Here is a 144,179-nt window from a genome sequence, read left to right as displayed (position 1 = left end):
TGATTAGTCCTTGCAGCCATTGCTCTGTCTATGAATTTGAGAGTTACATTTCTCCAGCCCCATCCCTCAGCTTTTTACCGATACAGGGGTGGCGAAAACACTGTTGTTGTTGTTTCAAATGCTGATTGCCCCTTTAAGGGATAGGTCACCCAAATTACAAAATGACAATGTCATAGTTCATAGACTGCTTAAGGGTAGGAAAACGATCCTTTTAATTGGACCATAATTATGAAGGTAAAGCATGATTTGTACATGTAAAATTTGAGTTGCACCTGTATAATGAGTTTTGTAGTTGCAAAAATGAATGGCAAACATATAACTTATTTTGAGAATAAATGCAACAACACTTGCAAGCGCATAACGTGTCGTGTGAATACATACAACAGTTGCAAACATGTATGTGAATATATTCAATAAGATTTGCATGCATGCAACTACATTTGAGAATGAATGCAACTCATTTACTAAACTTGTGAATATACTTCTGTTTATCAAAGCTACATTTGGCGATTTCAAATCTGTGCGCTCAGACTTTTGGCACCTATTTAGCGACTAACCTCTGCCAAATGTTTTGTAGTTGTAAAAAAAAAACTGCAAGCAAGCAGCAGAGAAAAACACAAGCTGTGGTCGAAAGGGCTTTTTCTTCCAACCAATCAGGTGAGGTGTTGTCATCTTTAACGCGCTTTCACGTTTCACAGGGTTCTGGTCTGTCTAGCCTGTATCTAGTGTTTCTTACGTTGTGTAACAGCACAATAGGTCTAGCTATGTACTTGTAATTTGGTTGAGACTAACATTAGTTTAGAAAATAATTGTTTGGTCTGTGTATATTTGGTGTGTAGTTGGTAGGCTTTGCTAATTATCAAGCTGAGATATCTGCTCAAGTTGGCTAACCTTTGCTAGCTTGCTAGTCATGTTTTGAGGAGAACAGGCTAGCTCCCTGTAGAATCAAGGCAAGAGGGTATGGGGAAGAAGATTAGATGTGCAGTTGCTTCATCTGGCTGATGCAGCGCCCAGGCGAGTTGAGGGCTAACTGCTACAGAGATAAAAAGGTGAGATCTCTCAGATTATATCTTGATTAGCTAGCTAGATGTCAATGTCAAACCAGTGCAATGATATTAATTTCATTAGGTTGCTATATGAGCTGCTTTTTCTGTTGTCTGTTTGACATAGCTAGCTGGTTGTTGTTATAGTGTCCTGTAAATATGACAGCCACAACATTATGATAATGTAGTCATGCATCTGCAGACCAGTGAGGAGGAGAAAAGCCTGCTTTGGGTTTTATTTGATTTAACCCTTATTTTACCAGGTGAGCTAGCTAGAACATCAACTAGCTACCAATAATATCAGATAGACATTTTCAGGAAAAGCGTGGATAGAGATAGCTATCTGTTGTAATTATATTATTTGAAACCACCACATGCACATTATTTGTATATCTGTTATATTCCATATATGACTTCAGTCACATTGACCCCAAAACACATTGAGTTTTATACAGTGCTGGACAGCAGAGGATGTTAGCTTTCTAATGAGACCAACATGATCGCTCTACTCCAAATACCAAGCGAGTTACGTGCCATTACATGCGGAGTGTCACCAAACCATGTTTTTGAGAAAAACGCAGTCAAAAATTGCAGTTACTTTTAAGACATTTATTCAAATAATGAATAGCAACTATTTACTTAATAGAAAACATGCCCGTGTTCTTAGTTTTTTGACTAACGGTCACTCACACACACAAATTACATATTTCTCTGACTACACAGACAATGTCTGTCTGCATCGTTGTCACACACACACACGTCCACGTATATATGCATACATGTGCACGTGTATATGTGCACACATTTGTACACATACAAGCTACAGAATTGATTGGCTACATTCAGTAATTTTCACACGTGCACGCACATGTACATATGTATGACAGAGAAATACTCTCACGCTGCACAAGTTCATGCCATGATATGTGCGAAAACTACATGCGGTGTGGCCCATAGTTTTTCTATGTAAGATTCGGAGAAAAGTCTTGGGAGGATAAATAATAAATGAGCACGTTAAATAAAATCTATTATAAATACATCACAAATAATGTGTATAGATGTGCCCAAGCAACCCTCTCAAACAAACACACACACAAACCGATGCTGGCACTAAGAAAATGCTCAGAGGCGGCGCTCCTAGTGGCCAGGGACTTTAATGCAGGGAAACTTAAATCCGTTTTACCTCATTTCTACCAGCATGTTACATGTGCAACCAGAGGGGGGAAAAAAAACTCTAGACCACCTTTACTCCACATACAGAGACGCATACAAAGCTCTCCCTCGTTCTCCATTTGGCAAATTTGACCATAATTCTATCCTCCTGATTCCAGCTTACAAGCAAAAACAAAAGCAGGAAGTACCAGTGACTCGCTCAATATGGAAGAGGTCAGATGACACAGATGCAAAGCTACAGGACTGTTTTGCTAGCACAGACTGGAATATGTTACCGGGATTCATCTGATGACATTGACGAGTTCACCACATCAGCCACCGGCTTCATCAATAAGTGCATCGAGGACGCAGTCCCCACAGTGACCGTACGTACTGTATATACCCAAACCAGAAGCCATGGATTACAGGCAACATCCGCACTGAGCTAAAGGGTAGAGCTGACACTTTCAAGGAGTGGGACTAACCCGGAAGCTTATAAGAAATCCCGCTATGCCCTCCGACGAACTATCAAACAGTGTGTTTGTATATGTGTGTGTGTGAACTGATGGTCAGGAGAGCAGTTTTAAAGTGGAAAACTACAGCCCGCCTACAGAGGGGGCAGGATGTTTGTATGACGTATGAGTATAAAAGATGGACTCTGAAATTGTGATGGCAGAATTCTCAATGAATAAATCTCTGACTATGCAGACCGGGACTCTGTCCGTTACTTAAATCCCAAAAGACTTACAACCTTTTGGGAGACGCACAGAGACACTGAAATAGTTTGTTAAATAATTCACATAACAGGTACACTTTTTGTTTTTCCGCGGATGATACACCACAGTAACTTTGATAAGAAAAAGGGTCAAGTCCACCACTCAACCATGAGCCTTGTATAATTATTCATAAAGAAACAAGTAATTAATTAATTAATTATTAATGTGTAGTTAACATTTACAATCTAACAAATCAGTCAAGTATTTTCTCAACATTTTATCTCACCAGATATACTACATGTTTGGGATCCTATTCCTGGGTGTTCACCATTTTCCTCATCACCTACTTAAGAGATCAACTAGATATTTTCTTGAGCGGATGGTCAGGGGGCCGGAACATAATTACAGATAATTTGGAGACTGAAAATTGACCGCAACAATCCCAAACATATATAATACTTGACTAAAACATAATCATTTCAAACCTTGCTTACATTTGTATACGATCACGTGTCTCTATTATGCATTGGAATTCTTGGGAACAGATTTCTTATATCAAAATCACTTGAAGCTGATTTGCTGGTGTTTTTACATACAAAGAAAAAAGGTATTATTATTATTATTATTATTATTATTATTATTATTATTATTATTATTATTATTATTATTGCGGGCCGCCAGTTGGGGAACCCTGACCTAGTCCAAGGCCACCATGCTGCAGTGCCATTTCCCCTTGTGTACAGAGGTGGGTGGAGCCATACATACTGTGCTCTCTCTCTTGCATGCATAGAGTAATATTTTAAAAACGGATTTCCAACATTTCCAGTTTCTGTGCCGTTATGTTTAGCTACCAAGTGTGAAGTCTTCGTGTCAACAGTAAATATATTTTAGTTTTATGAAAACATTCTAAATGATGCAAAATGTTTCTCATATCACTCAATTTTTTAAAAACATATATTTTTTTTTTATCTCTGCTCATCGATCCAAGCACTTAGACCTCACTAGTGTCCGAAAAATGCATTGAGACGAACCTAAATAGTGTGTTGTGTTTTGTATAGGACTGTCGTGGTAATTATTCTAATCAAAAAGGGAGAGACTTTTAGATTTCCTCAAAACCATCAAACTTTATTAATCATTACTGCAGTAATGGAACGTTAACGGTCACCCAATGGTGTAGAGTTAAGGCCCAAATAAGCAGGGTTAGGTTACAACTTTGTGTAGTCTTTCTGAGTCGTTGTGCCGAAAAACAGATATGTGAAATCATACAAAAAGGTACATTGTGCTCTCATGCAACAGACAGCAAGATTTCCATGGCGCCAAAAACATTTAATTTTTTTAAACATTTTAGTCATTTAGCAGACGCTCTTATCCAGAGCGACTTACAGTTAGTGAGTGCATACATTTTTCATACTGGCCCCCCATGGGAAACGAACCCACAACCCTGGCGTTGCAAGCGCCATGCTCTACCAACTGAGCTACAGGGGACTGTAGCTCATATCTGTCTCTAGTTCATTTACTACTTGTTTATACAGAAATACTAATGCAACATAGGATACTAAGTCCTTCCTTTAATTTATGAAGTCCAGTGTTCAGTAATAATTTGGAGGGAGGGTTCACCTCACCCTGGCAGACAGACAACATTTCACACAGACACTAATAATGGAATGGGGTGTTTTCTAATCACCAAGCCATCATAAATCGACTGTCAGCGTTAAGCCTCAGAAGCTCCTCTCGGAAGAACAGACATTGTGAAAGTACTAATATAGGATACTTTCTAATATAAAAGTAATGTGATTAACATAGTAATTTTAAGACAGGACTCACTGGTGGTGGCACTCCTTCCTGACCAGTCTCTTCATGGCAGTCTACATGTTTGTCTACGACGTGGACTACTTCTCCAAGCTGCAGATCATCAGTGCAGCCACTTCCATCCTCTACTTCACCATGATCATGTTGCTCATATACTTCCTCTTCACAAGGGAGTCAACGACAGTGCCACACTACGCAAGGCTAAACTAACAGGTTTTTGCAAAGGAGCTCAAATAAAGGGGGTATCTCCTGATTTTCACTTTAACAAACACATTGCTGGAGCATTTAGCAGATTCATTGGCTGTTTCCAGCCCCCCCTCTCAATAGGAATTGTATCCACCTTTAATAAATGGAAATTGGTGGTGTTGTAATAGCGAGCCGAGCCACTTGAAAATATTGATGCCAAAGATATGTTTGGTGTCTGTTCTCCTGAAGTGCCGTGGCCCTGTGTGCTCTCATTAACTTTGTGTTTTTATTAATTTATTGCAAAGCCACATGCTCTAAGTCCTCTCTGTTCTACCTAGGTGTTTTAATGGGCTGATGTTGGTAATACTAATACAGAGAACTTCTCTTTTCTCCTCTTTAATGCTTTTTGCCTTTTTATGCCATTATGTTTACCACTTGAATGCCCTTAAATCTGTAGTTTGAAGCATTATATATACACACACACACACACACACACACACACACACACACACACACACACAAACACACACACACACACACACACACAGGACACCTACTCATTCAAGGGTTTTTCTTTATTTTTTACTATTTTCTACATTGTAGAATAATAGTGAAGCCATCAAAACTATGAAATAACACTTCTTTTTTTTTCCAACTGCTTACACACAAAATCTTTTCATGTCAAACGATTTTTGAAACCTCTAACTCAAAGTGCAAAACTACACACCAAATCTCCAAAACCATAATTTATTTCTCAGCCTTTGACTCAGTTGTCAATTGCATAAAACACTTTTTTCAAAACACTGCACACAATTCTCTACCTAAAACACAAAAATCTAACAGGAAGTGACTTGCTTTCCTTTTCCAAACACAACCAATCAAAATGCTACACTTATTCACCAGGTCACACACACACACACACACACACACACACACTCCTCACATGTGCAAACACTAATTGCTTAACTGATCACTAACCAATCACTGCTTTACTGTTGTATAGGCCTATAAATAGGTCAAAAGTCTGATTACCTGTTTTGAACAATGGATGCCAACAATGGACAGAGAGCAAGAGGAGTAGGAGGGAGAGGCAGGGGACAACAACGAGGACAAATTCAAAGATGAAGAGTTGGAAGAGGAAGAGGAGTAGGAGGAAGAGGAAGAAGAGGACGAGGGCAAAGAAGAGAAGGAAGGAGAGCCATCTCTGATGAGATTAGGGCAACACTTGTTGATCATGTGATCAACCACGGTTTGACCATGAGAGAGGCTGGACTGAAAGTCCAGCCCAATTTGAGTCGATTTACAGTGGCATGCATAATTCGAACCTTCAGAAATGAGAACAGGTATGCAACTATCTAATGACTATTTTAGCATTACAGTAATGTACTGTAAAATACATATGACTGCATAGTATTGCATGAACATTTGTAACTCTAAGCCATCCATTTACTGCACTGCATTGAATGAATGAGGTTGGTTATCATGCTGTACTACATTTTTTTGTACATTGTTTACAGTTCCTATGCTGAACACATACTGTGTTTGAATTCTGTACAGAGTGGAAAGGCAAAGACACCATGGAGGACGAGGACGCTTGTTTACAGATGTACAAGAGACTGCAATTATAAATATGGTTTTGGCCAACAATGCAATTAGGATTCGAGAGATAATAGAGCCTATCTTGAATAATGACACAATTTTTAACAACATCAATGCTGTAAGCCTGTCGACCATACAACGCATCCTCCAACGGCACCAAGTAACGATGAAACAACTTTACAAGGTGCCATTTACAGTTTCTCAATTCTTTACACATAAATACTGGTACTTGAGACACAATGACCACAACATGTAACTCATGCACCAACCCCCTGAACCAATTCTGCTAAACTACAAGCACAATTCCTGCTTTACACTCAAATTGCAGTTCTACAACACACTTTTTTCAAAACACTACACACAAATCTTTGCATTTGGCACAATTTTCATGCAGAAAATCTCTTGTTTTCACAATGAACACACTGCCATTCAAATATGCACACTGACTCATCACATGGGCAAACACCCGTCACACAGTTTTACAATTAGCAATCAGAGCTTTAGCATAAAAGGGCAACAGGTGAGCTCTTCTGTTTTGGAGCAATGGATGCCAACATTGGAAACAGAGGCAGAGCCAGAGGATTGAGAGTAAGAGGAGGAGGAGGAGGATGGGGAGGACGAGGACGAGGAAGGCCAAGGATCGTAATCTCTGATGAGATCCGAGCCACTTTGGTTGATCATGTGGTCAACCATGGTCTAACAATGAGGGAGGCTGGGCAAAGAGTACAGCCAAATTTGAGCAGGTACACTGTAGCATCCATCATCCGGACATTCCGAAATGAGAATAGGTAAGAAATCTACTCTCACTAGAAAATTGCAGTACTGCATATCAATACAGTACTCAATGAGTACAGTAGTACAGTATTGCCTGTGGACTGTTCTGTAGGACTGTAAAAATAAAGTATGTTTCAAGTATTTGGGAAATGTATTTCTACTTTGTATTTACAGCATTTTACTATTTGTTTGGCAGAACTGAAAGATTACCAACACAAGGTGGTCGAGAACGTGTTCTGTCTCCTGAACAGGAAACTGAAATCATGAACATGGTCCTAGAAAATAACGCCATAACATTACGACAAATACAAAAGAAAAATAATAGAAAACAATGAGATATTTCAAAATATTGATAGGGTAAGCTTATCAACACTGGACCGTGTCTTGCGCAGAAATAATCTCAGGATGAAGCAGGTCTACAGGGTGCCATTTGAACGCAATTCAGAAAGAGTCAAAGAAATGCGATATAACTATGTGCAGGTGAGTCCTATACAATCCCACAATTGTTGCATACTCTCAACACTGTATAAATTATACATATTTCAGCATTGTAATCGAAATGATTGTGCTTCACAATAGTGACCACTCCATGTCTATTTCTGATATTGTCATGTGTGTTTCAGAGAGTCCTTGAGCTAGAGGTGGCTGCAGTGGAGCACCAGTTCATCTTCATTGATGAGGTTGGATTCAACCTCACAAAAAGACGAAAGAGGGGAAGGAATATCATCGGCCAGCGTGCCATTGTTCAAGTCCCTGGCCAGCGCGGAGGGAACATCACAATGTGTGCAGCGATTACCGACCACGGCGTCAGCCATCACCATGCTACCCTTGGCCACTACAACACCGCCAATCTGATCACATTCCTGGACACCCTACACAACACAGTCATTCCACCAGATCAGGTAGATGGCCCAGAGCAGCTCAGGTACGTTGTCATTTGGGACAACTTAAGTTTAAGCTTCAGTGGAGTAAATGTACAGACCAGATCTACAAAAAGAGCCAACAGAGACTGTACTTTCTAAAAAAGTTGGGTTCTTTTAATATAGACTGTACTATATTGACTCTGTTTTACAAATCCTTTATTGAGAGTATTTTAACTTTTTGTATTGTTTGTTGGTTTGGCAATGCCACTGTCAGTCAGAGAAACATGCTGAGAAGGATTATTACCACAGCAAGTAAGGTACTTGGAGTCAAACAGACAGGCCTGGATGAGATCTTTAAGGTCAGGGCCCTCCGTAAGGCTCACAAAATCATTTTAGACCCAAGTCACCCCCTGTACCTGGACTTTGAATTACTCCCCTCTGGGGCGTAGGTATAGGGCACCCCTCAGCAGGAAAAATAGAACGAGACAATCATTTGTGCCAGGTGTGATATCCCTCTTAAATAGCTCGGGCAAATGTTCCCATTGACCCCGTAAGGCCAGCAGGCTAGTCTTTGTTTTAAATGTTTTAAATGTTTTATTTCTTATTTCCTACTTTTATTGGTGCGTGACTGTTATTGAAAGTTGTATTGTCAATCTTGTTTTGTATTTAACGCCACTTTAAATGTGTACATGACACTGCAACAAAATTTCCCCATGGGGACAATAAAGTAAGTAAGTAAGTAAGTAAGTTTCCACAGGGCTGCTCTGGTTCGTAACTGGTTCACTGCCCACCCACGCTTTTTAGTTGTTTATCTCCCTCCATATTCTCCATTCCTCAATCCTATTGAGGAATTTTTTTCTGCCTGGAGATGGAAAGTGTATGACCGAAATCCACAAACGCGTATACCTCTTCTCCAAGCTATGGAAGACGCATGTGGAGATATAGCAGCTGATGCTTTTCATGGCTGGAATCGCCATGCTAGGCGATATTTCCCACCGCTGCTTGGCCAGGAAAAACATTGCTTGTGATGTGGAAGAGGTGCTGTGGCCAGACCGCAACCGAAGAGCATAGTTTTTTTATTTTTATTTACTGTAACTGTATACATTAAATTATTATGTTTTGTATTATGACCACTGTATGTGCAACTTTGTGTTGGTTGGGAATGGGATAAACACTGTGTACATTGTTTTTGTGGGAAAAATTAAATATATTTGTTACCGTGTATTTGGGTGTTCTGAGTATAAAAACAATATTCTCAAATATTTTACAACACACTTATGTATGTACTGTCTGTAGTAATGGCAACACTGAACCAAAAAAAGGCCTAAGTCATTACAGTTTTTTTGGATTGCTTACACACTAAAATTAAAAGTAGTACACTATTAGCAAAACCTTACACTCAAGAAGCAAAACATCAGCCCATATTTGCACAACTATAAGCACATTGTCAACCTTACACTTGTTGCAAAACTCTACACACAGTGATTTGCAAAACACTAAACACACTTAACATACATTACACACAAAAATCTATCATGAAGTCACGTCCTTGCAATACCAAAGCACTGACTGTCAAATTACCACACCGTCCAACCAATTGGTTCAACACAGTCATCAGGTGTGCAAACACTCGTTTGCTTAATTGTAGACACACCAATCAGGTGTATAAGCACTATAAAAAGCAGCAGGTGAGTTCATCGGTCTTCAAGCACAATGGAAAGAGTCAGAGAAAGAGTAAGACGAGGAGGAGGAGGAGGAAGGGGAGGAAGAGGAAGAGGAAGAGGAAGACAAGAAGGTGCTCAAAGAGGACCGAATCTGACAAATGAGATCCGCGCAACACTGGTTGACCACATTGTCAACCACGGCCTGACGCTGAGGGAGGCTGGACTGCGAGTACAGCCAAATCTAAGCCGATATACAGTGGCAAGTGTGATGAGAACATTTCGACTGGAAAATAGGTATTGTAAAAATATCATCATATCAAAAACATCTGCACGGTTTCAGTAACTGCTTACAGTACTATATTCTATGCACTATCAGCACTTCTGTTACCTTTTCCTGTGAAATTACTGTACTATTGTATACTGTTTTTTTTCTACATAGGATTGAGGGTCAGGGACGACAAGGGGGAAGGCCTCCTATGTTCACAGAACAGCGAGAGAGGGAGATAGTAAACATGGTTTTGGCCAACAATGCTATAACACTCAAGCAGCTCCAAGCTAACATTGTCAATAACCACGCCATTTTCAACGATATCCATCAGGTCTCAACATCAACACTGGCACGCATCCTAAAAAAAAACATATTCAAATGAAGCAAATTTATCGAGTGCCTTTCGAGCGCAATTCCGAAAGGGTGAAACGACTGCGGCATGATTATGCAGAGGTATGTATTCACTTTAGCAGTGTGATCTTGCATACTGTCTCATAATCTTTTACTGTACTGTAATATGTATACTAGATCTACACTGAACTACGCAATTTTGCCTGACACTTTTTCAGAGAGTTTTACGAATGGATGGAGAGGAGATCCAGCATGAGTTCATTTACGTAGATGAGGCTGGGTTCAACCTGACGAGAACACGAAGGAGGGGGAAAAAACATCATTGGCCACAGGGCTATAGTCAATGTCCCAGGGCAACGTGGGGGTAATATAACACTCTGTGCAGCCATTACACAGAATGGGGTCCTCCACCGCTATGCCCATATGGGCCCTTACAACACAGCACTCATACTTACATTCTTGGACCAATTGCACAACATAACAGCAGCAAATCAAATCGATCATATGCAATACATTGTTGTCTGGGACAATGTGTCTTTCCACCGCTCTGCTCTGGTTCAGAACTGGTTTCAGCAACATCCACATTTCACCGTCCTATATCTTCCACCATACTCTCCATTCCTCAACCCTATAGAATAGTTTTTCTCGGCATGGCGGTGGAAGGTATATGATCTCCGTCTCCAGGCTGAGGTACCCCTCATCCAAGCCATGGAGGAGGCCTGTGACCAGATGGAGGTAGCAGCAATGCAAGGATGGATTTGTCATTCAAGACGTTTCTTTCCAAGGTGTCTTGCTAATGACAACATTGCCTGCGATGTTGATGAAATTCTCTGGCCAGATCCAGCTAGGCGAAGAGACAATGTCTAGTTATTTTATTTTTATTTTTTTTGGAACTTACAATACGTAAAGTGACGTTTGGTTACAGTATTATGAATCTCCATGTCAACATTTTGGGCGTGTTGAGAAATAAATGAGTTTCTTCAGTCTGCAACATTGGTCTTGTGTAGTGTTTGGTGAATTTACATTATATTTGTACTTTGTTGAGAGTAGCCTACTCTAATCATAGGGAAGTAGAAGTGATAAAAGTGTTTTAGGTTTATCACAGCAGAGTGTAACTCGTGCAAACAGAGTATAGTAATGTGAAACGTGTGTGTTTCATATGGTAACAAAGTGTGGTTTTTAAAAAGAAGTGTATAGTTTTTACAAGAGTGTTTAATTTTGCAAAGGATCTGTAGTGTTTTGCTAATTGGGTGTGTGGTTGTGCTAATTGTGTGTAGTGTTTTGAAAACACGGGCCCTGTTTTGAAAATCGTGCTTAAGCAATCAAAAAAAACTGTATGATGAATGGAGAAGAAGTGTTTTCCATTCATCATAGTGTTTTACATTGAGCACATCAGTGTTCAACTGGTTCTTATAAATGTCTATTCATATGATGGTTTGTGTGTGTCATTTGAAAACAAAATACCATTTTGATAAGAAATAACATTGTTTTGAATGTAAAGTTTCATTTTGCTGGAGAATTGAGAGGTTTTGCCCATTGTGTGTGTGTTTTTTTATTTGTGTGTAGAGCAGGGGCGGTGTGTTCATTAGGGCGATATGGGCGACGCACTGCCAAACGGGAAAAGGAAGGGATTTTTTTTCTAATCAATTATATCACGGCAACAGTAGTTATCAGTGTTCTAATCTAGACGTCTGATCTGCCACTAAATGTCCAATCAGGCTAAAGTCGTGCTTCAAATGGCCCGCCCCTTTTGGGGCGATTTCCAGTCAGGTTGAAAATCGCCCCAGAAGTCTATCATAGACTGTCATGTAAAATCTTTTTTTTCAAATATCAGAGCTTTCAATACAATCTCTATGGGTTTCTGAGGGCTTGCACTTACGCGCTTTCGTCATACGTAACATAACCATGAACGTAACTAAGAAAAGAGCGGGTAGCAGCGTCAATCAATTCACGTACTACTATCAAGATGGCTATCGTTCAGTGCAACTCGATTGTCTCTTTGAAAGAAGTTCACATCAAAGACCATTCAAAACGAGCTACTGGAGTGTATGCTAGCGGTCATGAGGGAACATATTGTGGAGGAGGTGAAGTCGGCGAACTTCGTAGCTATCCAAGCTGACGAGACCACGGACGTTTCTACACAGACACAGCTGGTGCTTGTGCTGAGGTACATAGATAGCAACCACAAAGTGCAGGAGCGCTTTTTTGAGTTCCTTCCCATCTCGGAATCAACCTCAGTCTCAATCGCCAGTGTGCTTTTGGAGAGACTGAACGGTCTTTTTGCCGACGACGAGAAAGTCAAACTGTGGTGCACTGGCACTGTACCAGGTTCTCATGAGCTACAACCTTCAGGAGACGTTCTCTGAGACTTTGACTCTGTTGAACATCCTCATAACTACTCCCATGACAACAGCTGAAGCTGAGAGATGTTTCTCAACTTTGACACGAGTTAAGACATTCCTGCGAAATTCAATGGGCCAGGAACGTCTGAATGCACTGGCCATGCTTTCCATGGAGAGGGAACTAGTCCTCAGCATGCCTGATTTCAATGAGAAAGTCATTGACCGCTTTGCTGCATTGAAAGAGAGAAGAGAACAGTTTCCGTACAAGTAATGTAGCCTCTCTCTCTCTTTGTCCCTCCCTGTCTGTCTCTTTAACACACACACGCCCAAATCAGTTCACAGTTGATGTTGTTTAAAATAGTTATTTTTCATTTAAAAAAAAGTAAAAATAAAAAAAAATCTGTTCATGTTCATTTTTACAAATCTATACAATTGGCCAGAATATGGTTGTTCATATTTACAAATCTATACAATTGGCCAGAATATGGTTGTTCATTTTTACAAAGCCATACAGATAGCTGTGTTTACCTTTTCTATAAATTATTTTCAAATTCTGTTTTCAGGCAAAATGTCTATCCCTGTTCATTTTCACAAATCTATACAAGAGGGCAGAATATGGAAGTCTATAAAAATTTCTTATTACCAATAACTTGCATCAATGTTTTCAGTAGCCTCTATCAAAAGCTCCTGCTTGCTTGTTGTGAATTATGCTCAGGTGCACATATTTCCAATTCAACCATGAGGCAAAAAATGTGGTAAAAGCTCTTGTTGATCCTGCAATCTGAACAAATACCAAGATGCTGTATTTTCAGCTGATATTTCATTTGTTTATGGAAATGCATATTGTTTATGCAGTGTTGAGGAATGTGAAAGAACACCCTTGATTATTTTTACTGTGATAACTTATTTTGCTTTTGTAAGCCAACACTTTTGAGATCAGTCAATAAATGCTTCTGGCATTGACTTATATGCTGCCCCTGTCTTCATGTTGTTGCTGGACATATCTTTATTTAAATGTGTGTAGGTCACCTAAATCATCAGAAAAATTGCCCCCCCTGAGAATTTTTTCAGGAGCCGCCACTGGTGTAGAGTTCTGAGAATATGAGGCATGCTTTCAGAAAATGTGTGTAAACAATCGAGAAAAAATGTAAGAGAAACTCTGACAGAGTCAAGAATCTGTATGCAACACTACTTCCAGTACTTCAGACATACCATATTTACTCATCTGTATATCCTTTTGTCTGTTACAGAGAGTATTGGAGATGGATGCCCATGTAATTCGCTATGAATTATTTATGTGGATGAGGTTGGTTTCAACCTCACCAAAACCAGGGGCCGCGGAAGAAATGTAATAGGACAGAGGGCAATTACCAATGTCCCTGGACAGCGTGGGGGTAATATAACTATGTTTGCTGCCATCACTCAAAACGGGGTCCTCCATTACAATGCCACACTGGGTCCGTTCAAAACCGGCCATATGCTCACTTTTCTGGATGCAATTTACACAATGCTTGTCCCTGATCCAGATCAGGAGCCTGCTAGATTTGTGGTTATATGGGACAATGTTAGTTTTCACCGGTCTGTTCTGGTCCAAAACTGGTTTGCCACCCATCCACAATTTGTAGTTTTGTACCTAACCCCATATTCACCTTTTCTAAATCCCATAGAGGAATTCTTCTCAGCCTGGTGCTGGAAAGTATATGATTGCCAAACCTATGCCCGCATGCCGCTTCTCCAGACAATGGAGGACGCATGTGGGGACATAGAGGTTGCCTCTGTCCAAGGTTGGATATGCCATGCTAGGAGATACGTTTTCTCTTGCCAAACATCGAGGGAAGTATCTTGTGATGTGGACAAAGTATTGTGGCCAGACCCAGCCCGGAGAAGAGTTTAAGCGTAGCTTAGCACTGGTGACTGCCCCCCCCCTACCAATTCCTGGACTACTCCCCCGGGACCCCACACACACACACGATTGTGTTCTTTACTGTATTCTAAAGAATATACTTTTGGTTTTTATATGTTTATGGTTTTGTTGTATGCTACTGTATACAACAGTAATGTTTGGCCTAATAAATATGTTCTGTTTCTACATTGCATTGGTGTTTACAGTGTACTTGTTACCCCTCTAAGCAGATTACTTTCACTGTAGAATATTGTATTGAAATGTAGATATAAGCCTATGAAAGCTTTAGATTTAGAACAATGTTTACATAGTATATCCAAAAATGTACTATTATGAAATAAGTGTTTGCCATTTGATGCAAATGCTTCATTCTGACATGTGTTTATGGCATTTTGAATGCAGTGTTACATTTTGAAGGAGATGTGAGGCATTTTGCATTTTGTGTGTGCAGTTTTGGGAATTGTGTGTAGAGTTTTGAAAAATGAGACAGTTTTGAAAACGTGTGTAAGCAGTTGGAAAAAACTGTAACAGGTGTGGCTTGTTAAAAGGTAATTTGTGGAATTTATTTCCTTCTTAATGTGTTTGAGCCAATCAGTTGTGTTGTGACAAGGTAGGGGTGGTATACAGAAGATAGCCCTATTTGGTAAAAGACCAAGTCCATATTATGGCAAGAACAGCCCAAATAAGCAAAGAGAAACAACAGTCCATCATTACTTTAAGACATGAAGGTCAGTCAATCCGGAAATTTTCAATAACTTTTAAAGATTCTTCAAGTGCAGTCGCAAAAACCATCAAACGCTCTGGGAGTGTGGTGCCAGGAAAATAACCTCTCACTCAACGTCAACAAAAGAAATGAGATTATCGTGGACTTCAGGAAACAGCAGAGGGTGCACCCCCCTATCTACATCGACGGGTCCTCAGTGGAGAAGGTGGAAAGCTTCAAGTTCCTTGGCGTACACATCACTGACAAACTGAAATGGTCCACCCACGCAGACAGTGTGGTGAATGTGGCGCAACAGAGCCTCTTCAACCTCAGGAGGCTGAAGAAATTTGACTTGGCACCTAAAACCCACAAACTTTTACAGATGCACAATTGAGAGCATCCTGTCGGGCTGTATCACCGCCTGGTACAGCAACTGCACCGCCCGCAACCGCAGGGCTCTCCAGAGGGTGGTGCGTTCTGCCGAACGCATTACCGGGGGCAAACTACCCGCCCTCCAAGACGCCTACAGCACCCAATGTCACAGGAAGGCCAAAAAGATCATCAAGGTTATCAACCACCCGAGCCACTGCCTGTTCACCACGCTATCATCCAGAAGGTGAGGTCAGTACAGGTGCATCAAAGCTGGGACCGAGAGAATGAAAAACAGCTTCTATCTCAAGGCCATCAGACTGTCATATAGCCATCACTAGCACATTAGAGGCTGCTGCTGCCTATTGAAATCACTGGCCACTTAAAAAAATTGAACACTACTCACTTTAATAATGTATACATATCTTGCACTACTCATCTCATATACTGTATTCTATTCTATAATATTCTACTGTATCTTAGTCCATGCCGCTCTGTCATTGCTTGTCCATATATGTATATATTCTTAAATTCCATTCCTTACTAGATTTGTGTGTATTGGGTATATGTTGTGAAATTGTTAGATATTACTTGTTAGATATTACTGCACTGTCGGAGCTAGAAACACAAGCATTTCGCTACACCCACAATAACATCTGCTAAACACGTGTATGTGACATATAAAATTTGATTTGATTTGAAACTGGCTCTCATGAGAACCGTCACAGGAATGGAAGACCCAGAGTTACCTCTGCTGCAGAGGATAAGTTCATTAGTTACCAGCCTCAGAAATTGCAGCCAAATAAATGCTTCACAGAGTTAAAGTAACAGACATCTCAGTGTCCACTTTACATGCATACTTAATACACATCCGAGTGATCATTTCACTCAACAATAATTTAAAAAAAAGATAGTAGACATTTACAGATCATAGTCTAGCCCAAAACTAATGAGACTGTTTCAGCATGTACAAAGTAATAATACAGCTTAGCAAACATTTCAAAAGGGAACAAAATAATCCAAGTGACTTCTGACAATATATAAAGTGAGTGAGTATTTGATCCCCTTCTGATTTGGTACGTTTGCCCATTGACAAAGAAATGATCAGTCTAAAATTTTAATGGTACGTTTATTTGAACAGTGAGAGACAGAATAACAACAACAAAAAATCCAGAAAAACGCATGTAAAAAATGTTAGAAATTGATTTGCATTTTAAATTAGGGAAATAAGTATTTGACCCCCTCTCAATCAGAAAGATTTCTGGCTCCCAGGTGTCTTTTATACAGGTAACGAGCTGAGGTTAGAGCACACTCTTAAAGGGAGTGCTCCTAATCTCATCTTGTTACCTGTATAAAAGACACCTGTCCACAGAAGCAATCAATCAGATTCCAAACTCTCCACCATGGCCAAGACCAAAGAGCTCTCCAAGGATGTCAGGGACAAGATTGTAGACCTACACAAGGCTGGAATGGGCAACAAGACCATCGCCAAGCAGCTTGGTGAGAAGGTGACAACAGTTGGTGCGTTTATTCGCAAATGGAAGAAACACAAAATAACTGTAAATCTCCCTCGGCCTGGGGCTCCATGCAAGATCTCACCTCGTGGAGTTGCAATGATCATGAGAACGGTGAGGAATCAGCCCAGAACTACACGGAAGGATCTTGTCAATGATATCAAGGAAGCTGGGACCATAGTCAGCAAGAAAACAATTGGTAACACACTACGCCGTGAAGGACTGAAATCCTGCAGCGCCCGCAAGGTCCCCCTGCTCAAGAAAGCACATATACAGGCCCGTCTGAAGTTTGCCAATGAACATCTGAAAGATTCAGAGGAGAACTGGGTGAAAGTGTTGTGGTCAGAAGAGACCAAAACCAAGCTCTTTTGCATCAAATCAACTCGCTGTGTTTGGAGGAGGAGGAATGCTGCCTATGACCCCAAGAACACAATCCCCACCGTCAAACATGGAGGTGGAAACATTATCCTTTGGGGGTGTTTTTCTGCTAAGGGGACAGGACAACTTCACCGCATCAAAGAGACGATGGACCGGGCCATGTACCGTCAAATCTTGGGTGAGAACCTCCTTCCCTCAGCCAGGGCATTGAAAAGGGGTCATGGCTGGGTATTCCAGCATGACAATGACCCAAAACACACGGCCAAGGCAACAAAGGAGTGGCTCAAGAAGAAGCACAATAAGGTCCTGGAGTGGCCTAGCCAGTCTCCAGACCTTAATCCCATAGAAAATCTGTGGAGGGAGCTGAAGGTTCGATTTAATAATAATAATAATAATAATAATAAATAATAATAATAATAATAATAATAATAATAATAATAATAATGCCAAACATCAGCCTCGAAACCTTAATGACTTGGAGAAGATCTGCAAAGAGGAGTGGGACAAAATCCCTCCTGAGATGTGTGCAAACCTGGTCGCCAACTACAAGAAACGTCTGACCTCTGTGATTGCCAACAAGGGTTTTTCCACCAAGTACTAAGTCATGTTTTGCAGAGGGGTCAAATACTTATTTCCCTCATTAAAATGCAAATCAATTAAAAACATTCCACCTCCATGTTTGACGGTGGGGATTGTGTTCTTGGGGTCATAGGCAGCATTTCTCCTCCTCCAAACACAGCGAGTTGATTTGATGCCAAAGAGCTCGGTTTTGGTCTCATCTGACCACAACACTTTCACCCAGTTCTCCTCTAAATCATTGGCAAACTTCAGACGGGCCTGAATATGTGCTTTTTTGAGCAGGGGGACCTTGCGGGCGCTGCAGGATTTCAGTCCTTCACGACGTAGTGTGTTAACAATTGTTTTCTTGCTGACTATGGTCCCAGCTTCCTTGAGATCATTGACAAGATCCTCCCGCGTAGTTCTGGGCTGATTCCTCACCGTTCTCATGATCATTGCAACTCCACGAGGTGAGATCTTGCATGGAGTCCCAGGCCGAGGGAGATTTACAGTTATTTAGTGTTTCTTCCATTTGCGAATAAACGCACCAACTGTTGTCACCTTCTCACCAAGCTGCTTGGCGATGGTCTTGTAGCCCATTCCAGCCTTGTGTAGGTCTACAATCTTGTCCCTGACATCCTTGGAGAGCTCTTTGGTCTTGGCCATGGTGGAGAGTTTGGAATCTGATTGATTGCTTCTGTGGACAGGTGTCTTTTATACAGGTAACAAGATGAGATTAGGAGCACTCCCTTTAAGAGTGTGCTCTAATCTCAGCTCGTTTCCTGTATAAAAGACACCTGGGAGGCAGAAATCTTTCTGATTGAGAGGGGGTCAAATACTTATTTTGTAACGATCCCGGCAGTCTGAGTCGGTTCCTGTCTGTGGACTAGTTTTTTCTGCTCGGGATCTCCAGTTTCCCGAGGGTTCTGGAACGCTCCGGGGAGCTCTCTTGATTTCCGCACCTGCATCCCATCAGCAATCTGCACACCTGGTCCTGATCATCACCCTTCTTAGGCTCTGGCCTAACATCCATTCCCTGCCGGATCGTTAGCCATGAACAGTAGGTTTACCAGAGTATCAGTCTTAGAGCCTAGCGTTAGTTTTGTTGTTTTTGCACCTTGTTGTTTACTTACCTCCGTTTTGTTCCATCTGCAGTCACCCGTCCGGAACCTTCATCCAACCTCTGCCTGGTGGTCGGCGGCTGCCGACCCATGATGGGATCAACCACTGCACCCCCAACAACTAATCAACGCCGCCCGCTCTGTTCCCTGGATTATTCAGCATCACTCTTGAATTGTAAATAAACACTCACCTTCGTTTCTACTTACCTTGTCCTGGTCTGCTTCTGGGTTCTGGCTTTGCAACTCGTGACAGAACGATCCGGCCAGTAATGAACCCAGCGGACCTGGACTCTGTTCGCCATGCCATTACCCAGCAGGAGAAGATGTTGGGCCATCATAGCACGGTACTACAGGAGATTGCGTTGTCAGTTCGGAACCTTTCTACCGGTCTGACGGAGGTCCAGAACCAACGCCAGTTTCCGGTGGAGGATCCACTACCGGTTTCACCCATCTCGCCTGCCGCTTCTGGAGCTGTGTCCTTCCGTGAGCCCAAGGTTCCGACGCCGGATAAATATGAGGGGGAGCTGGGAAGATGCCGTTCCTTCCTTATGCAGTGTGGATTAGTGTTCGATCTACAGCCCTACTCTTATGCCACAGACAAGGCTAGGATAGCCTTTGTGATTGAGTTGCTGCGTGGTCGAGCGCTGGAGTGGGCTTCAGCCGTTTGGGAACGACAGGATCCCTGCATGGCTTCATACCAGGGGTTCACGGCCGAGATGAGGAAGCTCTTCGACCATTCCGTCCGAGGGAGGGACGCAGCTAGGCGCCTGTTTTCGCTTCACCAAGGAACTCGCAGCGTGGCCGACTTCGTGATCGAGTTCAAGACGTTGGCTGTGGAGAGTGGGTGGAATGAGGAGTCTCTGCAAGCGGCCTTTTACCAGGGTCTGTCGGAGCAGCTCAAGGATGAGTTGATCTCCTATCCGGAGCCTAGTGACCTGGACAGCTTGGTAGCCTTGTCTATCCGGGTGGATAATCGAGTCCGAGAGCGAAGGAGGGAGAAGCAATGGGGTCCGTCCAATCGATCAGCTTCTCAGTTCCCAGTCGGGTCGGGTGGTGGACCAGAACATGTCGATCATTCTCCACCACAAAGGATTAGTGGAGAGGTCCTCTCTCCCGATTCTGAACCCATGCAAGTGGGGCGGCACGGGTTAACCAAGGAGGAGCGTCAACATAGACGTAAGACCAACTGCTGCCTCTACTGTGGTAGCTCGGGACATTACATCTCCACTTGTTCCCGGCGGTCGTCAAACTGCCCGGCTCGCTAAAGTTGGGAGGACTTTTAGCGAGCCAGTTTCAACCTCTCAGTACCTCTGTCAGACCCCGTTTCCCGGCTACCCTTGTGAACAGGAATCAGAGCTTAGCGATTAACGCTTTTATCGATTCAGGTGCCGATGGAAGCTTTCTTGATGCCGAGTTGGTGGAACAGCTGGGGCTTTCCAAGGAGCAATTGCCGGAAGCCATTGAAGCGACCACTCTGAACGGCAGTAGTCTGGCACGTATCACGATGAGGACTGAACCGGTTAAGATGCTGTTGTCGGGGAATCATTCGGAGATGATTTCATTCTTCATTCTGCCGTCTTCCCATGTTCCTCTGGTCCTTGGATACCCCTGGCTGAAGGAACACAATCCCACGTTCGATTGGGTGACGGGCAAGGTAACGAGTTGGAGCCTTGATTGTCATGCTAACTGTCTCAAGACTGCCTGTCCCCATTCGGTTCCCAGTCAGGTGATTGAGGCTAAACCCCCAGATTTGTCCCTGGTTCCCGAGACATATCACGATTTGGGGGAAGTGTTCAGTAAGCAGAAGGCTCTGTCACTCCCCTCCCCACCGACCATATGATTGTGCCATCAACCTGTTCCCTGGAGCTGTCTACCCCAAGGGAAGGTTATACAGTATCTCCCGCCCTGAACGTGAGGCTTTGGAGACCTACATCAAGGAGTCCCTAGCTGCTGGTCTCGTTCGTCCCTCGTCATCACCCCTGGGGGCAGGATTCTTCTTTGTGGGTAAGAAGGATGGCTCTCTTCGACCGTGTATTGATTATCGGGGGTTGAATGACATCACGGTCAAGAACAAGTATCCCCTGCCCTTGATGAGTTCTGCCTTCGACTCCTTACAGGGTGCTACGGTGTTCACCAAGCTAGACCTACGCAATGCGTATCACATGGTCCGGATCAGAGAGGGAGACGAGTGGTTGACGGGTTTCAATACACCGATGGGTCACTTGAGTATCAGGTGATGCCGTTTGGACTGACCAATGCTCCAGCGGTATTCCAGAGTATGGTGAACGACGTCCTGAGAGATATGATCGGTCTCTTTGTGTTTGTTTACCTGGATGACATTCTGATCTTCTCGAAGGAACCTTCCGACCACGTCCAGCATGTCCGGCAGGTTCTGCAGCGATTGTTGGAGAATCGCCTGTTCGTGAAGGCCGAGAAGTGCGAGTTTCACGCCCACACGACATCCTTTCTCGGGTACATCATCTCCAGGGGAGAGATTAGGATGGACCAGGAGAAGGTTAGAGCGGTTCTGGAATGGGCCCAGCCCGGTACGAGATTGCAGCTCCAGAGATTTTTGGGGTTTGCGAATTTCTACCGCAGATTCATCCGGGATTACAGCCGTGTGGCCGCTCCGTTAACTGCCTTGACTTCCAGTATCAGGAGCTTCAAGTGGAATCCGGAGGCGGATCGAGCGTTTCTGGATTTGAAGAGGCGATTCACCAACGCACCGATTCTCTCTCAACCGGACACGACCCGTCAGTTCGTCGTTGAAGTGCACGCGTCTGATGTGGGAGTTGGCGCCATCCTGTCGCAGCGATGCTCCACGGACAGTAAACTCCATCCCTGCGCCTACTACTCTCGTCGCCTTTCGCCTGCGGAGAGGAATTACGATGTGGGTAACCGGGAGCTTCTCGCGGTGAAACTTGCCTTGGAGGAGTGGCGCCACTGGTTGGAGGGGCGGAGCAACCGTTTATTGTCTGGACTGACCACAAGAATCTTGCTTACGTGCAATCGGCTAGACGTCTCAACTCCCGTCAGGCAAGGTGGTCGTTGTTTTTCGGACGATTCAATTTTTCCCTGACGCTCCGACCTGGATCTAAGAACGGCAAGGCGGACGCCTTGTCTCGGATGTTCTCCAAGACGGAGGAGGGTGGGTCCAAGACCGAGACAATTCTCCCCCGGAACTGCGTCGTGGGAGCTGTTAGGTGGAAGATTGAGGAGGAGGTGATGGCGGCTCTTCGGACGCAGCCCGGTCCCGGTAACGGTCCACCCGGTCGGTTGTTTGTGCCTGAGTCGGTTCGTCCTGCGGTCCTCAAATGGTCCCACGCCAGCAAGATGGCTTGTCACCCTGGCGTGGCTCGGACGATGGCGTTTCTTCGCAGACGTTTTGGTGGCCTGCCGTGGCCGAGGATACTCGGGGTTATGTTGCTGCCTGTCCAGTGTGTGCGCAGAATAAGGGTACCAATCGGCCCAGCTCTGGACTACTTCACCCCCTTCCTATTCCCCGGCGACCATGGTCGCATCTGGCCCTGGACTTTGTCACTGGGTTGCCCGCTTCTGAGGGGAACACGGTCGTTCTGACTATCGTGGACAGATTCAGCAAGTTCGCCCACTTTGTGCCAATTGCCAAGCTTCCCTCTGCCTCGGAGACGTCCGAGATCCTGGTTAGGGAGGTTTTCAGGGTCCACGGGTTGCCCAGTGATCTCGTTTCCGACCGTGGCCCTCAGTTTACCTCTGCTGTCTGGAAGTCCTTCTGTTTGGCCATTGGAGCTACAGTCAGTCTCACATCTGGTTTTCACCCCCAATCTAATGGTCAGGCGGAGAGAGCCAACCAGAAGATGGAATCCACGCTACGCTGCCTGGCCTCTTCCAACCCCACCTCCTGGGTCTCTCAGTTGCCTTGGGTTGAGTATGCCCACAATACTCTCCCTACATCTGCCACTGGGATGTCTCCCTTCCAGTGCCTGTATGGCTACCAACCTCCCTTGTTCCCTTCTCAGGAGAAGGAGCTCTCAGTGCCTTCTGTTCAGGCCCATATTCAGTCGTTGCCACCGGACCTGGCATCGGGCCAGAAAGGCACTCCTTAGAGTTTCAGACCGGTATCAGCTCCAGGCGAATCGTCGCCGGATCCCCGCTCCCACCTACACCATCGGAGATAGGGTCTGGTTGGCTACACGGGATCTTCCTTTACGGACTGAGTCTAGGAAGTTGTTACCGAAGTTCATTGGTCCGTTTGTGGTGGAGAAGGTGATCAACCCGGTGGCAGTTCGACTCAAACTCCCGAGGACGCTCAGAGTCCATCCCACCTTTCATGTCTCCTGCCTCAAGCCTGTTTTCCTCAGTCCTCTGTTGCCTCCTCCGCCTCCTCCTCCTCCTCCTCGGATGATCGGAGGTGGTCCTGCCTACACGGTGCGACGCATCATGGATTCCAGACGGCGGGGCCGGGGTTTCCAGTATCTTGTGGACTGGGAGGGGTATGGTCCTGAAGAGAGGAGTTGGATTCCGCGGCGACAGATCCTAGATGCTGACCTCATCCGTGACTTCTACCGCCTCCATCCTGGCGCTCCGGGAGTCCGCCCGGTGGCGTTCGGCCGGAGGGGGGGTACTGTAACGATCCCGGCAGTCTGAGTCGGGTCCTGTCTGTGGACTAGTTTTTTCTGCTCGGGATCTCCAGTTTCCCGAGGGTTCTGGAACGCTCCGGGGAGCTCTCTTGATTTCCGCACCTGCATCCCATCAGCAATCTGCACACCTGGTCCTGATCATCACCCTTCTTAGGCTCTGGCCTAACATCCATTCCCTGCCGGATCGTTAGCCATGAACAGTAGGTTTACCAGAGTATCAGTCTTAGAGCCTAGCGTTAGTTTTGTTGTTTTTGCACCTTGTTGTTTACTTACCTCCGTTTTGTTCCATCTGCAGTCACCCGTCCGGAACCTTCATCCAACCTCTGCCTGGTGGTCGGCGGCTGCCGACCCATGATGGGATCAACCACTGCACCCCCAACAACTAATCAACGCCGCCCGCTCTGTTCCCTGGATTATTCAGCATCACTCTTGAATTGTAAATAAACACTCACCTTCGTTTCTACTTACCTTGTCCTGGTCTGCTTCTGGGTTCTGGCTTTGCAACTCGTGACATATTTCCCTCATTTAAAATGCAAATCAATTTATAACATTTCTGACATGCGTTTTTCTGGATTTTTTTGTTGTTATTCTGTCTCTCACTGTTCAAATAAACCTACCATTAAAATTATAGACTGATAATTTCTTTGTCAGTGGGCAAACGTACAAAATCAGCAGGGGATCAAATACTTTTTTCCCCTCACTGTATTTAAACATAAAAAAATAAAATAAATTACAATAGTCCTGTGAACATCAGTCATCCTGAACAGCACCAGCTTCCTAATTGATAACTTTGACATATTGGCATAATCTGAATTCGGATGGACGACAGCATCACCACCATAAAGTCTGAAGACATGTTTAAATATTTTTTCAGTCATGCATGTTGCCATGATTTGTAGAAGCTGTTATTGACAAAAGGGAATATTAATCATAAATACATAGAAAACGTTGTTGTTCCACGTATAATAGGTGTTCATTAGAAAAGTGGTGGTGAATTGCATGAGGATGGTAGTCATAGATAATGAATGTTAGTTATCCTAGCAAATCATTTAAATTAAAATGTAGTCCACTCCAGATCAGCTAAACTTTCACATTTGCAAAATAAGAAGATACAACCCCAACACAACACTCACTGTTCTTGTTACAAATGCATGACTATTGTCTCATGGTAATCAGGACAGCCTTGATCAACAGTCACAAAGTGCTTTACAGATACCTAGCCTAAAACCCCAAAGAGCAAGCAATGCAGAAGCACAGTGACTACCTGGCTAAACTTGATCAGCAGGGGTCTGGGGCAAGGTAGAACTCGCAGTGAAATTGGGCAAGGGGTCCACAGCTGCAGGCAGAACAGCAGCAAGAGCAGTGTGGGGGGGAGGGGGGAGCTAGTGATCTAGGGTCAGGTCCCACCAGTCAATATAATTTGATTAAATTTTGATCTAAATGTATAAAGCGCATAAAATATTGGGATTGAGACAGGGGGGTTGGTAGAAACTGTGGCCCCGTCCGATGTCACCCCTGGACAGGGCCAGCCAGTAAGGAGCTTACCAAACCACTCTGAGGTGTGCTTAGCAGATCTGAAAGAGGGGCACAACATTATTTAAATGAGAATTCAGTCCAGTTGATAATTCAAACATAATTCAGCTTTGCTCATGCTGATGATACAGTATGTACAACTTGAGACAGATAGCAATACAGTACAAATATATTCAACATCATATGGAATGTAACAGAGATACAGATGCATGACTACATGATCATGATGTTGTGGCTGTAACATTTAACAGACTTATCAGATACAGTTTCAGGAAAAACAGCTCATATAGCAAGCTAATAATCATTGCATTGGTTTGACATTGACATCTAGCTAGCTAATGAAGATAAACAAGGTGAGATCTCTCAGATTCTATCTCTGTAGCAGTTAGCTCTCAACTCGCCCGGGCTCTGCATCAGCCAGATGAATCAACTGAACATCTAGTCTTCTTCCCCATCCCCTCTTGTCTTGATTCTACAGGGAGCTAGCCTGTTCTCCTCAAAACTTTATTAGCAATGTTAGCCAACTTGAGCAGAGAGCTCAGCTTGCTAATTAGCAAAGCCTACCAACTACACACCAAATATACACAGAGCAAACAATTATTTTCTAAACTAATGTTAGTCTCAACCAAATGACAAGTACATAGCTAGACCTATTGCGCAGTTACACAACGTAAGAAACACTAGATACAGGCTAGACAGACCGGAACCCTGTGAAACGTGAAAGCGCGTTAATGACAACACCTCACCTGATTGGTTGGAAGAAAAAGCCCTTTCGATCACAGCTCGTGTTTTTCTCTGCTGCTTGCTTGCAGTTTTTTTTTTTTTTTCACAACTACTAAACTTTTAGCAGAGGTTAGTTGCTAAATTAGTGCCAAAACTCTGAGCGCACAGATTCGACATTGGCAAATGTAGTTTTGATTCACAGAATAATATTCACCAGTCGCAAGTTTAGTAAATACGTTTCATTCATGAAAATCTTATTGAATTTATTCACTTACATGTTGGCTAGTGTTGTTGCATTTCTTCTCAAAAGAAGTTACATGTTTGCAAAAAAAAAATTGCAACTACAAAACTCACTATACATGTGCAACTCCTATTTTTACATGTACAAATCAAGTCACTATTTTACCCCCATACATAATAACCTAATCGGAAACGTTGCATGTCCTCATTAGAAAACATTTAAAATATAATGTATATACAGTAATGTATATAGTTATAATTATTTGCTCAAACAATCTAATATGTGGTCACAGTTTGTGTTGAAATTATTGATGTGATATTTGTTTGCATCACATTTCAATACTAAATGCATTAACTCCAGTAACTGGAATTTCCACAATTAAAACACAATTTAAGTTTTCCAATTCTAAATTCCATTCCAAGGATGTTTTATTTTCCAATTCAAATTCAATTCAGACATTCTAAATTCCAATTCAATTCCAAGGATGATTCTTGTTCAATTCCAATTCCATTACAGCAATGATTTTCTTTTATAATTCCAATTCCAATGCAGAAAGTCAAAATTCCAATTCAATTCCAATTTAACGTTTTGAAGATTGCTGCAATTCAAATTCAATTCCAAAATTGCTTGTTGGAGACTTATTTTCTTTACTAATAGGCTATTGTAGGAGAGATGCACGATTGCTCTTGCTTGCTGAATGTAAAATAAGCTAAAGCATTAAGAACTGGCAGGGAGTTGGAAAGGAGAGCGAGACAGCGTATCTCAGTGTCAGAAGAAGTCCATATTTTCCTATAGTATCTTAGCACTGTTACATCCTGTCAAAATACACCGTATGAGTGGCCTGCTAATGTACCATTCAGGACCTTCTAAACTGTTGAGAATAGACCCATAACTGATCCAAATGGTTGCATAATCAGGCCTAGGCTGTATGCAGTTATTTTGGCATTAAAACACAACTGAATGGTTATTCAAATTAACCTACATCACTGCAGTTCACAGCCTATACACAATAATTGTGTACTCACTTGATAACAATAATAAATTCCTCATTGCACTGCAGTTTAGGCAGAATATTTTTCTTAAACGTAGGCCTGATCAATAGGGGAGCTTTGTGGGCCCGGGGATTGTAGAGCACAGCCTGGAGGAACGCACAGATCTGGCATTTCATAATCTGTTAAGTTTTTTATTGCAATTTGACAGGTAAATATGTATAGCCCTAATATTTAGCTAATGAATGGCCTAATATCTAGCTTATATGTAGCTTCCTACTTCGGCTACACTTCTCTAGCCTCTCTCTTCCAGCTGTTCCCATGCACAGTAGTCTTTTCCTCTTCTCGTGAAATCCCAGGAAAAGCTAAAGGCTATAGGACTTTTTTTATACTAGGCCTAATAGCCTATTTGAGGAAAGAAGCAGGCTTGCTCTAGCTAATTGCTGTATGTACTGTAAAACAGGCCTACAGCATAGGCTAAATTAACTGTAAAAGGGGAAAGTTGAGGAGAGAAAGTGTGTTGGTGTGATCACTTTGGCCGGTTTTGATAACATTGGTGCACTGATGCATTGCAAATAGTTGCACAGGACAAACAGAGATGAGCACAGTGAAAAACAAGATCAAAAAGGAATTGACAACCATTAGAAAAATGGAAACCACTTGAGCGACGAGGCATGCAATGACATGCTGTAAAAGAAGCACAGGCTAAACTGCGTTTTTTATATTATTTTTCATTGTATGTCCATTAAAGTATTATTTGCAGTTGTCACTATGACAATGAACACAGCCTGAAAGCACTGAATGGTCTTGTGTTACCATCTAATTAATAGGCCTGATTGACAAGTGTACTGTAGCTCAGCTGGTAGAGCACGGCGCTTGTAACGCCAAGGTAGTGGGTTCGATCCCCGGGACCACCAGAGGGATAGATGTAAACCTTGAATTTGGAGATTGACATGCATCCCTCTTGTGGCGGAGTTGACCTATTTTAAGGAATGCCATTGGTTTGTGGAGGAAAAAGTTTAAGATCTTTGATAGGCTGATGAAGAATTTGTTGCTTAAACTTAACCTTTAACTTTTTCTAATGTTAGCAAGTATGGCCCTGTAGGTATTAATGGCATGTTTTGTAAAGTGGTAGGCATACTTTAAAAATCAGTGAAAAATACCTCAAACTGTCCTGAAACATTTGTCTAGATACATTTATCTTACAGACAAGACTACCCGTGATGTGATGAATTACAAATAGTAATTGCTATTTTATATTGGTGGTTTCTGTCAGCCGAGAGTTAGCTAAATATGACCGCTTGTGTTACGTCAATCTTTCCTCAGCGCTAGGACTAATGTAGCCGACATTTTCCGGTTTGGATGATTGTGTTATGCTGTCGCTACTTCTGTGAATGTCTGAACATTGCATCCAAAACAACTGGTCACATTCAGGACATAACTTTGTAAGGACTGTGTTTGTGCAAAATGTTTCAGTGAAAAACCAGTGTGGCCAGCTCAAACGCTGACTGTTGCATCAATCAAAACTGGACGTTCTAAATAAGCGTTCTAATCACACCGGTTTGAGCACAAGCTGCAGGGACCACTGTAGAATGATCACACCCATTTGTTGGTACGTATCAAAGGATTAAAATAGTTCTCTAGTGGCCAGGTTTGACACATTTTAAGACATGCCATTGGCTGGTGTCAATAAAGTCAAAGGCCTTTGATAGGCTGATGACGAATATGTTCCAGGATATAAATCACTGCCACCTGATGAAGTTAGTAAAAATCCATGTTATCTGATGGGACCAGCTAAAATGTAAGCGTTTTTCACATGCAAGTAAATCAACGATTTTAATTGGCTCATACGCATTTTGAGCCGGAGAAACTGTTTACATTTAAATGGTTGCTTATGTTCACAAGTATAGCCCCTCTGTGTTGAGGTAAAAAGTGTTGTGAATGTTATATCGGAGTGTTGATTCTAGTGGGGCTAACACCAGAGGGATTGAAATTTACACCACGTGATGAATACATTAAGTGTTACTTGAATCACAGTGGAATCAACACCACATGGTGTGTTGTTACTCGACTGTTGAGTTAATTTCCATTAACTCTGAGGGAAAAAGACGAGGGGCCTCATTATTATATTTCCCAGTATGCTTTGCTGCAAAATTCTGTTACGTTCCCCAGCAAGAAAACCGAAAATGTCGCTCAAGTAGAACGGAGAACTAACAAAGAATCACTAACAACAACCAATGTGAAACAGGTGGGGGGTTTCAGGAGGGATTCTGAAAGACATTCATGGGGGTGTCCACTGAAAGTTGACTAGCAACAACAACTGGAACCTAAAAGACACCCACTAAACTTGCCCAAGAACAGGCAAACAAAATAAAAACCCACACCAAACTTAAAGACAGGAAGCAAACCAAAAAGGTGGCGCAAAACAAAGTTAGACAAAGGTGTTGATCCTCCACATCTCTCAAAACCACAGGTGCACTGGGCCAGCCACTCTTAAATAGCACCTTCCCACTAACGAGATGGCAACCAGCACATGTGTAATGCATATTGACTAACGAAGTGACACCAATCGGTGCACCTTACGTGCTAACAAGCTATACTTGCTAAAGTCCAACCTCAAAACATAAATGGAAAAACCAACGCCTGTAACACCTTCCCCTTAAAGACAACAAATATATCCTAGATTTTTGTTGGACAAGTTTGCTTACCACCAACAGCAAACAACTTCAGTTTCATTACATAATTAACTTAAATGCGGCACTACTTAAATGCGCCACCTTCTCCAATGTATCCCCCTGGAATGAGCGCAACCAAAACAAAACTAATCTCGAACACAGAAAAACAGTCAAAATAAATGATGAGCCAGGGCAATGCACTGGCTAAACGCTAAACACAAAACTTATTGACTGCCCACCATTGAGAGAATCAGCAACCAAGTTGTCTTTACCACAGACATGTCTGATTTCAAGAGGAAACTCCTGCCATGTCCGTATAACTTTCCTCTCATTATTTTCCTCAGTGGAATTTGTGTAATTGGCGCAGAGTCCCCAATGTCAATTTCATGCTCTACTATCTTTGTCTGAGTTGCCACATCTGAGAATGGACCATGATATTATAAAAGCAGTGCAACAATTACACATTTTTCCACTGGAGACAGATGTTCCAAAAAGACATCAGGGATTTCTAGAATATCTGAGTTACTCAACCGTCCATCCGGGTGTATTGGGCTTTCCTGATACTCTTGAGAAAGACTATAGTCAACGGTGACACTACTGGTCACAGGCAGAACATCAATACCGGTTTCCACCGACTTCACCGCCTGATTGTAGCGGGTGAAGTATGGTTTCAACATGTTGACATGACACTGCCACGGTTTTTTTCTGCGCTCCGTTGTGGCGATGATGTAATCCAGATTACCAATTTTTTTCACTATGGGGTAAGGGCCTGAAAAGTGAGTTTGCAACGGTGACCCCAAAACAGACAACAAAACCGGAACTTGGTCACCCACATCGAAAATGCCATTTATGGCCTTGCGATCGTACAAAACTTTCATTTTTGTTTGCACCCTCTCCTGATTCTCACTGGCAAACTCACAGGTGTGGTGTAATCTGTATCGATAAGCGCTAACGTGCTCCAACAGATTTGTTTTTGTTGATAAGGTGTAACCCTGCAACAACTTCTCTCTTAGCAAACTCAAAGGACCTCTGACATGATGTCTAAACATTAGTTCATTCGGACTAAAACCGAGAGATTCCTGAACAACCTCCCGCGGTGCAAACAGCACAAGGGACCCCTTCATCCCAGTCATTCGCAAACTCAAAGCAGTAAGCTCTCAATAGACTTTAAAGTGGCCTTAATGGCCATTTACTCTTATCATCTCCAGCCAGAAGAGGACTGGCCACCCCTCAGAGCCGGATTCCTCTCTAGGTTTCCTGCCTTTCTAGGGAGTTTCTTAGCCACTGTGCTTCTGCATTGCTTGCTGTTTTGGGGTTTTAGGCTGGGTTTCTGTATAAGCACTTTGTGACATCTGCTGAGGTAAAAAGCGCTTTATAAATCAATTTGATTAATTTATTGATTGATCGTTCAAGAGCATCTTGAGACTCTGGGTGGAAGGGATTAGATTGGCAATGGGTTACACCCAATTGTTTTAGCACTTGATGGAAGACCTTTGACATTAAATTCTAACCTTGGTCCGACTGCACTACCTATGGAAGTCCAAACGTTAAAACGTATTTTCACCAGGGCCTTAACAATACTGGGATTTTCCTCAGTGGAATGGCTTCAGGGAAACAAGTGGCAGCACACATGATGGTTAAGAGAAACTGGTTACCACTCTTGGCTTTGGGCAAAGGACCAACACAGTCCACCAGAACTCTGCTGAAAGGTTAGTCAAAAGCAGAAATAGGCGTCAAAGGTGCAACCGGTACATCTTGGTTCGGTTTACCCATCCGCTGGCAAACGTGACAGGATTTACAGAAAGACAACATCCTGTTTCAGACCAGGCCAGAAGAAGCTACACAAGATACGGTCATATATCTTGTTGACCCCAAGATGGCCTGCCATACTACCATCGTGAGCCAACCTCAGTATCTCTTGTCGAAGTGTAACTGGAATGACAATTTGATATACAATGGGCCAATTATCTTGCCCAGAAGTGGCACGAGAACACCATTTCCTGATTAGAACACCATCTCTGTCAAAGTAACCCACACGAACTTCATCAAACTCCTCCTCTGGACGTATCCCAGCAAAAAGAGGGGAGAGGGGAACATCTTTACTCTGTTCAGCAATCGGCTGATTCCTAGACATCGAAGTGTCAACTGTAGGAACCCTCTCTTCCTTCAGTAGTCCTACAAACTGTCACCTTTGGGGTTTTCAAAGGAGAGGTCTTCTCAGGAGGTTTAGCAAAATCAGGATCACCCATAAACGTCTCAGACAGATCATGGTGGGATCGCTGACATCCTCAACACTAGACTTGTCCCGGCGACGTTCTTAGACATGGCACACGGTGGGAACACTCTAGGGTACTTTTCTGATAACCCATCAGGTTCCTCTACTCTTGGGTTCCTTACGAACGACAGGATTTTGCACGACCTTCCCTCCAGCCAAATTCTTTCCCAAAATTATATCGTAATGCAGCAGGAGAGTGGTTTCGTCACTCTAGCACATTCATAGTTCGATTTATAGCTATTAATCTGAAAAAATTCATAGATCAAAAAAAAAAAACCTGTTTGTCATAGACAGACAAAATTAATATGGGATGAAAGGTGAGTACCTAACAAGTTCAGGAAGACAAGCTAGAGCTCTGTGAGATAGATGTTCACAGCGATTGTGGCAAACAATGTTTTGATCAAGAGAGACTTTTAGGAAATGTGCACATTTACCAGTATTTTTTTTTACAGTTAAGGAAGGTGAAATCTTAGTCGTTTTATAAATTGAAAAATACAAGTAATTTCAAACCTCATTCATACAGTTTTGTTGAAATAGGAAATGCATCATCTAAAATATTAAATATTTTCATATTTGTATTATACAGTGGGGGAAAAAAGTATTTAGTCAGCCACCAATTGTGCAAGTTCTCCCACTTAAAAAGATGAGAGAGGCCTGTAATTTTCATCATAGGTACACGTCAACTCTGACAGACCAAATGAGGAAAAAAAATCCAGAAAATCACATTGTAGGATTTTTAATGAATTTATTTGCAAATTATGGTGGAAAATAAGTGTGGTCAATAACAAAAGTTTCTCAATACTTTGTTATCTACCCTTTGTTGGCAATGACACAGGTCAAACATTTTCTGTAAGTCTTCACAAGATTTTCACACTCTGTTGCTGGTATTTTGGCCCATTCCTCCATGCAGATCTCCTCTAGAGCAGTGATGTTTGGGGCTGTCGCTGGGCAACACAGACTTTCAACTCTCTCCAAAGATTTTCTATGGGGTTGAGATCTGGAGACTGGCTAGGCCACTCCAGGACCTTGAAATGCTTCTTACCCGGGCGGTGTGTTTGGGATCATTGTCATGCTGAAAGACCCAGCCACGTTTCATCTTCAATGCCCTTGCTGATGGAAGGAGGTTTTCACTCAAAATCTCACGATACATGGCCCCATTCATTCTTTCCTTTACACTGATCAGTCGTCCTGGTCCCTTTGCAGAAAAACAGCCCCAAAGCATGATGTTTCCACCCCCATGCTTCACAGTAGGTATGGTGTTCTTTGGATGCAACTCTGCATTCTTTGTCCTCCAAACACGACGAGTTGAGTTTTTACCTAAAAGTTATATTTTGGTTTCATCTGACCATATGACATTCTCCCAATCCTCTTCTGGATCATCCAAAGGCACTCTAGCAAACTTCAGACGGGCCTGGACATGTACTGGCTTAAGCAGGGGGACACGTCTGGCACTGCAGGATTTGAGTCCCTGGCGGCGTAGTGTGTTACTGATGGTAGGCTTTGTTACTTTGGTCCCAGCTCTCTGCAGGTCATTCATTAGGTCCCCCTGTGTGGTTCTGGGATTTTTGCTCACCGTTCTTGTGATCATTTTGACCCCACGAGGTGAGATCTTGCGTGGAGCCCCAGATCGAGGGAGATTATCAGTGGTCTTGTATGTCTTCCATTTCCTAATAATTGCTCCCACAGTTGATTTCTTCAAACCAAGCTGCTTACCTATTGCAGATTCAGTCTTCCCAGCCTGGTGCAGGTCTACAATTTTGTTTCTGGTGTCTTTTGACAGCTCTTTGGTCTTGGCCATAGTGGAGTTTGGAGTGTGACTGTTTGAGGTTGTGGACAGGTGTCTTTTATACTGATAACAAGTTCAAACTGGTGCCATTAATACAGGTAACGAGTGGAGGACAGAGGAGCCTCTTAAAGAAGAAGTTACAGGTTTGTGAGAGCCAGAAATCTTGCTTGTTTGTAGGTGACCAAATACTTATTTTCCACCATAATTTGCAAATAAATTCATTAAAAATCCTACAATGTGATTTTCTGGCATTTTTTTTCTCAATTTGTCTGTCATAGTTAACGTGTACCTATGATGAACATTACAGGCCTCTCTCATCTTTTTAAGTGGGAGAACTTGCACAATTGGTGGCTGACTAAATACTTTTTTATCCCACTGTATTTGTACTGTGTATTTGTGTTTGGTCCTCAAACGTGACTACACCTCAGCAATTTATAACTATTTTACCAGAAAGGTGAGATTTTAACCTTTCTTGGAGTATGCAGTATTACTAGTTATTGTGTATGGCCCTCATGATAAATAATTACTTTTGGGGATTACGTAGATTACATATTCAATTACATTTCATTACATTTAAGAATAATGACAACAAACAAATATATAAAGATAACTTTGTTTCATTACTCAACAATATGAAAGCAGACCTAATTAAATGGAATAATCTTCCCATAAAGCATACAGGTAGAATATACTCTTTTGAATGACATGGCTGCCAAAGTGTTTGTATTTATTTTTGGTAATACCAATTACCCCACCGAAGACATTCTTTAAAAAAGTATACTCGTTCCTAACAGACTTAATATGGGCAAATAAAATTCATAGAATAAAAAGTAGATGTAGATACATGCAACTTAAAAGTTGCATATCACAACGTTGAGGGAATCTTATATTAGTCCAAAAAGGATGTTCATATGATATATATACAAAACCTTGCAGAGAGCACATCCAACTGACAATCTCTCATGAAAAAATATAAACTATTGGAACAATGACTTAAAAAGAACTGATGGTGGCATAAGATGTAGGGGAAGTTGGAGCATAACTAATGAAGTTAGAGTTAACGAACATGTACGCGTAATCCAAAATAAAATAATGTATATAATTTAATATGCAAGAGACTAAATTCACAAATTCTACAGCACAACGGCAGAGTCATGTCATCAGTGTAAAACTAATAATGACTCAATAATCCATGCTTTCTGGGAATTAATGCTATAAAGTCAGGAAGTTGTGGGCGGAGCTAGAAAGTTGGTTGTCAGAAGTATTACAATGTAAAGGTACTTTTGATCCGTTTGTCCGCATATTTCAAGACATAGCTATGGGGGTGTAGTGAGATACCCAATGGGCTGGACGTTTCGCTTCTGATCACTCATCTTGAAAAAAATGTATACTAAACACTTGGAAATCAATCAATCCAGTATCATCAACACAATGGAAAAATATAATTATTTATCATTTAAATATTTAAATGGCATGGGCGACCGAAAAAACTAATTGGTACAATTTAAGGCCAAATGGCAAACAATAATGCAGGCACTGGGGATAGGGATGTGAACATGCGGGTCTGGGCAGATGAGACGTAATCACTGTTTGTGTGTGTCTTGACTATCCTGTGTGAGGATCCAAAGGCTCAGATCAGGTTTACAATGGATACACTTCTACCAGACCCCTCTCACCCGCAGAGAGGAGGAGGGATTGGTGTGGGGTTTTTGACAACTCACACCCGGTCGTAAATTAGGCAGGAGGGGAATCTCTCTCCTGCTCTCCAGTATTGGCTAAAGGAATGTCCTTTGTCTCCAGAGACATTTGCCACCCAAAACTCTAATGTCAAAAAAGTGAATACGGGAACAATATTTCTAAGATAAGAATGTGAGGAATGGTTAGTGGGGATCTAAAGAATATTATGTCATATTATTTACTATTTTGTGATGTCATAAAGAATGGTATCAAGAAAATACTGTAACTTGGAAAGTATATCCCATTTATCTGTCAAGTTTTCATCCAATACATTGTGTATATAATATGAAAAATGATAAAAATATCTGTGTTAAAATTTGAACATGAGTTTAGTTTTCTAATGAGATAATTGTTTTTCATATAAGCTTTGCACAGTAACTAGCCATGCACCGAGTAAGCTCAGAGTGCGTGACAGCATGACGGAATGCCCCTTTTAACCAGAGTGTATAAAAGGATAGGTTAAGCATTAACATATCAGACCAGAAAGCGTGGAGCGGTGGCTACACGCTTGAAATGGTTGGAACGTTGAACCTCAACACGAGGTGAAGAAGATCACCTCCCAGACTAGACCCGAACAGGCTGCAGCTGTGCGTGTAAAGTGGTTCAAACTCTGACTAACAACACAAGGTGGAGAGGAGAAGAAAGCTCTCTCAGACAATTACTGGTACAGGTAAGTCGCTGTTCTAAAGAAACACCCACTACAAACCAGGACAACTAAGAAGAAGGACATTGTGACATCTTGTGGACAATCAGATTCTTACAAGTGAGCTGAGTGAAGACCCAGCCAAAACCCCTTTTCCCAGAGGGCTTGGGTTCAACAAAGATAGACGACGAACAAAGGCATCCACACGTAAATACACATGATTTCTTACTCCAAATGGGCGGTGGTTCGTGTGCAAAGTATTATGATTACTTTGAGAGTGGTTTCCAAATGTATAAACAATAAGTGTCTCTTTCTCTACCCCTCCCTCTTTTGGTAAACAAGCAGTCATGTTGTTGTTAGTCCGCTAGGGACTTTTTCTCATGTATTACATTTATGTCATTTAGCAGACGCTCTTATCCAAAGCGACTTACATTTAGTGAGTGAGTGCATACAAGTTTTTTATTTTTTATTTTATTTTATTTTTTCCATACATGCCCGCCGTGGGAATCGAACCCACAATCCTGGCATTGCAAGTGCCATACTCTACCAACTGAGCTACACGGGGCCTGTGTATGTTCATTCTGTGTTATTATTTAGTTAACTAGTAAATAAATAATTAAACCAATTGGTGTAGTACTGAATCATAAGTAAAGCAGGGGTTTTTGCAGCTCCAAGAAGGTTACGACTGTTCAGAATGATGATATGATAAGAGGTTATGAATTAATACGTTGACTGTATTATGGATTTGATAGGTAAAGACCTTTAGTTTAATTTGGGAGATGCCCCAAATCCTAATGTATTAATTGTTACATGATTAATTTAATCAGGTAACAATTAAACATAGTTAGTGTTATGATGAGTTTCTCGGGTATCAAGTAGTTCATGATGCAAGAAGATATTTACACTTAGATGGAGAGTTGATACAAATATTTAATAGACATGGTACCGTGATTCGCATAACAAACGGCACATGCTTTGCCTCTTGTCATCCGAACTACTAGACAAAGAAAATCTCTCAGTTTATATACTTACATTTTAGTCATTTAACAGACACTCTTATCCAGAGCAATTTACAGGAGCTCAAGGGCACATTGACAGATCTTTCACCTAGTCAGCTCGGGGATTAGAACCAGCGACCTTTCGGTTACTGGCACAATGCTCTTAACCACTAAGCTACCTGCCGCCCCATGCTACACATTTCTTCAACAACATCTGTTAACCATCAGTGGGCACGCCCTTCTTTGATGGTATTACCTTGTACCCCAAGTCAGTATATCCCATCTATCAATATTTCTAAGATGAACACCAGTAAGCTTCCTTGACATACTGGAATCCTTGTAATTCAGACTCTGCGTCACAAAGGGTCACTTATCTAATACATTTTACCTTGTTCCCACAGCACTATGACAAGACATCATAACAGTTATTTGATTCGATAAATAGCAGTCATCAGATTAATGAAAGTCACGTCACGATATGTGTGTCTGTAAGTTGTTGTTCATATGTATACATTTTTACCTGGAGTAAAATAAAATATATATTTTTTAAAATACTGCAATGTTATAATTATATATCAAAACATTTGAAACTAATTAAATATGTAAGTGGTTGGACTTATTTCACCCGTTATTGAGATGGTTGTTCCAGTTTAGACGGTTTAGGTAGTCTCATTTATTTATCTTCCCTAGACCGTGGATGATTAAAAGTCATGAAATTGGATAATATTTTAAGAAAACCAGAATGAAGGATGATGACAAAGTATGAAAAATTGGGATGGGGAGGGGCTTTAGCGGGGGAATTAGTGGAGAACAATTGAAGGGTTACTCCGTAGCAATGCAAATATCACGATACAGCTATATGGACACTCAATCATTACGCTATTTTTTATTGGTACATTTACAAACATATATAATGATAAATAGACTTGAAACTTGTATCTCATTATGGTGTATGGTGAAATAAGTATAGCCAGTTATAATTGTAATGGCTTAGCTGATAATAACAAAAGAAGAACAATATTTACATGGCTCAAAGAGAAGGAATATAATATCTATTGTATACAGGAAACTCATTCAACAATTCGAGATGAAGTAGCGTGGAAAAAAGAATGGGGGAATATACTTCTCCCATGGGCAAAGAAATTCAAAAGGGGCGATGATATTAATTAATAGTAATTTCGATCCGAATGTGCAAATTGTCCAAATAGATACGCAAGGTAGATGGATTATTTTAAATATGGTATTGGACCATAAACAGATATGGCTCATTAACCTTTACGGACCAAATAATGATGATCCACAATTCTTTGACAATATATATAATAAATTATCAAGCCTGCAAGAAACTCAAGACAATATTATTATGGTGGGGGATTATAATACTGTTTTAAATAGCTCAATGGACCGAAAAGGAAATCACACCACAAACAATCACCCACATGCTCTTAAGGAAATTGTGAATGTCATGGATACATTAGAACTAGTAGATATATGGAGGCTTAAATATGCTGATCTAGTGAGATATACATGGCGGAGACTGAATCAAGCTAGTCGTCTTGACTTCTTTCTTATCTCATTCTCGTTGGCACCAAAAGTAAAAAAAGTGTTGATAGGGGACAGAATGCGGTCGGACCATCATATAATAGGCATATACATTACTCTGACCGAATTTCCACGTGGGCGAGGATATTGGAAATGTAATCAAAGCCTATTGGATGATAATTTATTTATAATTAGAACAAATGAATTTATAACTGACTTTTTCCAACATAACATAGGTACAGCGAATCCCCTTATTGTATGGGACACCTTTAAATGTGCCTTTAGAGGCCATGCAATTCAGTACTCATCTCGAAAACAAAAGCAATTTAGGTCAAAAGAGTTTATACTAAGAAAGGAAATAGAAAGTCTAACAGAACAGATAGATGGCAATAAAAACTGTAACATAGAGGCTCAGAATAAATTAGAGGAAAAACAAAAAGAAATGGAAAAACGTATTCAAGAAAGATCAAGTGTAATATATTATAAAAATAAAGCAAACTGGATGGAAAATGGGGAAAAATGCACAAAATTCTTTTTTAATCTTCAACATAGGAATGCTACCAAAAAGAACTTAATGAAACTGGTTACAATTGACGGAGTCACCCATAATTCACCAAATTATATTTTGAAGGACGAAACAAAGTACTTTAAGCATATGTTTTCTTTTCAGTCGCATCCATCTCCTCTAACTGAAGCTAATTGTATAGATTTTTTTTCTATTGATAATGTCAAATTAACAGCCACACAGAAAGACTCATGTGAAGGTGAAATTACAGAGGAGGAACTTCTGGATGCAATTAAAGACTTTAAGTCCGGGAAAACTCCAGGGTTGGATGGCATACCAATCGAGGTATACCAAACCTTTTTTGATATACTAAGAGGACCGTTATTAGCATGTTTTAACCACTCCTATGTAAATGGTAGATTATCTGACACTCAAGAAGAAGGTCTGATCTCATTATTACTGAAACAGGATACAAGTGGAAAATATAAAGATCCAGTCCATTTACAAAATTGGAGGCCCCTTACACTTCAGTGTTGTGATGCAAAAATCCTAGCAAAATGTATAGCGCATAGAATTAAAAAGGTATTGTCGGATATTATTCATTCTAATCAGACAGGTTTTTTACATGGAAGATACATTGGAGATAATATAAGGCAAGTATTGGAAACAATAGAACACTATGGACAATATGGGGAAACCAGGCCTGCTATTCATAGCAGACTTCGAAAAGGCATTTGATAAAGTTCGACTGGGGTTTATATATAAATGCCTGGAGCATTTCAATTTAGGAGAATCTCTTATAAAATGGGTCAAAATCATGTATAGTAACCCTAGGTGTAAAATAGTAAATAATGGCTATTTCTCAGAAAGTTTTAAACTGTCAAGAGGAGTGAAACAAGGTTGTCCACTATCGGCATATCTATTTATTGTGGCCATTGAGATGTTAGCTATTAAAATCAGATCCAATAATAATATCAGAGGATTAGAAATACAGGGCTTAAAAACAAAGGTGTCATTGTACGCAGATGATTCATGTTTTCTTTTAGATCCACAACTAGAATCCCTCCACAGCCTCATAGAGGATCTAGATACATTTTCTAACCTCTCTGGATTAAAACCAAATTATGACAAATGTACTATATTACGTATTGGATCACTAAAAATACAATTTTTACATTACCATGTAGTTTACCAATAAAATGGTCTGATGGTGATGTGGATATACTCGGAATACATATCCCAAAGGAAATAAATGATCTCACTTCAATACATTTTAATAGAAAGTTAGCAAAAATAGATAAGATCTTACTACCATGGAAAGGAAAATACCTGTCAATTTGTCGAAAAATCACCCTGATTAACTCTTTATAATAATATAATAATAATATGCCATTTAGTATTATCCCAGTTTACCTATTTGCTTATGGTCTTGCCTACGCCTAGCAAACAGTTTTTTAAATTATATGAGAAAAAAATATTCAATTTTATTTGGAACAGCAAGCCAGACAAAATTAAAAGAGCATATTTATATAATGAATATGAATTCGGAGGACAGAAATTATTAAATATTAAAGCATTAGACCTATCACTAAAATCTTCAGTCATCCAAACGTTATACTTAAATCCGAACTGGTTCTCAAGCAAATTAGTAAGATTGTCTCACCCACTGTTCAAGAAAGGCCTTTTTCCCTTTATTCAGATTACAACCTCTCACTTTCAGTTATTTGAAAAGGAAATAATCTCCCAAATGTCACTATTTCTAAAACAAGCAATAGAAAGTTGGTTGCAATTTCAATTGAATCCTCCAGAAACGACAGAACAAATAATGCAACAAATATTGTGGTTAAATTCAAGTATACTAATTTTCAAAAAACCTTTATTTTTTGACAGAATGTTTAAAAAAGGTATAATCTTCGTAAATGATATCATCGGTAGGACTGGTGGAGTTATGTCGCACATGCAGCTAACAAAAACATATGGAAATGTCTGCTCTACCCAAAATTACAACCAAATAATTGCAGCCTTACCGCAAAAGTGGAAGAGGAAAGTTGAAGGAGGAGAATGTAAGGAACTTGTCTGTCGGCCTTGCATTAAAGAACATAATTGGTTAAGGAAAACTGTGATAAATAAAAAAGTATATCAGTTTCACTTAAGGACCAAAGGATTGACAGCCGTCCCATATAGATTGCAAAATAGTTGGGAAGAGATCTTTGACGTACCGATCCCATGGCATAGTGTTTATGAACTGACACGCAAAACGACACCGGATTCAAAAATTAGAATCTTTCAATTTAAATTATTATATAAAATTCTTGCTACCAATAGAATGTTATTTATATGGGGGATAAAATCTTCCCAGCTCTGCAGATTTTGCTGTGAAGAGACAGAATCATTAGATCATTTGTTTTGGTTCTGTCCATTTGTAGCTTGTTTTTGGACACAGGTCCAGGAATGGATAAAGGATTGCAATATTTATCTGGAACTAACCTTGCAGATAGCATTACTGGGTGATCTGAAAAGTCATAGTCAATCAATCAATAATATAATAATACTTTTAGCAAAAATGTTTATTTTTAATTCACAATCTGTAGAAGCAATGAGAATAGAAAGGTTCAGAACTTTTGTAAAACATCACAGTACGGTTGAAATATATATGGCAAATAGAAATCCTATATGGATGGTGTTAAGAGATAGATGGGAGGTATTGAATAGAGTTGAAGGATGGGACTAATAACAAATAACAACAAATAATAACAAAGATAGTGTAGTATCTTAACAGTCTAGAAACGCTGACCGTTGCAAAAAGTAGGAAACTTGGCCCTAAGATTTTGCTGATGTGGCAAAATGGTGTAATAGATGATCTTTACTCTACTTTGCTGAAAACATCTGGAAAGCATTACTAATGTTCATGGAAAGATGATATGGGGAGTGAGGGAGAAAAGACTAGGGATTGGTTTTTTAGAATCACACCATATTACGTCATAAAGGATATAAAACCATGTCTTGAACAATAGAATAGGGAGAATAGCAAATTACTGATTGGCTGTGCTGTCTCACAGATATCTGCAGAATCTGTCAAATTCCGATGCTGGAACCTTTGTTATAATAAACCTTTGAAAACAGAGTACAGTGTCGGCGGATCTTCTTATCACTACGGCATTACCAGCAAAAGCTCGGTCTTGTTTACCACATTTAATGGCGACGAGGTAGTTTTAATTTTTATTATTTTTGGGGCGTGTTACGTCTTTTCTTTGCATTCCATTCCTGGGCTACAAAGTGACTACCGCTCAAAGAAGCCGGCAAAAAACAAAAAAGGTGAGCTTTTTTCACTAATATTGGGCGTTGGTCGTTTTGTGAGTCCAGAGTGTGTGCGTTCAAGATGTACCGTTAAATTACTTATGCGTGCATTTTGCTGGTTCTTTTTGCTGTGTGATAGGAATTCCGTTCTAAATTTTCTAAATTAGTTTGAGTGTCTGTAGGACACACCGACAGGACACCGATGTTTTGGCTTGAATAAAAGTGCAAGGAGTGTCCAAGGAAAGGCTTAGAGGATAACGTTTGAAATGAGTTAACAGTATACTTTTAGGGCGCCGTTAATTTAAGCAAGCCCTTGACACCAAGGCATCCATATGATGGCCATAAATCCTGGGAGAGTTATTAGATTGACTCTCGGGTCTGTTCTGGGAACAGTGAGTTTGTACGACATATATTAAATTGTATGTTACCTCTTGGAATATGGTTGACGGATTGTATGTCCAATGTGACCTCTCATTTAATGTCGGCAACTTAAGGTAGCAGAAATTTAGCAAAAGGAATATAAAAGAAATAGGAACGGCGATAGGCATGCCTTGTGTGAATGGATCCTGTGTGTGACAGAAACGTAGTCTCTGTGTGTGTGTGTGAGAGAACGACAGCCAATTTCTCTCTGTCTGTGTGTGTGTGAAACAGAGAAAGGGGGGGGCTGCTTCTCTGATTACTTCCAGATGTGTGTCGAATACAGGGCTATACTCTTTTGTAAGGAAATATGTTAGTTAAGGTCAAACCTTATGATTCTCTATAAAAGGAGAATGTTCATTAACTATTAGAATAGCATGACCCTACAGGGAGGACTTTTTAAGAGTGTATAGAGATGTTTTGTAATTGATAACAGCATAACTATCAATCTGCAAACTAGGATAAGTGAAAGATAACATAACTTGGAAGTGGGATTTGTGTTCTGTGTGTTTCGTGTTTGTTTGTGTGTTCTGTAGAGTCTTGTTATTGTCTATGGGAGGAGAGACCGGAGCAACAGCGGGTCTGTTTATAGGTCCTTACACTCTGAAATCACATTGGTGACTGAACTGCGCATGCGTAGGATTTATGACTTTAGCCACTCCCCTGCACTGAACTGATTGGGAGAGTCCACTTCAGTGCAGCCAAAAAAGAAAACGGGAGGGGGAATTTTGCACACAAGTGAAATCTTCTTTTGAATTAACTATTGCTTGACTGTAAAACTGTTTTGTTGATAATCGGTTGAGTTGGTGAATGAGAGATATATTAACGGATTAAAAATAATAATAATAAAATAAATGAATAAAATAAAATGTTATTGAGCTATTTATAATATTCCTGAGATAAGCTGTTTGCTTATTTCTTAGCGTGAATGTGAAAGAATATATATATATATATATATATATATAAATAATGATGAACTAAATTCTTGCTTGTTCTTTTGTCCTTCTGTCATACGAGAGACGAGAAGGAGGAGACAGAGAGAGAGAGAGAGGAGGTGCTAACATCAGCTGGCATCGATGACAACCACCCACCCAAATTAAGGCCAGTACTGTTCTTATCCACAAAACCTACTTTCCCTTACAGGATATAATTGATACATTGTGTTTACATAGAATATTTCATGTTGTGACCATTTCGCAAGAGCTTGGCAACAGACTGATGAATTTATGTAATTGATAATTGCACATTACAGTTTCCGTGAATGACTTGTTTTGATTAGAGTTGTCTTGGAAATCCAGCATTAACATTATTCTGTAAAATTAAAGTAATTAGGTACTTATTAAGCAATTGGGTAGTGTTGCTGGTACAGGTATTTTATTTTTGAATTGCTCTGGAGTTGACTACTTTCCTTTACTCTTCCTCATCGGATGTGGTAAGACTGCCACCAATCAATAATTTGGTAAAATAAAATTCACAAACAAATTCATATATGGACTGAATTGATTGATTGAATTAGTTGATGAGTTAATTGATTGATATATTGATTTAATTGATTGATTGATTGATTGATTAAATTAGTTGATTGATTTTTTATTTGATTGATTGATTGATTTGATTAATGATTGATTGATTGATTGATTGATTAGATTAGTTGATTGATTTATTGATTTGATTAGTTGATTGATTTGATTAGTGATTGATTGATTGACTTGATTGGATTAGTTAATTGGTTGATTGATTTGATTGATTAGTTGATTGATTGGATTAGTTGATTGGTTGATTGATTTGATTGATTAATTGATTGATTTGGTTAGTTGATTGATTGATTTGATTGGTTGATTGATTGGATTAATTGATTGATTGATTTGATTGATTAGTTGATTGATTGGATTGGTTGATTGATTGATTTGATTAATAGTTGATTGATTGATTGATTGATTAGATTAGTTGATTGATTTATTGATTTAATTTGTTGATTGATTGATTGATTGGTTCATTCGTTGATTGATTGATTGATTTGATTGATTGATTGATTGATTTGGTTAATTGATTGATTGGATTAATAGATTTTTTTTTTTATAACAAAAAAAAAAAAAAAAAAAAAGAGAGGGAAACAAGAGGGAAACACATAACATAGTCATTACAATGGGGAAAAAGGACATCAAAACTACAAAAGCAATTACTCCTCTTCATGTAGTACAGAATAGTAATCCTCTAGTTAATGGTATAGCAAAATTATCTGAAAAATTGAATAAACGTTGGCCTGACATTGAACAACCATGGCCATTGGAAGGCACGCTTAATCCAGACGTCATCAAGATAATGCAAGTGCTTGTATCCACGTATAAGACAGATCAAAAGAAGGGGAAGAAAGGAAAACTTCGTAAAGAAAAAAGACAAAGAGAGCTGGGTGTTCTTAAGCTTTTTGAAAATGAAGGACAAAAACTGATAAAAGATACAAAAGACAGGAGAGACAGAGGTACAGAGAAAATGGCAAAAGAGGTGAAGGTGACAGAAAAACTGATTGCAGAAGTCAATACACCTTTCTCATATATGGATTCAACAAAAACACCCCCACCTTATGAGAAAGAAGCCAAGTTTAAGGACGTTTATCCTCAGCTTCCAGTGATCATTCAGGAGGGTGACTATTGCATCAGAGATGAAGATGAACGAATAATAGAGAGAGGACAAGCAGAAACGACCATAAAGATGAATCCAAACTCCAAAAGCAGGAACAAAACGAGATGTCTGGAAACTAAGGGTAGAGTGAGGTCAAGGAGGATGGAACTTGATGATGATGATGATGATGATGATGATCAGAGTGATTCAGAAGAGATCATGGGTGGATATGACCCTGTCATCAGACAGAGGTTGGCCAGAGCGGAAAGAAGGGGTGATGGAAGTTGGAAGAAGAAGAATACAAGTGATTCGAGTGCTGGTGAAAATGAAGATGGAGACAGCGATGAAGATTTGGAGACTAAAGGTGCTTCATATTCAAGAGGATCCTCCAATGACTAACACAGAAGAAATAGAAAGAGATATAGACCGATGCGTATCATACCTGTATAAGGCCAATAACTTAGAAGAAGTAAAAGAACTGGAAGAACGACTCAAGAAGCTGAAGACAAAGGAGAAGAAGCTGCTGAGGAAAGAATCCCAAGAATCTGAGAAGAGATATACATTGAGGCCAAGGAAAGATGGCACTAGTAAGAAAATTATGCCGGTGATCATTCGAGGACAAAACCTAGAATATAAGCCTTTGCAGAATACCGATATGTCAGATATACTTGAGAAGCTGCCTACTCTTCAAGATGGAGCATATCCTTGGATTTCAAAGTTGGAAGAAATTACGGTGGGAACACAGTCTGCCATAGGAGACATTAAGAGACTTTTGGCTAATCTCCTTGGGATTCCAGGCATGGAAGAAATTTTTCAGAGAGCTGGACTTCATAGATACGTGGGAACTGCTGTGAATGATCCTGAATTGTTGGCTGCAAGCAGGAATCGGCTGTGGAGAGCACTGAGAGATACGTTTCCAACAAATGTGCATCCTGACAACATTCTGATTGACCCACTAGGACAACAAGAAAATCCGAGAGCCTACGTGTCAAGAGTTCATCAAGTGTGGAGAAATATTACGGAAATGATCCAGATGTGAGTCAAATTGAGCAGTCAATCTTGAGAGCTAAACTACAGATGGGACTGCCCTTACCGGTAAGGAGCAAACTGGCAGAAGTGGTTGGACTTGGGAGCATGACAAAAGGTGTTTATACAGATCATATAGCCCATCAAGTGGATCTGTACCGAAAAAGGAACACAACCAGAAAGAACAGGACCAAGAAACTCTCAGAAAACTCAATCAAATACAACTGGTGGAGAAGAAGGAGAAGAGAAGCATTGGTTATGCAGAATCAGTGTGAACCAAATCAACAATCACGGCTACAGTTTCAACTGAACAAGGTCAAATGCAACTGTACCAGCCACAACTAGTGGTACAAGTTGTTTCATATCCATAGATAGTTTCTGGAAAGAAAGAATTTCAGAGGAAGATACAGGAGCAAGTGAAGATCACCTGTCCTCCAGGTGAACCTTTAGGGGAAAGGAGCAAGAATTCTAGAGGTGCCAAGAAGATCCGAAAAGGAGGAGTTTCAGCTGATAGCACCGATTAGAGAAGAAGAGAAAAAGATCCAACAATTGAAGTGAAAATAAACAATGGACTATGGGAAGTGATGATGGATAGCAGAAAGGCTTTTATCTGTGTTCAGCCTGAAGAGGTTACACATCTCACTATGTCAAATCAACTAAATTAGGAGAAGGATTTGGAGGAGTGAAGATCACGATTTCTGAAAATGATGATTTTGCCTCAAGGACAAGGAGAGTCATAAGCTGTACGGATAACACACAAATATATTTGAAGTGTGAAGATGAATTGAGAATCTATGGAAGAAGAGATGTTGAAAAAGGTTCAAGAATGTTTGAGATATCAAAGTAGGACTGATATTGGATTTGTGAAAAGCTCAATTGAGGTGAAAGTTGAGGAGCCAGACCTCCTTGGAAGAATCAGTATCCATTGAAAGATGAAGCAATCCAAGGAATTGAACCAGAAATTGAAGGACTTTCGAAAGCAAGTGTTTTGAAGACAATAGAAAAAATCGTTAGAGTAGCAATCAATTATTGTTTTGGAGAAACCATGATGATTTAGGAAGCTATGGGTTAGCTAATGTTGTAAAAGGGGAGATTAGGATAAAGATCACAAAGGAGTAGAGTTTTTGGGAACCATATTTTCTTGAATAGATTGACTATGTCATAGGTAGGTGCATAATCTGTCCGAAAAATAATGTGTGACTGTTATTCTTGGTTACATTCATATACCAAGAGGTTCATAAGATGTTCAACTAAGCTAAAATATGCTCAGTCGGTTGCAAAGTTATTGTGTAAAGAAGTCATCAGCAGGTGGGAATTTCCCGATTTAATATACTCAGAAAATGGGAAAGAGTTTTGTGAATAAAACAGTCAAATGGTTTTTGAAAAATTAGAGAAAGAAAAAATTGGAAAAAGTCAGACTAAAATGTTATGAAAACTAGGGTTGAAATAACTCTAGGAAATTTGGAATATCTGATTGTGGGATGATTATATTATTGTGATGAATCAAAGGGGGGAAATGGAATTCATATCATTTTTGGAATTCTTATATTATTGCTGATATTGATGTTTTAATTTGCATGTGTTGTTTTGCAAAAGATACTGTTTGGTCTTTTCTTTTCTTCCAGAAGCATATGGGGGAATAAGTAGAGGGACTCAAATACTCAAACATGGACAATATGAATGGACTGGAGGAAGTGGAACAAGGAAGGAGTGGAAATGTTCCGATTCCATCATCAACGTCGCATTGAAAGACGACACTGTGGAGGAGATGAAGTGTAGTGGACTACATTCCAGTGTTATATTCTTTCTGTATTAATTTTTGAAGAATTATGTTTTCTGTTGTTGGGTACATGTGGGGACCTCAGATGTTTTTGTTTATTTCGTTGAAGTTTAGGGATATGGGGTCTAGGCAAGGACAGAGAGAATCCACAGGAGGGTCCGATGGGTCGACCAGCCTGAATGTGGACATTTTGATTGTATTTTGTTTGCTGGGGTTTTCATATGTATTCAATTGCATCATAGCTTAAAATGTATTCATGAAGATGTGTGAATTGATCTGGAGTACTTAGGTGGTCGCCTAGGGCAGAGGGGCCGTGAGAGAATTTTCCTGTCTTGACTGACTGATGGATATTTGGAATGAAAGCTGCCAGACAGGTTTTTCGCTCTTACACTCCATGACAATTTATTTACACTCCATGACAATTCATTTACACTCCATGACAATTCATTTACACTCCATGACAATTTATTTACACTCCATAATAATGTATTTACACTACATACAAAAAAGTGTCTATATAAACATGTGTTTAATCTCTATAAATTTTGGTTTATTGTTAAAGTTACTCAAGAGCAAGAATTGTTATTTGTCATAATCCTATTCTTTTTGTTTTCGAGACTTAATTAGTCTCGAAGGGGGGAATATGTAGTATCTTAACAGTCTAGAAACGCTGACCGTTGCAAAAAGTAGGAAACTTGGCCCTAAGATTTTGCTGATGTGGCAAAATGGTGTAATAGATGATCTTTACTCTACTTTGCTGAAAACATCTGGAAAGCATTACTAATGTTCATGGAAAGATGATAAGGGGAGTGAGGGAGAAAAGACTAGGGATTGGTTTTTTAGAATCACACCATATTACGTCATAAAGGATATAAAACCATGTCTTGAACAATAGAATAGGGAGAATAGCAAATTACTGATTGGCTGTGCTGTCTCACAGATATCTGCAGAATCTGTCAAATTCCGATGCTGGAACCTTTGTTATAATAAACCTTTGAAAACAGAGTACAGTGTCGGCGGATCTTCTTATCACTACGGCATTACCAGCAAAAGCTCGGTCTTGTTTACCACAATAGCTAATAATGTAAGCATACTGTGTCCATAATAAGTATATAGGTTGTATGTTGGGAGCTTTTGGGAAAGAGCACAGTTAGAAAGATATGGCATTTAGAAGCAAACTGGATGGACATCATGAAAATGATCGGAGAGGTTGAGAGTAGAAGAAGTTCAGGAGCAAAAAAAAATAAATTAAAAAAATTATATATATATATAATTATATATATATATATATATATATATATAATTATTGTAAAATTAACTCTGTCCATAAGGTGTAGATAGTAAGTATAGACCGGAAGTAGAGGCCTGGGCGTTGTTGTTCACTAATTTACTCCAAGTAGGGAAAGGATGGTGGGGTTGAAAAGTAAAAAAGGGGAATATATATATAAAAAATAAAAATAAACATGGGGGATTGGAAGTGATGCAGACAATTACATTGATAGAAGATACAGTCTATCTGCAATATTAAGCTGATCCATTCCCCCAAAAAAAAAAAAAAATATGAAAAATTACTGTTTCTTCTACATTGATAAAGTTTAATCATAAAGTTACTGGTCCCCTCCTCCATGTCAAACACTTGGATTCATTATCAAGGGGACAAGGTGACATCACCTTAATGTGATGAGGAATTTGTTACAGGAAATAATTACTGCCATCTGGCGAGGTTGGCATTGGGCTAATGTGTGTCAGGTTATCTGATGGGACCAGCTATCACGACACTACGTCAATGATTTTAATTGGCTGATGCTTAAACACAATCATTTAGAGTCGATTGACGCACCTGTCGATCAAATTAACATAATAAAAATCCCCATCAAAATCTGTCTGTTTAAGCTAGACATCGTTTCTTTTTTCTCAATCCGCCGCATCCGCCTATGTCGGCCTTCCACATCTGCGGTGGAAAGTAGCAGAGCTACAGCACTGTTTATCAGACCAGGAGATATCCCCAAAATTGGTCTTCACACTAAAACATCGGTAGTGTCAGAACGGATTGGCCCACAAAGTAATATGGCCACAACACGTGGCGGTCGGTGACATTTAAGATGAGGGAGGACAATCATTTTTTTATGAGCATGGTCTTATTTCTATTACAGCATATTGTAATAATATTCCATTCACCTAGCTCAATGTAACATTGATAGGTTTAGGCTACTACATGATACTCAAATGTTCCTTATACCATGAGGTTGCTACAACCTAGCCTGTGAATGAAAGTTTACAACTAGGTGCACAGGTTGAGAGAACATTTTGAGTAATCAAGGTGACAGACAGTGACACATTCAAAACCGCCTTGCACACTCTTGCCTGCATATAGCTGATCTATGGTGTAATCATTAGTCCAACAGTTGCAAACAAGAGTTTCTATCGGACAAATTCAGGTATGTTTATCCCCATTTCGTTGTGTTTGCTTTTGTTTAAGAAACAGAATCAGCGCAAACACAGTTCACTTTCATAGCAGCTACATACAAACAGCATGATCCCTTTGATCGTTGTATAATTACTTCTCCCATTCATGCACTCTCCTCCTCTCACCTTTTCCCATTGCTTGTGGTATTCAGTGCATAATCAATCAATCAATCAATCAATTTTATTTTATATAGCCCTTCTTACATCAGCTAATATCTCGAAGTGCTGTACAGAAACCCAGCCTAAAACCCCAAACAGCTAGTAATGCAGGTGTAGAAGCACGGTGGCTAGGAAAAACTCCCTAGAAAGGCGAAAACCTAGGAAGAAACCTAGAGAGGAACCAGGCTATGAGGGGTGGCCAGTCCTCTTCTGGCTGTGCCGGGTGAAGATTATAACAGAACCATGCCAAGATGTTCAAAAATGTTCATAAGTGACAAGCATGGTCAAATAATAATCAGGAATAAATCTCAGTTGGCTTTTCATAGCCGATCATTAAGAGTTGAAAACAGCAGGTCTGGGACAGGTAGGGGTTCCATAACCGCAGGCAGAACAGTTGAAACTGGAATAGCAGCAAGGCCAGGCGGACTGGGGACAGCAAGGAGTCACCACGGCCGGTAGTCCCGACGTATGGTCCTAGGTGCTCAGGTCTCTCAGTTGGCTTTTCATAGCCGATCATTAAGAGTTGAAAACAGCAGGTCTGGGACAGGTAGGGGTTTCAGTAACCGCAGGCAGAACAGTTGAAACTGGAATAGCAGCAAGGCCAGGCGGACTGGGGACAGCAAGGTGTCATCATGCCCGGTAGTCCTGACGTATGGTCCTAGGGCTCAGGTTCTCAGAGAGAAAGAGAGAACGAGAGAATTAGAGAGAGCATACTTAAATTCACACAGGACACTGGATAAGACAGGATAAGTACTCCAGGTATAACCAACTAACCCCAGCCCCCGACACATAAACTACTGCAGCATAAATACTGGAGGCTGAGACAAAGCGGTCCCGGAGACACTGTGGCCCCATCCGAAGAAACCCGGACAGGGCCAAACAGGAAGGATATAACCCCACCCACTCTGCCAAAGCACAGCCCCCCGCACCACTAGAGGGATATCCTCAACCACCAACTTACAATCCTGAGACAAGGCCGAGTATAGCCCACAGAGGTCTCCACCACAGCACAAACCAAGGGGGGCGCCAACCCAGACAGGAAGATCACGTCAGTAACTCAACCCCACTCAAGTGACGCACCCCTCCCAGGGACGGCATGAAAGAGCACCAGCAAGCCAGTGACTCAGCCCCTGCAACAGGGTTAGAGGCAGAGAACCCCAGTGGAGAGGGGAACCGGCCCGGCAGAGACAGCAAGGGCTGTTCGTTGCTCCAGAGCCTTTCCGTTCACCTTCACACTCCTGGGCCAGACTACACTCAATCATATGACCTACTGAAGAGATAAGTCTTCAGTAAAGACTTAAAGGTTGAGACCGAGTCTGCGTCTCTCACATGGGTAGGCAGACTGTTCCATAAAAATGGAGATCTATAGGAGAAAGCCCTGCCTCCCGCTGTTTGCTTAGAAATTCTAGGGACAATTAGGAGGCCTGCGTCTTGTGACCGTAGCGTACGTATTGGTATGTACGGCAGGACCAACTCGGAAAGATAGGTAATTTTTCTGCATCATTTTTGGACAGAAAATTTCTGATTTTTGCAATGTTACGTAGATGGAAAAAAGCTGTCCTTGAAACAGTCTTGATATGTTCGTCAAAAGAGAGATCAGGGTCAAGAGTAACGCCGAGGTCCTTCACAGTTTTATTTGAGACGACTTTACAACCATCAAGATGAATTGTCAGATTTAACAGAAGATCTCTTTGTTTCTTGGGACCTAGAACAAGCATCTCTGTTTTGTCCGAGTTTAAAAGTAAAAAGTTTTCAGCCATCCACTTCCTTATGTCTGAAACACAGGCTTCTAGCGAGGGCAATTTTGGGGCTTCACCATGTTTCATTGAAATGTACAGCTGTGTGTCATCCGCATAGCAGTGAAAGTTAACATTATGTTTTCGAATAACATCCCCAAGAGGTAAAATATATAGTGAAAACAATAGTGGTCCTAAAACGGAACCTTGAGGAACACCGAAATGTACAGTTGATTTGTCGGAGGACAGACCATTCACAGAGACAAACTGATATCTTTCCGACAGGTAAGATCTAAACCAGGCCAGAACTTGTCCGTGTAGACCAATTTGGGTTTCCAGTCTCTCCAAAAGAATGTGGTGATCGATGGTGTCAAAGGCAGCACTAAGGTCTAGTAGCACGAGGACAGATGCAGAGCCTCGGTCTGACGCCATTAAAAGGTAATTTACCACCTTCACAAGTGCAGTCTCAGTGCTATGATGGGGTCTAAAACCAGACTGAAGCATTTCGTACACATTGTTTGTCTTCAGAAAGGCAGTGAGTTGCTGCGCATAACACATCAGCTGTCTGTGACCAGGCGAAAAAACCTTTCCAAGCCAAACCTTCATATCATAACCGCTAACCACTACACACATGGTTGTCACAATATTAACATCATAGTCAAGAGAGGACCAAGATGGCACCGACAGACATGGCAGCTCTGCTTCTAGCTCCTAAGTAACTTTGCAGGATTTTGTTTTTTTGTGTGTTATTTCTTACATTATTAGCCCAGAACATTTTCTGTGTTCTTACCTACATCCGGAAATAACTTTTGGATATCAGAGTGGCGGTAACTCACGACCAGGAATACTACTTTCCCGAATTGGATCCTTTGTTCGTACCCCCCAGGGCAATTTAACTTATCCCAGAGGCTGATCCAAGATGCTGGTGGCGGAGAAGAGGTATTTGGAGTGGACTTCTAGTCCGACTCAGGAGGCCTGCACACCATCCACCGTTTCCGGGTATATTACTTGCTAATGTTCAGTCTCTGGATAATAATGTAGACGAGCTCAGGGTGAGGATCTCCTTCCAGAGAGACATCAGGGGCGGCAGGTAGCTTAGTGGTTAAAAGCGTTGTGCCAGTAACCGAAAGGTCGCTGGTTCTAATCCCCGAGCCGACTAGGTGAAAAATCTGTCGATGTGCCCTTGAGCAAGGCACTTAACCCTAATTGCTCCTGTAAGTCGCTCTGGATAAGAGCGTCTGCTAAATGACCAATTATAATTATTATATAATTATATTATTATAATTATAATTATAGGGACTGTAACATCCTCTGTTTCACGGAATCATGGCTCTCTCCAGATATACTGTCCCATCCATACAGCCAGCTGGGTTCTCAGTACAGGAATAAAGAACTCTCCGGGAAGAAGAAAGGCATGGTGTATGTTTCATAATTAACTACTCATTGTGTGATTTTGATAACGTACAGAAACTCAAGTCCTTTTGTTCACCCTTAGAATACCTCACAATCAAATGCCGACCGTATTACCTCCCAAGAGAATTCTCTTCGGTTATAGTCACAGCCGTGTATATTCCCCCTCAAGACAATACCACGACGGCCCTCAAGGAACTATGCTGGAAATCACATATCCTGAGGCCGCTTTTATTGTCCTTGGGAATTTTATCAAAGTAAATTTGAGGAAAACGCTACCGAAGATCTATCAACACATTGACTGTAGTACTCGCGCTGATAAAACGGTCGACCACTGCTACTCCCCCTTCCGGGATGTCTACAAGGCCCTCCCCCGCCCTCCCTCCCTTCGGCAAATCAGATCACGACTCCATTTTGCTCCTCCTTCCTATAGGCAGAAATTCAAACAGGAAGTACCCGTGCTATGGTCTATTCAACGCTGGTCTGACCAATCGGAATCCATGCTTTATTTTAGTCAATGCCACTCCAACATTGCTTGTCCTAATGTTTATATATTTCTGAATTCCATTCTTTTACTTTTAGATTTGTATGTACTGTTGTGAATTGTTAGATACTACTGCGCTGTTGGAGCTAGGAACACAAGCATTTCGCTACACCCGCAACAACATCTGCTAAATATGTGTATGTGACCAATAAAATTGGATTTTGATTTGATTTGAACATAGCTGCTAGAACTAACGCGTTAGTAAAGCCGCTACAATCATACAGTGCAGTGTACAGTCAGCAGCAAGCAGTTTAGCAGTTACACCGGTGGGTCCCGGTGGCACTAAGTTAATACATAATCATTATACACCATAATCCCATTGAGAACTTGTGGTCAATCCTCAAGAGGCGGGTGAACAAACAAAAACCCACAAATTCTGACAAACTCCAAGCATTGATTATGCAAGAATGGGCTGCCATCAGTCAGGATGTGGCCCAGAAGTTAATTGACAGCATGCCAGGGGGGATTGCAGAGGTCTTGAAAAAGAAGGGTCAACACTGCAAATATTGACTCTTTGCATAAACTTAATGTAATTTGACACGTATGGAATGATTGTAATTATACTTCAGTATACCTTAGTAACATCTGACAAAAATATCAAAAAACACTGAAACAGCAAACTTTGTGAAGACCAATACTTGTGTCATTCTCAAAAAGTTTGACCACGACTTTTTTATTTTATTTATTTTATTTCACCTTTATTTAACCAGGTAAGCCAGTTGAGAACAGGTTCTCATTTACAACTGCCACCTGGCCAAGACAAAGCAAAGTAGTGCAACAAAAACAACACAGAGTTACATATGGGGTAAAAAAAAAACAAAGTCAGAAATACAACAGAAAATATATATACAGTGTGTGCAAATGTAGCAAGTTATGGAGGTAAGGCAATAAATAGGCTATAGTGCAGAATAATTACAATAGTATTAACACTGGAATGCTAGATGTGCAAGAGATTATGTGCAAATAGAGATACTGGGGTGCAAAAGAGCAAATTAAATAGCAATATAGGGATGAGGTAGTTGGGTGGGCTAATTTCAGATGGGCTGTGTACAGGTGCAGTGATCGGTAAGGTGCTCTGACAACTGATGCTTAAAGTTATTGAGGGAGATAAGAGTCTCCAGCTTCAGAGATTTTTGCAATTCGTTCCAGTCATTGGCAGCAGAGAACTGGAAGGAATGGCGGCCAAAGGAGGTGTTGGCTTTGGGAATGACCAGTGAGATATACCTGCTGGAGCGCAGACTACGGGTGGGTGCTGCTATGGTGACCAATGAGCTAAGATAAGGCGGGGATTTGCCTAGCAGTGATTTATAGATGGCCTGGAGCCAGTGGGTTTGACGACGAACATGTAGTGAGGACCAGCCAACAAGAGCGTACAGGTCACAGTGGTGGGTAGTGTATGGGGCTTTGGAGACAAAACGGATGGCACTGTGATAGACTACATCCAATTTGCTGAGTAGAGTGTTGGAGGCTATTTTATAAATGACATCGCCGAAGTCAAGGATCGGTAGGATAGTCAGTTTTACGAGGGCATGTTTGGCAGCATGAGTGAAGGAGGCTTTGTTGCGAAATAGGGAAGCCGATTCTAGATTTAACTTTGGATTGGAGATTCTTTATGTGAGTCTGGAAGTTGAGTTTACAGTCTAACCAGACACCTAGATATTTGTAGTTGTCCACATACTCTAGGTCAGACCCGTCGAGTGGTGATTCTAGTCGGGTGGGCGGGTGCTAGCAGCGTTCGATTGAAAAGCATGCATTTAGTTTTACTAGTGTTTAAGAGCAGTTGAAGGCTACTGAAGGATTGTTGTATGGCATTGAAGCTCGTTTGGAGGTTTGTTAACACAGTGTCCAATGAAGGGCCAGATGTATACAAAATGGTGTCGTCTGCGTAGAGGTGGATCTGAGAGTCACCAGCAGCAAGAGCGACATCATTGATATACACGGAGAAAAGTGTCGGCCCAAGAATTGAACCCTGTGGCACCCCCATAGAGACTGCCATAGGTCCAGACAACAGGCCCTCCGATTTGACACACTGAACTCTATCTGAGAAGTAGTTGGTGAACCAGGCGAGGCAGTCATTTGAGAAACCAAGGCTATTTAGTCTGCCAATAAGAATGCGGTGGTTGACAGAGTCGAAAGCCTTGGCCAGGTCGATGAAGACGGCTGCACAGTACTGTCTATTATCAATCGCGGTTATAATATCGTTTAGGACCTTGAGCGTGGCTGAAGTGCACCCGTGACCAGCTCGGAAACCGGATTGCATAGCGGAGAAGGTACGGTGGTATTCGAAATGGTCGATGATCTGTTTATTAACTTGGCTTTCGAATACTTTCGAAAAGCAGGGCAGGATGGATATAGGTCTGTAGCAGTTTGGATCTAGAGTGTCACCCCCTTTGAAGAGGGGGATGACCGCGGCAGCTTTCCAATCTCTGGGGATCTCAGACGTTATGAAAGAGAGGTTGAACAGACTAGTAATAGGGGTTGCGACAATTTCGGCGGCTAGTTTTATGAAGAAAGGGTCCAGATTGTCTAGCCCAGCTGATTTGTAGGGGTCCAGATTTTGCAGCGCTTTCAAAACATCAGCTGTCTGAATTTGTGTGAAGGAGAAGCGGGGGGGCATGGGCAAGTTGCAGCAGAGGGTGCAGAGTTGGTGGCCGGGTTAGTGGTAGCCAGATGGAAAGCATGGCCAGCTGTAGCAAAATGCTTGTTGAAATTCTCGATTATTGTAGATTTATCGGTGGTGATAGTGTTTCCTAGCCTCAGTGCAGTGGGCAGCTGGGAGGAAGTGCTCTTATTCTCCATGGACTTTACAGTGTCCCAAAACTTTTTGGAGTTAGTGCTACAGGATGCAAATTTCTGTTTGAAAAAGTTAGCCTTTGCTTTCCTGACTGCTTGTGTATATTGGTTCCTAACTTCCCTGAAAAGTTGCATATCGCGGGGGCTATTTGATGCTAATGCTGTACGCCACAGGATGTTTTTGTGCTGGTCAAGGGCAGTCAAGTCTGAGGAGAACCAGGGGCTATATCGGTTCTTAGTTCTGTATTTTTTGAATGGGGCATGTTTATTTAAGATTGAGAGGAAATTACTTTTAAGGAACAACCAGGCATCCTCTACTGACGGAATGAGATCTATATCCATCCAGGATACCTGGGCCAGGTCAATTAGGAAGGCCTCCTCGCTAAAGTGTTTTAGGGAGCGTTTGACAGTGATGAGGGTGGTTGTTTGACCGCGGACCCGTTACGGACGCAGGCAATAAGGCAGTGATCGCTGAGATCCTGGTTGAAGACAGCTGAGGTGTATTTAGAGGGTATGTTAGTCAGGATGATATCTATGAGGGTACCCATGTTTAAGGATTTAGGGTTGTACCTGGTAGGTTCGTTGATAATTTGCGTGAGGTTGAGGGCATCTAGCTTGGATTGTAGGATGGCTGGGGTATTAAGCATATCCCAATTTAGGTCACCAAGCAGTACAAACTCAGAGGATAAATGGGGGGGCAATCAATTCACATATGGTGTCCAGGGCACAGCTGGGGGCTGAGGGGGTCTGTAGCAAGCGGCAACAGTGAGAGACTTATTTCTGGAAAGGTGGATTTTAGAAGTAGAAGCTCAAACTGTTTGGGCACAGACCTGGATAGTATGATAGAACTCTGCAGGCTATCTCTACAGTAGATTGCAACTCCACCCCCTTTGGCAGTTCTATCTAGACGGAAAATGTTATAGTTGGGGATGGAAATTTCAGAATTTTTGGTGGCCTTCCTGAGCCAGGATTCAGACACTGCTAGAACATCAGGGTTGGCAGAGTGTGCTAACGCAGTGAATAACTCAAACTTAGGAAGTAGACTTCTGATATTTATGTGCAAGAAACCAAGACTTTTGCGATTACAGAAGTCAACAAATGATAGCTCCTGGGGAGTAGGAGTGATACTGGGGGCTACAGGGCCTGGGTTAGCCTCTACATCACCAGAGGAACAGAGGAGGACTAGAATAAGGATACGGCTAAAGGCTTTAAGAACTGGTCTTCTAGTGCGTTGGGTACATAGAATAAAGGGGGCAGATTTCCGGGTGTTATAGAAAAGATTCAGGGCATTATGTACAGACAAGGATATGGAAGGATATGAGTAAAGTGGAGGTAAACCTAAGCGTTGGGTAACACTGAAAGAGATAGTATCTCTAGAGGCATCAATTGAGTCGGTCTCTGAGTGTATGGGTGGAGGGACAAAGGAGCTAACTAAGGTAGGTTTAGCTAGGCTGGGGGGTCTACAGTGATATAGTACAATTAGAAATAACCGAAACAACAATAAACTAACCATGTTTGGGCTGAGGCTAAACATAAACAGGATGTAGTACCGTAAAAAGGAACAGTCCAGCAGATATCAGCTGTATAGCTGAGTTATCATAAGGTCCGGTGGTGAAGTGCTAGTGAGTAAGAGGCCACGGCTAGCGTGTGCTACGTCCGTTTTGTTGTAGCCAGCTGGTAGCGAAGAATCCGGAGTTAAAGGTCCAGTGATTCCCGGCGGAAAAACTGATATGTTCTGGGTCGATAACGCGCAGTGCTGACTGGCGAATATCCGGTGATCAATGTCCAGTGATTAAAATTAATCCCGCGGAAAAAAATCAAATGTTCTGGGTGAAACACTGCTAGCTGTGGCTAATAGCAAGTAGCTAGTCCAGTAGCTAGTTCAGTTTAGTGAGTAAGCGTGTGCTAACGGGCCAGGGCTAGCAGATGGATGGAATCTTCGTGGTTGCGTCGTAACCACATCAGACGATTTCGTCGGCAGACCAGTCGTGTAGGATCGGCGGGGCTCCGTGTCAATACTATGTCGTCCCGTCCGGTTGATAGAGAGGTAGATAGCCGGGAGATGGGCCTAGCTCAGGTTGATTAGCCAGACCACAGCGTCCGTTTTGTTGTAGCCAGCTGGTAGCGATGAATCCGGAGTTAAAGTTCCAGTGAATCAGTGATTCCGCGGAAAAACTGATATGTTCTGGGTCGATAACGCGCTGTGCAGACTGGCCGAATATCCGGTGATCAATGTCCAGTGATTAAAATTAATCCAGCGGAAAAAAATCCAATGTTCTGGGTGAAAACACCGCTAGCTGTGGCTAATAGCAGATAGCAAGTAGCTAGTTAGCTGGCTAGCTAGTTTCAACTGGAGATTCTAGATTCTAGATAAAGGTAAGACAATAATAGAATCCGTTCCACATTGAGTGAGGCGGGTTGCAGGAAAGTATATCTTGTAGAAGGATGAAAAGTCTGATAGGGAAATATGTACGAAAAATGTACGAAAATAGGGTATTTACAGGCTATTTACAGACAGACGATAAAAACACAACTGCACTACTTCGCCATCTTGGTTAATATGAAAAAACAGGGACTGTAGATTCATTCTCTGATCCTTTGATGGACAACATGACATGCTGCAAGAGCACTGATAAGTTGGAGGACGTCCTCCGGAAGTTGTCATAATTACTGTTTAAGTCAATGGAAGGGGTGATAACCATGAGCCTTCTAGGTTTTGTGTTGAAATCAATGTACCCAGAGGAGGACGGAAACTAGCTGTCCTCTGGCTACACCATGGTGCTACCCTACAGAGTGCTGTTGCGGCTACTGTAGACCTTCATTGCAAAACACTGTGTTTTAATAAATTATTTGGTGACGTGCATATATTTAGTATAGTTTTATCTAAAAATGATCACTTTTTTAATATTTCACTATTTTTATTTTTATGAAATTCACTGAAGAGGGTGGGCTTCTGGTTCCTCCTCTGAGGAGCCTCCACCTGACCACAAGCCCCACGGGACTCGTCTGAAGTTGGTACATCCGATGTGCCAACTTCTGTTTGCAGCGTCCAATTCTTTTGGGCTACGAACTAATATGACCCTACTATTGAAAGGGGACACTCTCGCAAACATGATGGTGTTCTCTGTCTTTCTCTACGACCCCCACAAGTGTCACTGGACTTGTCTGAATGTAACCCGGTACCTGTTTAAATAATGAATGGAAGCAGTTATGTGTCCAAAAAACTAAATTATGTCCTGAGCTTTCTTAAATCTCCTAGATATTTAGTATAGTAAATATACTATAGTTTGAAGTGACTTATGATTTATTTTTTGACTGTCTGTTTTGCCATTTATTGTGTTGTTCAATGTGTTTCTATAGGGTATAGTAGTAAAGGCCAAATTACATGTTTTAATATATTTTTTTTTACCTACAGGGGTCCTAACATTTTAAATCAAATAGCTAAATGATCCATGGTAAACATTACTACATGATACTTTACTTACAACTGCTATACCACAAGTGAATTAATAATGCATACAAATCTAGTAGACAGAATATTGCATAACTCTCACCTGCAGACACTCGCACTGGATTCGAACCTAATGTCAGGTGTTCATTACTTATAATCCATACTCTTGGCATTGTATCAGACAAGATTCCCACCTTTAGGAACTTAATCACTAAGTCAATCAGATTTGATTTGAGCCATGAAATCAGTTCAGATAAATTAAGCCAACTGAGTGACTCTGCTGAAGCAAAAAACCTCTGATAATGTATCCTCAAGGGCTGTGTCCCAAATGGCACCCTATTCCCAATATAGTGCACTACTTTTAACCAGGGTCCATAGGGCTCTGGTCACAAGAAGTGCACCATGTAGGGAATATGGTGCCATTTGGGACGTAGCCAATGTCTGCATAGCATACCACTAAGATGTTACAACATAACATACAGGCCGCTATTTAATGATCTTAACAAACATTGCTACCTCTTTAAAATAAATACCAACACAGGCTCATTAAATCAAAACAGCAGTGTCACATGCAGCCAGACATGTAAACACCTCCCTATCAAGCTAGTACGGCATGGCAGTGGCATAAATTGTCATATCATTCTATCGAATTCCAATTGACATGGTGGGAAGTTGAAACATGTTACGTCTTTAAAATCCATAATCATAGCTAAAGTTAAATCGATGCTAACACCCTCAGACAGACAGGGTGTGTTACCTTACTTGACAGTGTTGGCTGGTCAGAGTGGGTCTAGTATAAATAAAAAACAAATTGTGGTGTGCTTAGTTTTAATGGGGTAATCTGGCATTGGTTCATCCATTTTTTAAAACTTTTAAATAAATGGTATGCAGTCATTGAATCTTGAAGAATATAACTTATAAAACCCTGGATTGCCCCTTTAAACCCTGAATGTGTTCCGCTCCTGCACCTTTGACCTTTCACCTCCGCTTGAACACCCACTTTGCTCTCACTGAAGTCTCCAAAGACCAATTATCAGACAGATTCACAGCTTTTCAGTAGTAACTGTATGAGGCCAGAGAGAGCTGAACAAACCCATGACATGGTATTTACCAAATGTACATAGTGTTAGTTGCAATAGTTTGCCGGAGTCGTAGAGCCACAGACCTAGGCCACAAACATTTCATTGATTTGCATTTCTCTCCATATTACAGTTTATTCACCTTAGATATAGTGGGGTTAATGCTTAGTGCATAGAGGTTTTGACCTCATCGTGTGGAAACACTTTATAGTTAGCATGGAAATTATGATCATCTTTAATACACTCTCCTGTGTTTTTGAATAGACATTTATTGTGCCAAATTTCAAGTTTTAATGTAACGTGCACAAGTACAGTGAAATGCCTTTTTTGCAAGCTCTAAAACCAACAATTGCAGTAATCAATATTACTGTAGTACTACAAATAACATAAGGTAGAACAAAAACACAAAATAAATATAAATAAGAATAATTTGAAATAAAGAATAGAAATAAGAATAGCCAAAGAAAAGTTTGCCAATTTTGGAGTTGTGTCTTACCTAATAACAGCACCTAAAGAGATTGAGCAACTGATCCTGGAAATGAAAGAGACAAATTGCATAGAGCCCTATAATTGCATTCCAAAAATTGTCAAACACATTAGCATGTGCTTCTGATTTGCAATGCGTTCTGATATTTTTCTGAAAATAAATGAGTTGCTCAATGCACTCAGATTAGTTATGCATTTCTCAGGACTGCTTTGCCAATGTTGTCCTCATTTCCATGTGTAAAATTGAGTCTCAAAACGCGTTGCCTTTCTGTTATTCAAACTACAGCTTCAAAAAACAGATGCTTTTCATTCCTCCTTTTAATTCCATCCTTCCTCTTGCAAGTCCCATTATTAGAGTAATCTGTTCAAATGCTACAGTGGGGAAAAAAAAAGTATTTAGTCAGCCACCAATTGTGCAAGTTCTCCCACTTAAAAAGATGAGAGAGGCCTGTAATTTGCATCATAGGTACACGTCAACTATGACAGACAAATTGAGGAAAAAAAATCCAGAAAATCACATTGTAGGATTTTTAATGAATTTATTTGCAAATTATGGTGGAAAATAAGTATTTGGTCACCTACAAACAAGCAAGATTTCTGTCTCTCACAGACCTGTAACTTTTTCTTTAAGAGGCTCCTCTGTCCTCCACTCGTTACCTGTATTAATGGCACCTGTTTGAACTTGTTATCAGTATAAAAGACACCTGTCCACAACCTCAAACAGTCACACTCCAAACTCCACTATGGCCAAGACCAAAGAGCTGTCAAAGGACACCAGAAACAAAATTGTAGACCTGCACCAGGCTGGGAAGACTGAATCTGCAATAGGTAAGCAGCTTGGTTTGAAGAAATCAACTGTGGTAGCAATTATTAGGAAATAGAAGACATACAAGACCACTGATAATCTCCCTCGATCTGGGGCTCCACGAAAGATCTCACCCCGTGGGGTCAAAATGATCACAAGAACGGTGAGCAAAAATCCCAGAACCACACGGGGGGACCTAGTGAATGACCTGCAGAGAGCTGGGACCAAAGTAACAAAGCCTACCATCAGTAACACAATACGCCGCCAGGGACTCAAATCCTGCAGTGCCAGACGTGTCCCCCTGCTTAAGCCAGTACATGTCCAGGCCCGTCTGAAGTTTGCTAGAGCGCATTTGGATGATCCAGAAGAGGATTGGGAGAATGTCATATGGTCAGATGAAACCAAAATATAACTTTTTGGTAAAAACTCAACTCGTCGTGTTTGGAGGACAAAGAATGCTGTGTTGCATCCAAAGAACACCATACCTACTGTGAAGCATGGGGGTGGAAACATCATGCTTTGGGGCTGTTTTTCTGCAAAGGGACCAGGACGACTTATCCGTGTAAAGGAAAGAATGAATGGGGCCATGTATCGTACGTTTTTGAGTGAAAACCTCCTTCCATCAGCAAGGGCATTGAAGATGAAACGTGGCTGGGTCTTTCAGCATGACAATGATCCCAAACACACCGCCCGGGCAACGAAGGAGTGGCTTCGTAAGAAGCATTTCAAGGTCCTGGAGTGGCCTAGCCAGTCTCCAGATCTCAACCCCATAGAAAATCTTTGGAGGGAGTTGAAAGACTGTGTTGCCCAGAGACAGCCCCAAAACATCACTGCTCTAGAGGAGATCTGCATGGAGGAATGGGCCAAAATACCAGCAACAGTGTGTGAAAACCTTGTGAAGACTTACAGAAAACGTTTGACCTGTGTCATTGCCAACAAAGGGTATTTAACAAAGTATTGAGAAACTTTTGTTATTGACCAAACACTTATTTTCCACCATAATTTGCAAATAAATTCATTAAAAATCCTACAATGTGATTTTCTTGATTTTTTTTCTTCTCATTTTGTCTGTCATAGTTGACGTGTACCTATGATGAAAATGATAGTCTTTTTAAGTGGGAGAACTTGCACAATTGGTGGCTGACTAAATACTTTTTTCCCCACTGTATCTCTGTATTACCATGTGACCCAACTGTAATTTCACTTCTAATTCTAATTAGCATTTCAAACATAACAATCCCCTTTGCCAATGTCTCATTAGCTCTCTCAATTGAAAAAGCATTAGCATAGGTAGCATAGTTTTCCTCAAAATTCTCATCCTTCTCTTCTTGGGGTTGCTGCTGCTCTCTTCTGGTGGTGTGTCATATTATTAGAATATCATTAGCTTTTAGATTATAGGTTGAAATATCTTTGTCTCTGGCTTCTCTGCCACTCTGCCAGTCCTTGGGGAGCTCCTGTCATGAACATAAAGACATGAAGTGTATTTGTTTAGGGTATTCCTTGAAGTGTCTAAATGATCAGGAATGGGTGCTTGGATCTCTGAAATTTGGCATCTTGATTGCGCCCATCAGGTGGTCATGCACATCACTTAAGAGGCAACTCAATCTCCCCTCAGCACAACGAGTAAAGGCAGACAAAAATACTTTTATCTTAACATTTTAAGCTGTGAGGCAATCAGCGGCAGACAGAGGCAGAGATAGGCTGCATCCAGATTCACCACCATTCCCCAAAAGTGTGCACTTGCACACTTCCTGTTAGGGATTGAAAAACATTTCAAAACAGGATTTAAAAGCATTGGATTGGAGTAAGGAGTTTCCACCATTGTTACATCTAAGGTGGGGAGTGTGCAAGTGCAGACTTCAGAAGAAGGGGGGAGAATTAGGACGCAGCAGAGAGAGAGATATGGAGTGAGGGAGGGATAGAGAATGGAAAAAAGAGAGAGCGACAGGATTACAGGATTAGAGGAAACATCTGTCTAGGCGGAGAGACAGACGCCCAATTTTTTTTTAAATAATCACTCACCATGGTATCTCCCACCATCGACTGATTCAAGCACAGATTAGATTTCACTGCTACATATGAGGGGGATTTTTTAAATGCAGTCGGAGGGAAAAGCAATCTACTTTCAGGAATATAAATTGTGTGAAGACTGATCTTTTAGTGTGGCATTTTATTGAAGCGGGGCCGATATATATATTTCAGTTACATCCGACTGGCTACTTTTAGTGGAGTTGACATATAAAGGGAGGGTGTGGTGGTGGCGGTGGTGGGAGTGGAGACAAGGTTAAGGACACATACAGGTAACTGCCAAAATAAAGGACAAATCAACATAAAGTGTCTTACCCCCCTTACTACACAAATGAGTAGCCATTTCTAACAGTCTAATAAATACATTAAAGATACAGTGCATTTGGAAAGTACCCATTGACTTCTATACATTTTGTTACTTTACAGCCTTATTCTAAAATGGATCAAATAGTTTTTTCCCCTTATCAATCTACACTCAATACCCCATAATGACAAAGTAAAAACAGGTTTTTTGCAAATGTATATGAAGAAAAAAAAACGGGAAATATCGCATTAACATAAGTATTCAGACCTTTTACTCAGTACTTTGTTGAAGCACCTTTGGCAGCGATTAAAGCCTTGAGTCTTCTTGGGTAGGACGCTACAAGCTTGGCACACCAGTATTTGGGGAGTTTCTCCCATTGTTCTCTGCAGATCCTTTCAAGCTCTGTCAGGTTGGATTTTTTTTTCAGGTCTCTTCAGAGATGTTCGATCGGGTTCAAGTCCGGGCTCTGGCTGGGCCACTTAATTCAGAGACTTGTCCCAAAGCCACTGCTACGTTGTCTTGGCTGTGTGCTTAGGGTCGTTGTCCTGTTGGATGGTGAACGTTTGCCCCAGTCTGAGGTCCTGAGTGCTCTGGAGCAAGTTTTCATCAAGGATCTCTCTGTACTTTGCTCCATTCATCATTCCCTCGATCCTGACTAGTTTCCCAGTCCCCGCCACTGAAAAACATCCCCACAGCATGATGCTGCCACCACCATGCTTCACCGTAGGGATGGTGCCAGGTTTCCTCCAGACATGACACTTGGCATTCAGGCCAAAGAGTTCAATCTTGGTTTCATCAGACCAGAGAATCTTGTTTCTCATGGTCAGAGTCCTAGGTGCCTTTTGGCAAACTCCAAGTGGGCTGTCATGTGCCTTTTACTGAGGAGTGGCTTCCGTCTGGCCACTCTACCATAAAGGCCTGATTGGTGGTGTACTGCAGAGATGGTTGTCCTTCTGGAAGGTTATCCCATCTCCACAGAGGTACTCTAGAGCTCTGTCAGAGTGACCATCGGGTTCTCGGTCACCTCCCTGACCAAGGCTCTTCTCCCCCAATTGCTCAGTTTTGCCGGGCGGCTAGCTCTAGGAAGAGTCTTGGTGGTTCCAAACTTCTTCCATGTTCTTGGGGACCTTCAATGCGGGGAAAATGTTTTGGTACCCTTCCCCAGACCTGTGCCTCAACAATGTTAATTTCTTTACCAATCCTTTTACACTCTGGTCAAAAGGGGTGGTTCCGTCAGGCTGACACGCTCTCTGACCTCACTCGGGGCGTGGCTACTTACTATGCAAAGTTTTATGGAAAACCATTATCTCTTATGGCTCCTAAAATCACATTCCTATCTTAACAAAAATACTTTCAGTATTTTTCATATTTCATGCACAACGTATAGGATGGACAGTTCGTACATGTAGTGGACATACTTTCCAAGTTACAGTATTTCCTTTATAACATTTTTAATGACATCACAAAATAACAAACCAAATGACATTAGTTTTCTATAGATCGCCTCTGACCTTTCCCCACATTCTCTGTTACGAATATTGTTCCAGTATTTGCTTTTGAACGTATTAAAGTTTCAGCTGGAAAAAGTATCTGGAGACAAAGCACATGCCTTTGTGAATTTGGAGAGGGAGACCCTGTATCTTTTCTGTTTGATTTACAACAGGGCGAGAGGTGTCAACCGGGCCCACTTCCCTCCTCCCCCTCTCTGTGGGTGAAAGGGTGTCTGGTTTAAGTTATTCTTTGCAAACCTGATCTGACCTATTTGGATCCTCACAGGACAGTCATGACACAAATCATGTCCAATCAATTGAATTTACCCCAATTGGACTTCAATCAAGTTGTAGAAACATCTCAAGGATGATCAATGGAAACAGGATGCACCTGAGCTCAATTTTGAGTCTCATAACAAAGGGTCTGAATACTTATGTAAATAAGGTATTTCTGTTTTTAATTTTTAATAAATTAGCAATAAATTATAAAAACCTATTTTTGCTCTGTCATTATGGGGTATTGTGTGTAGATTGAAGATGATTTTTTTGTATTTAATCCATTTTAGAATAAGGCTGTAATGTAGCAAAATGTGTAGAAAGGGACGGGGTCTGAATACTTTCCGAATGCAATGTATGCTATCGAAGAAATCATAATTTAGTGTTTATGAATGTCTTGGGTAACATTAGAATGCAAAAAATATATATTTCAAAGAACACAATAGCATTTTCATTGTTTTATGTTACTGTAGGCATTCTGTTGCCAGTGCTCACATGTGGACCTCAATGGAACAGTGATTATTCTTGGAAAAAATGATATTTTGAAATAGAGCTCATCTCTTCAATTATAAATGTTATTTGGCAAAGGTACGTGTTTTGGAAACCTCAGAACCTGCTCTTTCTTATTATATATAGAAATCAGAATGTCTTACCTGCATGTGACTCTGTAGGAGGATTTTTAAAAATAACTTGTTGGTGCTCCTGGAAAAAATTGACATGTCCTCTTAAAATCGCTTATAACACGAATTCTGTTTGTGATATCGAAATTCTAACAACATACCTGTTTTAAATAGACTTATTTAGGACAAGTCATGGCGGTTAGGGGTGTGACTTAAAAAATTGCAGAGATTTTTCCATTTTAAATTCATATGCAATCAAAAGGACTTCCTTGGTGGTTCTAGTGTTAAAACACCTACAGTATATGCTTCTTTGTGGCCCCGTTTTTCAAAGTCACTGAGATCTCTTCTTTTAGCAACTGGGAATTGTATACATGATGATATGTTAATTGCATAATTAACTCAGGAACCACACACTCTAAAAAAAGCCTGAGTTGTTTGGTTAACCCAACTTCTGGGTTGCAGGAGTTGGTTCACTAAGGCTGTGCTTAGACATACAGCCCAATTTTGATATTTGTTTCACTAATTGGTCTTTTGACCAATCAGATCAGCTCTGATAAAGCTCTGCTGTTAAACGACCTGATGTGATTGGTCAACGTTATCACATGTTAAGGTCAAACATTGACATTTTTGCAGCTTCAATGAGGCTTACAGAAGTGAGTTCCTGAAAACCCTATGTAACTCCCATTGTTGGGATACAATAAGGTGGTAGACATTATTGTAATATGTAATAAATCATCTTAATATTATAGAAGAATGTGTAAAATGCACCAAAAAAAGGATTTTGGAGTATGGACACTTAAAATGATGAACAGGAATGGCCAATAAGATCTAGATGAAAGCCACACACACAATAAGCCATGTCTCCTGAAAATAACATAAGTATTACATTAAAAAAGACCCATCTGCTAAATCAACCCAGCATGAGAGTACAAAATACCCAACTGATGGTTAATTTAACCTATGTTTGGGTAATCCCAATAACCCACATTTTTGGGTTACTCACACAACCCAACTAGCTTGGTAAGAATTATGGAGCGATTTCAGTGGCAACAGAAATGCAATTTGATGTCCATAATTTTGAATTTGTATTAGGGTATTGGATTTTAATTGAATATTTTTGAATTTATAATGCGCAAATTAAATAAGTGAATTCATATATTGTATTTGTCACGCCCTGGCTCTGGGGACACTGTTATGTTGAGCCAGGGTGTGTAATTCTATGTTTGTATTTCTATGTTGGCCTGAGTGACTCCCAATCAGAGGCAACGAGTGTCAGCTGGTTGTCTCTGATTGGGAGCCATATTTAACTGTCTGTCTTTCACTTTGTGTTTGTGGTTTCTTGTTCTTATTTGGTTTGTGTTAAACCGTAGACATCACGTATTCGTCTGTTGTTTTGATCGTGTGATCAGTATAATAAATAATATGTTCACCTTCAACGCTGCGCCTTGGTCTCTCCCTGACGATCGTGACAGAAGAAACCACCAAGATGTGACCAAGCAGCGTGTCCAGGAGCCATCGCCAGGGAGATCCCTAACAGATCTCCTTCGCCTCCTCGACTGGGTCAAGCCGAGTGAGGAAGAGAAGGGCTTGACATTGTGGCAGAAGGGCGAACGGCTGGCGAGGGACATGGAGACCTTGGCCACGGGTAGGAGTGAAGCCCAGAACATTTTTAGGGGGGGGCTAACGCCGTGGACGACGGGCCAGCAGGAGACCGCGGCAGAGCGGCCCAGCGGGTTGGCAGAGGAGGCCGCCAGGTTACGGGGGCCACTGGTCGAAGAGGGGGTGGAAGGTGTAGAGGCACGGCGAGAGGTACTGGGGTGTGTTACCAGTCCGGTCCGGCCCATTCCAGATCCCGGCGTAGGACCAGTGGTGTGTGTCCCCAGTACGGTCCGGCCCGTTCCTGCTCCCCGCACCAAGTCAGTGGTGCGCTTCGTCAGCCCGGCTCGGCCCGTCCCTGCTCCCCGCACCAAGTCAGTGGTGCGCTCGTCCAGCCCGGTTCGGCCCGTTCCTGCTCCCCGCACCAAGTCAGTGGTGCGCTTCGTCAGCCCGGTTCGGCCCGTTCCTGCTCCCCGCACCAAGTCAGTGGTGCGCTTCGTCAGCCCGGTTCGGCCCGTTCCTGCTCCCCACACCAAGTCAGTGGGGCGTTTCGTCAGCCCGGTTTGGCCCGCTCCTGCTCCCCGCACCAAGTCAGGGGTGCGTTTCGTCAGCCCGGCTCGGGCCGTCCCTGCTCCCCACACCAAGCCAGTGGTGTGCGTCGTCAGTCCGGCACAGCCCGTGCCTGTTCCACTGGTGCCTGGTCCGGCACCGGTCAGATGCGTTACGCCGGAGCTAGAGCAATCCGCTCCATCAGTGTGCAGTCCAGCTCCGGCCAGCGGGGCCAGACCGGACCAGGGGTACTTTGGGGGGTTGGAGAGGGAGTGGGGATCAGGCCCGGAGCCGGATCCGCCGCCAAGGCGGAGTGCCCACCCGGGCCCTCCCCTGTGGTATTTAGTTGGCGCGGTCGGAGTCCGCGCCTTTAGGGGGGGGTACTGTCACGCCCTGGCTCTGGGGACACTGTTATGTTGAGCCAGGGTGTGTAATTCTGTGTTTGTATTTCTATGTTGGCTTGAGTGACTCCCAATCAGAGGCAACGAGTGTCAGCTGGTTGTCTCTGATTGGGAGCCATATTTAACTGTCTGTCTTTCACTTTGTGTTTGTGGTTTCTTGTTCTTATTTGGTTTGTGTTAAACCGTAGACATCACGTAATCGTGTGATCAGTATAATAAATAATATGTTCCCCTTCAACGCTGCGCCTTGGTCTCTCCCTGACGATCGTGACAGTATTTCATGATTTGGAACTGAATTGAATAAATGTTGCATTCAGTTTTAAAATTACATTTACATTTAACTGAATATTCAAGTTAAATATTTAGATGTTCAGTTTCAATATGGTAGATATTGAATTCATTGTCTGGATCAAGTTTAGACACTATAATTTCAAATGTTCGTATATTCAACTTCTCAGATGCATTCAGATTGAGTTTTCAAATTCAGTTCTCTAAATTCTGTTTCATAACCTGAGACCACATCCTGGTACTTTGCCAGCCAGGAAAGGCACATCCATGCTCCAGAGAGTCTTTGCTTTCAGGAATGGGGTCATAATAGCTCATAGCCAAAGCGGTTCTAATGCGGTTTAAATGCTAAAGCCAAATTCATAGGAAGAAAATACATTCAATGTGCCACATTGTCTTCAGAAACCGTCAGAAGCTTCTGTTTACCACAGAGACCATTTTATTATATTTGTTCTCCTCTACCTGTCCTGGCTGGCAAAGTACCAGGATATTTTCTCTGGTTTTGAATCTGAATTTAGAGAACTGAATTTGAAAACTTAATCTGAATGCGTTTAAGAAGTTGAATGAAACTTTGATTAACTTGAAATGATGGTTTGTAAAATGTATACTTAAATTGACATATTTTTTTAAATGAATATTAATTCAGTTCAGTTTCAAATCATGAAATACAAGTTCCAGTTATGAATTCAATAATACAACTAATGCATTAAACATAAAAAATATTACATTGAAATTTAATATCCTGTTGGCACTGAAATTGCCCCATACAAAATAAACCAATATTTATCCAGCGCTGGTTTACCAAATAAACCAAATTGGGTTGTTTTTAACGAAGCATTTTTTTGAGTGCACCTGTGTGGAAGCACCTGCTTTCAAAATCCTTTGTATCTTTCATTTACTCAAGTGTTTCCTTTATTTTGGCAGTTACCTGTAGACACATCTCTAAGCACCTAGCTTGGGATGTTTGGAGGGCCTAGATCAGGGGTCCCCAAATACAGTGGGGAAAAAAAGTATTTAGTCAGCCACCAATTGTGCATGTTCTCCCACTTAAAAAGATGAGAGAGGCCTGTAATTTTCATCATAGGTACATGTCAACTATGACAGACAAATTGAGGAAAAGAAATCCAGAAAATCACATTGTAGGATTTTTTATGAATTTATTTGCAAATTATGGTGGAAAATAAGTATTTGGTCACCTACAAACAAGCAAGATTTCTGGCTCTCACAGACCTGTAACAACTTCTTTAAGAGGCTCCTCTGTCCTCCACTCGTTACCTGTATTAATGGCACCTGTTTGAACTTGTTATCAGTATAAAAGACACCTGTCCACAACCTCAAACAGTCACACTCCAAACTCCACTATGGCCAAGACCAAAGAGCTGTCAAAGGACACCAGAAACAAAATTGCAGACTTGCACCAGGCTGGGAAGACTGAATCTGCAATAGGTAAGCAGCTTGGTTTGAAGAAATCAACTGTGGGAGCAATTATTAGGAAATGGAAGACATACAAGACCACTGATAATCTCCCTCGATCTGGGGCTCCACGCAAGATCTCACACCGTGGGGTCACAATGATCACAAGAACCACACGGGGGGACCTAGTGAATGACCTGCAGAGAGCTGGGACCAAAGTAACAAAGCCTACCATCAGTAACACACTACGCCGCCAGGGACTCAAATCCTGCAGTGCCAGACGTGTCCCCCTGCTTAAGCCAGTACATGTCCAGGCCCATCTGAAGTTTGCTAGAGTGCATTTGGATGATCCAGAAGAGGATTGGGAGAATGTCATATGGTCATTTGAAACCAAAATATCAAAAGAACACCATACCTACTGTGAAGCATGGGGGTGGAAACATCATGCTTTGGGGCTGTTTTTCTGCAAAGGGACCAGGACGACTGATCCGTGTAAAGGAAAAAATGAATGGGGCCATGTAACGTGAGATTTTGAATGAAAACCTCCTTCCATCAGCAAGGGCATTGAAGATGAAACGTGGCTGGGTCTTTCAGCATGACAATGATCCCAAACACACCGCCCGGGCAACGAAGGAGTGGCTTCGTAAGAAGCATTTCAAGGTCCTGGAGTGGCCTAGCCAGTCTCCAGATCTCAACCCCATAGAAAATCTTTGGAGGGAGATGAAAGTCTGTGTTGCCCAGCGACAGCCCCAAAACATCAAAAACTTTTGACCTGTGTCATTGCCAACAAAGGGTATATAACAAAGTATTGAGAAACTTTTGTTATTGAACAAATACTTATTTTCCACCATAATTTGCAAATAAATTCATAAAAAATCCTACAATGTGATTTTCTGGAAAAAAATAATCTCATTTTGTTTGTCATAGTTGACGTGTACCTATGATGAAAATTACAGGCCTCTCTCATCTTTTTAAGTGGGTGAACTTTCACAATTGGTGGCTGACTAAATACTTTTTTTCCCCACTGTACGTACTTGGGAACATATTTCCTAAATTAAAATCACTTGGAGATGAGCTTCTGGTGTTTTAGTCTTTTATATTTGTTTTGCTTTTTTGCTTAGAAAACTTGGGGGGCTAAGTTTTCTGTTCGTCTTCTTTTCAAAACTTCAGTAGAGTTCAGTGGATACACTCCGTAAAATCGGTAATGTTCTGTTTTAAATGTCTCTATGCTATTGTGGCACTGTGGAATGAAGTTCAGACTTTAGAGAGATGAGAGGCTTAAGAAGTTGTACTCTATATTCCCAGACTGCTCCTGCACTTTCCAGTACTGTGATGTCACTCACTCCTTTCTAGGGCTTTCCGAAGCCATCGCTCCGGCCCAGCTTGAGCTTATTATTCAGGTTTGCATCCCAAATGGCACCCTATTCCCTATATAGTATAATACTTTCGACCAGGGCCCATACAACTCTGGTCAAAAGTAGTGCACTTTATAGGGATTAGAGTGCCATTTGGGATACATACCAACTGAAATATATTACTACCAGGACTTCTACTTTTACAGACAGATTTACAATTCACTTATCACATTTTCTCCACTGGACCCACAGTCAGTGTCTTTGCAAGCCAGATATAGTCCTGGGAAATTCAATAAAGGGAAGTAGACTTCAAAGAATGACTGCATATAGGTGCAGCTAACGTGGTTAGTAGAAATGATCAAACACCAACTAAAGATGAAGTTAAAAATGTATTTTTCACTTCATAATGCATTTGAGCTGTCAGGTAGGAATGAAATTGGCAGGTCGTAATTGAAGTTGTTAGGATTTAAAACTTGTAAGGTTAGATATCTAAAGTCAGACTGCTTTTTTTTAAATGGGCATTTCATCATGATCAGTTCAGATCTAGGTTATTTTTAGTTAGCTACCTACCTAGTCATATCAGCCACTCCATCAGCTCATGTTTTGAAATAGAGAGAATCATTGAGATTAGACAAGTTTTATTCAATAAATGCCTTATCTGCACATTTTGTCCTCTGGAACTTGCTAAAGAGGTGTCTACTGTGAGCATTAAGTTCTGAACAACAGATTAATGATGATGATGATGTTGGAATACTGAGTCAGTGCCAGTTGAGACCAAGTCCCTTACGACTCTATGTGAAAGCAAAACAGTTACTAGTTTTGTGTGTGAGTTTGAATTGTTTAATTAATTATGAATGGCTCACTCAAGGCCTGCTGCCTTAGCGGAATGGTTTTACAGACATTTTGAATGAGTATGCAGAAAGGCAAAGAAAAATGTACTGATTATAATATCGGAAAATATTATCTGCGTAATTCCAAAAGAACATAAACAGACATTTGAGTGTAAACAATTGCACTTCACGGTGATGTGTCTTTCATATGAATATATCTACTAACATGCATATTGAACATTAACATCCATTAACACAGGAAAGTAGACCCTTGCAGCATTATAATATGCTACACCAGGGTATGGGATGGGGTAAATCAAATAATGCTCAATGAACTCTAATAATCATGTAATGGTACATTTCATTTAACTAAATTCCTTAAAGTAAAAACTAGCCTTACAGAAAAAAACATTAATTTGACGTGATCACATGTGAGCTTATGTGAAGTTAATGTGATAACTTGAAAACATAATCTCAAGTAAAATTAATGTGACAACATGGGGATGCAAAATTTCAACAAAGTTTGTCACATGTGAAAATGCAATTCCACATGTTAGAGTTACTTTCACATGTGAAAGTTTTTCATTACATTTGACATGATCGTTTAGTGCTGACTTTTCAATATGACCCCACCTGGGATTTGAAATCACAACCTCTGGCTTTGGGGTATGCTGAGTCTAAGATTCCGGCGCCGCAAAGTCTAAGATTCCTTTACACATTTATTACCTAAAATACATATCTGCACTTAGCAAAAGAGTGCCATCTGCATTGCTACTTTGGTTTTCAGTTAAAGGTCCAATGCAGTCATTTTTATCTCAATATCAAATCCTTTCTGGGTATGAATTAAGTACCTTACTGTGATTGTTTTCAATTAAAATTGTCAAAAATAAACAAATATAGCTTTTTAGCAATGAGTAATTTCTCAATAAATAATTTTGCTAAGACTGTCTGGGAGTGGTTTGAGCGGGAAGGGAAAACGGAAAATGTGCTGTTATTGGCAGAGAGGTTTGGAATTCTCTTTCTTATTGGTCTATTAACTAATTTATCACATGGTGATGTCACCATGGAAGGCCAAAACTCCCTCCCACCAAAACAAGTTGAAATTTCAGGCAGTCTTTTCAAACAGCTCTTATACTAAATAGGTATTATCATATTTTTCACAATTTAATAGTATTATTCCAACCTCATAGTGTGGAAACATACATTACATGACCAAAGGTATGTGGACACCTGCTCGTAGAACATCTCATTCCAAAATCGTGGGAATTAATATGCAGTTGGTCCCCCCTTTGCTGCTATAACAGCCTCCACTCTTCTGGGAAGGCTTTCCACAAGATGTTGTAACATTGCTGGGGGGACTTGCTTCCATTCAGCCACAAGAGCATTAGTGAGGTCGGGCACTGATGTTGGCCGATGATGTTGGTGTTCCAATTCATCCCAAAGGTGTTCAATGGGGTTGAGGTCAGGGCACTGTGCAGGCCAGTCAAGTTCTTCCACACTGATCTCTGCAAACCGTTTATGTATGGACCTCGCTTCGTACACGGGGGCATTTTTGGAAGCACAGAATCGTCTAGAATGTAATTGTATGCTGTAGCATTAAGATTTCCCTTCACTGGAACTAAGGGGCCTACCACAAACCATGAAAAACAGCCCCAGACCATTATTCCTCCTCCACCAAACTTTACAGTTGGCACTATGCATTGGGTCAGGTAGCATTCTCTTGGCGTCCGCCAAACCCAGTCTGTTGGACTGCCAGATGGTAAAGCGGGATTCATCACCACAGAAAACGTATTTCCAATGCTCCAGAGTCCAATGGCAGCGAGCTTTACACCACTCCATTGCGCATGGTGATATTAGGCTTGTGTGTAGCTGCTCAGCCATGGAAACCCATTTCACGAAGCTCCCGAGGAACAGTTATTGTGCTGAGGTTGCTTCCAGAGGGAGTTTGGAACTCAGTAGTGAGTGTTGCAACCAAGGACAGACGATTTTTACGCGCTACGCACTTCACGTTTCCAGACGTTTCCACTTCACAATAACAGCACTTACAGTTGACCGGGGCAGCTCTAGCATGGCAGAAATATGACAAACTGACTTGTTAGAAGGCGTGACATTGAAAGTCATTGAGCTCTTTTGTATGGATAGTGTATATATAAAACACAGGAAAAATCTAGTTTTTGACTGCAATGGGCATTTAAAGACATGCTCCGGCATTTTGGCGACGACTAAGCATTTTTTAAACCTCCCACTTTCGGCTGGATATGTCAATGTGTAGTTCAAACATGCATAATCTGAAAGCAAAATTACTTTCTTACCTCAATTAGCCACGAAATCCCTAGTTTGGAAGCAACAGTTTTTCTGGAAGCTGTGCTACGTCATTTTCCCCAACGTGGGCCAGCCCCCTAGCAATTCGAGGTCAACCAATGAGCTTCAGTCCCTCGCCATATGAGTGACAGCTAGCATGATGCATCTGATGCACATACAGCAGAGCGAGAGAGGGGTTAATGACGTGGTGCACATATCTGCACATACAGTGGGGAAAAAAAGTATTTAGTCAGCCACCAATTGTGCAAGTTCTCCCACTTAAAAATATGAGGCCTGTAATTTTCATCATAGGTACACGTCAACTATGACAGACAAAATGAGAATTGTTTTTCTCCAGAAAATCACATTGTAGGATTTTTTATGAATTTATTTGCAAATTATGGTGGAAAATAAGTATTTGGTCAATAACAAATGTTTCTCAATATTTTGTTATATACCCTTTGTTGGCAATGACACAGGTCAAAAGTTTTCTATAAGTCTTCACAAGGTTTTCACACACTGTTGCTGGTATTTTGGCCCATTCCTCCATGCAGATCTCCTCTAGAGCAGTGATTTTTTGGGGCTGTCGCTGGGCAACACGGACTTTCAACTCCCTCCAAAGATTTTCTATGGGGTTGAGATCTGGAGACTGGCTTGGCCACTCCAGGACCTTGAAATGCTTCTTACGAAGCCACTCCTTCATTGCCCGGGCAGTGTGTTTGGGATCATTGTCGTGCTGAAAGACCCAGCCACGTTTCATCTTCAATGCCCTTGCTGATGGAAGGAGGTTTTCACTCAAAATCTCACGATACATGGCCCCATTCATTCTTTCCTTTACACGGATCAGTCGTCCTGGTCACTTTGCAGAAAAACCGCCCCAAAGCATGATGTTTCCACCCCCATGCTTCACAGTAGGTATGGTGTTCTTTGGATGCAACTCAGCATTCTTTGTCCTGCAAACACGACGAGTTGAGTTTTTACCAAAAAGTTCTATTTTGGTTTCATCTGACCATATGACATTCTCCCAATCCTCTTCTGGATCATCCAAATGCACTCTAGCAAACTTCAGACGGGCCTGGACATGTACTGGCTTAAGCAGGGGGACACGTCTGGCACTGCAGGATTTGAGTCCCTGGCGGCGTAGTGTGTTACTGATGGTAGACTTTGTTACTTTGGTCCCAGCTCTCTGCAGGTCATTCACTACGTCCCCCCGTGTGGTTCTGGGATTTTTGCTCACCGTTCTTGTGATCATTTTGACCCCACGGGGTGAGATCTTGCATGGAGCCCCAGATCGAGGGAGATTATCAGTGGTCTTGTATGTCTTCCATTTCCTAATAATTGCTCCCACAGTTGATTTCTTCAAACCAAGCTGCTTACCTATTGCAGATTCAGTCTTCCCAGCCTGGTGCAGGTCTACAATTTTGTTTCTGGTGTCCTTTGACAGCTCTTTGGTCTTGTCCGTAGTGGAGTTTGGAGTGTGACTGTTTGATGTTGTGGACAGGTGTCTTTTATACTGATAACAAGTTCAAACAGGTGCCATTAATACAGGTAACGAGTGGAGGACAGAGGAGCCTCTTAAAGAAGAAGTTACAGGTCTGTGCGAGCCAGAAATCTTGCTTGTTTGTAGGTGACCAAATACCTATTTTCCACCATTTGTCTGTCATAGTTGACGTATACCTATGATGAAAATTACAGGCCTTTCTCATCTTTTTAAGTGGGAGAACTTGCACAATTGGTGGCTGACTAAATACTTTTTTTCCCCCACTGTATATACAGTACCAGTCAAAAGTTTGGACACACCAATTTATTCAAGGGTTTTTATTTATTTTTACTGTTTTTTACATTGTAGAATATTAGTGAAGAAATCAAAAATATGAAATATCACATATGGAATCATGTAGTAACCAAAAACATGTTCAACAAATCAAAATATATTTTATATTTGGAATTCTTCAAATAGGCACCTTTGCCTTGATGACATCTTTGCACACTCTTGGCATTCTCTCAACCAGCTCCATGAGGCAGTCACCTGGAATGCATTTCAATTAACAGGTGTGCTGTCTCAAAAGTTAATTTGTGGAATTTCTTTCCTTCTTAATGCATTAGAGGCATTCAGACAAGGTATAGGGGGTATACAGAAGACAGGCCTATTTGGTAAAAGACCAAGTCCATATTATGGCAAGAACAGCTCAAATAAGCAAAGAGAAATGACAGTCCATTATTACTTTAAGAAATGAAGGTCAGTCAATACAGATAATGTCAAAGAACTTTTAAAGTTTCTTCAAGTGCGGTCGCAAAAACCATCAAGCGCTATGATGAGGACCGCCACAGGAATGGAAGACCCAGAGTTACCTCTGCTGCAGAGGATAAATTCATTAGAGTTACCAGCCTCAGAAATTGCAGCACAAATAAATGCTTCACAGAGTTCAAGTAACAGACACATCTCAACATCAACTGTTCAGAGGGGACTGTGTGAATCAGGCCTTCATGGTTGAATTGCTGCAAAGAAAGCACTACTAAACGACACCAATAAGAAGAAGAGACCAGCTTGGGCCAATAAACACGAGCAATGGACATTAGACCGGTGGAAATTTGTCCTTTGGGCTGGAGTCCAAATTTGAGATTTTTGCTTCCAACTGCTGTGGCATTCTGAGACGCGGTGTGGGTGAACGGATGATCTCCGCATGTGTATTTCCCACTGTAAAGCATGGAGGAGGAGTTGTTATGGTGTGGGGGTGCTTTGGTGGTGACACTGTCTGTGATTTATTTAGAATTCAATACACACTTAACCAGCATTGCTACCACAGCATTCTGCAGCAATACGCCATCCCATCTTGTTTGGGCTCAGTGGGACGATCATTTGTTTTTCAACAGGACAATGACCCAACATACCTCCAGGCTGTGTAAGGGCTATTTTACCAAGAAGGAGAGTGATGGAGTGCTGCATCAGATGACCTGGCCTCCCCTGGCAATCCCCTGACCTCGACCCAATTGAGATGGTTTGGGATGAGTCGGATGGCAGAGTGAAGGAAAAGCAGCCAACAAGTGCTCAGCATGTGTGAGAACTCCTTCAAGACTGTTGGAAAAGCATTCCAGGTGAAGCTGGTTGAGAGAATGCCAATTGTGTGCAAAGCTGTCATCAAGGCAAAGGGTGGCTATTTGAAGAATCTCAAATATAAAATATATTTTGATTTGTTGAACACTTTTTTGGTTACTGCATGATTTCATATGTGTTCTTCCATAGTTTTCTACAATGTAGAAAATAGTACAAATAAAGAAAAACCGTTGAATGAGTTGGTGTGTCCAACCCTTTTACTGGTACTGTGTATATATATATATATATATATATATATATATATATATATATATATATATATATAGTACACTGTATATACACTGAGTGTACAAAACATTAGGAACATCTTCCTAATATCGAGTTGCAACTCCTTTTGCCCTCAGAACAGCCTCAATTCGTTGGGGCATGGACTACAAGGTGTGGAAAGCATTCCACAGGGATGCTGGCCCATGTTGACTCCAATGCTTCCTACAGTTGTGTCAAGTCGGCTGGATGTCCGTTGGGTGGTGGACCATTGCTGATAAAACATGGAAAAATGTTGAGCGTAAAAAACCCAGTGGTGTTGAAGTTCTTGAAACACTCAAACCAGTGTGCCTGGCACCTACTACCATACCCCATTCCAAGTCACTTAAATATTTTGTCTTGCCCAGTCACCCTCTGAATGGCACACACAGGTCTTTCTATAAATAATGGGGCCAATATGGGATAACATTTGGGAGAACAAATGGTCCAGCGCCCACATCACTCTCTGCCACATGGCCTCAAACTGCACCATTTTGTTTCTCTCCGTCACCCACACACTTTCAACATTTATATAATAAAGCATTTTACTTTTCCATTGTGTTAACGACAGAAGATTTGTTGATTTCCTGTTTTTAAGTATACGTTTTTTCAAGATGATTGACGAGAAAATTATCATGCAACCCATCGGGTATCTCACTGCACCCTCACATGCCATGTCTTGAAATATACAGACAGACAGGTTAAAAGTACATTTACATTGTAATACCTCGGACAGCCAACTTTCTAACTCCGCTGATAACTTTTGGACTTTAAAACATTCCCAGAAGGCATGGATTATTGAGTCATTATTAGTTTTACACTTAACACATGACTCTGCCGTTGTGCTGTAGAATGTTTTAATTTTTTCTATCATGGCCTAATTGGTCCCACTTGAAATGACGTTCAACTTATAAAGGCTTCATAAAGCCTTCATAAGCACTACATAAATGTGTTACAAAGTACCATAACTGTGGAATAATTGTGTGACATACTCACCAATGTCAAATGTGACATAACCCACTTATGTCGAATATGATATAAACATATGCTTTATAAAGGGTGACATGTTGTGTTGAAGGATGGCACATGTTAGTCACATTACACCTAATCTTAGGTCCCAGACACTTCCTCCCAAATGCACGGAATGTCTGGTGGACCAACGCATCAAACTTATCCTTCACTAGTTAGGGTTAGGTTTCAAATACAATTTTAAGAATATAAATAGTGGAAATGGGCAGGGTTTAGACATCATTATGACTTGGTGGCTGTCCTTCATCAATCAGCAGAATGTTAATTACCTATTTATTGACACTTTATGTAGTGTCCTGTAATACTTACTTTGAAGTGAGACACCTTCAGTCATTCATAACACATCCATAAAGACTATATTGCATGATGCTGTACTTACTTTAAACTCAGACCCCTTTGGTAACTTATAACACATACATAAATGTCTTGTATCATATGACACTGTACTTACTATAAAGTCAGACACTTTTGGTCATTCATAACACATTCATAAATGCCTTATCATATGACACTCTAATTCAGACACCTTTGGTCATTCATAACACATACATAAAGGCTTAATGATGCAAGCGAAAATGTATTAACACTAAGGGAATTATCACAAACAGCTAAAACAAAGAAACATTAAAGACGTTTAAACCAAACATTTCCTTTTTATTTTTATTTTTTTATATTTTTTTTACACAATACAAATACATTAAGTTAAAAAAAGTCCAGCAATGCAATTACATTGAACATTACAAAGGGCTGTTAATACAGTAGCTTGTCCCTCAGCTGGTGGACAAACAGTTCTTGCCTCTCTGCCTGCTGGAGGTACTGCATGTTGGTTCCAACCTTGAAAGTAACAACAAAGAAAGTTAGCAGGTCTGTTATGAAATGCCTTTGTCACACCATCTGGATAAGGGCATTTCTGTACTGCGCCAGAAAAACTCTAAATGGGGAGATGGGAAACTTATTATAGTCCTCTTTCATTTACAAATCTCATGATGTGACTATGAGACGTGGCTGTATCTAGAGGGATTTTTATTTACACTAAACAAACATATAAATGCAACGTAAAGTGTTGGTCCCATGTTTCATGAGCTGAAATAAATGATCCCAGAAATGTTCCATAAGCACAAACTGCTTATTTCTCTCATATTTTGTATACAAATGTGTTTACATCCCTGTTAGTGAGCATTTCTCCTTTGCCAAGATAACCCATCCACCTTAAAGGTGTTGCATATCAAGAAGCTGATTAAACAACATGATCATTACACAGGTGCACCTTGTGCTGGGGACAATAAAATGTGCACACAACACAATGCCAGATATGTCTCAAGTTTTGAGGGAGCGTGCAATTAGCATGCTGACTGCAGGAATGTCCACCAGAGCTGTTGACAGATAATTTTATATTCAGAATTTGGCAGTACGTCAAACCGGCCACACAACTGCAGACCATGTGTAACCACGCCAGCCCAGGACCTCCACATCCAGCTTCTTCACCTGTTGGAACGTCTGAGACCAGCCACCTGGACAGCTGATGAAACTGTGGGTTTGCACAACTGAAGAATCTCTGCACAAACTGTCAGAAACTGTCTCAAGGAAGCTCGTCTGCATGCTTGTCGTCTGCTGGAGAAGTGTGCGATTCACGGATTAATTCCGGTTTCAACTTTACCGGGCAGATGGCAGACAGCATTTATGGCGTAGTGTGTGCGAGTGATTTGCTGATGTCAATGTCAACATAGTGCCCAATGGTGGCGGTGGGGTTATGGTATGGGCAGGCATAAGCTATGGACAGAGAACATTTAGCATTTTATCGAAGGCAATTTGAATGGACAGAGATACCGTGACGAGATCCTGAGGCCCATTGTCGTGCCATTCATCCACCGCCATCACCTCATCTTTCAGCATGATAATATATGTTGCATGTCGCACAATACCTGGAATCTGAAAATGTCCCAGTTCTTCCATGGCCTGCATACTCACCAGACATGTCACCCATTGAGCATGTTTGGGATGCTCTGGATCAACATGTACGACAGCGTGTTCCAGTTCCCGCCAATGTCCAGCAAGTTCGCAAAGCCATTGAAGAGGAGTGGGACAAAATTCCACAGGCCACAATTAACAGCTTGATCAACTCTATGCGAAGGTAATGTGTCGAGCTGCATGAGGCAAATGGTGGTCACATCAAATACTGACTGGCTTTCTGATCCAAGCCCCAACCTTTTTTTTAAGGTATCTGTGACCAACAGATGCATATCTGTATTCCCAGTAATGTGAAATCCATAGATTAGGGCCTAATGAATTCATTTCAATTGACTGATTTCCTTATATGAACTGTAACTCAGTAAAATCTTTGAAATTGTTGCATGTTGCGTTTATATTTTTGTTCAGTTTAGCTGACCCTGCTAGCTAGCTAAATTTCATTAGCCAGCTAGCTAGCAATTGCGTTGAAGTCACCAAAATTATTTGAAATAACAATTGAGGTAGCTATGTAATCTAACTCAACACTTACACTACCGTTGAAAAGGGGTCACTTAAAAATTACCTTGTTTTCCATGAAAACATACATTAAATGAGTTTGAATAGGAAATATAGCAAAATGAATAGGAAATGTAGTCATTGACAAGGTTATAAATAATGATTTTCAATTGAAACAACAATTACATCCTTCAAACTTTGCCTTCGTCAAAGAATCCTCCATTTGCAGCAATTACAGCCTTGCAGACCTTTGGCATTCTAGTGGTCGATTTGTTGAGGTAATCTGAAGATATTTCACCCCATGCTTTCTGAAGCACCTCCCACAAGTTGGATTGACTTGATGGGCACTTCTTACATACCATACGGTCAAGCTGCTCCCACAACTGCTCAATAGGGTTGAGATCCGGTGACTGTGCTGGCCACTCCATTATAGACAGAATACCAGCTGACTGCTTCTTCCTTAAAGAGTCATTGTCCTTGTCCTCCTACAACAATCATTGTCCTGTTGCAGGAGGAAATTGGCTCTAATCAAGCGCCGTCCACAGGGTATGGCATGGCGTTGCAAAATGGAGTGATATCCTTCCTTCTTCAAGTTCCCTTTTACCCTGTACAAATCTCCCACTTTGCCACCACCAAAGCATTTCAAAATGATGAACTTGGATTAGCAAACACAACGTACCATTGGAACACAGGACTGATGTTTGCTGATAATGGGCCTCTGTACGCCTATGTAGATATTCCATTAAAGATCAGCTGTTTCCAGCTACAATAGCCATTTACAACATGAACAATGTCTACACTGTATTTCTGATCAATTTGATGTTATTTTAATGGACAAAAAAATTGCTTTTCTTTTGAAAACAAGGACATTTCTAAGTGACCCCAAATGTTTGAACGGTAGTGTAACTACTACAAACAAATTAATATTACAATAAAGAACGGTTAACTTACTAGTTTTTCGCTGTCCAGTGGCATGTACGTCGCTCTGGATAAGAGCGTCTGCTAAATGACGTAAATGTAAATGTAAAAATCACAAGTGGGCATTTGATTTGTGAACTCATCACATGCGCGCTTTACTGCACTACAAAAACATTGCAAACCAAACAACAGCATAGGGCATGCACACTGAATTAAAGGGCAACTACACTAACGAATCTAAGTTTCTTCGGTTTTCCTATTAGAAAAGTGTGAAAAAACAGGGGGAAAATCAGAAAAAAATGGGAGAAATCCAAAAGCTGGAAAAACAAAACAGAGAAAACAGAATTTAAAAAATATATATATATATAATAATTTGGCAAAAATACAAACTGATTTTAAAAGGTCCTACCATTGTCTTTTGCTGTGCATGACTGCAGTTTAGAGTGCGTCATCCTGCAGCACAGCATTTTGGGGGAAGTTGAGGTCAAGTCCATTATTGGCTATGCACCCAAGAGGGGAAAGAGGTTGGGCCATCCTAGAAATGTTTTAGTGTAATATAATATATACAGTTTAGCAGACATTTTTATCCAAAGCGACTTACAGTCCTGTGTGCATAAATTTTTATGTATGGGTGGTCCCAGGAATCGAATCAACTATCCTGGTGTTGCAATGCTCTACCAAGATGCATGACAAGTTTATAATTGCTCTGTGAAGCCTACATTTAATATGATTTTTAAGGCTTTTATTAAGCGGTACTTACAGTATGCCACCCTTTATAAAGCACAGGTTTATGTCATATTTGACATAGTGGGTTATGTCACATTTTACATTGGTGGTTACGTCACAAAGTTATGCATTTATGAACTCTTTATAGCGCATGACATATGTTTATAGATCATTTGTGACACATTTATGTAGGCTTCATGAAGCCTTTATGAGCTGTATGTAATTTAAAGCGGGATTGTATAGGTCACCTACCATATGAATATCCTTTTCTGACTCAAATAGGATTCCCTCAAGATTGCTCTGATGTCCTAAAGATTTAAAGTCGAAATATTGTGATATAAAACTTTGAAGTTGCATGCATTTGAAAATATCTACATTGGTCAATCAGAAATTACTTTTTAAAGCTGTCATGGAAATAAATGTATTTCCTATTACCAAGTCAGTTATGTTTTTTTATGCCTTTAGTTTTCCATGTAGACCAATTTATTGTTGAATTCTGAAAAGCTTTCCAAGGATTGTTCCATAGGGTTGTTTCTTGAGGGAGTGATATTGTTTGGATCCCAGGAAGAGTAGCTGCTGCGTTGGCAGCAGCTAATGGGGATCTGTAATTAAATACAAATACAAATATTGGTTATTGTAGAATACGTTTCATTTTCTTAGATCTTGTTATAGTATTCTTACTATGCAGTTGTTGATTTTATTTCTTTAGAAAATAGACATGAAAAGATTCTGGGGATGACCTCAATGTTATGCAATTGTATAATACAGTGGGGAAAAAAAGTATTTGGTCAGCCACCAATTGTGCATGTTCTCCCACTTAAAAAGATGAGAGAGGCCTGTAACTTTCATCATAGTTACACGTCAACTATGACAGACAAAAGGAGAAAAAAAATCCAGAAAATCACATTGTAGGATTTTTAATGAATTTATTTGCAAATTATGGTGGAAATAAGTATTTGGTCACCTACAAACAAGCCAGATTTCTGGCTCTCACAGACCTGTAACTTCTTCTTTAAGAGGCTCCTCTGTCCTCCACTCATTAACTGTATTAATGGCACCTGTTTGAACTTGTTATCAGTATAAAAGACACCTGACCACAACCTCAAACAGTCACACTCCAAACTCCACTATGGCCAAGACCAAAGAGCTGTCAAAGGACACCAGAAAGAAAATTGTAGACCTGCACCAGGCTGGGAAGACTGAATCTGCAATAGGTAAACAGCTTGGTTTGAAGAAATCAACTGTGGGAGCAATTATTAGGAAATGGAAGACATACAAGACCACTGATAATCTCCCTCAATCTGGGGCTCCACGCAAGATCTCACCACGTGGGGTCAAAATGATCACAAGAACGGTGAGCAAAAATCCCAGAAACACACGGGGGGACCTAGTGAATGACCTGCAGAGAGCTGGGACCAAAGTAACAAAGCGTACCATCAGTAACACACTACGCCGCCAGGGACTCAAATCCTGCAGTGCCAGATGTGTCCCCCTGCTTAAGCCAGTACATGTCCAGGCCCGTCTGAAGTTTGCTAGAGTGCATTTGGATGATCCAGAAGAGGATTGGGAGAATGTCATATGGTCAGATGAAACCAAAATATAACTTTTTGGTAAAAACTCAACTCTTTGTGTTTGGAGGACAAAGAATGCTGAGTTGCATCCAAATAACACCATACCTACTGTGAAGCATGGGGGTGGAAACATCATGCTTTGGGGCTGTTTTTCTGCAAAGGGACCAGGACCACTGATCCGTGTAAAGGAAAGAATGAATGGGGCCATGTATAGTGAGATTTTGAGTGAAAACCTCCTTCCATCAGCAAGGGCATTGAAGATGAAACGTGGCTGGGTCTTTCAGCATGACAATGATCCCAAACACACCGCCCGGGCAACGAGGGAGTGGCTTCGTAAGAAGCATTTCAAGGTCCTGGAGTGGCCTAGCCAGTCTCCAGATCTCAACCCCATAGAACATCTTAGGAGGGAGTTGAAAGTCCGTGTTGCCCAGCAACAGCCCCAAAACATCACTGCTCTAGAGGAGATCTGCATGGAGGAATGGGCCAAAATACCAGCAACAGTGTGTGAAAACCTTGTGAAGACTTACAGAAAACGTTTGACCTGTGTCATTGCCAACAAAGGGTATATAACAAAGTATTGAGAAACTTTTGTTATTGACCAAATACTTATTTTCCACCATAATTTGCAAATAAATTCATAAAAAATCCTACAATGTGATTTTCTGGAAAAAAAATTCTCATTTTGTCTGTCATAGTTGACGTGTACCTATGATGAAAATTACAGGCCTCTCTCATCTTTTTAAGTGGGAGAACTTGCACAATTGGTGGCTGACTAAATACTTTTTTCCCCCACTTTATATGTAATTGTACATACTGTGTAGGGCCTAACATAGACCCCCCATCACCATCAGAATCACCATTTCAATCCCACCATCGCTGTTTTTATAATAAGAAAATGACCAAAAACCAGGTTACTCTTTTAATGAAAGGATTTGTATGGAAAGCCAAGTTGAAGCCAACATTAGATGTTGTCGTCCTCATAATAACCACTCATGGTTTTACCGCAACAGAGTAGCGGAATACCCTTCAATTGAAGCAGTGGGAAACAAACGAAAGTGCCCACATCTCTCACAAAAACGGATCAAAAATGAAATCACAGATAATTATAAGGGAGCAGGAGAACTTGTAAATTGGCTACAATGCTTACAAGGACTTTTCAAACAACAAATTGAGGAAATGTCTGATATCCAAGGTTGAATTTCTGAGCTCCAAATTCAGTAAAATTGCAGGTGTAACATTGAAAACAAAATGTATTTGTAATGATATTTCATTACCAGATCATATTGTGAATAAACCCAGTAGGCTATGTAATTTGTTGTCATTATACAGTGGCTTGCGAAAGTATTCACCCACCTTGACATTTTTCCTATTTTGTTGCCTTACAACCTGGAATTAAAATAGAATTTTTGGGGGGTTTGTATTTTTTGATTTACACAACACGCCTACCACTTTGAAGATGCAAAATATTTTTTTATTGTAAAAAAAACACACAATTTGAGCGTGCATAACTATTCAACCCCCCAATTTCAAAACTTTGTAGAGCCACCTTTTGCAGCAATTAGAGCTGCAAGTCTCTTCGGGTACGTCTCTATAAGCTAGGCACATCTAGCCACTGGGATTTTTGCCCATTCTTCAAGGCAAAACTGCTCCAGCTCCTTCAAGTTGGATGGGTTCCGCTGGTGTACAGCAAACTTTAAGTCATACCACAGATTCTCAATTGGATTGAGGTCTGGGCTTTGACTAGGCCATTCCAAGACATTTAAATGTTTCCCCTTAAACCACTCGAGTGTTGCTTTAGCAGTCTGCTTAGGGTCATTGTCCAGCTGGAAGGTGAACCTCCGTCCCAGTTTCAAATCTCTCGAAGACTTGAACAGATTTGCCTCAAGAATTTCTCTTTATTTAGCGCAATCCATCATTCCTTCAATTCTGACCAGTTTCCCAGTCCCTGCCGATGAAAAACATCCCCTCAGCATGATGCTGCAACCAGCATGCTTCACTGTGGGGATGGTGTTCTCGGGGTGATGAGAGGTGTTGGGTTTGCGCCAGTTTTCCTTGATGGCCAAAAAGCTCAATTTTAGTCTCATCTGACCAGAGTACCTTCTTCCATACGTTTGGGGAGTCTCCCACATGCCTTTTGGCGAACACCAAACGTGTTTGCTTATTTTTTTCTTTAAGCAATTGTTTTTTTCTGGCCACTCTTCAGTATAGCCCAGCTATACGGCTTAAAGTGTACAGCTTAAAGTGGTCCTATGGACAGATACTGCAATCTCCGCTGTGGAGCTTTGCAGCTCTTTCAGGGTTATCTTTGGTCTCTTTGTTGCCTCTCTGATTAATTCCCTCCTTGCGTGGTCCATGAGTTTTGGTGGGCGGCCCTCTCTTGGCAGGTTTGTTGTGGTGCCATATTCCTTCCATTTTTTAATAATGGCTTTAATGGTGCTCCGTGGGATGTTCAAAGTTTTTGATATTTTTTTATAACCCAAACCTGATCTGTGCTTCTCCACAACTTTGTCCCTGACCTGTTTGGAGAGCTCCTTGGTCTTCATGGTGCCGCTTGCTTGGTGGTGCACCTTGCTTAGTGGTGTTGCAGACTCTGTGGACTTTCAGAACAGGTGTATACATACTGAGATCATGTGACAGATCATGTGACACTTAGATTGCACACAGGTGGACTTTATTTAACTAATTATGTGACTTCTGAAGGTAATTGGTTGCACAATATCTTATTTAGGGGCTTCATAGCAAAGGGGGTGAATACATATGCACGCACCACTTTTCCGTTATTTTTTTTTATTATTTCACTTCACCAAATTGGACTATTTTGTGTATGTCCAGTACATTAAATCCAAATAAAAATCAATTTAAATTACAGGTTGTAATGCAACAAAATAGGAAAAACGCCAAGGGGGATGAATACTTTTGCAAGGCACTGTATATGAACAGATCACCTTGATGCTTTCTCTGATAAATCTAACTAGACCCTGCTGTAAATCAGTCAGACAACAACAGATGATAAACATCAATTCGCTAGGGATATTAGATCCAACATGGATCGAGGTACAACTGTCTTCACCAGCATAAGAAATTAGACACCAAAATATTCTGGACATTCCTCGTGAACACCTTTTTCCAGCCCTTGCGCTATCTCAACAGCTGTTCGTCGCTTGACTGTTATTCTGAAAATTCCTTCCTGGATCAGATGATGATATGTGAAAATATCACTGGGTAACTCACTTATTAGCTGGACACCAAATGGCATCCAACAAGTATTATGCATAATTATTGAATAACCACGTTAATGACAGTATCGATTTAGGCTTTAACTATTAAGGTGACTCTTTCGGTTAGATGCATTCGATTTTGCAATCGTATTTATTATTTTGGATTTGTGTGCCCATGAAACTGTTTTCAAGCTAAGAACATTAACAACATCATAGTTAAGAACACTATAACAATATGGAAGAAAATGAACCGTATTCTACAAGAACCAATATCACTCACTAAAAACACAACCTTATGGAACAATCTTTGGATAGCTTTTCAGAATTCAGCGATAAATTGGTCCACATGGAAAACTGAAGGCATTGAAACAGTAAATTACTTGGTAACAGGAAATAACTTTGGACTGACCAATGTAGATAGTTTCAAATACATATAACTTAGAAGTTACATATCATGAAATTTCGATATTAAATCCTTTGGAGATCAGAGCAACCTTGAGGGAATCTTATTTGAGTCAAAAAATGATGTTCATATGACAGGGAAGATATACAAAACCTTGCAGAGAGCATATCCAACTGACAATCTCTTAGAAAAAAACATAAACTATTGGAAGACATAAAAATAACTGATGTTGGCATAAGATGGAGGGAAAGTTGGAGCATAACAAATAAAATTACAGTTAACGGGAATGTACGCTTAATCCAGTATAAACTAATGTATATAATGTATTTTATACAGTGCATTCGGAAAGTATTCAGACCCCTTGACTTTTTCCACATTTTGTTACATTACAGCCTTATTCTAAAATTGATTAAATAAATAACATTCCTCAATCTACACACAATACCCCATAATGACGAAGCGAAAACAGGTTTTAATAAATTTTTGGAAATGTAGAACTGCCCGCCCGGCCAAACTGAGCAATTGGGGGAGAAGGGCCTTGGTCAGGGAGGTGACCAAGAACCCAATAGTCACTCTGACAGAGCTCCAGATATCCTCTTTGGAGATGGGAGAACCTTCCAGAAGGACAACCATCTCTGCAGCACTCCACCAATCAGGCCTTTATGGTAGTGGCCAGACGGAAGCCACTCCTCAGTAAAATGCACATGGCAGCCTGCTTGGAGTTTAACAAAATGCACCTAAAGACTCTCAGACCAGACCAGAGAATATTATTTCTCATGATGTAACCAAGATTGAATTATTTGGCCTGAATGCCAAGCGTCACGTCTGGAGGACACCTGGCACCATCCCTATGGTAGGGCATGGTGGTGGCAGCATCATGCTGTGGGGATGTTTTTCAGCTGCAGGGACTGGGAGACTAGTCAGGATAGAGGCAAAGCTGAACGGAGCAAAGTACAGAGAGATCCTTGATGGAAACCTGCTCCAGAGTGCTCAGGACCTCAGACTGGGGCGAAGGTTCACCTTCCAACAGGACAATGACCCTAAGCACACAGCCAAGACAATGCAGGAGTGGCTTCGGGACAAATCTCTGAATGTCCTTGAGTGGCCCAGCCAGAGCCTGGATTTGAACCCGATCTAATGTCTCTGGAGAGAACTGAAAATAGCTGTGCAGTAATGCTCCCCATCCAACCTGACAGAGCTTGAGAGGATCTGCAGAGAAGAAAGGGAGAAACTCCCCATATACAGGTGTGCCAAGCTTGTAGCGTCATACCCAAGACTTGATGCTGTAATCGCTGCCAAAGGTGCTTCAACAAAGTACTGAGTAAAGGGTCTGAATACATACGTATACATGATATTAACGTTTTTTATTTTTAAAACCCTTTTTTTATTTTGTCATTATGGGGTATTGTATTGATGAGGAAAAAATACAATTTAATCAATTTTAGAATAAGGCTGTAATGTAACGAAATGTTGTAAAAGTCAAGGCATCTGAATACTTTCCAAAGGCACTGTATTGCTGTTTACTTCGTGCATCGCTGAGGTAAAAATATTTTTGCCCTCACTAATTTTTTCTCAGCATGTTGCAGCACTCCCAAATGGGCCTCATCATTATGTGCCCCAATATCAGAGAAGCAGCTAATAAAGGCAGGCAGCAGAGATGCCAACTGCATTTTGACACTAACCCCGAGCTTAAGCAGTGACCTATCTATTTGCTAATGAAGGCCCAGAAGGCACGGATTGACATTTCTCTTGTTTGTGTCATTCAGAGGACTGGATCTATGAGAAGCTGTGCAATTGATGGGTCCCAAATGGCAACCTATTCCCTATATTTCGCGAATAGTGTCACGTTTGAGATGCAGCCAGTGTGTCAGGTGACGAGTGGCTCATGATGCAGAAACCTTTAATTGGAGAGGGTGTAATTATCACAAGTGAGGAAAGGAATGTTGGTATAACAAAAACAAGCTAAATGCATTGTTCCATTATAACCCGCTCAGTCTTACCTGTTTCTGCAACCCGTCTCTTCATGTGTCTCATGTAAAAGGTAGATCTCACCCAAAAGTAATATTACAATGCGTTCAGACAGGAACATACCTCTATGTGCTTGTTTACAATATGATTTTGAGTTGCATAAGACTGCATCACAGGCAGAATACTGTGCCAGTCCCATTTCATATTGATAGCTTTGTGTGTTGAGGAAAAAGGCACCTGCCAATTTCTGCTGCATTCTACATCCAACTAGCTCTCACTGTCTCACGTCAGAATTTGATGTTCAGCCATTTTTCTCAAACGTCAAATTTCTAAGTTGTTCCAAACATCACATTTCAAAGTATTTAATGTTAAGGTTATGTTTAGGCATTAATTCTGAAATCTTAAGGTTAGTTATTAACTCTGAATGGTTAAGGTATTGTTTAAGGTTTGGGATAGGCTTAAAACAAAAATCTGAAAAACGTTCTATCGCTGGATTCGAAAATGCAACCTTTGGCACCAGAGGCAGATGCTTACGTCCATCCACCATCCCCTTCTACAATGCCGTTACAAAACCAAAACCTACTTGAAGTTAACAGCACTCACTGTTGTCCCTAGTGGCCGGTTTCCACATAATCTCCTGACGTCCTGAGACATGGATGGATGTCGAATACTGATTTGTAGTGACCTGGCTGTCTACATCAGCAGTGATCTGGCTGAAAGTGTGGCACAGAGTCACAGGCCAGACAGCAGACAGATACAGTTGATTCTATGGAGGGAATAAATTGGTTGATAACTGGACAGGGTTATACCAGTTACTCAGAGCTCCTGTTGGCTGTTGGCATACCTCAGGGGCTGGCGTTGTCACTGTATATATTTTACCTATGTCTAATCTGGCTATGTAAATATATCTGAACTATTGATGAATAACAAAAGTTCAATATTTACTAATATCCAGGTGGCAGACAGGAGCTGCATATGTTCCGCGATTATAGGATGCAATATTTATGTTTACTCTCTGGCAAATTTCCTTATTTCCAATTCCCATACCACAACACATAGGAGGCGGGGGTGGATTCTAATTAGATACAGAAACATATATATAACAGGATTCAACTGTGCTTTTGGGTTAATTTAAAGCTCTAAGGGGAAACTTGGCACTGATTCAAGTCTTCATTAGAATAGGCAGCATCCAATGAGCATTGTCTTCAGTTTTCTATTTAAATTCCCTGTGCTAAGCGTGGTGTTTCCATGGAAATTAAGAAATTAGCTGATGTCCCACCCAGAGTTTTCAAAGGAAGAGCAAAAAATAGTTTACAAGTGAAATGAAGCGCAGTATATTGCACCATTCAATTCCAAGCTTCACAAGTCTCACAATGCCAAGTAAAAACCAAAGAGCTACTGAATGATGACAAGGCAGATTCTTTCAGGTTCTGTCTAAATTTAGGAATGCAATTGGCATCCATTGCGTTTCACTGAAGTCTATTCATGTTAGTGTCAGAATACAGCATGTTGGGGGAAAAATAGCATTTTTTACAAGGCCATCACCTTGATACAACTGTGTCCTATTATCAGCTAGATGCACAGGCCAACACAACTCTATTGGTAGTTTGAAATTAAATCAAATGTCCCTGTATCCTGCCAAAGTTGGTCAGAATGCAATGCATAATGCTCCGTTTCCTCACAGCAAGTTAGTTAATTGCCTTTTAAAGATACTGCAGCTTTATCTACGAATACCAGCTGTTATACATAGTACTTAATTATAATGCAAACTCAAGTATGATTGCTTATAACAACCTCAACATGATCAAGACAAAGGAGATGATTGTGGACTACAGGTAAAAAAAGAGGACTCAGCATGCCCCCATTCTAATCGACGGGACTCTAGTGGAACAGGTTGAGAGCTTCAAGTCCCTTGGTATCCACATCACCAACAAACTATTATGATTGCTTATAACAACCTCAACGTGATCAAGACAAAGGAGATGATTGTGGACTACAGGTAATAATAATAATAATAATAATAATAATAATAATAATAATAATAATAATAATAATAATACGCCATTTAGCAGACGCTTTTATCCAAAGCGACTTACAGTCATGCGTGCTACATTTTTGTGTATGGGTGGTCCCGGGGATCGAACCCACTACCTTGGCGTTACAAGCGCCGTGCTCTACCAGCTGAGCTACAGAGGAGGACTGAGCATGCCCCCATTCTAATCGACGGGACTCTAGTGGAACAGGTTGAGAGCTTCAAGTCCCTTGGTATCCACATCACCAACAAACTATTATGGTCCAAACACACCAAACAGTCATGAAGAGAGCACAACAAAGCCTATTCCCCCTCAGGAGATTTGGCATGGGTCCTCAGATACTCAAAAGGTTCTACAGCCGCACCATTGAGAGCATCCTGACTGGTTGCATCACTGCCTGGTATGGCAACTGCTCAGCCTCCGACCGCAAGGCACTACAGAGGGTAGTGCGTACGGCCCAGTACATCACTAGGGCCAAGCTTCCTGCCATCCAGGACCTCTATACCAGGCGATGTCAGAGGAAGGCCCTACAAATTGTCAAAGACTCCAGCCACCCTAGTCATTGACTGTTCTCTCTGCTACCGCACGGCAAGCGGTACCGTAGCGCCAAGTCTAGGTCCAAAAGGCTTCTTAACAGCTTCTACCCCCAAGCCATAAGACTCCTGAACACCTAATCATGGCTACCCAGACTATTTGTATATTTTACGCTGCTGCTACTCTCAGTTTATTATCTATGCTTAGTCACTTTAACTCTACCCACATGTACATATTATCTCAATTACCTCGAATAACCTGTGCCCCCGCACATTGACTCTGTACCGGTAACCCCTGTATAGAGCCTCGCTACTGATATTTTATTTTATTGCTGCTATTTAATTATTTATTATTTAATACTTATCTATTTTTTACTTAACACTTTTTTTTTTTTTACTGCATTGTTGGTTAAGGGCTTGTAAGTAAGCATTTCACTGTAAGGTCTACAACTTATTCGGCACATGTGGCAAATAACATTTGATTTGATTTGATTTAATACTTGCAAGACTTGGGTTTTGATTTATGCATTCATACTGTATATCCATCCAACAGACACCATTTGCAAAGCCCTGCCAACACTTCATTACATGGTATTGTAAATTTGGCGCATGTAAATTTGACGCGTGGCAAATAACATTTGATTTGATTTGTTATAATACTTGCAAAACTTGGGTTTTGATTTACGCATTCATACTGTATATCCATCCAACAGACACCATTTGCAAAGCCCTGCCAACACTTCATTACATGGCATTGTAAATTATTAACATCTTATCTGATATTTAGTCATAATCTTGATCACAAAGACGGTCCTTCCCTTACAGTTGACTGCACTGCAACAACTTGTGTACACTGTGTTAATGACAGAATCAATGTTTATTCTACACAGACAATTAACAATAGCCGTGTAGCAGTTTTTACTTGATATGTTTTATTAGGGTAAGACTATTATATCAAGCCAGGGAGCCAACTTGAGCTAGTGCCAGAGCACCAACTTGCTAGGTGGCAAATGTGATACACTCCCACTGGAAGGTTAATACTAGAAAAGCCTGGTCCACTAGTATGTGCTCCCAATAATGTTACAGAGAATGTGTTACTGGTCATGGGGAGTTCGGAGCCATCTCGGACATTCATTAAAACCATCACTGACAGCTGGCTCTAATAAAGTCCTGTGAGCCACAATGATTCTCCATGGTAACCATTGTTTTCTAACATGTTATTTTGTCCTGGTCGAAGTGGAAAATAATGGCATGCTTCAAGTCTTGGCCGCCCACCTCTATAGATGTTATGCACTTGAATGACATGTCCCACTACCTTTAAATATAGTACACTGTAAAGGGGTTACTGTGAAAAATACAGTATAATTCTGTATTTCATGTTACAGTACAGCTACTGTAATATAAATATGGTATCAAAGCAAGTACTGTGTAATGACACAGAGTACAATACTGTAAAATGTACTGTATTATCCTGTAAAAAAGTAAATGCAACAGTAATTGGAATGAATAAATGAATGAATGGATTAATTAATTAAATTCATTGAGGGGAGGGGTTTGTATTTCACAGTATTTTACTGTAATTACAAGGGATTGATGCAAGCAGGTTGGCTGCTAGGTAAAGTGTTTAGACATTACAATATTAATGAATATTTTGTGTTTTGTATCACCTGCATTTCCAGAGTAGTGATGGGGAAATGAAGCTTCCTGCAGCATTGAGGTTTACCAGCCAATTGCGTCGAAAATAGATTCATTACTCAAGGTTTTCATTAACACAGTGTACACTAGTGGCACCTGCTGGTCAAAATAATTTAGAGCAGCCAAATTATTATAGACGACGTCCCACGGGGTGTAGCACGTGCGCAGCATAGCCTTTTTGTCTTCTACCAAACCAAACCCAAACCAATCAGGTGATTGTTCGATGGAACGAAGCTTCGGATGTCATTGATCACGTCCTTCTGAGAACGTGATACAGGTATCAGCACGTTGCTTATCGATTTCGACGCATGCCTCGGAGCTCTGGCATCAGACATAACATCACTATTCCAGAGGCCTTAACAAAGGCTTCCAAACTATAGGGCAAAACAGACCAAAAGGACATGGCAAAATGCTCAACTGTTTGAGGTTTAAGACTTGCTACCACTCCAATCTGTTCCATATACAAATCAATGGAATGAGTTAAATTGGTACAGCTTTCTTACTCACGGGTACAACACGCCCACAACATTTTCCCACAATGCACTATAATTTACAGTATTCTGCAGTAAAACGTTTCAGAGTATTTTACTGTTGATAATACCCACAATCCTGTATCATTTACAGTTTTCCATTTCAGTGTAGGGCACTTCAATTTTATGAAGGATCTTTCAAACAGTCAATTGACAGTTTTAGTGCATCCTCCCTGGGAGCACTATCTAGAAGTATAACTATGTACAGTATGTCTACTAGTATGACTAGGCAGGGATGGCCTTTACAAGAGGTCAATCTCTGATCTTCTGTGTTTAATAGTTAATAAATACATAAATGGTTTGGTCAGTGTGCATGCAATATTTGACAATCACTATGATGTCAAAAAGAAAAAGAAAAAGATTACCTGAAGTGGAAGGCTTTTCAATGCATTTCACTTTCTGTAATTGACATTTAAAGATTTTCCTGGAAAAATATAGATGTACTCAGAAAGTATCAGTAGGTAGTTATTAAACTATTGCTTTGTATGAATAAAGTACTTAAAGTACATTATCTAGGTTGGTGGTCTTTGCTGCTTCACACATCAAATAACTTGAATAACATACGTAAGTCCATCTCTCTTCAGAAATAATTCCCTATGGGGGCCCACTAATGGATGGAATAATTTCATAGTTTCTTGAAGTAAAACCTATTTAATACATGGAATTTGGAATGAACTTTCGAACAAAAGCCACTAAAAAGCAGAATGCAGATAAGCCACTGTTATGGGGAACGTGACCTCAGCTGAACTTTATTCTGCCGCAGATGTAGTTGTGTTATTGTCCATGCTTGTTATTGTTTTACTTATTTGTATAATGATCAAAGAGGTTATTACCTTTGACATGCACACACAATAATCATACACTATGGCTGCATCCCAAATAACCCAAATATGCTTTACAGTAAGCAAACTAACAATAGCCATAATGGCTGATATCATAATGATAACCCTAACTAACTTAATAACCCTTTTGAAACTATAACAACCATGCATAGTTACATGTGTGGTGATGGTGAGTATTAACCAGATAAGGTAAACAAAGGAGAGAAAATCGCATAGGATTCTAGAGTTCTAATTGAGAGAGAGATCGAGTATTTCCTTTTGATGTAACTCAGGAGATCTGAGAAGCACTTTTTCTCTGTGTACTAATTACAGAGTCATGGCAGCGATATAATTAGACTGATGCTAATGAGGCTTGTTTACCCTTATCTGATGTCAAATTGAAATTGGTGGGTATCTAAATAAAGGTGCCTGTGAATACTCTCTGTCAAGTATGATAAAAAACATAACAAATGTAATTGTGTTTGTACTCTCAGATACAGTATTCCAGTTATATAGTTATATTGAATGCCTTGTTGTCATGTCACACACATATTTTAGTAACATACCATCCTCTCTGACATATCTCCAGCCCAACCCTTTCGGCACAAATATGAAACATCTTTAAAAATATGAGTCACTGGACTGAATAATGGAATAAAACAACAAAACATTGAAAGAAGGCTAAACAGTACATGGCATGGCAGTGCCATTGCAGGTGGAGCTAAAAACATTGTGACAGTTTACAGCAAAAAAATATGATTTACTTAGCTTACTGAGTCTTGGTGGAGTTTGGGGGAATAATGCCCAGCTGTACTGAAATATGAAGTCTTACTTGACTTGAAGAAAGACCTTGAAATGGCTTTCATATGGAGTTTCTGAATTGACCCCATTATTTTGTATATCATATTAGTTGTTATTTGGTATCTTTTACGTCTAGTAATGACAAAGAGAGGCGTCCCAAATGGCACCCTATTTCCATATAATGCACTACATTTGAGCAGGGCCCATAGGGCTCTGGTGAAAACAAATGCACTATAAAACCTATGTATAATCATCATTATTAGTTATTATGTGTTGGGACGGCTAATGCTTCTGTTTAGGTTGTCTGTGCAAATCAACCTGTGGTGAAGAGAGTTAACCCTTATGGAAAAACTACATGTAATTTCACATGTAATTTCCACATTTTTTTTTTTTTTAGGGTGTAGATCAGCTTTAATATTGCAGATAGATTGTAACTTCCATCAATGTAATTGTCTGCATCATTTCCGATCCCCCATATGTGTTTTTTCTCTCGCAAATATGTATATATATATATATATATATATATATATATACATACACACACACACACACACACACACACACACACACATACATATATACACATACATTTCCTTTAAAAATATATATATATTTTCCTTTATTACTTTCCAACCCCACCACCCCTTCCCTAATTGGAGTAAACTATTGAACAACAATGCTTAGGCCTCTACTTCCAGCTTATACATACAAACTATATACATTTTATGTTTGAATTTATTTCCTTCTTAATGTGTTTGAGCCAATCAGTTGTGTTGTGAGAAGGTAGAGTGGTAGAAGAAGATAGCCCTATTTGGTAAAAGACCAAGTCCATATTATGTCAAGAACAGCTAAAATAAGCAAAGAGAAATGACAGTCCATGATTACTTTAAGACATGAAGTTCAGTCAATCCTGAACATTTGAAGAACTTTTAAAGTTTATTCAAGTGCAGTCACAAAAACCATGAACCGCTATGATGAAACTGGCTCTCATGAGGACCGCCACAGGAATGGAAGACCCAGAGTTACCTCTGCTGCAGAGGATAAGTTCATTAGAGTTACCAGCCTCAGAAGTTGCAGCCCAAATACATTTTCACAGAGTTCAAGTTTTATTTTATTTTTATTTCACCTTTATTTAACCAGGTAAGCCAGTTGAGAACAAGTTTACAACTGCGACCTGGCCAAGATAAAGCAAAGCAGTGCAATAAAAACAACAACACAGAGTTACATATGGGGTAAAACAAAACATAAAGTCAAAAATACAACAGAAAAATATATATACAGTGTGTGCAAATGTAGCAAGTTATGGAGGTAAGGCAATAAATAGGCTATAGTGCAAAATAATTACAATTAATATTAACACTGGAATGATAGATGTGCAAGAGATGATGTGCAAATAGAGATACTGGGGTGCAAATGAGCAAAATAAATAACAATATGGGGATGAGGTAGTTGGGTGGGCTAATTTCAGATGGGCTGTGTACAGGTGCAGTGATCGGTAAGGTGCTCTGACAACTGCTTAAAGTTAGTGAGAAAGATAAGAGTCTCCAGCTTCAGAGATTTTTGCAATTCGTTCCAGTCATTGGCAGCAGAGAACTGGAAGGAATGGCGGCCAAAGGAGGTGTTGGCTTTGGGGATGACCAGTGAGATATACCTGCTGGAGCGCATACTACGGGTGGGTGTTGCTATGGTGACCAATGAGCTAAGATAAGTGGCGCAGTGGTCTAAGGCACTGCATCGCAGTGCTAACTGTGCCACTAGATCCTGGTTTGAATCCAGGCTCTGTCGCAGCCGGCCGCGACCGGGAGACTCATGGGTGGCGCACAATTGGCCCAGCGTCGTCCAGTGTAGGGGAGGGAATGGCCGGCAGGGATGTAGCTCAGTTGATAGAGCATGGCGTTTGCAATGCCAGGGTTGTGGGTTCGATTCCCACGGGGGGCCAGTATAAAAAAATAAAAAAATGTATTCACTAACTGTAAGTCGCTCTGGATAAGAGCGACTGCTAAATGACTTAAATGTAAATGTAAATAAGGCGGGGATTTGCCTAGCAGTGATTTATAGATGGCCTGGAGCCAGTGGGTTTGGCGACGAATATGTAGTAACAGACACATCTCAACATCAACTGTTCAGAAGGGCTTAGTGGGACTATCATTTGTTTTTCAACAGGACAATGACCCAACACACCTCCAGGCTGTGTAAAGGCTATTTTACCAAGAAGTATACCAAACCTTTTTTGATATACTAAGAGGACCGTTATTAGCATGTTTTAACCACTCCTATGTAAATGGTAGATTATCTGACACTCAAGAAGAAGGTCTGATCTCATTATTACTGAAACAGGATACAAGTGGAAAATATAAAGATCCAGTCCATTTACAAAATTGGAGGCCCCTTACACTTCAGTGTTGTGATGCAAAAATCCTAGCAAAATGTATAGCACATAGAATTAAAAAGGTATTGTCGGATATTATTCATTCTAATCAGACAGGTTTTTTACATGGAAGATACATTGGAGATAATATAAGGCAAGTATTGGAAACAATAGAACATTATGGAAAATATGGGAAACCAGGCCTGCTATTCATAGCAGACTTCGAAAAGGCATTTGATAAAGTTCGACTGGGGTTTATATATAAATGCCTGGAGCATTTCAATTTTGGAGAATCTCTTATAAAATGGGTCAAAATCATGTATAGAAACCCTAGGTGTAAAATAGTAAATAATGGCTATTTCTCAGAAAGTTTTAAACTGTCAAGAGGAGTGAAACAAGGTTGTCCACTATCGGCATATCTATTTATTGTGGCCATCGAGATGTTAGCTATTAAAATCAGATCCAATAATAATATCAGAGGATTAGAAATACAGGGCTTAAAAACAAAGGTGTCATTGTACGCAGATGATTCATGTTTTCTTTTAGATCCACAACTAGAATCCCTCCACAGCCTCATAGAGGATCTAGATACATTTTCTAACCTCTCTGGATTACAACCAAATTATGACAAATGTACTATATTACGTATTGGATCACAAAAAAATACAATTTTTACATTACCATGTAGTTTACCAATAAAATGGTCTGATGGTGATGTGGATATACTCTGAATACATATCCCAAAGGAAATAAATGATCTCACTTCAATAAATTTTAATAGAAAGTTAGCAAAAATAGATAAGATCTTACTACCATGGAAAGGAAAATACCTGTCAATTTGTGTAAAAATCACCCTGATTAACTCTTTAGTATTATCCCAGTTTACTTATTTGCTTATGGTCTTGCCTACGCCTAGCAAACAGTTTTTAAAATTATATGAGAAAAAAATATTCAATTTTATTTGGAACGGCAAGCCAGACAAAATTAAAAGAGCATATTTATATAATGAATATGAATTCGGAGCACAGAAATTATTAAATATTAAAGCGTTAGACCTATCACTAAAATCTTCAGTCATCCAAAAGTTATACTTAAATCCGAACTGGTTCTCAAGCAAATTAGTAAGATTGTCTCACCCAATGTTCAAGAAAGGCCTTTTTCCCTTTATTCAGATTACAACCTCTCACTTTCAGTTATTTGAAAAGGAAATAATCTCCCAAATGTCACTATTTCTAAAACAAGCCATAGAAAGTTGGTTGCAATTTCAATTTAATCCTCCAGAAACGACAGAACAAATAATGCAACAAATATTGTGGTTAAAGTCAAATATACTAATTGACAAAAAACCTTTATTTTTTGACAGAATGTTTAAAAAAGGTATAATCTTCGTAAATGATATCATCGGTAGGACTGGTGGAGTTATGTCGCACATGCAGCTAACAAAAACATATGGAAATGTCTGCTCTACCCAAAATTACAACCAAATAATTGCAGCCTTACCGCATCGCAGTGCTAACTGTGCCACTAGAGATCCTGGTTCGAATCCAGGCTCTGTCGCAGCCGGCCGCGACCGGGAGACTCATGGGCGGCGCACAATTGGCCCAGCGTCGTCCAGGGTAGGGGAGGGAATGGCCGGCAGGGATGTAGCTCAGTTGATAGAGCATGGCGTTTGCAACGCCAGGGTTGTGGGTTTGATTCCCACGGGGGGCCAGTATAAAAAAAGAAAGATGTATTCACTAACTGTAAGTCGCTCTGGATAAGAGCGTCTGCTAAATGACTAAAATGTAAATGTAAATGTAAAAGTGGAAGAGGAAAGTGGAAGGGGGAGAAAGTAAGGAACTTGTCTGTCGGCCTTGCATTAAAGAACATAATTGGTTAAGGAAAACTGTGATAAATAAAAAAGTATATCAGTTTCACTTAAGGACCAAAGGATTGACAGCCGTCCCATATAGATTGCAAAATAGTTGGGAAGAGATCTTTGACGTACCGATCCCATGGCATAGTGTTTATGAACTGACACGCAAAACGACACCGGATTCAAAAATTAGAATCTTTCAATTTAAATTAATATATAAAATTCTTGCTACCAATAGAATGTTATTTATATGGGGGATACAATCTTCCCAGCTCTGCAGATTTTGCTGTGAAGAGACAGAATCATTAGATCATTTGTTTTGGTTCTGTCCATTTGTAGCTTGTTTTTGGACACAGGTCCAGGAATGGCTAAAGGATTGCAATATTTACCTGGAACTAACCTTGCAGATAGCATTACTGGGTGATCTGAAAAGTCATAGTCAATCAATCAATAATATAATAATACTTTTAGCAAAAATGTTTATTTTTAATTCACAATCTGTATAAGCAATGAGAATAGAAAGGTTCAGAACTTTTGTAAAACATCACAGTACGGTTGAAATATATATGGCAAATAGAAATCCTATATGGATGGTGTTAAGAGATAGATGGGAGGTATTGAATGGAGTTGAAGGATGGGACTAATAACAAATAATAACAAATAATAACAAAGATAGCTAATAATGTAAGCATACTGTGTCCATAATAAGTATATAGGTTGTATGTACTCCGAGCATGTGCTGACCAACTGGCAAGTGTCTTCACTGACATTTTCAACATGTCCCTGACCGAGTCTGTAATACCAACATGTTTCAAGCAGACCACCATAGTCCCCGTGCCCAAGAACTCTAAGATAACCTGCCTAAATGACTACCGACCCGTAGCACTGACGTCTGTAGCCATGAAGTGCTTTGAAAGACTGGTCATGGCTCACATCAACAGCATAATCCCAGAAACCCTAGACCCACTCCAATTTGCATACCGCCCCAACAGATCCACAGATGATGCAATCTCTATCGCACTCCACACTGCCCTTTCCCACCTGGACAAGAGGAACACCTACGTGAGAATGCTATTCATTGACTACAGCTCAGCATTCAACACCATAGTGCCCTCTAAGCTCATCACTAAGCTAAGGATCCTGGGACTAAACACCTCCCTCTGCAACTGGATCCTGGACTTCCTGACGGGCCGCCCCCAGGTGGTAAGGGTAGGTAACAACACATCTGCCACACTGATCCTCAACACGGGGCCCCTCAGGGGGTGCGTGCTCAGTCCCCCTCCTGTACTCTCTGTTCACCCATGACTGCATGGCCAGGCACGACTCCAACACCATCATTAAGTTTGCCGACGACACAACAGTGGTAGGCCTGATCACCGACAACGATGAGACAGCCTATAGGGAGGAGGTCAGAGATCTGGCCGTGTGGTGCCAGGACAACAACCTCTCCCTCAACGTGACCAAGACAAAGGAGATGATTGTGGACTACAGGAAAAAAAAGAGGACTGAGCACGCCCCCATTCTCATCGACGGGGCTGTAGTGGAACAGGTTGAGAGCTTCAAGTTCCTTGGTGTCCACATCACCAACGAACTATCATGGTCCAAGCACACCAAGACAGTCGTGAAGAGGGCACGACAAAGCCTATTCCCCCTCAGGAGACTAAAAGATTTGGCATGGGTCCTCAGATCCTCAAAAAATTCTACAGCTGCACCATCGAGAGCATCCTGACTGGTTGCATCACCGCCTGGTATGGCAACTGCTTGGCCTCTGACCGCAAGGCACTACAGAGGGTAGTGCGTACGGCCCAGTACATCACTGGGGGCAAAGCTCCCCTGCCATCCAAGACCTCTATACCAGGCGGTGTCAGAGGAAGGCCCTCAAAATTGTCAAAGACTCCAGCCACCCTAGTCATAGACTGTTCTCTCTGCTACCGCACGGCAAGCGGTACCGAGTGCCAAGTCTAGGTCCAAAAGGCTTCTCAACAGCTTCTACCCACAAGCCATAAGACTCCTGAACAGCTAATCATGGCTACCCGGACTATTTGCACTGCCCCCCCACCCCATCCTTTTTACGCTGCTGCTACTCTGTTAAGTATTTATGCATAGTCACTTTAACTCTACCCACATGTACATATTACCTCAACTACCTCAACTAGCCGGTGCCCCCGCACATTGACTCTGCACCGGTACCCCCCTGTATATATAGCCTCCCTACTGTCACTTTATTTTACTTCTGCTCTTTGTTTTTCTCAACACTTTTTTTTTTGTTGTTGTTTTATTCTTACTTTTTTTGTTTAAAATAAACGCACTGTTGGTTAAGGGCTGTAAGTAAGCATTTCACTGTAATGTCTGCACTTGTTGTATTCGGCGCATGTGACCAATAAAATTTGATTTGATTTGATTTGATTTGATTTGTTGGGAGCTTTTGGGAAAGAGCACAGTTAGAAAGATATATATATATATGTAATAGAATTATTGTAAAATTAACTCTGTCCATAAGGTGTAGATAGTAAGTATAGACCGGAAGTAGAGGCCTGGGCATTGTTGTTCACTAATTTACTCCAAGTAGGGAAAGGATGGTGGGGTTGAAAAGTAATAAAGGGGAGTATATATATAAAAAAAAAAAAGAAAAAAAAAGAAGGAGAGTGATGGACTGCTGCATTAGATGACCTGGCCTCCACAATCCCCCGACCTCAACCCAATTGAGATGGTTTGGCATGAGTCGGACTGCAGAGTGAAGGAAGAGCTGCCAGCAAGTGCTCAGCATATGTGGGAACTCCTTCAAGACTGTTGGAAAAGCATTCCAGGTGAAGCTGGTTGAGAGAATGCCAAGAGTGTGCAAAGCTGTCATCAAGGCAAAGGGTGGCTATTTGAAGAATCTCAAATCTCAAATATATTTGGATTTGTTTAACACTTTTTTAGTTACTACATGATTCTATATGTGTTATTTCATAGTTTTGATATATTCACTATTATTCTACAATGTAGAAAATGGTACAAATATAGAAAAACCCTTGAATGAGTAGGTGTGTCAAAAATGTTGACTGGTACTGCACATGATTACCTCACTTCTTATTTGGAATTCCAGCCACCATCAGACTCGCTCTCAAGACTGGCTGGTTCTAGAGGTTCTGATGGTCTCCACAGAGTCCGGTAAGATTTATATTAATTATTGTGCCCCTATCGCATGCAGGCCACTTTGAGGCTTGATTTTCTGGTCTCAAAGGGTCAGTTCGGAACTTTGATGAGGAATGTACTAAGTGATCATGTCAAATATAATCCTATCATTAATGAAAGATTTTTACACAATTTTAGCTGAACAGCGTACCACTTACCTTAAAAAGTCTAATAAGTTGGAGGTGGTTCTAAGCTGACATATGGAATTGTTTTAAGAAGGTCATACCATGGATCACTTAGCTATTTGATGTTGAATTGTAGGACCCCTTTAACTATCACCCCCCCTAAATAAAAAAAAAAAATATATATATATATATATACACTACCAGTCAAACGTTTGGACACACCTACTCATTCAAAGGTGTTTCTTTATTTAAAACTATTTTACATTGTAGAGTAATAGTGAAGACATCAAAACTATGAAATAACACATATGGAATCATGTAGTAACTAAAAAAGTGTTCAACAAATCAAAATATATTTTCATGAAGCTGGTTGAGAGAATACCAAGAGTGTGCAAAGCTGTCATCAAGGCAAAGGGTTGCTACTTTGAAGAATCTAAAATAGAAAATATACTTTTGTTTGTTTAACACTTTTTTGGTTACTACATGATTCCATATGTGTTATTTCATAGTTTTGATGTCTTCACTATTATTCTACAATGTAGAAAATAGTAAAAATAAAGAAAAACCATTGAACGAGTAGGTGTGTCCAAACTTTTGACAAGTACTGTATATATACAGTTGAAGTCGGAAGTTTACATACACTTAGGTTAAAGTAATTAAAACTCATTTTTCAACCACTCCACAAATTTCTTGTTAACAAACTATAGTTTTGGCAAGTCGGTTAGGACATCTACTTTGTGCATGACAGAAATACTTTTTCCAACAATTGTTTACATACAGATAATTTCACTCATAATTCACTGTATCACAATTCCAGTGGGTCAGAAGTTTACATACACTAAGTTGAATGTGCCTTTAAACAGCTTAGATAATTCCAGAAAATGATGTCATGGCTTTAGAAGCTTCTGATATAGTAATTGACATCATTTGAGTCAATTGGAGGTGTACCTGTGGATGTATTTCAAGGCCTACCTTCAAACTCAGTGCCTCTTTGCTTGACATCATGGGAAAATCTAAAGAAATCAGCCAAAACCTCAGAAAAAATATTGTAGACCTCTACAAGTCGGGTTCATCCTTGGGAGCAATTTTCAAACGCCTGAAGGTACCACATTCATCTGTACAAAAAATAATACGCAAGTATAAACACCATGGGACCACGCAGCCATCACACCGCTCAGGAAGGAGACGCGTTCTGTCTCCTAGAGATTAACGTACTTTGGTGCGAAAAGTGCAAATAAATCCCAGAAAAACAGCAAAGGACCTTGTGAAGATGCTGGAGGAAACAGGTACAAAAGTATCTATATCCACAGTAAAATGAGTCCTATTGTCACGTTCATTTAAAGACGGGTGGGACCAAGGTGCAGCGTGATATGCGTACATGTTTATTTAACGATAAACACACAACAAAACAACAAAGGAAACGAAACGTGAAGTCCAAAGGTACACCACAACACCTTACACAGAACAAGATCCCACAACTAGACAGTGCCAAAAGGCTGCCTAAGTATGGTGCCCAATCAGAGACAACGAGCGACAGCTGCCTCTGATTGGGAACCACACCGGTCAACATAGCAATACACATACTAGAATACCACACATAGAAAAAGCACAACAAGGAATATACACACCCTGACTCAACATATACGAGTCCCCTGAGTCAGGGCGTGACACCTATATCGACATAACCTGAAAGGCCGCTCAGCAAGGAAGAAGCCACTGCTCCTAAACTGCCATAAAAAAGCCAGACTACGGTTTGCAACTGCACATGGGGACAAAGATTGTACTTTTTGGAGAAATGTCCTCTGGTCTGATAAAATAGAACTGTTTGGCCGAAGAACACCAACCCAACCGTGAAGCAGGGGGGTGGCAGCATCATGCTGTAGGGGTGCTTTGCTGCAGGAGGGACTGGTGCAATTCACAAAATAGATGGCATCATGAGGATGGAAAAGTATGTGGATATATTGAAGCAACATCTCAAGGCATCAGTCAGGAAGTTAAAGCTTGGTCACAAATGGACAATGACCCCAAGCATACTTCCAAAGTTGTGGCAAAATGACTTAAGGACAACAAAGTCTAGATATTGGCACCACATTCACACCTCTTATTCAGGTTAATGGCTTCAACTTCTTCACCTTTTGCCCCCTATGCATTGATTACCATGCAGTCCAGCATCTACCTGAAATGTTTGTCCTTGGATGTTTCTAGGCCTATCACAGAACATATCAATTATCGCTGTATCTGCCAAGGGTTGAAACCTCAAGGTGCATTTTAACAATGACAAGATATAAGTCAGCAGAGTTGTCAACATCTCTTCCCCATATAGTTTCAGTCATTGGAGGACGCAGTAGTTGTACAGGGAAATTGCACAAGTCTGGTTTTCCTTTAAATTAGTGTGAAAGCCGATAAAGTGTCAACAGCGTGTGTGACTTGTGAATGTAATAGGAGACCGTACAAGGGCCTGGAAGCATCATTGGGGATAGGCCTATGAACAGACAGATATGGTGCAACGATAGTGTCCATACTGGGCCTTTGTAAGGGCATTCAGCTAAGTGTCAGACTCAGCTAAATACAGCTTCATTTATCATTCCTGGGCATTACTGTATTATAAGACACCTGGCACACTTCATACACACTCCCACTGTCCAGCATGTTCTATGTGAAAAAGCATGTTGACCTTGAAACAAGCAACAGATGATCATGTTATATAGTGATGTTAACTATTTAAAATGTCGCTTTTTATAATTTTGCTTTTAGGGGTTGGTTTGTTGAAATCCCAGCTTTTGGCTACATTTCATTCGGCTACATGTTTTGTATACGTGTCAGAGAAACCTAGTGAGCATGACCTCAGAGCTCAAGGAGCATGCAGGATGATTTGTGTTCTGCTTCACAGCTGCACGCATTATGGGAATACAAACGTTCTAATCCTGCCTATAGGCGGGACAATTTGAGTCCCAATTGGTATCCTATTCCCTATGTAGTACACTACTTTTGATCAGGCCCATAGGGCTCTGGTCAAATGTATTGCACTACAGGGAATAGGTTGCCACTGGGACGTAACCTACGTCATTGGAGTGATCTATAGTTCCACCCGTGTTCCAATTAATTGGAAACCTAATATGTTCAAAGGAATAAAATACATACAGTGGGGGAAAAAGTATTTAGTCAGTCACCAATTGTGCAAGTTCTCCCACTTAAAAAGATGAGAGATGCCTGTAATTTTCATCATAGGTACACGTCAACTATGACAGACAAAATGAGATTTTTTTTTATAGAAAATCACATTGTAGGATTTTTAATGAATTTATTTGCAAATTATGGTGGAAAATAAGTATTTGGTCAATAACAAAAGTTTCTCAATACTTTGTTATATACCCTTTGTTGGCAATGACACAGGTCAAACGTTTTCTGTAAGTCTTCACAAGGTTTTCACACACTGTTGCTGTTATTTTGGCCCATTCCTCCATGCAGATCTCCTCTAGAGCAGTGATGTTTTGGGGCTGTCGCTGGGCAACATGGACTTTCAACTCCCTCCATAGATTTTCTGTGGGGTTGAGATCTGGAGACTGGCTAGGCCACTCCAGGACCTTGAAATGCTTCTTACGAAGCCACTCCTTCGTTGCCCGGGCGGTGTGTTTGGGATCATTGTCATGCTGAAAGACCCAGCCACGTTTCGTCTTCAATGCCCTTGCTGATGGAAGGAGGTTTTCACTCAAAATCTCACGATACATGGCCCCATTCATTCTTTCCTTTACACGGATCAGTCGTCCTGGTCCCTTTGCAGAAAAACAGCCCCAAAGCATGATGTTTCCACCCCCATGCTTCACAGTAGGTATGGTGTTCTTTGGATGCAACTCAGCATTCTTTGTCCTCCAAACACGACGAGTTGAGTTTTTACCAAAAAATTATATTTTGGTTTCATCTGACCATTTGACATTCTCCCAATCCTCTTCTGGATCATCCAAATGCACTCTAGCAAACATCAGACGGGCCTAGACATGTACTGGCTTAAGCAGGGGGACACGTCTGGCACTGCACGATTTGAGTCCCTGGCGGCGTAGTGTGTTACTGATGGTAGGCTTTGTTACTTTGGTCCCAGCTCTCTGCAGGTCATTCACTAGGTCCCCCCGTGTGGTTCTGGGATTTTTTCTCACCGTTCATGTGATCATTTTGACCCCACGGGGTGAGATCTTGCGTGGAGCCCTAGATCGAGGGAGATTATCAGTGTTCTTGTATGTCTTCCATTTCCTAACAATTTTTTCCCAAAGTTGATTTCTTCAAACCAAGCTGCTTACTTATTGCAGATTCAGTCTTCCCAGCCTGGTGCAGGTCAACAATTTTGTTTCTGGTGTCCATTGACAGCTCTTTGGTCTTGGCCATAGTGGAGTTTGGAGTGTGACTGTTTGAGGTTGTGGACAGGTGTCTTTTATACTGATAACAAGTTCAAACAGGTGCCATTAATACAGGTAATGAGTGGAGAACAGAGGAGCCTCTTAAAGAAGAACTTACAGGTCTGTGAGAGCCAGAAATCTTGCTTTTTTGTAGGTGACCAAATACTTATTTTCCACCATAATTTGCAAATAAATTCATTAAAAATCCTACAATGTGATTTTCTGGAGAAAAAAATTCTCAATTTGTCTGTCATAGTTGACGTTTACCTATGATGAAAATTACAGGCCTCTCTCATCTTTTTAAGTGGGAGAACTTGCACAATTGGTGGCTGACTAAATACTTTTTTCCCCCACTGTATACCATACAATTTCCTATAATAAAGCTCTTTGGCTAGCACAGCCGTTAAGAAATTACAACAACATCCTTTACACATGCGGTGACAGCTAATCCAGACACAGCCTTGATGGTCCTGTAAGGATGTCACAATGGACATAACCAAGATATTATGAAGGTGAAGACATTACATGATCGCTCAACAAAAATATATAATTTACCCATAGATGTGTGTGTAATTTAAACCACTATGTTGAGTGGTGAGCAGCAATTTGGTTGGGGTGGTAAGGCTTTGGGGAGGGAGAGGGTTAGCGGATATGGCACCAGTCATAAATCACAGTCTAGGATTAACACCAATAAACATTCATCTTCTTAACCTCTTAAAGCAATATTGCAAAGCCCCTGGATTAGGGCACATCATGCCTGTAATCATTGTTGAGAGATGAAAAGAGTCACGTCTTCAAAAGGCTTCAATTAGACAAGATATACCGCCTGTCAACCATTCAACAGTAACACTGAGGAACATTCACATAATGTGGCTGTTTAACAAGGGATTACTTCCCCCAATGAATCGTAAATGTATGGTAGGAATTCTTAGGAATGATAGACTTGAAGACTTATCAAGACCTGTGATGTTATGAAAATGTATCGTCATCAACATTAAAGACCATTGACTGACATGGCTTTAAAGTGTAAACATGATCATATGTACTGTAGAAAATAATCTGTGTCAGGTTAGACTATTAACCAGTGGAATAGTCTATGGTAACCCTTACGGAAATTCCACACTATTTCACATCTGGAAAATCACATGATTTCACGTGAAATTTCCATATGTTTTGCACATGTAAAAGACTCCAGCCACCCTAGTCATAGACTGTTCTCTCTGCTACCGCACGGCAAGCGGTACGGGAGTGCCTAGTCTAGGTCCAAAAGACTTCTCAACAGCTTCTACCCTCAAGCCATAAGACTCCTGAACAGCTAATCATGGCTACCCGGACTATTTGCACTGCCCCCCCACCCCATCCTTTTTACGCTGCTGCTACTCTGTTAATTATTTATGCATAGTCACTTTAACTCTACCCACATGTACATATTACCTCAACTAGCCGGTGCCCCCGCACATTGACTCTGCAACGGTACCCCCCTGTATATATAGCCTCCCTACTGTTATTTTATTTTACACTTTTTTTGTTGTTGTTTTATTTTTGACTTTTTTGTTAAAAATAAATGCACTGTTGGTTAAGGGCTGTAAGTAAGCATTTCACTGTGATGTCTGCACCTGTTGTATTCGGCGCATGTGACCAATACAATTTGATTTGATTTGATTTGATTTGACATGTCAATTTGATGTGAAATCATGTGAAACCATGTGGTTTTGGAACACTTCACATGTTCTTCAATCTATAGCTAGAGCAGTGATTCTCATGGGGGGTTCGCGACACACTCACTGACCAATACAATAACACACACTGATCCAATGAAATGACAGATTTCTCGACACACACACACACACTGATCCGATAAAAATGTCACTCTGCAACATTGTTTTGCTTTAAATGTGAAACGTCCAATCAGATAATACAGATCTTCTATTGACAGCTAACTATGCAGATGTGTTCTGCAGGCATTGCACATGTGGATAGTTAGTTGTCATTTAACTCATGTAGGCTAGGTGTCAGAGTAAAATCAGGGACAAGTTTTTAAAACGTGCAGCTCCCATGTACTGCTGCTTCCAATGTTATCAACAAGGCAGACAACCCGGTCCCTGTCAAGAAGAGAACATACGACTTCATCAAATATGGTTTTACATATATAGAAGACAAGCAGGGTGAGTGTAGACCGCAGTGTTTCCTATGCAACGAGCTGTTAGCTAATGAGAGCATGAAACCCTCCTAAATGAAAAGGCATCTGGACACCAAGCATCCAAGCCACAAAGATAAGACAGCTGACTTTTTTTAAAGGAAATTTCAATATCTGGAGGCCTCACAAGATTCATTGAAGAACGCATGCACCGTACAAGAAAAGGCACTTCGCACATCATACCTTGTGGCCCAGCGCTAAGTGCAAAAAAGCCTACACCAGTACAGAGGATCTCATACTCGACTGATATGTGCACTAAAATCTTGGGAGAGTCAGCCGCCAACAAACTTAAAAACACACCCCTATCCAATGACTCCATGAGGACACAATGCGCCAGACATCAGAGCGGATCAGTGCAAATGGCCACTATGCACTGCAGCTTGATGAATCCACAGATGAGGCTAAGCATGCAATTCTATTGGTCTATGTCAGACACATCTGGGATAATAACTTCGAGGAGCAGTTCCTTTTTAGTGCTGATTTGCCCACCACCACCGCAGAGGCTGTCTTTAACACAATGGAAATGTACCTGGGCTCTGTGAGACTGGCCTGGGATGAGTGTGTTGGTGTGACCACTGATGGGGCACCTGCCATGACGGGAAAGCACTCCGGAGAAGTAAAGCGGATCCTGGAGAGAGCACCGAGTACAGCATGGAACCACTGCTTCCTACACAGGGAGGCATTGGCAGCGACGGACATGGTGCCTGAGCTTCACGCCACTCTCCAGGATGTGATCAAGTGTGTCAACTATATCAAAAATAATTCCAAGAAAAGCATGTGTTTCCAGGCCTTCTGCAGGGATATGGGGAGCGAGCACCAGCAGGTGCTTTATCATGCAGAGGTCCGCTGGCTTTCCATGGGCAAAGTGTTTTTATGAGCTTCGAGTGGAGATTGCTGCATTTCTTTTGGAAAACAAGTCACCTCTGGCCGAACATTTCGATTGTGAGGAATGGCTCGCGAAGGCTGCCTACCTGGCGGATATTTTTGATCATCTGAATTCGCTCAATGTGTCAATGCCAGGGGGAGTGGCACAATCGATTTGAACAGAGGGACAAAGTGGATGCCTTCAAGATGAAGCTTACCGTTTGGGCAAATCATGTTTCTAACGGGAGGATTGACATGTTTCCCAATGCTGATTTCGATATTCCGAATCTGATCAACAAAGTGCACGGCGACACACTGAAAAAACCCGTTAAACAGCATCTTGTCAAGCTAAAGGGAAAGTTTTGCGACTACATCCCGGAGGAGAACAAGATGACTGGATACAGGACCCCTTTCGAGTGGAGATGGGAAGCGTCACGTTGCCAAGCAATGAAGAGGATCAGCTGGTGGAGCTGTCAATTGATCGCGGACTGAGCATGCGCTTCCCGGAAATTACACTGTCACAGTTCTGGTGCAGCGTGGTAGCAGAGTATCCTGCTCTCGCCTGTCATGCAATCAGAATTATGCTACCTCTCAGCACTAACTATCTGTGTGAAAGTGGCTTCTCTGCTATGGCCGTGCTGAAAACTAAAAGCAGAAACAAACTGGACAGCCAGCATGACCTCCGAGTTGCCCTGTCAACCATCACCCCAGACTTCAATTAAGGTTCATGAGTTATTGTTCACTATGTTAATTGTTATTGTTAATTAATTTTGACATTAATATTACATTTTATTGAACTGGTTAAAAACTTACACCTTTAAAAAAACTTTTCAAGGTTGTGAAACTATTCACATGGTAATTGATGATTAAGAATTCCTAATAATTGTTGTTTTTTCTATTTTAAACACTGGTATGTGTTACTGTTTACTGCTGAACTGGTTGCCTAATTAAATGGCTAATTCTCTTGAATTGATAATAAATGTTTTCTCAGTTAATATGGCTGTGTAATGACTTTGTTTTATACCATACAGTGAGGGAAAAAAGTATTTGATCCATTGCTGATTTTGTACGTTTGCCCACTGAAAAATAAATTATCAGTCTATAATTTTAATGGTAGGTTTATTTGAACAGTGAGAGACAGAATAACAACAACAAAAAACAGAAAAACGCATGTCAAAAATGTTATAAATTGATTTGCATTTTAATGAGGGAAATAAGTATTTGATCCCCTCTCAATCAGAAAGATTTCTGGCTCCCAGGTGTCTTTTATACAGGCAACGAGCTGAGATTAGGAGCACACTCTTTTTGCATCCAAAGAACACCATACCTACTGTGAAGCATGGGGGTGGAAACATCATGCTTTGGGGCTGTTTTTCTGCAAAGGGACGAGGACGACTGATCCGTGTAAAGGAAAGAATGAATGGGGCCATGTATCGTGAGATTTTGAGTGAAAACCTCCTTCCATCAGCAAGGGCATTGAAGATGAAACGTGGCTGGGTCTTTCAGCATGACAATGATCCCAAACACACCGCTCGGGCAACGAAGGAGTGGATTCGTAAGAAGCATTTCAAGGTCCTGGAGTGGCCTAGCCAGCCTCCAGATCTCAACCCCATAGAAAATCTTTGGAGGGAGTTGAAAGTCCGTGTTGCCCAGCGACAGCCCCAAAACATCACTGCTCTAGAGGAGATCTGCATGGAGGAATGGGCCAAAATAACAGCAACAGTGTGTGAAAACCTTGTGAAGACTTACAGAAAACGTTTGACCTGTGTCATTGCCAACAAAGGGTATATAACAAAGTATTGAGAAACTTTTGTTATTGACCAAATACTTATTTTCCACCATAATTTGCAAATAAATTCATTAAAAATCCTACAATGTGATTTAATTGATTTTTTTTTCTCATTTTGTCTGTCATAGTTGACGTGTACCTATGATGGAAATTACAGGCCTCTCTCATCTTTTTAAGTGGGAGAACTTGCACAATTGGTGGCTGACTAAATACTTTTTTTCCTCACTGTATGAACACATGGGTGTGATCATTCTATAGTGATCCCTGCAGCGTATGCTCAGGGCTTTGACTAGGCCATATAACACTCATTTAGAATGTCCAGTTGCAATTGACAAAACAGTCAGTGTTTGAGCTGAACACAGTTTTTTCACAGAAACATTTTGCACAAACAGTCTTTACAACATTATATCATCAATTTGAGCAGTTTATTTTTGGATACATAACATCATTCTCATCCAAACCATAAAATGTAGGCTACATTAGTTGTAGATCTAACCGAGAAAAGACAGACCTAACACAAGCGGTCATATTTAGCTAAGTCTCGGCTGACAGAAACCATAATATGATTTAGCTAATCACAATTACTATTTACAATTCATCACATCACGTGTGAGCTCACCACATTGTATGATTTTTAAGTAATTCATTTGCATTTTATTGCATGACATAAGTATTTGATCACCTACCAACCAGTAAGAATTCCGGCTCTCACAGACCTGTTAGTTTTTCTTTAAGAAACCCTCCTGTTCTCCACTCATTACCTGTATTAACTGCACCTGTTTGAACTTGTTACCTGTATAAAAGAAACCTGTCCACACACTCAATCAAACAGACTCCAACCTCTCCACAATGGCCAAGACCAGAGAGCTGTGTAAGGACATCAGGGATACATTTGTAGACCTGCACAAGGCTGGGATGGGCTACAGAACAATAGGCAAGCAGCTTGGTGAGAAGGCAACAACTGTTGGCGCAATTATTAGAAAATGGAAGAAGTTCAAGATGACGGTCAATCACCCTCGGTCTGGGGCTCCATGCAAGATCTCACCTTGTGGGGCATCAATGATCATGAGGAAGGTGAGGGATCAGCCCAGAACTACATGGCAGGACCTGGTCAATGACCTGAAGAGAGCTGGGACCACAGTCTCAAAGAAAACCATTAGTAACACACTACGCCGTCATGGATTAAAATCCTGCAGCGCACGCAAGGTCCCCCTGCTCAAGCCAGCGCATGTCCAGGACCATCTGAAGTTTGCCAATGACCATCTGGATGATCCAGAGGAGGAATGGGAGAAGGTCATGTGGTCTGATGAGACAAAAATAGAGCTTTTTGGTCTAAACTCCACTCGCCGTGTTTGGAGGAAGAAGAAGGATGAGTACATCCCCAAGAACACCATCCCAACCATGAAGCATGGAGGTGGAAACATCATTCTTTGGGGATGCTTTTCTGCAAAGGGGACAGGACGACTGCACCGTATTGAGAGAGGATGGATGGGGCCATGTATCGCTAGATCTTGGCCAACAACCTCCTTCCCTCAGTAAGAGCATTGAAGATGGGTCGTGGCTGGGTCTTCCAGCATGACAACGACCCGAAACACACAGCCAGGGCAACTAAGGAGTTGTTCCGTAAGAAGCATCTCAAGGTCCTGGAGTGGACTAGCCAGTCTCCAGACCTGAACCCAATAGAAAATCTTTGGAGGGAGCTGAAAGTCCGTATTGCCCAGCGACAGCCCCGAAACCTGAAGGATCTGGAGAAGGTCTGTATGGAGGAGTGGGCCAAAATCCCTGCTGCAGTGTGTGCAAACCTGGTCAAGACCTACAGGAAACGTATGATCTCTGTAATTGCAAACAAAGGTTTCTGTACCAAATATTAAGTTCTGCTTTTCTGATGTATCAAATACTTATGTCGTGCAATAAAATGCAAATTAATTACTTAAAAATCATACAATGTGATTTTCTGGATTTTTGTTTTAGATTCCGTCTCTCACAGTTGAAGTGTACCTATGATAAAGATTACAGACCTCTACATGCTTTGTAAGTAGGAAAACCTGCAAAATCGGCAGTGTATCAAATACTTGTTCTCCCCACTGTATATTGACTCAGGGGTGTGACTACTTATGTAAATGAGATATTTCTGTGTTACATTTTCCATAGATTTGCAACAAAAAAGATGTGTGAGAAAACAAATAAATGTTACACATTTTAATTCAGGCTGTAAAGCAAGAAAATGTGTAATAAGTCAAGGGGTATGAATACTTTCTGAAGACACTATAAGTTGCCTCATCATCATCGGCGATCATCCTACCACCGTCGTGCATGGCCACACAGTCGTGGGTGAACATGGTGTACAGGAGGGGACTAAGCACACACCCCTGATGAGCCCCTGTGTTGATTGTCAGTGTGATGGATGTGTTGTTGCCTATCCTCACCGCCTTGGGTCAGCCCGTAAAGAAATCCAGTATCCAGTTGCAGAGGGAGGTGTTCAGACCCAGGATCCTAAGCTTGCTGATGAGCTTGAAGGGGACTATGAGGTTGAATGCTGAGCTGACGTCAATGAACAGCATTCTTACATACTGTAGGTATTCCTTTTGTGCATGTGGGTGAGGGCAATGCGGAGGAGTGCAATAGAAATTGCGCCATCCATGGTGATCGTGTTGATGTGAGCCATAACCAGTCTTTCAAAGCATTTCATGGCTATAGATGTGAGTCCTATGGGGCGATAGTCATTCAGGCAGGTTACCATGGCATTCTTGGGCACAGGGACTATGGTGGTCTGCTTGAAACAAGTTGGTATTACAGACACGTTTAGATATAGGTTGAAAATGTCAGTGAAGACACTTGCCAGCTGGTCAGCGCATGCTCTAAGTACACATCCTGGTATTCCATCTGGCCCTGCGGCCTTGTGAATGTTAACCTGTTTAAAAGTCTTACTCATATCGGCTACTGAGAGTGAAATCACAGAGTCGTCTGGAACAGCTGATGCTCTCATACATGGTTCAGTGTTGCTTGCCACAAAGCAAGCATAGAGCATAGAAGGCATTTAGCTCATCTGGTTGGCTTGCATCACTGGGCAGCTCACGGCTGGGTTTCTCTTTGTAATCCGTAATAGTTTGCTAGCCCTGCCACATCCACAGAGAGTAATTCAATGTTAATCCTGTATTGATGCTTTGCATGTTTCATGGCTCGTCGGAGGTCACAACGGGATTTCCTATAAGCGTCCGGATTAATGTCCCGCTCCTTGAAAGCGGCAGCTGTAGCCTTTAGCTCAATGCGGATATTGCCTGTAATCCATGGCATCTGGTTGAGGTATGTACATACGGTCATTGTATGGACAACGTCGTCGATGCACTTATTAATGAAGCCGGTGACTGATGTGGTAAACTCTTCAATGTTATCGGATGAATCCTGGAACGTATTCCAGTATGTGTATCTCAGCATCCGCTTCGTCGGACTACTTCACTGGTACTTCCTGTTTGAGTTTTGCTTGTAAGCAGGAACCACGAGGATAGAGTTATGGTCTGATTTACCAAAGGGAGGGCGAGGGAGGGCCTTGTATGCGTCTAGATGCACAGGTGACATGCTGGTAAAAATAAGGTTTAATGGATTTAAGTTTTCCTGCATTAAAATCAGTAGCCACAGCTATGAAAAATATAAATGATAGCTCTTGGTAAAAAGTATGGTCTTCAGCTTATCATGAGGTATTCTAACTCAGGCGAGCACAAACTTGGCTTCCTTAAAATTAGAGATACCACACCAGAGGTTGTTAATAAAGAGACACACCCCTCCCCCTCTCGCCTTACCCGAGTCTGCCATCCGGTCTTGACGATGCATAGTAAAATCAACGAGTTATATATCCATGTCCTCGTTCAAACATAGGATATTACAGTGTTTCAGCTCCCGTTGATAGATTAGTCTCGAACGGAGCTCATCCAGTTTGTTCTCCAGTGACTACATTTTCGCCAACAAAACAGAACGCAGCGGCTGTCTACATGCTTGCCGACATAGTCTCTTCATGACGCCTAGCTTGCCTCTATTTCGGCGTCGCTTCCTCTTTCGAGTCCTGGGGATCAGGGCCTGGTCTGGGGAAAGCAGAATGTACAGAGCTGCTGACTCGCTGAAATAGAAATCTTCATCCAAATCGAGGTTAGTGATTGCTGTTCTGATGTCCAGAATCTGTTTTCAGTCATAGGAAATTATGGGGGAGACATTATGTAAATGTGGTCAGCAGCCTGTAAGACGGCAGCTATCACTGAAGTGTGATCTCATTCTCATCGCTCTGGAAAAGAGCATCTGCTAAATTACTCAAATGTACAGTTGAAGTCGGAAGTTTACATACACTTAGGTTGGAGTCCTTAAAACTCACTTTTCAACCACTCCACACATTTCTTGTTAACAAACTATAGTTTTGGCAAGTCGGTTAGGACATCTACTTTGTGCATGACACAAGTAATTTTTCCAACAATTGTTTACAGACAGATTATTTCACTTATAATTCACTGTATCACAATTCCAGAGGGTCAGAAGTTTACATACACTAAGTTGACTGTGCCTTTAAACAGCTTGGAAAATTCCAGGAAATGATGTCATGGCTTTAGAAGCTTTGGATAAGCAAATTGACCTCATTTGAGTCAATTGTAGGTGTACCTGTGGATGTATTTCAAGGCCTACCTTCAAACTCAGTGCCTCTTTGCTTGACATCATGGGAAAATCAAAAGAAATCAGCCAAGACCTCTGAAAATAAATTGTAGACCTCCACAAGTCTGGTTCATCATTGGGAGCAATTCACATTCTTAAAATAAAGTGGTGATCCTAACTGACCTAAGAAAGGGCATTTTTACTAGGATTAAATGCCAGGAATAGTGAAAAACTGAGTTTTAATGTATTTGACTAAGGTGTATGTAAACTTCCTACTTCAACTGTAAATGTAATGATATTTCACAGTAAGTTTCACATGTGGATTTTTGTCACAAGATTTCACAGATTTTTAAGACGTCATGTAATCACAGTGTTTCAACTTAGATATTTGAAAAACATGATTCCATTCTTTATGGTTATTTATACAGTAATTATTATTCAACATGTCCTCAGCTGGGATTTGAATTCACAACCTCTTGTTTCACAGCATTCTGATATTCCTGCAACACCACCATGCTTGTGTCAATAACTGGTTTCACCTGTATTCCTACAGTAAATCTCAGCTTTGTTAAAAATACACTCAACAAACAATTTATACTTATCATAGTGATTCAGGAGTAACGTTAAAACAGAATAATATGCACCACCAACATTAGACAACTATACAGAAAACCCTCAAATTGTTGAAATAAGTAAATGAAATCAATGATGATAGAATAGTTGGATTAACTGATAACTAAAATAGCAGTGCAGATGGCACTATTTTGCTAAGTAACAGGATTGTTTTAATTATTATAGGTAATTAATAATATGCCATTTAGCAGACGCTTTTATCCAAAGCGACTTAGAGTCATGCTTGCATAAATATATATATATTTTTTTTGTGTATGGGTGGTCCCGGGGATCAAACCCACTACCTTGGCGTGACAAGCGCCGTGCTCTACCAGCTGAGCTACTGAGGACCTGCAGGGTACTTCTGAGAATGCTGCAGATTTTGTGGTGCGCAGGTCAGCGTACCCCAGAGGATGTGAGTTCAAATCCAAGTTGGGGTCATATTGAAAAATCATCACTAAGTGATCATGTCAAATGTAATTATATTGATTAAAGATGTTTACACTATTTTAGATGAACAGCGTACCACTTACCTTAAAACCCCCATATCATTCCATTGCGTCCCTTACAAAAAACACATGAGAAATGTACAGTTTCACATGTGAAACAGCTGTTTTCACATGTTGAGCTGAAATTTTCACGTGAAAACACAAGAGACACGTGAGGTCAGTTGTACACGTGAAACCACTTTCACATGTGAAAATTGAATTAGCAGTTTTAAAAGTTGTCATGTAGTTTCATGGTATCTCATTTTGAAATGTTGCATCCCCATGTTGTCACATTTATCTCACATGAGATCATGTTTTCACGTGCTCAAATGTTTTCACATGTGTAGTTTCATGTTATCACATGTTGCTTTTACATGTTGTCACATGTTATCACATTAACTTCATATAAAATCACATGATCACATGAAATTCATGTTTTTTTTCCATAAGGGAAACCCTCTTCATGTTTTAAATACCTTATCATAAAGTACAGTATGTCACACCCTGGCTCTGGGACTCATTATGTTGAGCCAGGGTGTGTTCATTCTATGTGGTTTATTTCTATGTTGGGGGTTCTAGTTTGTTGATTTCTATGTTTTGCCTGAGTGACTCCCAATCAGAGGCAACGAGTGTCAGCTGTTGGCTGGTTGTCTCTGATTGGGAGCCATATTTAAACTGTATGTTTTCCCTTTGTGTTTGTGGGTTTTTGTTCCGTGTTCGGTCATTGATACCGTTGGACGTCACGAGTCGTTTCTTGTTTTGTCTTTAAACTTTAACTAATTAAAGTATGTTTGTTCATCACGCTGCGCCTTGGTCTGTTCCATATGACGATCGTGACAGAAAAACCCACCATGCAACAACCAAGCAGCGTGTCCAGGGGCAGCTCTTGGGCTGGACATGGGAGGAAGCGCCGGGAGAAGAGACGGTGGAGGCGCGCCGTAGAGAGGAGCAACGGCGTGATCAGGGTCGTCGTCGGGCGGTCGAGAGGCAACCCCAGAACATTTTTAGGGGGGGGCACACGGCATGGACGACGGGGCTGATGGAGGCAAAAAAGGGGCGGATTCTGGAGGCCACCAGGTTACGGATACACCGTCCTGTGCGGATGCCTCACACAGAGTGTGTGAGGGTAGGCATTCAGCCAGGACGGGTTGTGGCCGCTCTTCACTCCAGGGCTCCTATCCGTCTCCACAGCCCGGTCCGGCCTGTCCCTGCTCCACGCACCAAGCCTACGGTGTGCGTCGACAGCCCAGCCCGGCCTGTCCCTGCTCCACGCACCAAGCCTACGGTGTGCGTCGACAGCCCGGTCCGGCCTGTCCCTGTTCCACGCACCAAGCCTACGGTGTGCGTCGCCAGCCCAGTCCGGCCTGTCCCTGCTCCACGCACCAAGTCTACGGTGCGCGTCGCCAGCCCGGCCCACCCTGTTCCTGCCACTAGCACCAAGTATACGGTGCGCGTCGCCAGCCCGGCCCGGCCTGTTCCTGCCACTCGCACCAAGTATACGGTGCGCGTCGCCAGCCCGGCCCGGCCTGTTCCTGCCACTCGCACCAAGTATACGGTGCGCGTCGCCAGCCCGGCCCGGCCTGTTCCTGCCACTCGCACCAAGTCTACGGTGTGCGTCGCCAGCCCGGCCCGGCCTGTTCCTGCCACTCGCACCAAGTCTACGGTGCGCGTCGCCAGCCCGGCCCGGCCTGTTCCTGCCACTCGCACCAAGTATACGGTGCGCGTCGCCAGCCCGGCCCGGCCTGTTCCTGCCACTCGCACCAAGTCTACGGTGCGCGTCGCCAGCCCGGCCCGGCCTGTTCCTGCCACTCGCACCAAGTCTACGGTGCGCGTCGCCAGCCCGGCCCGGCCTGTTCCTGCCACTCGCACCAAGTATACGGTGCGCGTCGCCAGCCCGGCCCGGCCTGTTCCTGCCACTCACACCAAGTCTACGGTGCGCGTCGCCAGCCCGGCCCGGCCTGTTCCTGCCACTCGCACCACGCCAGGGGTGCGAGTCGTCAGCCTGGTAAGGCCCGTCCCTCCTCCACGCACCAAGCCAGGGGTGCGCGTCGTCAGCCTGGTAAGGCCCGTTCCTCCTCCACGCACCAAGCCAGGGGTGCGCGTCGTCAGTCCAGCACAACCCGTGCCTGGGTCACCGGTGCCTGGTAAGGTACCGGTCATGTCACACCCTGGCTCTGGGACTCATTATGTTGAGCCAGGGTGTGTTCATTCTATGTGGTTTATTTCTATGTTGGGGGTTCTAGTTTGTTGATTTCTATGTTTTGCCTGAGTGACTCCCAATCAGAGGCAACGAGTGTCAGCTGTTGGCTGGTTGTCTCTGATTGGGAGCCATATTTAAACTGTATGTTTTCCCTTTGTGTTTGTGGGTTTTTGTTCCGTGTTCGGTCATTGATACCATGGACTTCACGAGTCGTTTCTTGTTTTGTATTGTGTTTACACTTTAACTAATTAAAGTATGTTCGTTCATCACGCTGCGCCTTGGTCTGTTCACTACGACGATCGTGACAGAGTAGTTGGCTGTGTACTGTAAATGTTGGGATGGTCTCTAAGCATGGCAATTAGCAAGGACCCCAGTTATGTCACTGTGTTCAACAATTCTGGGATGTGAGGGACTGAAACCAACTGGAATTGAACCTAGCTAAGCTGTTTTCAGATGAATGCAGGATAAAATATACAGTAGTCTTTGAGGAATGACTGAACTCTTTCAGAAGTTGGAGAGAAATAAGAGAAACTTTAGACATCGCACAAAATTCTCTAGTCCATTGGTCCCAAATAACAGCCCAGAAGGCACCTAAAAAGCTAATGTGTTTTACTGTAAATCATCATTCTTTTATGAAACAGTAATCCCTGTTTCCTTATTGTTGATAATATACAGTATGTTTTGCAGTCTGGATAATACAACAGCATAGACAGAAACAAACAATATGTATATTTGCCAGCACCATGTTTGTGCTTTAAATATGAATGGGTAGTTGCTATTTGCATTTCAATAACCTTGTTATAAAATAATCTTTCAGAAAATTACATATAATTTGGAATGCTCCGGCTTAACCAAAGTTTTTATACACATGCCAACATGTTTGTATTCTAATTTTTCTTTTTTCATGGGCAGTTGGCAGATTAATTTAATAACTGTTTGTTGCAGAGGATCTTGAGAATCTTTACAACCTAATTACATGACAAAGACCATGTAAACAGAGAATAGATTGCATTTAGTGGCACCAGATGTTTACAGCAACTGGCTCCTCATAAATGATCATTTGTTTCTTATCTACCAGAACTACGGTATTGCTAAGACTTTTATTTGTTAATAATAACATTATATTATTTCCCATAGATTCAATGTAAACCCTAATCAAGTGGATACATTTACAATTTGATTAGAAACTGAAAGCACAAAGGCCAAAGGGAAACTACTACCCCCACTAAAAAATATAAATGTAACATTTTGAATGATCTTTGACTATAGGCTACTATTGATGATTAAGTGCTATTGTGGTAAGTGCTAGAGTGCAATTCATGCATTAAATAACATCAAACGCAACATAACTATTTAAATTCCACAATATATTCATCTTGAGTTTGAAAAGTTGTTTGATATACTATAGAGGTCTGAGTAATATAGTTATCTACTTTTCTCACATTTGCGTCCTTGGTCATAAATTTGAATCAGTCAGTGTATTGAATTCCATATATACAAGCTGACAAAAGGCCTCTCCCAATCTGTAAGATTTTCCCTCGTGATAATGGTATTTCTTAGCCTAAGCCCTGCAGCAAATAGAACGGTTTTCAATTTTGATCTCCATTTTCTGGGCTTAGTCTTACTCTTTCGTCTGTGCAGTTTAGCTTTTTTTTTTAATCTTAGTATAATATGAGATATACAGTATGTGATGGTCAAGGTGTTTTTGTACAATGGTATGACATGAGTTGGTAAAGTAAAGGAACATCATTGAAAAAAACGTGCACAATGTTTTTTTCACATGCAATTGCAGGACACTTTCCCAGTGATGCCTAATATAAGACCATGTTATGAGTTGAGTGTGAATATTGAATGGAACCACCTTCTTATTACAAATAATTATGCATTTTACCTGTTGGGTTTAGTGTTATCTCAGAATGTTTAATGAAAGAAGCTATGATAAATTGCCAATGAAACCCTGTAAAAGGCCACACTGAAGCACTGGGAAAATAGTGTCATGGTGTAATCTTTGGAGAAGCAAATTAAATAAGGCATATTGATCATCAAAAGGATCTAAAAGTACTGTGAAGATTGATATAAGAGCAAGTTAACAACATCAACATGAAAGTAGAATGTCAACCAAGGTAAAATAAGAAAAATGAACAGAAATGTATCTATAATATCAAATTATGTAGTATTATCATGGCTTTCTGATAGCATTGTTTTTATATAGACAACCAAATGTAAAACTCACTTTTGAAAGAATTGACCAATGGTGGTGGGCATACAGTGTGTGTAGGTTTACACTGCAGTTATTGTTGAATGGCTTGTTTTCATTTCATGGCTGTGCAGTGGACCCCATACAAGATGTACTGTACAAGGTGGACCTCATAAAACAATATATTTCTGACATAAATGGGCAAACAGATTAGCTAGACAGATGGCTGTAAATTAAAGTTACTGTTTAGTTGGAGACTCATTGAACCTTGAGTTAGTCACTGTGGGGCATCATGATGAAGAACGTTCAGTTTGTAGTGGACAAACATAAGCAGGTGTTGGTCAGTGCAAAATAAAATTTTAACAGCTTGCCAACTTAATGGACACTCCTTGGGCTAAATCTGTAGAATCATCCTGCCTGCGTGCCTAGGCTGCCACAGACAAGTCTTGAATAGTGCTTACTGATGTACAAGCACATTAAGACAGACCAGATGACAGCCCATTCATATTTGATGTGCTTTCTCTCTCCAACTCCATCTTTAAAAAAAAATATTTACACACTTTTCTGTCTCATTATTGTGATAATTTCTTCCTCGTGGCAGTGTGTGTCACGAAGCTGTGCTCGCGTGGTGGTCGGCGGGGCCATTAGCTGAGCAGTGAGTGGTCCTTGAGGTTGGCCAGCAGCTGGCTCCCTCCCTGCCTGGCCAGAATGTAACACACACTCTCAGCATCTGCGTCCGAAATGGCACCCTATTCCCTATGTCATGCACTACTTTGTCCATGGTCCATAGGGCTCTGGTCAAAAGTAAAGCACTATGTAGAGAAAAGGGTGCCATTTGGATCAGCCTTAGACTCTCCTTGCAGGGACCTCCACAGCAGGTGCCCCCTAGTAGAACTGGTCCACTGGGATAATTGAGGTAATCCTCTCTAGCTAATGGAACACAGTTGATGTTCATCCTGTACGGTCGCATTACCATCATAAGAGGGAGTGTATATATATACAGTGGGGAAAAAAAGTATTTAGTCAGCCACCAATTGTGCAAGGTCTCCCACTTAAAAAGATGAGAGAGGCCTGTAATTTTCATCATAGGTACATGTCAACTATGACAGACAAATTGAGAAAAAAAAATCCAGAAAATCACATTGTAGGATTTTTTATGAATTATTTGCAAATTATGGTGGAAAATAAGTATTTGTTCACCTACAAACAAGCAAGATTTCTGGCTCTCACAGACCTGTAACTTCTTCTTGAAGAGGCTCCTCTGTCCTCCACTCGTTACCTGTATTAATGGCACCTGTTTGAACTTGTTATCAGTATAAAAGACACCTGTCCACAACCTCAAACAGTCACACTCCAAACTTCACTATGGCCAACACCAAAGAGCTGTCAAAGGACACCAGAAACACAATTGTAGACCTGCACCAGGCTGGGAAGACTGAATCTGCAATAGGTAAGCAGCTTGGTTTGAAGAAAACAACTGTGGGAGCAATTATTAGGAAATGGAAGACATACAAGACCACTGATAATCTCCCTCGATGTGGGGCTCCACGCAAGATCTCACCCCGTGGGGTCAAAATGATCACAAGAACGGTGAGCAAAAATCCCAGAACCACATGGGGGGACCTAGTGAATGACCTGCAGAGAGCTGGGACCAAAGTAACAAAGCCTACCATCAGTAACACACTACACCGCCAGGGACTGAAATCCTGCAGTGCCAGACGTGTCCCCCTGCTTAAGCCAGTACATGTCCAGGCCCGTCTGAAGTTTGCTAGAGTGCATTTGGATGATCCAGAAGAGGATTGGGAGAATGTTATATGGTCAGATGAAACCAAAATATAACTTTTTGGTAAAAACTCAACTCGTCGTGTTTGGAGGACAAAGAATGCTGAGTTGCATCCAAAGAGCACCATACCTACTGTGAAGCATGGGGGTGGAAACATCATGCTTTGGGGCTGTTTTTCCTGCAAAGGGACCAGGACGACTGATCCGTGTAAAGGAAAGAATGAATGGGGCCATGTATCGTGAGATTTTGAGTGAAAACCTCCTTCCATCAGCAAGGGCATTGAAGATGAAACGTGGCTGGGTCTTTCAGCATGACAATGATCCCAAACACACCGCCCGGGCAACGAAGGAGTGGCTTCGTAAGAAGCATTTCAAGGTCCTGGAGTGGCCTAGCCAGTCTCCAGATCTCAACCCCATAGAAAATCTTTGGAGGGAGTTGAAAGTCCGTGTTGCCCAGCGACAGCCCCAAAACATCACTGCACTAGAGGAGATCTGCATGGAGGAATGGGCCAAAATACCAGCAACAGTGTGTGAAAACCTTGTGAAGACTTACAGAAAACGTTTGACCTGTGTCATTGCCAACAAAGGGTATATAACAAAGTATTGAGAAACTTTTGTTATTGACCAAATACTTATTTTCCACCATAATTTGGAAATAAATTCATGAAAAATCCTACAATGTGATTTTCTGGATTTTTTTTTCTCATTTTGTCTGTCATAGTTGACGTGTACCTATGATGAAAATTACAGGCCTCTCTCATCTTTTTAAGTGGGAGAACTTGCACAATTGGTGGCTGACTAAATACTTTTTTTCCCCACTGATATATATATATATATATATATATATATATATATATATATATATATATATATATATATATATATATATATATACATTACCAGACAAAAGTTTGGACACACCTACTCATTCTTTATTTTTACTATTTTCTACATTGTAGAATTATAGTGAAGACATCAAAACTATGAAATAACACATATGGAATCATGTCCTAACCAAAAAAGTGTTAACATCTTAGGGATCAGAACCTTTTTTTCTATTTTCGCCTAAAATGACATAACCAAATCTAACTGCCTGTAGCTCAGGACCTGAAGCAAGTATATGCATATTCTTGATACCATTTTAAAGGAAACACTTTGAAGTTTGTGGAAATGTGAAATTAATGTAGGAGAATATAAGATATTAAATCTGGTAAAAGATAATACAAACAAAAAAACATGCATTTTCTATTTTGTTCCATCATCTTTGAAATGCAAGAGAAAGGCCACAATATAATATTGCAGTTTAGGCGCAATTTAGAATCTGGCCACTAGATGGCAGCAGTGTGTGTGCAAAGTTTCAGATTGATCCAGTGAAGCATTGCAATACTGGACTATTGTGTATCAAGTCTGCCCAAATGTGCCGAATTGGTAAATTGATACATTTTCAAGTACATCACTGTAGAGAACATACAAAAATGACATGGTAATACAAAATGTATGTTTACACACTCCCAGGAATGTCATACATGATGGATCATTATCTTATACACTACAGTGAGGGAAAAAAGTATTTGATCCCCTGCTGATTTTGTATGTTTGCCCACTAACAAAGAAGTGATCAGTCTATAATTTTAATGGTAGGTTTATTTGAACAGTGAGAGACAGAATAACAACAACAAAAATCCAGAAAAACGCATGTCAAAAATGTTATAAATTGATTTGCATTTTAATGAGGGAAATAAGTATTTGACCCCCTCTCAATCAGAAAGATTTCTGGCTCCCAGGTGTCTTTTATACAGGTAACGAGCTGAGATTAGGAGCACACTCTTAAAGGGAGTGCTCCTAATCTCAGCTTGTTACCTGTATAAAAGACACCTGTCCACAGAAGCAATCAATCAATCAGATTCCAAACTCTCCACCATGGCCAAGACCAAAGAGCTCTCCAAGGATGTCAGGGACAAGATTGTAGACCTACACAAGGCTGGAATGGGCTACAAGACCATCGCCAAGCAGTTTGGTGAGAAGGTGACAACAGTTGGTGCGATTATTCGCAAATGGAAGAAACACAAAAGAACTGTCAATCTCCCTCGGCCTTGGGCTCCATGCAAGATCTCACCTTGTGGAGTTGCAATGTTCATGAGAATGGTGAGGAATCAGCCCATAACTACATGGGAGGATCTTGTCAATAGTCAATAACTTGGGACCATAGTCACCAAGAAAACAATTGGTAACACACTACGCCTTGAAGGACTGAAATCATGCAGCGCCCGCAAGGTCCCCCTGATCAAGAAAGCACATATACAGGCCCGTCTGAAGTTTGCCAATGACCATCTGAATGATTCAGTGGAGAACTGGGTGAAAGTGTTGTGGTCAGATGAAACCAAAATCGAGGTATTTGGCATCAACTCAACTCGCCGTGTTTGGAGGAGGAGGAATGCTGGCCATGACCCCAAGAAAACCATCCCCACCGTCAAACATGGAGGTGGAAACATTATGCTTTGGGGGTGTTTTTCTGCTAAGGGGACAGGACACCTTCACCACATATAAAGGACGATGGATGGCGCATTATACCGTCAAATCTTGGTTGAGAACCTCCTTCCCTCAGCCAGGGCATTGGAAATGGGTCGTGGATGGGTATTCCAGCATGACAATGACCTAAAACACACAGCCAAGTCAACAAAGGAGTGGCTCAAGAAGAAGCACATTAAGGTCCTGGAGTGGCCTAGCCAGTCTCCAGATCTTAGTCCCATAGAACATTTGTGGAGGGAGCTGAAGGTTCGAGATGCCAAACGTCAGGCTCGAAACCATAATGACTTGGAGAAGATCTGCAAAGAGGAGTGAGACAAAATCCATCCTGAGATGTGTGCAAACCTGGTGGCCAACTACAAGAAACGGCTGACCTCTGTGATTGCCAACAACGGTATTGCCACCAAGTACTAAGTCATGTTTTGCAGAGGGGTCAAATACATATTTCCCTCATTAAAATGCAAATCAATTTATAACATTTTTGACATGCGTTTTTCTGGATTTTTTTGTTATTCTGTCTCTCACTGTTCAAATAAACCTACCATTAACATTATGGACTGATCATCTCTTTGTCAGTGGGCAAACGTACAAAATCAACAGGGGATCAAATACTTTTTCCCCTCACTGTAAATTTCACACATCTAGATGGCCAGGCGGGGTGGGTGTGGAGCCAGAGACAGCAGGGGTTCAAACTGTAGGACCCAGTTCCTACATTTGAATATAAAAATGGATGTTATCAAACAAGCTGCCGTGATACGTTTTTTGTTGTTGTGCACTCTCCTCCTCAATTTTTTTTTTTTAAATAAAGACTTTTGACTGGTAGTGTGCACGTGTTTATGTGTAGTGGGTTATTTGGTCAATAACAAAAGTTTCTCAATACTTTGTTATATACCCTTTGTTGGCAATGACACAGGTCAAACGTTTTCTGTAAGTCTTCACAAGGTTTTCACACACTGTTGCTGGTATTTTGGCCCATTCCTCCATGCAGATCTCCTCTAGAGCAGTGATGTTTTGGGGCTGTAGCTGGGCAACACGGACTTTCAACTCCCTCCAAAGATTTTCTATGGGGTAGAGATCTGGAGACTGGCTAGGCCACTCCAGGACCTTGAAATGCTTCTTACGAAGCCACTCCTTCGTTGCCCGGGCGGTGTGTTTGGGATCATTGTCATGCTGAAAGACCCAGCCATGTTTCATCTTCAATGCCCTTGCTGATGGAAAGAGGTTTTCACTCAAAATCTCACGATACATAGCCCCATTCATTCTTTCCTTTACACAGATCAGTCATCCTGGTCACTTTGCAGAAAAACAGTCCCAAAGCATGATGTTTCCACCCCCATGCTTCACAGTAGGTATGGTGATCTTTGGATGCAACTCAGCATTCTTTGTCCTCCAATTACGACGAGTTGAGTTTTTACCAAAAAGTTATATTTTGGTTTCATCTGACCATATGACATTCTCCCAATCCTCTTCTGGATAATCCCAAATGCACTCTAGCAAACTTCAGACGGGCCTGGACATGTACTGGCTTAAGCAGGGAGACACGTCTGGCACTGCAGGATTTGAGTCCCTGGCGGCGTAGTGTGTTACTGATGGTAGGCTTTGTTACTTTGGTCCCAGCTCTCTGCAGGTCATTCACTAGGTCCCCCCGTGTGGTTCTGGGATTTTTTTGCTCACCGTTCTTGTGATCATTTTGACCCCACGGGGTGAGATCTTGCGTGGAGCCCCAGATCGAGGGAGATTATCAGTGGTCTTGTATGTCTTCCATTTCCTAATAATTGCTCCCACAGTTGATTTCTTCAAACCAAGCTGCTTACCTATTGCAGATTCAGTCTTCCCAGCCTGGTGCAGGTCTACAATTTTGTTTCTGGTGTCCTTTGACAGCTCTTTGGTCTTGGCCATAGTGGAGTTTGGAGTGTGACTGTTTGAGGTTGTGGACAGGTGTCTTTTATACTGATAACAAGTTCAAACAGGTGCCATTAATACAGGTAACGAGTGGAGGACAGAGGAGCCTCTTAAAGAAGAAGTTACAGGTCTGTGAGAGCCAGAAAACTTGCTTGTTTGTAGGTGACCAAATACTTATTTTCCACCATAATTTGCAAATAAATTCATAAAAAATCCTACAATGTGATTTTCTGGATTTTTTTCTCTCAATTTGTCTGTCATAGTTAACGTGTACCTATGATGAAAATTACAGGCCTCTCTCATCTTTTTAAGTGGGAGAACTTGCACAATTGGTGGCTGACTAAATACTTTTTTTCCCCACTGTATATATATATATATATATATATATATATATATATATATATATATATATATATATATATATATATATATATATATACAGTGGGGTGAACAAATATTTGATACACTGCCGATTTTGCAGGTTTTCCTACTTACAAAGCATGTAGAGGTCTGTCATTTTTATCATGGGTACATTTCAACTGTGAGAGACGGAATCTAAAACAAAAATCCAGAATATCACATTGTATGATTCTTAGGTAATTAATTTCAATTTTATTGCATGACATAAGTATTTGATCACATACCAACCAGTAAGAATTCCGGCTCTCACAGACCTGTTAGTTTTTCTTTAAGAAGCCCTCCTGTTCTCCACTCATTACCTGTATTAACTGCACCTGTTTGAACTCGTTACCTATATAAAAGACACCTGTCCACACACTCAATCAAACAGACTCCAACCTCTCCACAATGGCCAAGACCAGAGAGCTGGTTCCAAGATGGCGAAGTAGTGCAGTCCTGTTTCTGTCGTGTGTCTGTAAATAGCCTGTAAATACCCTGTTTTTTTTTTTTTTTTCGCACATATTTCCCTATCAGACTTTTCATCCTTCTACAAAATATACTTTCCTGCAACCCGCCTCACTCAATGTGGAACGGATTCTATTTTTGACTTACCTTTATCTAGAATCTAGAATCTCCAGTTGAAACTAGCTAGCCAGCTAACTAGCTACTTGCTATTAGCCACAGCTAGCGGTGTTTCACCCAGAACATTGGATTTTTTTCCGCGGGATTAATTTTAATCACTGGACATTGATCACCGGATATTCGGCCAGTCTGCACAGCGCGTTATCGACCCAGAACATATCAGTTTTTCCGCCGGAATCACTGAATCACTGGACCTTTAACTCCGGATTCATCGCTACCAGCTGAATACAACAAAACGGACGCTGTGGTCTGGCTAATCATCCTGAGCTAGGCCCATCTCCCGGCTATCTACCTCTCTGTCAACCGGACGGGACCACCTAGTGTTGACACGGAGCCCCGCCGATCCTACACGACTGGTCTGCCGACGAAATCGTCTGATGTGGTTACGACGTTAACCACGAAGATTCCATCCATCGGCTAGCCCTGGCCCGCTAGCACACGCTATCCGTGGCCTCTTACTCACTAAACTGAACTAGCTACTGAACTAGCTACTTGCTATTAGCCACAGCTAGCGGTGTTTCACCCAAAACATTGGATTTTTTTCCGCGGGATTAATTTTAATCATTGGACATTGATCACCGGATATTCGGCCAGTCTGCACAGCGCGTTATCGACCCAGATCATATCAGTTTTTCCGCCGGAATCACTGAATCACTGGACCTTTAACTCCGGAATCATCGCTACCAGCTGGCTACAACAAAACGGACGCTGTGGTCTGGCTAATCATCCTGAGCTAGGCCCATCTCCCGGCTATCTGCCTCTCTGTCAACCGGACGGGACCACCTAGTGTTGACACGAAGTCCCGCCGATCCTACACGACTGGTCTGCCGACGAAATCGTCTGATGTGGTTACGACGTTAACCACGAAGATTCCATCCATCTGCTAGCCCTGGCCCGCTAGCACACGCTATCCGTGGCCTCTTACTCACAAGTGCTTCACCACCGGACCTTATGATAACTCAGCTATACAGCTGATATCTGCTGGACTGTTCCTTTTTACGGTACTACATCCTGTTTATGTTTAGCCTCAGCCCAAACATGGTTAGTTTATTGTTGTTTCGGTTATTTCTAATTGTACTATATCACTGTAGACCCCCAGCCTAGCTAAACCTGCCTTAGATAGCTCCTTTGTCCCTCCCCCCATACACTCAGAGACCGACTCAATTGATGCCTCTAGAGATACTATCTCTTTCATTGTTACCCAACGCTTAGGTTTACCTCCACTTTACTCATATCCTTCCATATCCTTGTCTGTACATAATGCCCTGAATCTGTTCTATAACACCCGGAAATCTGCCCCCCTTTATTCTATGTACCCAACGCACTAGAAGACCAGTTCTTAAAGCCTTTAGCCGTATCCTTATTCTAGTCCTCCTCTGTTCCTCTGGTGATGTAGAGGCTAACCCAGGCCCTGCAGCCCTCAGTATCACTCCTACTCCCCAGGCGCTATCATTTGATGACTTCTGTAATCGCAAAAGTCTTGGTTTCTTGCACATAAATATCAGAAGTCTACTTCCTAAGTTTGAGTTATTCACTGCGTTAGCACACTCTGCCAACCCTGATGTTCTAGCAGTGTCTGAATCCTGGCTCAGGAAGGCCACCAAAAATTCTGAAATTTCCATCCCCAACTATAACATTTTCCGTCTAGATAGAACTGCCAAAGGGGGTGGAGTTGCAATCTACTGTAGAGATAGCCTGCAGAGCTCCATCATACTATCCAGGTCTGTGCCCAAACAGTTTGAGCTTCTACTTCTAAAAATCCACCTTTCCAGAAATAAGTCTCTCACTGTTGCCGCTTGCTACAGACCCCCTCAGCCCCCAGCTGTGCCCTGGACACCATATGTGAATTGATTGCCCCCATTTATCCTCAGAGTTTGTACTGCTTGGTGACCTAAATTGGGATATGCTTAATACCCCAGCCATCCTACAATCCAAGCTAGATGCCCTCAACCTCACGCAAATTATCAACGAACCTACCAGGTACAACCCTAAATCCATAAACATGGGTACCCTCATAGATATCATCCTGACTAACATACCCTCTAAATACACCTCAGCTGTCTTCAACCAGGATCTCAGCGATCACTGCCTTATTGCCTGCGTCCGTAACGGGTCCGCGGTCAAACGACCACCCCTCATCACTGTCAAACGCTCCCTAAAACACTTTAGCAAGGAGGCCTTCCTAATTGACCTGGCCCAGGTATCCTGGATGGATATAGATCTCATTCCGTCAGTAGAGGATGCCTGGTTGTTCCTTAAAAGTAATTTCCTCTCAATCTTAAATAGACATGCCCCATTCAAAAAATACAGAACTAAGAACCGATATAGCCCCTGGTTCTCCTCAGACTTGACTGCCCTTGACCAGCACAAAAACATCCTGTGGCGTACAGCATTAGCATCAAATAGCCCCCGCGATATGCAACTTTTCAGGGAAGTTAGGAACCAATATACAAAAGCAGTCAGGAAAGCAAAGGCTAACTTTTTCAAACAGAAATTTGCATCCTGTAGCACTTACTCCAAAAAGTTTTGGGAGACTGTAAAGTCCATGGAGAATAAGAGCACTGCCCACTGCACTGAGGCTAAGAAACACTATCACCACCAATAAATCTACAATAATCGAGAATTTCAACAAGCATTTTGCTACAGCTGGCCATGCTTTCCGTCTGGCTACCACTAACCCGGCCACCAACTCGGCACCCTCTGCTGCAACTTGCCCATGCCCAACCCGCTTCTCCTTCACACAAATTCAGACAGCTGATGTTTTGAAAGCGCTGCAAAATCTGGACCCCTACAAATCAGCTGGGCTAGACAATCTGGACCCTTTCTTTCTAAAACTAGCCGCCGAAATTGTCGCAACCCCTATTACTAGTCTGTTCAACCTCTCTTTCATAACGTCTGAGATCCCCAGAGATTGGAAAGCTGCCGCGGTCATCCCCCTCTTCAAAGGGGGTGACACTCTAGATCCAAACTGCTACAGACCTATATCCATCCTGCCCTGCCTTTCGAAAGTATTCGAAAGCCAAGTTAACAAACAGATCATCGACCATTTCGAATACCACCGTACCTTCTCCGCTATGCAATCCGGTTTCCGAGCTGGTCACGGGTGCACTTCAGCCACGCTCAAGGTCCTAAACGATATTATAACCGCGATTGATAATAGACAATACTGTGCAGCCGTCTTCATCGACCTGGCCAAGGCTTTCGACTCTGTCAACCACCGCATTCTTATTGGCAGACTAAATAGCCTTGGTTTCTCAAATGACTGCCTCGCCTGGTTCACCAACTACTTCTCAGACAGAGTTCAGTGTGTCAAATCGGAGGGCCTGTTGTCTGGACCTATGGCAGTCTCTATGGGGGTGCCACAGGGTTCAATTCTTGGGCCGACACTTTTCTCCGTGTATATCAATGATGTCGCTCTTGCTGCTGGTGACTCTCAGATCCACCTCTACGCAGACGACACCATTTTGTATACATCTGGCCCTTCATTGGACACTGTGTTAACAAACCTCCAAACGAGCTTCAATGCCATACAACAATCCTTCAGTAGCCTTCAACTGCTCTTAAACACTAGTAAAACTAAATGCATGCTTTTCAATCGAACGCTGCTAGCACCCGCCCACCCGACTAGAATCACCACTCTCGACGGGTCTGACCTAGAGTATGTGGACAACTACAAATATCTAGGTGTCTGGTTAGACTGTAAACTCAACTTCCAGACTCACATAAAGAATCTCCAATCCAAAGTTAAATCTAGAATTGGCTTCCTATTTCGCAACAAAGCCTCCTTCACTCATGCTGCCAAACATGCCCTCGTAAAACTGACTATCCTACCGATCCTTGACTTCGGCGATGTCATTTACAAAATAGCCTCCAACACTCTACTCAGCAAATTGGATGTAGTCTATCACAGTGCCATCCGTTTTGTCTCCAAAGCCCCATACACTACCCACCACTGTGACCTGTACGCTCTTGTTGGCTGGTCCTCACTACATGTTCGTCGTCAAACCCACTGGCTCCAGGCCATCTATAAATCACTGCTAGGCAAATCCCCGCCTTATCTTAGCTCATTGGTCACCATAGCAGCACCCACCCGTAGTCTGCGCTCCAGCAGGTATATCTCTCTGGTCATTCCCAAAGCCAACACCTCCTTTGGCCGCCATTCCTTCCAGTTCTCTGATGCCAATGACTGGAACGAATTGCAAAAATCTCTGAAGCTGGAGACTCTTATCTCCCTCAATAACTTTAAGCATCAGTTGTCAGAGCACCTTACCGATCACTGCACCTGTACACAGCCCATCTGAAATTAGCCCACCCAACTACCTCATCCCTATATTGTTATTTATTTTGCTCTTTTGCACCCCAGTATCTCTATTTGCACATAATCTCTTGCACATCTAGCATTCCAGTGTTAATACTATTGTAATTATTCTGCACTATAGCCTATTTATTGCCTTACCTCCATAACTTGCTACATTTGCACACACTGTATATATATTTTCTGTTGTATTTCTGACTTTATGTTTTTTTTTTACCCCATTTGTAACTCTGTGTTGTTTTTATTGCACTACTTTGCTTTATCTTGGCCAGGTCGCAGTTGTAAATGAGAACCTGTTCTCAACTGGCTTACCTGGTTAAATAAAGGTGAAATAAAATAAATTAAAAATAAGGACATCAGGGATAAAATTGTAGACCTGCACAAGGCTGGGATGGGCTACAGGACAATAGGCAAGCAGCTTGGTGAGAAAGCAACAACTGTTGGCGCAATTATTAGAAAATGGAAGAAGTTAAAGATGACGGTCAATCACCCTCGGTCTGGGGCTCCATGCATGATCAATGATCATGAGGAAGGTGAGGGATCAGCCTAGAACTACATGGCAGGACCTGGTTAATGACCTGAAGAGAGCTGGGACCACAGTCTCAAAGAAAACCATTAGTAACACACTACACCGTCATGGATTAAAATCCTACAGCGCATGCAAGGTTCCCCTGCTCAAGCCAGCGCATGTCCAGGCCCGTCTGAAGTTTGACAATGACCATCTGGATGATCCAGAGGAGGAAGGGGAGAAGGTCATGTGGTCTGATGAGACAAAATAGAGCTTTTTGGTCTAAACTCCACTCACCGTGTTTGGAGGAAGAAGAAGGATGAGTACAACCCCAAGAACACCATCCCAACCATGAAGCATGTAGGTGGAAACATCATTCTTTGGAGATGCTTTTCTGCAAAAGGGACAGGACGACTGCACCGTATTGAGGGGAGGATGGATGGGGCCATGTATCGCGAGATTTTGGCCAACAACCTCCTTCCCTCAGTAAGAGCATTGGTCTTCCAGCATGACAACGACCCAAAACACACAGCCAGGGCAACTATGGAGTGGCTCCGTAAGAATCATCTCAAGGTCCTGGAGTGGCCTAGCCAGTCTCCAGACCTGAACCCAATAGAAAATCTTTAGAGAGTGCTGAAAGTCCCTATTGCCCAGCGACAGCCCCGAAACCTGAAGGATCTGGAGAAGGTCTGTATGGAGGAGTGTGCCAAAATCCCTGCTGCAGTGTGTGCAAACCTGGTCAAGACCTACAGGAAACGTATGATCTCTGTAATTGCAAACAAAGGTTTCTGTACCAAATATTAAGTTCTGCTTTTCTGATGTATCAAATACATATGTCATGCAATAAAATGCAAATTAATTACTTAAAAATCATACAATGTGATTTTCTGGATTACAGACCTCTACATGCTTTGTAAGTAGGAAAACCAGCAGTGTATCAAATACTTGTTCTCCCCACTGTATATATACACTACCAGTCACAAGTCTTTATTTTTACTATTTTTTATATTGTAGAATAATAGTGAAGACATCAAAACTATGAAATAACACATATGGAATTATGTAGTAAACAAAAAGTGTTAAACAAATCAAAATACGTTTTATATTTGAGATTCTTCAAATAGCCACCCTTTGTCACAGACAGTGTCACCAGCAAAGCATCCCCACACCATAAAACCTCCTCCTCCATGCTTTACAGTGGAAAATACACATGCGGATATCATCTGTTCACCAACACCACGTCTCACAAAGACACAGTGGTTGGAACCAAAAAAAAAAAAAAAAAAAAATATATATATATATATATATATATATATATATATATATATATATATATATATATATATATACAGCTGAAGTCGGAAGTTTACATACAGTTAGGGTTGGAGTCATTAAAACTTGTTTTCAACCACTCCACAAATTTCTTGTTAACAAACTAGAGTTTTGGCAAGTCGGTTAGGACATCTACTTTGTGCATGACACAAGTCATTTTCCCAACAATTGTTTACAGACAGATTATTTCACTTATTATTCACTGTATCACAATTCCAGTGGGTCAGAAGTTTACATACACTAAGTTGACGGTGCCTTTAAAGAGCTTGGAAAATTCCAGAAAATAATGTCATGGCTTTAGAAGCTTCTGATAGGCTAACTGACATCATTTGAGTCAATTGGAGGTGTACCTTTGGATGTATTTCAAGACCTACCTTCAAACTCAGTGCCTCTTTGCTTGACATCATGGGAAAATCAAAAGAAGTCAGCAAAGACCTCTGAAAAAAAATTGTAGACCTCCACAAGTCATTGGGAGCAATTTCCAAACATCTGAAGGTACCACGTTCATCTGTACAAACAATAGTACGCAAGTATAAACATAATGGGACCACGCAGCCATCATACCGCTCAGGAAGGAGACGCGTTCTGTCTCCTAGAGATGAACGTACTTTGGTGCGAAAAGTGCAAATCAATCCCAGAACAACAGCAAAGGACCTTGTGAAGATGCTGGAGGAAACAGGTACAAAAGCATCTACATCCACAGTAAAACGAGTACCATATCGACATAACCTGAAAGTCCGCTCAGCAAGGAAGAAGCCACTGCTCCAAAACCACCATAAAAAAGCCAGACTACGGTTTGCAACTGCACGTGGGGACAAAGATCGTACTCTCTGGTCTGATGAAACAATATGGCTATAATGACCATCGTTATATTTGGAGGAAAAAGGGGGTTGCTTGCAAGCCGAAGAACACCATCCCAACCGTGAAGCATGGGGGTGGCAGCATCATGCTGTGGGGGTGCTTTGCTGCAGGAGGGACTGGTGCACTTCACAAAATAGATGGCATCATGAGGAAGGAACATTATGTGGATATATTGAAGCAACATCTCAAGAAATCAGTCAGGAAGTTAAAGCTTGGTCGCAAATAGGTCTTCAAAATGGACAATGACCCCAAGCATACTTCCAAAGTTGTGTCAGGAGGAATGGGTCAAAATTCACCCAACTTATTGTGAGAAGCTAGTGGAAGGCTACCCAAAATGTTTGACCCAAGTTAAACATTTTAAAGGCAATGCTACCAAATACTAATTGAGTGTATGTAAACTTCTGACCCACAGGGAATGTGAAGAAAGAAATAAAAGCTGAAATAAATCATTCTCTCTACTATTATTCTGACATTTCACATTCTTAAAATAAAGTGGTGATCCTAACTGACCTAAGACAGGGAATTTTTACAAGGATTAAATGTCAGGAATTGTGAAAAACTGAGTTGAAATGTATTTGGCTAAGGTGTATGTAAACTTCCGACTTCAACTGTATATATATATATATATTCCAATTTTAAAGTAAACATTACCATTATTTTTTAATTCACAGAGATGTCATGAATTATGATAATCGTCTTGTACGAAAACCTCATTATTAAAGCCCAGATGTATGGTTCTGTATTTATGTTCTTAGTCAACCTTGTGCTCTTGAATGTAGCCCTGTTTCTTAATGTTCTTGAACGTAGCGCTGTCTTTTGTTTTTGTTCATTGATTTCCCCTGTGTTAGTTACTCACCTGGTCTCATTAGCTCCTTATTTAGTTCAGTTCATTCTGTTTGTGCCTTGTGAGGTATTGTTCGTTTTGACTCTACGAAGCCTTTTCCTAGCTCGTTTGTGAGAACCAGTTATAGCCTTCAGTCCTAGTTTTTAATTCTCTTGCCTGTTTGCCTACCTGTGTATGACCATTGCCTGCCTGTGACCACGATTCCTGCGTTTTGCGAAGGTGAAATTAACACCTGCCGCGCTCTGCGCGTGAATCTTCTCTCTGAGTATTCATTACACCAGATAGATTATCATATTGTGTTTTAATCTTTACCACAGTCCTGGGCTGCGTCACGAATGGCAAATATTTTCCTACATAGTGTAGGATATAGGGTGCCATTTGGGACGCGTTCCTGGTCTATTCAGATATGAAAATGCAATTTCCAGACACTTTAGATACACCAGATCAAATAAACATGTCGCTATCGCATCTCCAGAACGCCAAAGTACTAGCTCACAGAACATTGCACGTTTTTGCTATTTACTAAGTTCTAAGAGTCAGAGAGGGCGCTATAGAGAGCTGAGGATGTTCCAGGGTATTTGTGGACATCAGAAACTTTTAGCAGCTACACAAAAGGTGCTGTCTTTAACCTAAAAGTGTTCTTTGGCTGTCCCCGTAGGATAACCCTTTTTGGTTCCATGTGGAACCCTTTAAACAGAGGGTTCTACATAAAACCGAAAAGAGTTACACCTGGAAACAAAAAGGGTCCTGCCTGGAACCATCCTGTTCTATATGGGGACAGCCAAAGAACCCTTTTGGAACTCTTTTTTCTAAGAGCGTATGCCTTTACTTCATGCTGATGCAGGGGTTGGTTCAGTGGCTGATCACAGCTGATTTACCCCAAAAAGCAACACGCGTGGTTCCTCATTCATCGTTGAAATGTCCTTCAGCATTTTTCTATTAGCAACTGTCAGCCGACCTGCTCTCACTATTACATCATCATAAGGTTGTCATCTTTTAACTCCATCAACATAATTGGCCCCATTCATCAGAGTGAGAGGGGGCCGGGCCTGATGACAAGTCTGTGTTGATGTGGATATATGCCCATCTTTAAAAATACCTTTTGTAAATTTGGTGTGGAGTGAAGCTGTCATCAAACATCTGGTCGACCTAGTATAGCATCTCACTGGTCTCCTTTACATTTTAGTCATTTAGAAGACACTCTTATCCAGAGCGACGTACAGTAGTGAGTGCATACACTTTCGTACTGGTCCCAATGGAAATTGAACCCACAACCCTGGCATTGCAAGTGCCATGTTCTACCAGCTGAGCCACATGAGACCTGGTTTCTGGAAGGAAAAGGAGAGCGCTATGGTGACATCTCAGAGAGAAAATAAAATATAAGATGCAATATCATTTTGTGCCACAAAATGTTAATTTTGTCTGCGGATATTGATTGAAATAATATATTGACAAGACATTAATTGATATGACAATATTTAAGGTCTCCAGTCAACATCAAACTGTTACAATCGGAGCAGCATCGGTCAACAATACTAATACACCTAGAAAGTGATGAGAGAGGTAGCAATCATTGTTCTGCAAGGCTTTCTGTAACAACATTTATAGTGACAGGGTGCGCTGGAGTGTGTAAAGGGGGAATAAGGGGAGAGCGAGGGGGGTACTCAGAGGGGCCATTTAGATAGTCACCCTTAACCAAAAACACTTTTGTGCTTTTAACAAAGGGATAAATAATACATGTCTTTGAATAAAGCCAGACGGTTGGTAAGTAGACTCATGAAAAGGGTGAACCAAATGAAATGCACACATTTAATACACTTAATGCGTCACATAAAACTAGAGAAGCCACCGTCTATCTGTCCTCCCGGAGGAGAGGAGGGGGAGGAAGTGTGTAGGGGGAAATCGTTAAAAAACAGAAGTGCTTATTTTTTTATAAAATGAATCCTCATCTTTATTGATATAGGCTGTGAATCTAAAGTGGCATCTGTAGCCGTTACCAGACTGGTTTCCCTCCTTTTCTAATACATCTTTTCCTATAACCCCAGGGCTTCTTTTATTTCAATTTAATGGGTGATATTTCACTCCATCTCACCACACATAGCACTTAATGTCAATTCATATACGCCGGGAAATGGATACAATGCAATATGAAATTAGCTCCAAACACATACACTACATGACCAAGAGTATGTGGACACCTGCTTGTCGAACATCTCATTCCAAAATCACAGGCATTAATATGGAGTTGGTCCCTCCTTTGCTGCTATATGCTGGGCGATTAAGACTGGCTTGCAGTCGGTGTTCCAATTCATCCCAAAGGTGTTCGATTGGGTTGAGGTCAGGGCTCTGTGCAGGCCAGTCAAGTTCTTCCACACAGATCTCGACAAACCATTTCTATATGGAACTTGCTTTGTGCACGGGGGCATTGTCATGCTGAAACAGAAAAGGGCCTTCCCCAAACTGTTGCCACAAAGTTGGAAGCTCAGATTCGTCTAGAATGTCATTAAGATTTCACTTCACTGGAACTAAGGTGCCTAGCCCGAATCATGAAAAACAGCCCCAGACCGTTATTCCTCCTCCACCAAACTTAACAGTTGACTCTATGCATTCGGGCAGGTAGCGTTCTCCTGGCATCCGCCAAACCCAGATTCATCTGTAGGACTGCCAGATGGTGAAGCGTGATTCATCACTCCAGAGAACGCGTTTCCACTGCTCCAGATTGGAGCAGTGGAACCACTCCAGCCGACACTTGGCATTGCGCATGGTGATCTTAGGATTGTGTGCGGCTGCTCGGCCATGGAAACCTATTTCATGAAGCTCCCGATGAATGGTTCTTGTGCTGATGTTGCTTCCAGAGGCAGTTTGGAACTTGGTAGTGAGTGTTGCAACCGAGGACAGACAATTTTTACGCGTTATGCTCTTCAGCACTCAGCAGTCACATTCTGTGACCTTGTGTGGCCTACCACTTCGCGGCTGAGCCGTTGTTGCTTCTAGTTGTTTCCAATTCACAAGAA

Source organism: Coregonus clupeaformis, chromosome 34, assembly GCF_020615455.1.
Source record: "Coregonus clupeaformis isolate EN_2021a chromosome 34, ASM2061545v1, whole genome shotgun sequence".
Lineage (NCBI taxonomy): Eukaryota > Metazoa > Chordata > Actinopteri > Salmoniformes > Salmonidae > Coregonus > Coregonus clupeaformis.
This window is presented reverse-complemented; position numbering follows the sequence as displayed.